Genomic DNA, 144,179 nt, shown 5'->3' with positions numbered 1-144,179 from the left:
ATATATATGCATAAGGTTATTCATTACAATGCTGTTTGTTAGTACAAAATTGAAAGCAACCCCAGTATCCTTCAGTAGCAGAATTGTTAATTAAACTATGGTACCTCCATGCAATGAAACACTATGCAGCCACTTAACGTGGTGAAATAGACTTATATTAGCTGACATACAAAGATGCCCATGAGAAAGAAAAACAAACAAAAAACTAAAAAAAAAAAAAGAAGCCCATGAGAAATATTGAGTGAAACAAACAGATTATAAATCAGTAGAGAGTGTAAATTATGGGGTGTGAGATATTCTGGACTATCCTATATAATAAAGAGGTAATATACAAATTAACTCTCATGCCCTCACAAGATGGCTGCCTACGACCAGGGATGACCAAATGACTGAACAGCAGGCTGCGTAGGGTGACCAGCCCAGTGGGGGGGCTGTGAGGGGCAACCAGGCTGGCAGGGGGGGCAGTTAAGGGTGATTAAGCTGATGGGGGGCAGTTGGGGGTGACCAGGCCAGCGGGGGGGGGGGGGGAGTAAGGATTGACCAGGCCAGCAGGGTGGGGCAGTTGGGGGCAACCTGGCCGGCAGTGCGGGGCAGTTAGGGGTGACCAGGCTGGCACACAGAGGCAGTGAGGAGTGATCAGGCTGACGGGGGGGTCAGTTAGGGGCAACCAGGCAGGCAGGTGAGCGATTAGGAGCCAGTGGCCCAGGATTGTGATCCCACAGGGACCTAAACCAGCAGTCGGACATCCCCCAAGGGGTCCCGGATAGGAGAGGGTGCAGGCTGGGCTGAGGAGACCCCCCTGCCCCTGTGCATGGATTTCATGCATGGGGCTTCTAGTATTAATATAAATATCATTTCTAGAAGAAGTTCATCTTTATATTCAGCAAAATTCTCCAGGGTCAAGCTTCAGCATGTCATGTTAACAGGCACACAGACAAATGACAAATTGGAATCTCTCCAGAGGGAAGTAAGTAGGTTAGGAGAGAATTGGCCCAACTCAGGGAAACAGTTGAAAGAGCTGAAGCTAGAAATGTTAAAAATTACAGGGAAACAGATTTGGGATTAAATAAAAGAAGCTCTTCAAATTCTCTAGCTCTCTTGTGAGTGAGTAGGCTGTCTAGCTAGGTATGGAGAGTGAGCTTCTCACCACTAGCGGTATGTAAGGCGAGGGTTAGGGAGTCAGATTGCCTCCAAATCAGTTCCCTTCTAGTTTTTGAGAGCCTCAGACTTGACAAATGTTGTGGATCTGTACTGCCTGCCTGGGGCCAATGGGAAAGGCAAGAATAGTGTCCCATGGGAATAAAGCCCAGTGAGATATACAGTGAGTTCAAGTAAAGACAATGAAAAAAAAAAAAAAAAAGACCACAATCAGCCTGATGTCCCAACCCCATCCCCTCGGAAAGATTTCCCTTCCCTTGCCTGGCCTCTCCATTCTCCCAGAGCATCTTACCTGTGGAAACTGTAGGACTTCCAGCAAGGAGACTGAAACTCCCATAACTCTTCCCTTCTTTTGGCTCACAGAGTTTAAATTGGCTCTACTATTAGGCTGAATAGGTAGGCTGTTACCTAGGTGGTGTTATTATAAGGGCACTAGACCAACCCATCTCCCTGGGTTTTTTTTTTGTTTTGTGTTTTTTTTTTAAAATATATTTTATTGATTTTTTTTTACAGAGAGAAAGGGAAAGGGATAGAGAGTTAGAAACATCGATCAGCTGCCTCCTGCACACTCCCTACTGGGGATGTGCCGGCAACCAAGGTACATGCCCTCGACCGGAATCGAACCTGGGACTCTTAGAGTCCGCAGGCTGACGCTCTATCCACTGAGCCAAACTGGTTAGGGCCCATCTCCCTGTTTTAAGAGACCTCCCCAATGCCTGATTGTTCACCATTAGTGCTTTGTCCTTTGAATCTTGAATGATTTCCAACATTCCTTTACAAAAATTCCAATAATTCCGGGAAGGGGATCACCTTAAGCTACCAGGAAAAAGGGAGGGGTGTGGAAGGGCTTCTGCATTCTGCAGAGGGCCTCTTAGTGTCTAGAGGAAGTTTTATATCCTGGGAGGCTGAGCAAGGCAGAAGAAGGGAGGAGGCTATGGGAGAGAAATTTTTCTATCCAGGGGCCCAACTTACTCTGTGGTTAAAGCTTAGAACAGCTAGACTCAGTAGTTCCTAGGCCTGGCTGCACATTAGAATTACCCAGAACGCTTTTAAAAATACTGATGCCCAGACTTCACTCAAGCCCGAAGATTCTAATTTAATTAGTCTAGGGTGGGGTCCAGACATAGTTATTTTTTCAAATCTTCCCCAATGATTCTAATGTGCAGTTAAGTCAAGAGAGACTCAGTCAGATGTAATACTGCTTGGGGGAAAATTAGATTCATCTCCTAGTCCCCAGTAGGTCAGTACCATGGGGAAAGGACGGTGCTACCCTACTGCTCCCCAGTTATACCTTCTTACATCAAAGGTATTTAAGGGAAGGAGAGCTAGTTTTTTGTGTAGATAGTCAAACTTTCTGGTGTGCCTGGAACTTTTCTGGTTTTAAAACTGAAAGTCCCACATCCCAGGCAAACTGGAAAAATTTGTCTCTCTACACAGGATTACTGCAAGTACTTAAACCTAAGTCATTTTTAAAAAATATATTTTTATTGATTTCAGAGAGGAAGGGAGAGGGAGAGACAGAAACATCAATGATGAGAGAGAATCATTGATTGGCTGCCTCCTGCATGCCCAGTGCTGGGGATCAAGCCCGCAACCCCAGCACCTGCCCTTGACTGGAATTGAACCTGGGACCCTTCAGTCTGCAGGCTGATGTTCTATCCACTGAGCAAAACCAGCTAGGGCAAACTTTAAGTCATTTGAGCACTGATTGAGACATCCACATTTTTCTCTCTCAGTTTTCTCTTCTTAAAACAGGGATAGCCTTTAAATGCTCAAACAGATATAGAGATGGAGGCCTAGTAAGGTAAAATAACCAACCTAAGATTAGAAGCAGAGCTGTGACTAAAACTCAGCACACCTTGATGGTCAGCCCCTTTATTCCAGAGTTAAATACATTGTCCAACTACCTCCCTGACTCCCATAAGTCCGAATGTCCTTTTGGGAGGCATTGTATTTTTTTAAAGAAATTATTTTTATTTACAGTTGACATACAATATTATCTTAGTTTCAGGTATATAACATAGTCATTAGACATTTATATAACTTATGAAGTTATCACCCCAGTAAGTCTAGTTATTACAATACTATTGACTATATTCCCTATGCTGTTCTTTACATCCCCATGATTATTTTTATAACTGGCAATTTGTACATCTTAATCCCTCCCCCTTTTTTACTCAATGGGGGGCATTGTATTTAATTTCTCTAACACCAAGTATAAAGAAAAAAGGAAGCTCAAGGGACTGTGGGAGCTCAGGGTAGAGGAACCAAATTCAGCTGGGAAAGTGGCAATGGTCAGGGAGGACCTCTCAGGTGAGGTAAGCTGATATTAGGATAGTAGTAGTTTTTCAGGTAAACAGAGGAATCCACCAGGAGAAGGACATTTTAGGCAGTGAAAACAGCATGTCCAATGGCCCAGAGGAGTCAGGAAACTGTACAGTTCAATCTAGTGTTTGGTATGACTAGAGAGCAGGGTGATGAATAGTTGAACAGATGAGGGTGGTCATATATGTTCTGCTAAAGAGTTTGGACTTTAGCCTGTAGGTGTCAGAATACAATGGAAAGGTTTTAAGCTTGAATCAGATAGTTAACTTCTTTAACAAGTTATAACTGCAGGGCAAATAAAGAGGGATTAACAAAAAAAGTGCAAAAATTAGAGTTATCCTCAATCTCAGAACAAAACTAACACTCACTTTTCTGGCCCAAAATGCTGAGTAATAGAGCTGACACCTAGCCCTGACTCAGCACTGGGAAGCCCAGCTCCTGTGTGGAGGTTTAGCCCCACCCTCCCTGGTCTGATCTAAGTAGAGGCTGAGACAGGTTGACTCTGGGCCCAGGCTGGCAGGCCTTCAAGCCATTCCTCCCAAAGTGTGACTCCCAGGTTGCTCTGGGGCCATGGGCCCAGGCAGCCTCTCCCACCCTAGAAGGTACTGTGCCCTGGCATTGCATCCCCCAACCTCTCATTTTTGGCTCTTGTTCCCATCTGTATAAGGGAAGTTTCCCCATATGTCTTCTGGGTTTCATGTAATTACCCTTCCTACACTCAGGTCTCCATAACACAGTGTTCCCTTTATCCTCCATGAAGATTCCCTGTTGCATGCTCATTAGCTGACAGTCTAATAGAGAAGGCAGACAAAAGTAATTATAGGATAGTGGGAGAGTTGAGTGTCAAAAGCATAGTGGGAGAGCAGAGAAAGAAGGGACTGTCTGTGGGGGTGGGAAAGCTTCCCATAGAAAATGGGAAGCCCTAGCCTGTTTGGCTCAGTGGATAGAGCATCGGCCTGTGAACTGAATTCAATCCAGTCAAGGACATATGTCCCGGTTGTGGGCTTGATCCCCAGTGAGGGACTTGCAGGAGGCAGCCGATTCACCATGATTCTCTCTCATCATGGATGTTTCTATCTCTCTCTCCCTCTTCCTTCCTCTCTGAAATCAATAAAAATATATTTTAAAAGAAAAGAAAATGACATTTGACTTGGCTTGTGAGAAATAAATAGGAGTTGGTCAGGTAGAGAAGGATTACAAAACTGATGAAATAATAGGTTCGAAGGAACAGAACTTTGGAGTTACCTGGGGATGATTAGGTGTAGTTACAACATAGAGGAAATACATGGTGGGATGAGGGAGGTCAGGGAATGTGAGCTGGGGTGTTGAGATGAGACTGCTCAACTGCTTCCTGGGCTTTTCACCTTGGATGGTTCATGGGTACCTCAGACTCACCATGTCTAAAAACACCATCATATTCTTCTTGCCCTACAAACTGGACTTCTTCTAGGGCTTGTAATCACTAAGTCCTAGCAATTCTACTTCATTAATCTGTCTCTAATTTATCCTCTTCTTCTTTTTTATTTGATTTGGGAGAGGGAGGGATGGAGAGAGAGAGAGAGAGAGAGAGAGAGAGAGAGAGAGAGAGAGAGAGAGAGAGATTTGTTATTCTACTTATTTATGCATTCATTGGCTATTTCTTGTATGTGCCCTGACCAGGATTGGAATCTGTAACCTTGGCATATTGAGAAAAAGCTCTAACCAACTGAGATATCCAGCCAGGGCTGCCATTATTATTATTATTATTATTGTTGTTGTTGTTATTATTATTATTACCATTCTAGTACAGAACTAAATAATGAATATGCCTTTTCCTTTTTTAATTTAAATTCCTTACTGTTTAAAGTATTATATATGTCTCCTTTCGCCCCTTGACATCTCCCTGCCCGCCCCCACCCACCAGCACATGCCCTCACCTCCCCTCCTGCCCCCCCCATCTGTGTCCATTGGTTATGCTAATATGCATGCATACAAGTCCTTTGGTTGATCTCTTAACCCCTCATCCCCTGCCTTCCCTCATAGGTTGAACAGTTCGTTCAATGCTTCTATGACTCTGGTTCTGTCTTTGTTCATCAGTTTATGTTCTTTAAAGTCTACAAATGAGTGAGATCATGTGATATTTATCTTTCTCCGACTGGCTTATTTCGCTTAGCATAATGCTCTCCAGTTCCATCCATGCTGTTGCAAATGGTAAGAATTCCTTCTTTTTTACAACAGCATAGTATTCCATTGTGTAGGTGTAACACAGTTTTTTAATCCACTCATCTGTTGATGGACACTTAGGCTTATTCCAAATCTTAGCTATTGTAAATTGTGCTTCTATAAACATAGGGGCGCATATATCCTTTCTGGTAGGTGTTTCTGGTTTCTTGGAATATATTCCTAGAAGTGGGATTACTGGGTCAAATGAAAGTTCCATTTTTAATTTTTTGAGGAAACGCCATACTGTTCTCCACAGTGGCTGCACCAGTCTGCATTCCCACCAGCAGTGCACCAGGGTTCTTTTTTCTCTGCATCCTCGCCAGCACTTGCCGTTAGTTGATTTGTTGATGATAGCCATTCTGGCATGTGTGAGGTGATACCTCATTGTTGTTTTGATTTGCATCTCTCAAATGATTAGTGACTTTGACCATGTTTTCATATGTCTCTAGACCTTCTGTATGTCCTCTTTCAAAAAGTGTCTATTTAGGTTCTTTGCCCATTTTAATTGGATTGTTTATCTTCCTTTTGTTAAGTTGTATGAGTTCTCTGTAAATTTTGGAGATTAAACCCTTATCAGAGATAACATTGGCAAATATGTTCTCCCATGCAGTGGGCTTTCTTGTTGTTTTGTTGATGGTTTCTTTTGCTGTGCAGAAGCTTTTTATTTTGGTGTAGTCCCATTTGTTTATTTTCTCCTTCATTTCCATAGCCCTAGGAGTTGTGTCAGTAAAGATATTGCTATGACAAATGCCTGCTATTTTGATGCCTATGGCTTCTTCTAAGATTTTTATGGTTTCCCATCTTATGTTTAAGCCCTTCATCCATTTTGAGTTTATTTTTGTTCATGGTGTAAGTTGGTGGTGTAGTTTCATTTTTTTTTGCATGTATCTGATGACCAGTTTTCCCAACACCATTTATTGAAGAGACTGTCTTGACTCCATTGTATGCTCTTTCCTCTTCTGTCAAATATTAACTGAGCATAATGGCTCGGATCAATTTTTGGGTTCTCTGTTCTGTTCTATTGGTCTGTATGTCTGTTCTTGTGCCAGTACCAGGCAGTTTTGAGAATAGTGGTTTTGTAGTATAGCTTGATATCTGGGATTGTGATCCCTCCAACTTTGTTATTCTTTCTCAAGATTGCTGCATCTATTCAGGGTCGTTTTTTGTTCCTGATGAATTTTTGGAGAGTTTGTTCTAGGTCTTTGAAGTATGCCATTGGTATTTTATTGGGGATTGCATTGAATCTATAGATTGCCTTGGGTAGTATGGATATTTTAATGATGTCGATTCTACCGATCCATGAACACGGTATATTCCTCCATTTGTTTATGTCTTCCTCTATCTCTTTTTTCAGCGTCCTGTAATTTTCTGAGTAAAGGTCCTTTACCTCCTTGGTTAAATTTATTCCTAGGTATCTTAATTTCTGTTGCAATGGAATTTTTTTTTTTTAGTTTCTCTTTCCATGAGTTCATTATTGGTGTATAAAAAAGCCATAGATTTCTGGGTGTTAATTTTCTATCCTGCTATATTGCAAAATTTATTTATTAATTCTAGTAGTTTTTTGATGAAGTCTTTAGGGTTTTCTATGTACAATATCATGCCATCTGCAAATAATGACAATTTCACTTCTTCTTTTCCAATTTGGACGCCTTTTATTTCTTCTTCTTGTCTGATCACTATGGCTAGCACTTCCAGTACTATGTCGAACATGAGTGGTGAAAGTAGGCATCCCTGTCTTGCTCCTTTTCTTAGTGGAAATGATTTTAAGTTTTGCCCATTGAGTATAATGTTGGCTGTAGGTTTGCCATATAAGGCTTTTATTATGTCCAGGTATGATCCCTCTATTCCCATTTTGCTGAGAGTTTTTATCAGGAAAGGGTGTTGGATTTTGTCAAGTGCCTTTTCTGCATCAATTGATAAGATTATGTGATTCTTGTGTCTCAATTTGTTTATGTGGTGTATCACATTTATTGATTGCGGATATTGTATCAGCCTTGCATCCCTGGAATACTAGTAAATCCCACTTGGTAAATGGTGTATGATCTTTCTAATGTAATGCTGGATCCGATTTGCTAGAATTTTATTGAGGATTTTAGCATCTATTTTCATCAGGGATATTGGCCTGTAGTTCTCTTTATTTGCGTTGTCTTTATCTCGTTTTGGAATTAGGGTAATGCTGGCTTCATAGAAAGATCTTGGAAATGTGCCTTCCTCTTGAATTTTTTGGAATAGTCTGAGAAGGATATGTTTTATTTTTTCTTTGAATGTTTGGTAAAACTTCCATGTGAAGCTGTCTGGCCCCAGGCTTTTGTTTTCTGGAAGTTTTTTGATGACTGCTTCAATTTCCTCCTTAATTATTGACCTGTTGAGTTTTTTGATTCTTGTTGGTTGAGTTTTGGAAGGTCATATTTTTCTAGGAATATGTCCATTTCCTCTAGGTTGTTTAGTTTATTGGTATAGAGTTGTTCATAGTATTTTTTTAAATAATCCTTTGTATTTCTGTGGGTTCTATTGCTATTTTACCTCTTTCATTTCTGATTTTGTTTATTTGGATCCTCTCTTTTTGTTTCTTGGTGAGCCTGGCTAGAGGTTCATCAATCTTGTTTATCCTTTCAAAGAACCAGCTCTTGGTTTCATTGATATTTTGTATTGTATTTTTGGTCTCTATGTCATTTATTTCTGCTTGGATCTTTATTATCTCCTTCCTTTTGCTCCCTCTGGGCTTTTTCTGTTGATCTCTTTTTTAATTCTTTAAGTTCTAGAGTTAGATATCACACTTTATTACCATTTTTATTGTTTTTTTTGTGTGTTTTTTTGTTTGTTTGTTTTTGTTTATGAGGTAGGCCTGTAGAGCTACGAACTTCCCTCTTAGGACTGCTTTCACTGTGTCTCATAGGTTTTGGATTGTTGTGTTTTCATTGTCACTCATTTCCAGGATGTTTTTAATTTCTTCTTTGATGTCTTTGGTAATTCAATCATTGTTTAATAGCGTGCTATTGAGCCTCCAAGTGTTTGAATTTTTTTATTTTATTGTAGTTGATTTCTAATATTACGCCACTGTGGTCTGAGAAGATGCTTGATATGATTTCAATATTTTTGAATTTGGAGAGACTTTGCCTGGGCCCCAATATGTGGTCTATCTTTGAAAATGTCCCGCGTGCACTTTAGAAGAATGTATATTCTGTAGCTTTGTGGTGAAATGTTCTGAAGATTTTGATTAAGTCCATCTGATCTAATGAGTCATTTAGGATTACTGTTTCTTTGCTGATTTTTTGTCTAGAGCAGTGGTTGGCAAACTCATTAGTCAACAGAGCGAAATATCAAGAGTACAACGATTGAGCCCTTGCTGGTTTAGCTCAGTGGCTAGAGCGTCGGCCTGCAGACTGAAGGGTCCCAGGTTCGATTCCGGTCAAGGGCACATGCCCGGGTTGCGGGCTCGATCCCCAGTAGGGGGTGTGCAGGAGGCAGCTGATCAATGGTTCTCTCACATCATTGATGTTTCTCTCTCTCTTTCCCTCTCCCTTCCTCTCTGAAATCAATAAAAATATATTAAAACAAACAAACAAAAAAAGAAAACAGTACAACGATTGAAATTTCTTTTGAGAGCCAAATTTTTTAAACTTAAACTATATAGGTAGGTACATTGTTATTAACCTAATTAGGGTACTCCTAAGGCTTAGGAAGAGCCACACTCAAGGGGCCAAAGAGCCACATGTGGCTCGCGAGCCGCAGTTTGCCGACCACGGGTCTAGAGGATTTATCCAGTGATGTCAGTGGGGTATTAAAGTCCCCTACTATGATGTGTTGTTGTCAATCTCTCCCTTGATTTCTTCCAGAAGTTTTTTTTATTTATTTTTTATTTATTTTTTTATGTGCGTGCGCGCGCGCACACACATTTTGGTGCTCCTGCATTGGGTGCATAAATGTTTACCAGAGTTATATCTTCTGGTTGTATTGATCCCTTTAGTATTATGAAGTGGCCTTCCTTATCTCTTGTTATAGCCTTCACTTTGAAGTCTATTTTTTCAGATATAAGTGTTGTACCCCAGCTTTCTTTTCATTTTCATTTACCTAAAAGATATTTTTCCATCCCATCACTTTCATTCTGTGTGAGTCCCTTGTTCTGAGGTAGGTCTCTTGTAGACATCATATATATGGGTCATTTTTTTATCCATCCAGCCACTCGATGTCTTTTGATTGGAGCATTTAGTCCATTTATGTTTAAAGTTATTATTGATAGGTACTTCTTTGTAGCCATTTTTAATTTTTGTGCCTCTGTTCCTTCTTCTCTTTTTATTTCTTCTTTTTACACCAGTCCCTTTAGCATTTCTTGCATTGCTGGCTTGGTATTGATAAACTCCCTTAGCCTTTTTTTGCCTGTGATGCTCCTGATTTCCCCTTCAATTTTGAATAATATCCTTGCTGGATAAAGTATTCTTGGATTCAGTCCCTTGCTTTGCATTACTTTGTATACTTCATTCCATTCCCTTCTGGCTTGAAGTGTTTCTGTTGAGAAATCATTTGATAATCTAATGGGAGATCCTTTGTAGGTAATTCTCTGTCTCTCTCTTGCAGCCCTAAGATTCTCTCTTTGTCATCAATGTTTGCCATTGTAATTATGGCATGTCTTGGGGTGGGTCTTTTGGGGTTCAAATTATTTGGGACTCTCTGTGCTTGTGTCACTTTTTTTCTTCCCCATATCAGGGAAGTTTTCTTTCATTATTTCTTCAAATAGTTTCTCTAATCCTTGCTGCCCTTCTTGTCCTTCTGGCGCCCATATTATATGTATGTTACTTTGTTTCATGTTGTCCCAAAGCTCCCTTAGGCTCTCCTTCTGCTTTCTAATTTTTTTTTCTCCAGTTGCTGTTCAGATTGGGCTTGTTTCGCTACCCTCTCTTCTAGATCACAAATTCGGTCCTCTGCTTCTCTTAGTCTACTGTTGAAACCTTCCATAATGTGTTTTATTGTAGCTATATCACTTTTGATTTCTTCTTGATTCTTACATAGGTTGTTGATTTTCTCATCCATCCAGTATCTAAACTGTATGACCATTATTCTGAATTCTTTTTCTGACATATTGCATGTCTCTTTCATTTAGTCCCCCCCCCCCTTTTTTTTGTGGTTGTGGGTGGGGGGAGTGATTCCTCCTTTTCTTTCCTTTGGGGATTGCTTTTTGTCTCCCCATTTTTGCTGTCATTGAGTTGTGTTGAGGGCCTGAGCTGTGAAGAGGGCTTGGTGGGAGTGTAGCACACCCTGACAGTCAAGGACAGGCTCAGGGTGTTGGGTGGCCTGGCCATAAAGGTCAGTGGAACCCTGCAAGCGAGTGCTGCCAGTCAGGGGCTGGCTCAGGTGCCCAGGAGACACAGCCAATGATAGCCAGGGGCCAGCTGGGGTGTCAGTGAGATGTGGCTGGTGGGAGCCATGGATGCCAACAGTCAGGGCCAACTTGGGTGTCTGGGAGGTACAGCTGGTGAGAGCCATGCATGGGCACGTGAGTAAACAGTCAGTGCTGGCTCAGGTGCCGAGGAAGCGTGGCTGGCAGGAGCCCCATGCACTGACAGTCAGGGCTGGCTCAGGTGCCTGGGAGATCACAGCCACCACAGTCCTATGGGAGTCGCACACTGACAGTTAGGGGCTGGTAGGAGCCACACCCACCAACAGTCAGGGGTATTTTGGGATGCCTGGGATCTATGCCCTGGTGGCAGCTAGGCAGGAGGGGAACACCCTCTGGGACTCACAGGAGCCTGAGACCAGAGTGGCTTGAGTCTCAGTGTTCGTGGGTCTGCAGCTGTGGTAGCATGTCTTTGTCCAAAGTGGTTATAAGGCAGCAGTTCTCAACCTGTGGGTCGCGACCCCTTTGGCAGTTGAACGACCCTTTCACAAGGGTCGCCTAAGACCATTCTGCATATCAGATATTTACATTATGATTCATAACAGTAGCAACATTACAGTTATGAAGTAGCAATGAAAATAATTTTATGGACATATGCCGAAGCAATTTCTTCACCGATACAGCTCCTAGGGCATTGGAAACTAAAGAGAAAATAAACAAATGGGACTACATCAAAATAAAAAGCTTTTGCACAGCAAAAGAAACCATCAACAAAACAACAAGAAAACCCACTGCGTGGGAAAACATATTTGCCAATGTCATATCTGATAAGGGTCTAATCTCCAAAATTTATAGGGAACTCATACAACTTAACAAAAGAAAGATAAACAGGGAGGAAACCAAGATGGCGGCATAAGTTAGCGCCGGAGATTGCTGCCGCGAACAACCAATTCAAGGGTACGCCTAAAGGACAAACAGACATCATCCAGAACCACAGGAAGGCTGGCTGAGTGGAAATTCTACAACTAGGAGGAAAGAGAATATCATACCCAGACTCGGAGGAAGCACAGTGCTGAAGTGAAATACTCAGGTGCGGAGTGCTCGAGGAGCGGGCTGGCGGCGGAGGGCATGGTTGTTGTTTTCAATCAGGAGGGAGTTTCAGACTCTGAGCTCCAGATCCGGGCGAGTCTCTGGGGACCCAGACTCAAACGGGAGAAGCGGGACTGTCTGGCTTCTGTCGGAACTCGAAGGCAGCCTTCTCTCCGAGGTTTGCAGCGGTTGCTGGGACTCTGTGAGGCAGAGCCCCTAGGGACGGAACTGAGAGCAGCCATAACTGCTTTCTCTGCCCGCCCTGTAGATCCCCAGGAACCCGCCCCGCCCAAGCCCTGAGCAGAGCCATTTGCCGGATAGCCTCAGGCAAACGCTAGATTAGCACCACCCTAGAGATCCAGCACAGAAGCTCTCCCACTGCAGACACAGCTGACTCTCAGAGCCAGTTAGCCTGGAGGTCAAATCACCCCCAGTATTGCCAACAACAGTCAAGGCTTAACTACAACAAGACTGCGCACAAAGACCACTAGGGAGTGCACCAAGAAAAGATAAAAAAATGCGAAGACAAAGAAACAGGAAGCAAATGTCAGAAATGGAAGATATAGAGCTCAAAACCACACTTTTAAGGTCTCTCAAGAACTGTCTAGAAGCTGCCGATAAACTTAGTAAGGCCCTCGAAAAGACTGGTGAGACAGCCGATAAATGTAGTGAGATCCTCAAGAAATCTAATGAGACCCTCGATATTGTGATAAAGAACCAACTAGAAATTAAGCATACACTGACTGAAATAAAGAATATTGTACAGACACCCAACAGCAGACCAGAGGAGCGCAAGAATCAAGTCAAAGATTCGAAATGCGAAGAAGCAAAAAACACCCAACCAGAAAAGCAAAATGAAAAAAGAATCCGAAAATACGAAGATAGTGTAAGGAGCCTCTGGGACAGCTTCAAGCATACCAACATCAGAATTATAGGGGTTCCAGAAGATGAGAGAGAGCAAGATATTGAAAACCTATTTGTAGAAATAATGACAGAAAACTTCCCCCACCTGGTGAAAGAAATAGACTTACAGATCCAGGAAGCGCAGAGAACCCCCCCAAAAAAGGAATCCAAAGAGGACCACACCAAGACACATCATAATTAAAATGCCAAGAGCAAAAGACAAAGAGAGAATCTTAAAAGCAGCAAGAGAAAGAAACTCAATTACCTACAAGGGAATACCCATACGACTGTCAGCTGATTTCTCAACAGAAACTTTGCAGGCCAGAAGGGAGTGGCAAGAAATATTCAAAGTGATGAATACCAAGAACCTACAACCAAGATTACTTTATCCAGCAAAGCTATCATTCAGAACTAAAGGTCAGATAAAGAGCTTCACAGATAAGGAAAAGCTAAAGGAGTTCATCACCACCAAACCAGTATTATATGAAATGCTGAAAGGTATCCTTTAAGAAGAGGAAGAAGAAGAAAAAGGTAAAGATACAAATTATGAACAACAAACATGCATCTATCAACAAGTGAATCTAAGAATCAAGTGAACAAATAATCTGGTGATCATAATAGAATCAGGGACATAGAAAGGGAATGGACTGGCTATTCTTGGGGGGGAAAGGGGTGTGGGAGATGCGGGAAGAGACTGGACAAAAATCGTGCACCTATGGATGAGGACAGTGGGTGGGGAGTGAGGGCGAAGGATGGGGCGGGAACTGGGAGGAGGGGAGTTATGGGGGGGAAAAAAGAGGAACAAATGTAATAATCTGAACAATAAAGATTTAATTAAAAAAAAAGAAAGATAAACAATCCAATCAAAAAATGGGCAAAGGACCTAAATAGACACCTTTCAAAAGAGGACATTCAGAAAGCCAAGAGACATATGAAAACATGCTCAAAGTCGCTAATCATCTGAGAGATGCAAATCAAAACAACAATGAGGTACCATCTCACACCTGTCAGACTGGCTATCATCAACAAATCAACAAACGACAAGTGCTGGAGAGGATGTGGAGAAAAAGGAACACTTGTGCACTGCTGGTGGGAATGCAGACTGGTGCAGTCACTATGGAAGACAATATGGAGTTTCCTCAAAAAACTACAAATGGAACTCCCATTTGACCCTGTGATCCCACTTCTAGGAATATATCCCAGGAAACCAGAAACACCAATCAGAAAGGATATATGCACCCCTATGTTCATAGCAGCACAATTCACCATAGCTAAGATCTGGAAACAGCCCAAGTGCCCATCTGTAGATGAATGGATTAGAAAACTGTGGTACATCTACACTATGGAATACTATGCTGCTGTAAAAAAGAAGGAACTCTTACCATTTGCAACAGCATGGATGGAACTGGAGAGCATTATGCCAAGTGAAATAAGCCAGTCAATGAAGGAAAAATACCACATGATCTCACTCATTTATGGATAATAAAGACCATTATAAACTTATGAACAAAAATAGATACAGAGGCAGAGCTGCCTCGAACAGACTGTCAAAATACAGCAGGAAGGCCGGGGACGGTGGGAGGGCAGGAGGGGGGTGGGCAAGAGATCAACCAAAGTACTTGTATGCATGCATATAAGCATAACCAATGGACATAAGACACTGGGGGGTAGGGGAGGCCAGGGGATTGTCAAGGGCAGGGGGAAAAAAAAGGAGACATATATAATACTCTTTATAATACTTTAAGCAATAAAAAAAAATAAATAATTTTATGGTTGGGTCACAACATGAGGAACTGTATTTAAAGGGCCAGAAGGTTGAGAACCATTGCTATAGGGTCTCGGTTTTCATCTGAGGCCAATCTGGGTGGTGGTGAGTCTGGGTTCCTAGTCACAGCAGCTCTGCCCTTCAAGATGGCATGGTTTCTGTGCCAGTGCCACAGGAGAGTGCTTACAGTGGTAACAGGGGGTGCACCATCAATGAGAGCCCAAAGAGCCGGGTCCACCAGCCCCAGAAAGTCTTGCAGGATATAACTGTCCCTCACACACACACACACACACACACCCCACACATCCACACACTCCCCTTTTGCTCCCTCACTCTCTCACACTCTCTTTCTCCCTGTCGTCTTGCTGGCCACCATCTTCCTTTCTCGCCTTTTCTTTTCTATAGTGAAAACTATTGTAACTGGCCTTAGCTGGTCAGACTCAGTGGATGGAGTGTCAGCCTGCAGACTGAAGGGTCCCAGGTTTGATTCTGGTCAAGAGCGCATGCCCTGGTTGAGGGCTCCATCCCCAGTAGGGGGCATGCAGGAGGCAGCCGATCAATGACACTCTCTCATCGTTGATGTTTCTATCTCTCTCTCCCTCTCCCTTCTTCTCTGAAATAAATAAAAATATATATTGAAAAACAACAACAACAAAAACTATGTGACTGATCATGTCTCCCTTTTCACACAAACTCCAAGATGATCAGAGTCAAATTCACAGTTCAACTGTGTGAGGCCTAGTAGCTTCCATATCTGCACTCTATTCCAACTTATCCCCTCTTTCTTTCTCAACAGGGTTCCTCAGTTTTTGACTTCTTGATACTGATGTCTGTCATCCTGGTTTAAAATTTTATTTATTCATTCATTCATTCATTCATTCATTCATTCATTCATTCATATAATTGTACTGCATTTCTGTGCTGAGCTATCTCAGATCATTTGTTTTTGCCTGAACTATTACAACGGCTTCTAAACTGAGTTCTATACCCCACATTTTATCTTATTCTTTCCAATCATTATCATTTCTAAAAGCAAAACCTGATCCAATCACTCCCCTGCTTTAAAACCACCAGCAGATCCTCATTTCCCTGAGGATAACATCAAAGATTCCAAGAGTGAGGTGGGGGACCCTTTGTGAACTTACCACCTCTCACTTATTCATACTTATTGAGTACCAACTATACAATGTGATAAACACCATTCTAAGTACTGGCATTTAATAGTGATAAAAAATAAACCCTGGGTCTAGCTGGTTAGGCTCAGTGGATAGAGCGTCGGCCTGTGGACTGAAGGGTCCCAGGTTCGATTCTGATCATGGGCACATGCTTCAGTTGCAGGCTTGATCCCCAGTACTGGGCATGCAAGAGGCAGCTGATCAATGATTCTCTCTCATGATTGTTTCTATCTCTCTCTCCCTTTCCCTTCCTCTCTGAAATCAATAAAAATATATTTTTAAAAATGGACACTGTTCCTGCCCTTATGGAGCTTATGATCTATGTGGGGAGACAAATATTAATCAACCTAAGACTCAAATATGTAAATGTATATTTGTAAATTGTGGTTATTGCTCTAGAGCATCGGTTCTCAACCTGTGGGTCGCGACCCCTTTGCGGGTCGAACGATCCTTTAACAGGTGTAGCCTAAGACCATCGGAAAACATATATAATTACATATTGTTTTTGTGGTTAATCACTATGCTTTAATTATGTTCAATTTGTAACAATGAAAATACATCCTGCATATCAGATATTTACATTATGATTCATAACAGTAGCAAAATTACAGTTATGAAGTAGCAACAAAAATAATTTTATGGTTGAGGGTCACCACAACATGAGGAACTGTATTAAAAGGTCATGGCATTAGGAAGGTTGAGAACCACTGCTCTAGAGGAAGGTTGGCTAGTTCTTTGAGGACATATGCTAGGGGGCCCAAGTTTTAGAAAATTCTGTAAGAGTTAACATTTGATCTAAAGGAAGGATTGGGTTTGTGTTAACTAGGTAAATTGTAGGCATGGGAAGCATGTAGCCCCTGCAGAATAAATAATATGCAACAATCTTTGTATGGGATAGATTGGACAAGCATGATACATTTCAGAAACAGAAAGTAGGCCAATGTAGCTGGGAGGAAAAGTAACAGGGAGAATTGGTTTGAGAGGCTGGAGAGATAGGCAGGAGCCAGACCATACCCAGCTTTTAAAGGTCTGACAAAGATTCTATTCTGCATGATAAGAGCAAAGGGAAGAAGTCATCAAAGACTTTTAAGCTGGTGAGTGATATGATTAGTTTTCCATATTGAAAAGATTCCTCTGGCTGCTTTGTGGAGAATAGATTAGAGAAGATACAGAAATGATGTGGGAAGATCATATAGAAACTTGGCTCAGTTGTCCATTCTACTAGGCTGGGACCAGGGTAGTGACAATAGGAATGGAGAGAAGTGGGCAGATTTGAGAGCTATTTAGGAAATCTATTGGTAGGATTTGGAAATGGAATAAAATGAAGGGGTGGGGAAGAAGGAGTTGTGAGGACAGGTTTGAGAGAGAAGATCAAAAGGTTTTTAAATATGTTGAATTAGAGGCATCTGTGAGGTAGAAACTCTTTGCCACATGACGTTGTGCTCTAGCCTCATCACAGGTCTCTAAATTTCTGGGATCTCTATTGCTTCCTTGACTTTGTAGATCCTGTTTCTTCTGTCTGATGCATCATTTTTCCTCCCACCTATCCTCACTTTCTAGGAGGAAGGAGTAGCGAGAGAAAGTCTCTAAGGTGTTAATGTGAAGGGTGTGTGTTTATGTGTGTGTGTATGTAAATATAGAGTAACTGAGTGAGTGTAGTGGTTAAAAGTGTGGGTCCTGCATCAGAGCATCTGGGCTCATATCTAGCCATCTTCAGATATCAATGACTTTGAGCAAGTTACTTAATCTCTCTCAACTTCAGCTTCCTCATCTACAATGCGGATATAATACTATCCATGATTTGAAATTATTCTGAGGACTAAGAGAGATATTCATGCACATTAGAAAGTTGACTGACACATAATAAGCACTCAATAAATATTGGCTGTTGACTGTAGTTAATGCTGTTGAGTGTGTGTGTGTGTGTGTGTGTGTGTGTGTGTGTGGTAGGATGGGGGTGGACATGGGCAATGAAGACACCAGCCTGACTAGAGAAATTGAGCTTCATTTAAAGGGAGAATTGGGACTAGCTGTGGACTGGGAGAGAGTACCAAAGGTTACACTGTCCATAGTTGCCCAGTGAGCACTTAAACTTAGACTGGGATGCCAAATACTGTGATCTTTCTACTCAATTTACTGATCCCTTTCACTAGGAGAAAAAAATGGTTGCTAAAAGGCTGAATGTATTACTTTAGCTGAAAAAAGGTGAAATGCTCAGGAAATGGTCTAAGGGAAGACATAGATAGATCCACTGTCACTGTCACTATGTTGTACATCTGAAACTAATGTAATGTATGTCAATTGTAATTGAAAAAAGAGATAGGTCTACTGTATGAAAGATTGTGGAGTTAGGTCAGTGGTTCTCAACCTGTGGGTTGTGACCCCTTTGGCGGTCGAACGACCCTTTCACAGGGGTCGCCTAAGACCATCCTGCATATCAGATATTTACATTACGATTCATAACAGTAGCAACATTACAGTTATGAAGTAGCAACGAAAATAATTTTATGGTTGGGTCACAACATGAGGAACTGTATTTAAAGGGCCAGAAGGTTGAGAACCACTGGTTGAGAGAGAGAGAGAGAGAGAGAGAGAGAGAGAGAGAGAGAGAGAGACATTGATGTGAGAGAGAAACATCAATCAGTTACCTCCCATATACACCCTGTCTGGGGATTGAACCCACAACCTTTTGAGGTATGGGACGATGCTCCAACCAACTGAGCCACCTAGCCAGGTCTATGATTGGGTGTTTCTATGAATTAAACATAGGGCTCTCTTTCTTCTCTCAAACATTTTGACACTCAGAATAATTGGCTAGATATCTTTGGATCTAGTCATCTGGCAGCACATTTCTCCCTCATCTCCTGATGTTTACCTGAGGAAAGTTGAGCCAGCCCTCTTGGCCCTAAACCCAAAGCCTTGGAAAAATTGAGTATGAGGGGTTTGGGAGTAATATGTGGATAAGGGAAAGCGGAGAATGGCTCCTCTTTCTCCCAAATCATTATACTACCCATTAGCAATCCTCTGGAGCCACTGGTGAGGTGCAGGAACATATTATGTGGCTAGTACTGAGGGGCACATAGTACTGGTAGAAGGCCATGAATTTTCCCCATTGAAACAAATCCGCACATGGGTTCTCACCTATAAGTTAACATATGGCTTTGTTGAACATAAGCAAAGTGTCTTTGGGAAGTGGGAAGGAATGGAAGGGCTCTCAAAATATAGTTGGAAATATTTGAGACCTGCATTTCTTAGATAAAAGAATGTTCTAATATTTTCTGGTCAGAGATTAGGGGTTAAGAAATGTGAAAAATTGTTTTAGGTTGATGAATCTATATATCAATATCTTAGAAATAAACATTAGGCCCATGCACACATATATATGCAAATGGACACATAAACAGGCAGGCATGGGAGCATACAGAAAACATATAGTCAAAGAGAGGCTCATCTGGCCCCAGGAAGACACTGTGGGAAAAGAAATAAGAATATAGGAGTAGGAGGCTCTGTTTCATTTGTTGGTTTTATCTCCTAACAGGAGAAATTGAGGCAGTATAAAGGGGGAACTTGGGCCCTTAGAGAATCTGGACAAAATACAAGTAGATAGACCTTCAGACAGGGCATGAGAATGACATATCTTCTGGTCTATCTAAGCAATCTGTCCCGAACTCCAAAAATATGCCTGGAAGTGTGCTGGGCTCCTTCTGAGTGGAACAAAAGTGTGATCCCTCTGTGGGAACAACTACAGCCAGCCTAGAATGGCAAAAAAAAAAAAAAGCAGCAGTTGACAAGACAAATCAGGATGTGGAAGGGATGCCAGATGAGCACTGCGGATCTCTGGCACTACTGGAGCTTGGGGGAGGAAGAAAGCGCAAAGACTGCAGGAGAGATCAAGGGAGGACTTCATGCAGAGACAAAAGTGAGCACATTGTGCTGTGTGCATGTGGGGAGACAAGCCTGGTTCAAAGGGGAAGGGCTGTGCTGAGGAGCTGCGTGAGAACAGGCTGCAAAGGTTAAGTGTGTGTGTTGGGTGGAAAGGGTCACCTGATGACTGAGCACAGGTGAAGGCTGCATTTTTTTTTTTTTAATTATTAGTTAAGGTATTACAAATGTGTCCTCATCCCCCCCATTTTTGAAGATCACTATGGTGCCTGTGTGGAGGATGGCCACATGGAGGATGGCCTGGATGGGACAGCCTGGAGGCAGGAAACCAGGGAGAGTTGGTGAGGGCTGACGGAGGGCACTGGCAGTGGAAGTGGGAGGGAGAGAAGCTGTGAGGACAAATAGACAGAGAGCAGGGCTTGATGATCATCTGGCAGGAGTTAGGGGAGAGTTAAAGATGATGGCATGGTTCACACAAAGGACTGTGTTAACAGCAAAACAACGAGCAGACAGAGCCACTGGGAAGGAGAGCTCTTGGGGGGGAAGAGGGTGAGCACCCCTTGCAGAACCTCACATAGAACCAGGCACCTGGTCACTGATGGAGGCATGGGTGGGTGGAAGATGAATAGTTTCTTCTAGGTGCATCAAGTTTGAACTGTGAGCCATTCATGGAAGGGCCATATAGTCTGAGGGGGCTGTTCTTTCTCTGCACCCCACAGGCAGACATATGAGTGGTCTCTGGTCACTGGTCACAGGGGGCAGGGCTGGAGGCTAGTGACTCTACTGGGAAACTGGGGACCTTCTCTGCAGGGCTAATTTCATGCTGTAAGGGGACACTGTCTCAAATTGAATTGATATTGGCTGGCTGGGGGAAGCTCTTGAAAAGCTTCGAGCCCTATTAGAGGAAAAGTCAGAGAGAAACTCTTTCCTCTCACGGTGGCCCATTAGTATGATTAATAATAAATATTCCCAGGTACTTGACATTGCCGTATCACTGCTGTTTATTATTAGCTACCTGCTATCTCGAGCTGTCTAGTCTGACCATTGAGGTGCAAGGGTGGTATGAATCTTAAAAATGCATCTCCTTTCTCGGGTTGCTGGTCACAGGTCCAAATCCCTGCCCCAACATCAACAAACCATGTGACTTTTGGATAAGTCACTTTACTCCTCAGAGCCTCAATTTCCTCATTTACACCTCAATATTCTTGTTAAAATTTTAAATGCTTCATCAGTGCTCAGCACATTGTAGATGCTGTTGTATCTTTTGCTCTTTCATTCAAATTAGCTTTTATTTCCAAGAAATGGATGGAAGATTGAAGATGATTAAAATCAAGATTTCCCTACTGCTGAGGGTTATACCAAGCAGACCTCTTTGCCTGAGGGAGAAAGTAATATATTCTTCTGCCTGTTCTCTTGTTTGTGAAAAGGCAACAGTTAGCCTAGTGCTTGGGCTACTGACCTGGGGGAAGGAAGAGAGAGAGAAGGCCTCAGAGCTAATGTTTGTTCTCCTCTCTCACCACATTTCTCTTCTGAGAATGAAGAAGAATAACATCAGAAGCTTAGTTAATTCCTCCCCAAGCATCATTTAAGAGCAATTGTACTGAGTGAAGCAGAAGAGGTCTAATTTAGATGTAAAGTAGGGCTTTCCAATAGTGATGGAAATGAATAGAAGCCCTCAGAAAGTTTGAGTGATAAACTATCAACTGTTACCATCCAGGAGGTCTCCCCTGAGGAGCAAAGGGTCCAGCCCCACACCAGGACCCCCAGCCCAGAGTTCCAGTTCTGGAAAGAGAAGTTCCCGTAACTTCTGGCTATAAAAACCAGTGTGAATTGAGACTGAAGGAAATGGAGGCTGCTAGAGTCACAGGTAGTTCCTCTTAAAGGTCCCAGCACAGATATACTCAGCCTCACTCCCTCTGAGTTCCAGCGCTGAGGAAGCAGCTCAAAAGGCACCAGGGACACACCGGGAGAAACTGAAGTGTCTGGCATCAGGACAAGAGCTGAAGGGTCAGCTTTCTCCCAGAAAGAAGTGCTGGCAGAGGCCATTGTTCCCTTCCCCACATAACCATGCCTGAGTCTCCATCAACCTGGCTATTACTGTTTGCCCCACCTTGGTGATTTCCTGAGACCCTAGCCCACCAACTTTTGGGACCACTCAAGATGTTTCCAGAGGTTTTTCCATATGCATGGACTGTGTTGTCTCATGCTTCAGACTTTTCTAAAATCTCTCAAACAAGCAGCATCTGACCTTGGCATGCCCTGTACCTCTCACTAAGTTGTCCCAGGCCTGGAACCAGTGGCAGCTAGCCATGGTTCACAGCTTGGCCTTTCCTGGACACCTCTAAGCCCAGCCCAAGTAGAAGGCATCTGAAGATCACTTTGTAGCTAATGCCAGGTGACCTTGGGCAGAACACAGGTGGTAGCTGACCTTGGTTTGCACCTCCCAGGAGGCTCCAGAGTCATTGCACCTGCTGGACAGCTTTAGACCACATTGTAGCACCACCCAAGGTCCTCCAAAAGTGACATATTCAAGGGATGGACTGAATGGGCACTAGAGTCCTGCTGAATAAGTCATCGCCTGCAGAGCTGATCCATCATGGTGATTAGTGGTCATAGTCAGTCCTCACAGCCAAACAGCCTGGGAATAAATCTCTCCCACTGATGTGTCAACAGCAATCAAGGCTCAACTATAACAGAGGAGATTGTACACATCCCACAGAGAGGGTGGTGCACCTGGAGTGCCCAGCTTGGGTGAAAGGGGAGGCTGTGCCACTGGATCCTACAGGACACCTACTACATTAGGCCACTCTACCAAACCAAGAAACATAGAAACTCTATTTAATACATAGAAAAAAACCCAGGGAGGCTGCCAAAATGAGAAGACAGAGATACATATCCCAAACGAAAGAACTAAACTTTAGAAAAAGAAGTAAATACTGGATATATAGTGAGAACTTCAACAGCATAGAAATGGGCCAGTCATAAATGAAAGATATAGTAACTGAAATGAAGAATAATTAACAGGGAATCAACAGTAGAGCAGATGAAGCCAAGAATCAAATCAGCGATTTGGAACATAAGGAAGCAAGAACACCCAATAAGAACCACAGAAAGAAATAAGAATTCAAAAAATGAAGATAGTGTAAGGAGCCTCTGAGACAACTTCAAGTATACCAACATTCACATCATGGGGGTGCTGGAAGGAGAAGGGAAAGAGCAAGAAATTGAAAACCTATTTTAAGCCCTATCTGGTTTGGCTCAGTGGATAGAGCATCAGCCTGTGGACCAAAGGGTCCTGCATTTGATTCTGGTCAAGGGCATGTACCTTGGTTGCAGACCCCTCCTCAGTCTGGGCCCTGGTCAAGGCTCATGCAGGAGGCAACCAATAGATATGTTTCTCTCACATTGATGTTTCTCCCTGTCTTTCCCTCTTTCTTCCACTGTCCCTAAAAATCAATGGAAAAATATCCTTGGGTGATGATTAATGAAACAAAACAAAAAAAGAAAACCTATTTAAAAAAATAATGTCTGAAAACTTTCCTATCCTGGTGAAGGAAACAGACATACAAGTCCAGGAAGTTCAGAGAGTCTCAAACAAGATGATCCCAAAGAGGCTCACACCAAGACACATAATTAAAATGCAAAAAGTTAAAGAAAGAGAGAATCTTAAAATCAGCAAAAGAAAAGCAGTTAGTTACCTACAAGGGAGCACCCATAAGACTGTCAGCTGATTTTTCAGCAGAAACTTTGTAGGCCAGAAGAGATTGGCAAGAAATATTCAAAGTGATGAAAAGCAGGGACCTACAACCAAGATTCCTATACCCAGAAAAGCTATCATTTAGAATCAAAGGACAGATAAAGAGCTTCCCAGACAAGAAAAATAGAAAGTAGTTCACCCCCACCAAACCAGTATTACCTGGACTGTTAAAGTGTCTTCTTTAAAAAGAAGAAAAGGGAGAACCAAGATGGCGGCATAGGTTAACGCCGGAGTTTGCTGCCTTGAACAACTACTTCAAAAGTGAAACTAAAAAACGGAACGGACATCACCCAGAACCACAGGAACGCTGGCTGAGTGGAAGTCCTACAACTAGGAGGAAAGAGAAACGCATACGGACACTCAGAGGAGGCGCAGTGCTGAAGTCAAATTCTGAGGTGCGGAGTGTGCGGAGTGGGCTGGCGGCGGAGGGCATGGTTGGCGTTTTCAATCCGGAGGGAGTCGCAGACTCTGAGCTCCAGATACGGGCGAGTCTTTAGGGACCCAGACTCAAACGGGAGAAGCGGGACTGTCTGGCTTCGGTCAGAGCGAGTGCAGCTTTCTCTCCGAGCTTTGCAGCGGTTGCTGGGACTCAGAGAGGCAGAGCCCCTGGGGACAGGACTGAGAGCCACCATAACTGCTCTCTCCGGCCCACCCTGTTGATCCTGTGGGACCCGCCCCGCCCAAGCCCTGCACAGAGGCATTTGCTGGATAGCCTCAGGCAAAGGCTAGATTAGCACCTCCCTAGAGGACAGAAGTTCTCTCACTGCAGACACAGCTGATTCTCACAGCCACTTGGCCTGGAGGTCAAACCCTCCCTGGTATTAGCTACAAGGATCAAGGCTTAACTACAAGACTGCGCACAAAGACCACTAGGGGGTGCACCAAGAAAGCATAACAAAATGCAGAGACAAAGAAACAGGACAAAATTGTCAATGGAAGATATAGAGTTCAGAACCACACTTTTAAGGTCTCTCAAGAACTGTTTAGAAGCCGCCGATAAACTTAATGAGATCTACAAGAAAACTAATGAGATCCTCGATGTTATGATGGGGAACCAACCAGAAATTAAGCATACACGGACTGAAATAACGAATATTATACAGACTCCCAACAGCAGACCAGAGGAGCGCAAGAATCAAGGCAATGATTTGAAATGCGAGGAAGCAAAAAACACCCAACCGGAAAAGCAAAATGAAAAAAGAATCCAAAAATGCGAGGATAGTGTAAGGAGCCTCTGGGACAGCTTCAAGCGTACCAACATCAGAATTATAGGGGTGCCAGAAGATGAGAGAGAGCAAGATATTGAAAACCTATTTGAAGAAATAATGACAGAAAACTTCCCCCACCTGGTGAAAGAAATGGACTTACAGGTCCAAGAAGCGCGGAGAACCCCAAACAAAAGGAATCCAAAGAGGACCACACCAAGACACATCATAATTAAAATGCCAAGAGCAAAAGACAAAGAGAGAATCTTAAAAGCAGCAAGAGAAAGAAACTCAGTTACCTACAAGGGAATACCCATACGACTGTCAGCTGATTTCTCAACAGAAACTTTGCAGGCCAGAAGGGAGTGGCAAGAAATATTCAAAGTGATGAATACCAAGAACCTACAACCAAGATTACTTTATCCAGCAAAGCTATCATTCAGAATTGAAGGTCAGATAAAGAGCTTCACAGATAAGGAAAAGCTAAAGGAGTTCATCACCACCAAACCAGGATTATATGAAATGCTGAAAGGTATCTTTTAAGAAGAGGAAGAGGAAGAAAAAGGTAAAGATACAAATTATGAACAACAAATATGCATCTATCAACAAGTGAATCTAAGAATCAAGTGAATAAATAATCTGATGAACAGAATGAACTGGTGATTATAATAGAATCAGGGACATAGAAAGGGAATGGACTGACTATTCTTGGGTGGGGGAAAGGGGTGTGGGAGATGCGGGAAAAGACTGGACAAAAATCGTGCACCTATGGATGAGGACAGTGGGTGGGGAGTGAGGGTGGAGGGTGGGGCGGGAACTGGGAGGAGGGGAGTTGTGGGGGAAAAAAGAGGAACAAATGTAATAATCTGAACAATAAAGATTTAATTAAAAAAAAGAAGAAGAAGAAAAGTCTGGCTGGTGTGGCGCATTGGTTGTCAACCCATGAACCAGGAGGTCACTAGTTCCCAGTCAGGGTACATGCCTGGGTTGTAGATTCCATCCCCAGTTGGGGGCATGCAGGAGGCAGGAGGCAGCCTATGGATGATGTTTCTTTCACTGATGTTTCTATCCCTCTATCTCTCTTCCATCCTCTCTTTCTAAAACTCAATAAAGGGGAAAATTTTTTTAAAAAGAAAAGAGAAAAAGGGTCAAACATATGAACAATGAAATGGTAATAAATACATATCTATCAACAATTAAATCTAAAAAATAATAACAATTTTTAAAGACTCCAAAATAATAACAATTAAATCTAAAAAATAAATGAACAAGTAGAACAGAAACAGACTCATAGATACAGAGAACATTTTGTTGGTTGCCAGATGGGAGGGAGGAGGGGGTTAGATGAACAAGGTGAAGGGATTAAGAAGTACATGGGCCCTGAGAAGTGTAGCTCAGTGGTTAGAGTGTTGGTCTGCACACTGAAGGGTTTATTTTATTTTATTTTATTTTTAAAAATGTATATCTTTATTGATTTCAGAGAGGAAGGGAGAGGGAGAGAGAGATAGAAACATCAATGATGAGAGAGACTCATCAATTGGTTGCGTCCTGCATGCCTCTTACCGGGGATTGTGCTCACAACCCAGGCATGTGCCCTTGACCAGAATCGAACCCGGAACCCTTCTATCCGCAGGCTGATGCTCTATCTACTGAGCCAAACCGGCTAGGGCAGCACACTGAAGGGTTTAAAGTTCAATTCTCCATCCAGGGCACATAACTGTAAGTTTGATTCCTGGCCCTGGTGGGGGCAACCAGTTGATGTGTCTCTCTCCCATCGATTTTTTTTTCTCTCTCCCCCCCGCCTTCCCTTCCTTTCAACTCTCTTAAAAAAATATCAACACTCAGCCGGCATAGCTCATTGGTTGAGCATCCTCCCGTGCACCAAAATGTTTCCAGTTTGATTCCCGTTCAATGGATGTCTCTGGATTGTGTGTTCAGCCCCTAGTCAGGGCATGTATGGAAGGCAACTAACTGATGTTTGTCTCTCACATAGATGTTTGTCTCTCACATAGATGTTTGTCTCTCACATGGATGTTTCTCTCTTGATTGCTTAATAAGTTATATAATGTCTAATTACTGGGGTGTACACCTGAAACTAATATAATATTGTATGTCAACTGTAATTGAAAATTAAAATATGATTAAAAAAATTGTTACCGTCCAATGGTTTGGGGGCAGGTGCTTCTTTATCCAAAGTATCTCTGGGATTCAGAACTGTTTCCTACCCAATATCTCTCAGGTATTGCCTCTTCTTAACTATTGGGTCCTCTGAAGGAGGAATGCCATTTAGAAAGCAGAAGTTTCTTTATTGTAGTGAACTTAAGTTTTGTGTTGGAGGATTACAAGTTCAATCCAATTTCTCTCTTGAGTTTGACATAGGCTTTCACATAAATCAGCCTTATGCATTTCCTGCTTGGTATTCCTTTGACTTTGACACTCAAACTTGCTGCAGCTCCAGGAAAGTCTCAGCCCCCTAGGAATTCTGAGCTTTTTTACCTGGACCCCATGCCTGCCCCTAAAATTTATGTATAATCTTCTGTTTTTGCATTTCCTAATCCCTGATTTAGATGCCCCCAGCTTCCTTGGAATCCAGCTCCAGAATGTCTCTGTACCACTATCTGCTCATACTGGCCCTCATCTAGCTTTACTGCTTGAAAAATATTTGTCTGTTGCTCCTTGACCATTCTAAATTCAGCTCTTCTGAAAACTCAAGTGTCTTCATACCTCTTACTTCCCTCACCTAGGGTAGCAGACATATGTGGGGTATTTAGCCCTTAATCCCATGTTTTGTCTCTACAAACACAGTCATATATCTCATCATATCTAAATCTAATTGTAGGGATTACTGTGGTCCTAGGAAGATTGAGCTAACTCTCACTTCACATGAGATCATGGTAAGCAGTGAGGTGGGTAGAGATCAGAGGTTCTGGCCATATAGGCATGAAGTGTTTTAAAAAAAGAGGTAGGAAACAAAGGTGTGTTCCCCTGGCCATCTTGAAAAACAAGAGAACAAACCCCCAGATGCCTATGTTCTGAGAAGGATCCCTCCTAGCCAGAGTGTTTCAAGTCTAACCTTCAAGCAATATCCAGCTACTTGACCATAATCACCATAACTAGCTTCTGTCTGGTGAAGTGAGAGGGGGAGGCACTACTTCCCTGATTCTAGCCTTCAAAATTTTTTGTTTGTATTATTTCAATAGCTTCACTGAACTCTTTGTATTCTCTATTACCCCCTGAATCCATTCTCCACATTGGTAAATCCTTTCCTGTTTCTGATCTTCAGTTCCCTTGACCTTAATGGAGGCTGGACTAAACAATCTTTGATAGTCTATGATTTTCTTCCAATCCTACCCTTTTCCTCCCCAGAGGGCTAAACCCATCCTTCTCTTTCAGTCCCTCTTTCCATCAACTTCATTACCTTCCCCACCATCTGACCTCCTATCACCCAATTGAGTTCTAGTGCCCCTTCTCCTTTCAGTAGTGTGTTCAGCTGCTTGGCACTCCTTAACCATCTCTCTCTCTCTCTCTCTCTCTCTCTCTCTCTCTCTCTCTCTCTCTCGTTGGGGGGGTTGTCATGGGACATGGGGAATGACACACAGGGGGTTTCCACTTTCCAGAATGGATAATGAAAGTTGGAGTCTTTAATCAACTTCCCTTCACCCTTTAGGCACTTAGCATAGTTCCAGGCCCTTGTGGGCTCTAGGAGAAAATGAGGGAATCAGTGAGTTCTTTGAACTTCTGGGAGAAAAGGGCCATGGTAATGCCAAAAATGTGATTGGCTGCCATTGCTACCCCTGTTATTGAGGCTTTCTGAAGAGTGCTGCTCTTCCTCAAGTCAACTGCTCAGCTCAAGGAAATGGAATGTAGCACATATCAATGAATCTTGACATCCAGGAGAGAAACTGAGGCACATTGACTCATGGACACTGGGGATCAGAGAAGCAGGGAATAGGACTACTGATTGCTGAGTGCAAATGTAAGGCAAGCCTTTAAGCAACCCTGCTAACCTCATCTGTTTTTCCTAAGGACTCTATTCCCTTTCTCATAATTTTATACTGTCAGAGTGGGAAAGGACCTTGGAAACCCAGGAGTCTAGCCCTTTCCTCTCTGGGCTTGAAGGGGAAACTCAAGCCCAGAGAAGTGAAGGGAGTTGACTAAGGCTATACAGTCATTTAATGTCAAAGCTATGACTAGAAGCCAGGTGTCCTGACCACACCTCTCAAATATCCTTTCCATTGCCTCAAGTTGACTCATCATCCTTGAGGTATGTAGTGCTCTACTTCACAAAGGATACTCAGAACAGTTGCCAGTGGATAGCAGAAAAAAGGACCATGGCCAGTCACTTTCAAACTAAACCTCAGACAACCAGTTAACTGCTACAGTCTGAAACTGCTGTCCTGGGATTCTGTGATCTTGACAAGTAGAGAGGGTGCTGGCAGATACATCTCAAGGGAGTGAACTAGGAGTGCCTCTAACCTTGGGGAATTATAGCCTTAACAGAAAGTGAATCATGTAAATAGGTAAATGTGTTGGGGGACCGGCTAAAGGATCAGGATATTGATTTGAAGAAGGTGGAGACTGGGAAAGGAAAGGAAAGGAAGGAAAGGAAAGGAAGGAAGTAGAGGACAGATATTGGGAGAATCGCAATTCTGAATAAAATGAGGATTGAACAAGGATGAGGAGGAAATATGATGGGAAAAAGGGATATAGAGTCCTACAGAAGAGAATGGATGAACTGTTGGAGGAGCTGAGGCAGTTTAGCCAGGAGAAAAAAACTTTCAGAGGGACATGGGTTTTTCAGATCTCTGAAGAGTTGTTAGGGACAAAAGGAAATTTATGTGGCCCCAGGGAGCAGATGTAAGATCTGCAGGCAGAGGACACAGAGAAAAGGAGTTCAGATGCACACAGGAAGAAATTTCGAAGTCAGAGCTGTCTAGAAAGGGAACAAGTAATTTTGATAGGTAGTGAGATCACCACCAGTGGAAAGTTGCAGTCAGGGGCTGCTGAAATCTCTGCCAGGGTGCCGCCCAGTGTTGGGACCTCCTTTGGATGTCTCCAATACGAAAACGTGAGGCTAAGGGTTGAGAAGGGGGTAGGAGAGGAGCAGGGTGAAGCTGGGTGGGGGATGGGCACCCCCCTTGGGAAGCCCAAGCCCAGTCTGGCCTCCCAGTGGTCGGTGTGGCCCGCTAGGGCGTTGGGCTGGGCGGGGCCAGGCCGGCGGCCGGCAGGGAGGCGGGCTAGAGGGCGGGGAGCAGCACGGAAGCCCGGTCACATAAAGGAGCGGGCGGCACGACGGGGGCGGCTCTTTCCTGGGTGGGGTTTGTGAAGTCGTGGCCCGTTAGCAGGAAGCCGAGCAGTTGCCCCGAGGCTAGCGAGGGACCCAATCCGAGTCCCCAGTCCCCGGAGTCCGAGCCCTGTGTACTGCGTGTTCAACGCTGCCCGACAGCTCCCAGCAAACTTTGCCAACTCCGCCGCCTTTGCCGTCACCATGCCCAAGACGGTGAGTGCAGGGGGTGGGCGCTGCTGGCCCCAGAGGCTCTAGCTGACCTTTGTAGCCCCTAGATGATGGCTTGGGGGGTTGGCCAGCCACCCGCCCGCTCGGAATGCCGCGCCCTCAACCAAGGCCTGGGGTGGGGAGGGGTGGGAGTGGAGACCTAGTATGTCGCGCCCTCGTGTGGGGGTGGGGGGTGAGGTGGTCCCGGACTAGAAGCGTGAACTGGGCGGGGCTGGCCTGTTTTTCAGACTCCAGTTCCCTGCGTCTGGGATGCTTCCTGGGGGCTCAAGTTCTCCTTTTGTCCCTGACAGGCCGTGGGAGTGGGGAAGAAGACTGGTGCAGAGAACATGTCCCCCAGTCCAGGAATTGGACCTTCTGGGCAAGGCTGCCACTGTCTAGGAGGGGCCCTGGGAAACGAGAAGCAAGGAGGAGGGAGATGTTAAGGGTGGATCCCCGCACCGGGACTCATCTTTCCCATAGACTCCCAGGCAGCCTCAGCTGTTTCCCACTAGTAGGGGAGGATAGAGTTGTGGAGGAACTCTCGGAGGCTGCTTGCTTTTACGCAGTAGTCATAACACTTCACTAGGCACCAGTCTGAGGGCTGGAGGTCTGCCCTATTCCTAGGGGAGAAGACTGCTTTCTTCCTCCTCGCCAAATCCCTGCCCTTCCCATTATTTAATGGCTCTCTATCTCTTCCTTTCCCCTCTGGACTGTTCTGTGTAGATTCCCTCCTGTGGGGTCACACCTTTCTAGAGTGGTGGTAGCTTCTAGGATCTGGTCTCCACCCCACTGGCTATTATGAGAAGAATTGAAGCCTCTTGGGAGTGGGGCCTAAGGGGGCCGGATGCCCAGGAGGGAGGGGCAGATGAGGAGTGTGCCTGAATAATGAGCCCTGCTTGCTTTTGTGCAAGTCATGACAAATGGCTGCTGGGGCCCTTCCCTTGCCCAGGAAGGCCTGGTGACCACCCTAGTTTGAGTCCCTTAGGCTGAGCAGCTTGTTGGGCTGGCCTAGGCTATGCAGTTCTCCTGGAACCCTCTCCCTAGGACTGCCTGATCTTTGTAGAGCTGAGATAGTGACTAGTAGCCCTGAGAATGGCTGAGGGTCTCTGGATGACAGGGGCTGGGGGGAGCATAGCTCTTTGGTGTGTGCTGAGCTTTGGTTGCCACGTTGCTGTATTCCAGACTTACTGCCAAGTCATTCTTGCCCTTACTAAACCCCGTCCTTCAAAAACACTAAGTTTTCAACAAGTATGTGGTTCTGTTGGTGGCAGCAGGAATGGCACCAGGTGTTAGACCAGTGGGGTCAGAGCAGACCTGGTTTCAGCAACCTCCTCAGTACTTGAGTTCTGGCTAAGAAAGTATTCAGAGTCAAGACTCAAACTATGAGACCATTTATTTATAAAATCACAGAGGTAGAAGAAGTAATTCATAGAAGACATAGGCTTAGGAAACAAGTTATAGAGGCAAAGGAAGGGCCCTTGGAGCTTAGAAGTGAGGAAGGTAAAGGCGATGCACCTGGGGGATGGGGAGGGGGAAGGCAAAGGCAGGGGCAAAGGCAAAGGCAAAGGTGTGGGTGTGCTCCCCAGAGAGAGAGCTACTAGGTCCTCCATCCCACATCCCACACCCCACACAGGGTGGGGGGGGGCGAGGAGGGGGGTTAAGGATAGAGATTTTAGGGGAGGTCCCAGGGGAAGATTTCAATAGAATATTCAGCAGTTTTCCAGGTGTGTCCTTTCAGGATCTAGGTCTCTGCTGATTGATTGGTGGGCACCAGGGCAGGTCCTGAGGTCAGCCTTGGCTGGTTTATTGCTTTTCTGGGCCTGGAGATGAAATACAACTGAGGCCTAGATGTTATCTCTAGGGAGGAAAGGTCAGGGAGTCCAAACCTAATGACCAGTGATATGCTAGGGGAGGAAAGGTCACCCTGGGGATGAGGTCCCACCCTACAGTTGCCTGTTGCTAAGCATCCAGGGCTCTTCACTCTGGTAATTTAATGTACCTAGCCCACCATCCTTGCTCTGATCATGTCTGTCTAATTGCCTACCACAGTTCTGCTATCTCTCTCTCTTAAATTGCTTGTGGTTTTATGACATCGGGCTTTTTCACACTTGCCCTCCCCACCACGCACAAAGTGAAAGAAGGGTTTTGAAAAGAGAGGGGAAAATATACCACTGTCTCTGCCAAGACAGGATTATAAAGAACCTTCCAGGAGCTTCTCAGGTTTATCTCTCTGTGGTTGACTCCTTGACTCCTTTTAAGGTTTGGCTTTGCCTAAATAGGTGGGTGGATCTCTGAGAATAGATTGTCCCATTAACCTTTCTTCTCTAGAGGCATTTCTCATAGATCAGCTGTCTCCTGTACATCCCCTACTGGGGATCGAGCCTGCAACCCCAGCACCTGCCCTTGACTGGAATCGAACCTGGGACCCTTCAGTCCGCAGGCTGATGCTCTATCCACTGAGCCAAAACAGCTAGGGACATTTCTCATTTTTAATTCTGAAATATCTTACATTTAAACACAATTTGATGGGTCTAGAAATTGTCTCAAAATGGCCTTTAACCATTCCATCCTTAGTCAAAAGTGGCAAAGAAAATGGCATGGTTATCCTTTTCCTGGGTGTGGAGAAGGATGAATAGGAGCTGTTTGAGGTCAAGCTTAGAGTACTGAATATACCTGAATACTGAAAGTATTTTTATGCAGATTGACTAAAACTTGAATCAGGTTAGAAGGAGAGGGCTGAATTTTGATGGACTGGATGATTTGGATAATTTTCCATACTGTTTTGCTCAAGGAATGGTCAACTTCTAGGAGAAACAACTATATCATGCCTGTTAAGACCATAGACTCTTAACTTGAAAGGGATCTCAGCAACTATCTATCTGATATCTATCTCTATCTATCTATCTATCTATCTATCTATCTATCTATCTATCTATCTATCATCTCTATCTCTCTCAACTAATGAGGTTATTTAGGTCTACAGGAAAGAACCTACCTTGGGGTCCAGGCTTTGTGATGCTCATCACATTGACCCTCTATTCTGACTCAATGATTAGGTTCTTGAAGTTGAGTCCCCTCTCTTTTCCAAAGAAAATTGCTACCTTTTTTCAGGCCTTCCTGGTTCTCAGATAAAAGGGAGTGAATAATTTGGGCAAAGTAACCAATGTTGGCATTTGTGTGGTCTCCTGGTGAGAGTTGGGGGCATCAGAAGGTGCCTCCTGTTTTCTCATTCCTCATCTCAATGTTGAGGTGTCCAGGGGCACACCCTAGTACTCTGTACCAGCTAGTAGCTTTAATGTTAAACTGACAAGAACACTTGATGTTAGCCAAAAGTCTGAGAAGTGATACTAGTGGCTTTAATGAAGGTAGAAAATTCTCCTTTTCTCAGCTCCTTCTTCATTAGTTGCAGTGGTCTCTTTCTCTTCCTTCTTGCCCCTCACCCAAATACTTTAGGCTATTTCTGGAGTATGACAGATAGGGAAGGATAGTGGAAAAATCAAATCCATTCATTTATATGAACCATGTCTACAGTCTGTCCAGGGTTGGTTTAACTTTTGCAGCCAACTGTCTCCTACAGTCAGCCCAGCCTCCCTTAAATCTGTTAAAACATGCCCCTCTGCACCCTCTCCCTGCCAATTCTTGGATTCTGCTTTTAGTTGCCAGTTTCCTGGGTCTGCGTTAGTAGCCAGGATGGAAAACTTAAAGTGCTCTCAACACTTTCTGGTGAGGATAAGAAAGGTGCAAAAAAAACCACAAAAAACAAAAAAAAAAAACCCCAAACAAAACACAAAACCAAACCAAAAACAAACAACCAACCCTTTTTCTCTCTTCCTACCTTCTTTAACTGTTTTTAGATCACAGTCTTTTTTTAAGAATATGTTTTTATTAATTTCAGAGAGGAAAAGAGAGGGAGAGATAGAAACATCAATGGTGAGAGAGAATCATTGACCAGATGCCTCCTGTACTCCCCCTACTGGGGATCGAGCCCACAACCAACCAGGCATGTGCCCTTGACCGGAATTGAACCCAGGACCCTTCAGTCTACAGGCCAATGCTCAATCCATTGAGCCAAACCAGCCAGGGCTGTTTTTAGATCACAAAGTCTTTGGGATATTCTTGGATTCTCTAAAAAGAGTTTTGAATTTTCAAGGTGTTCTTGAATTTTTGGTTTGCTAGAGTGGAAAAGGTTCTTTACAACTGTCAAGTCCAATTCTTCTCATTTTGTAGATGGGTAAACTGAGACCTTCAGATAGGGAGGGGCTAAGCTAGAATGATGCAGCATGTCAGTAGCAAAGCCAGGATCGACTAATCTATACTCTCTTATGTTAGGCTTGGAGAGGGGAAGATTGCTCTGGGAGTGAGTGGCAGAGGTAGTTTTTACCAGTAGTCTGTTAACTCTCCATTATTCTATAGCTGTCTATAACAATAGCTTGTTTTAAGAGAAAAGTTCTTACTTTTCTCTCTCTTCCTCTTCTTTAGAGGGTCAGTAGGGTCAGTCTTGGTAAAACTTCTTCAGTTTGCTGGTTTTTTAACCCTAGCTAAAAAGGTCAGGGGAAAGGTAATCAAGTGTTCATTGATAGGACAATCCATGTCAGCAGACATAAAGCCCAGCTCCTTGAAGTATTTGAAGGCTTCTGGGTCTGCATTCAGCTAAACTTTAACAGGGGCTATGTGGACTGTTTATTCTCCTGCCATTCCTAGCATTGCTTGAGCCACTCGAGTGGCACTAAAGTGGTACTTGGTGAATAGGAGGAAAAAATATCAGTCTTTTAACCCTTGAACTAGCCTTGCCTGCAGACTTTAGGGCTGGGCAACAGATCAGGAATGGAGGTTATGTGAGAGAAGGGTGACTTTTTGGATCCTGCATCTATCCACTTCTTTGGTTTTCCAGTTTACTAGGCCCTTTGTGAAAACATAGGTGATAGAGACAGAGTGGGGACCATCTTAGAGATTTCCTTTAGGCTTCTTCTTGAATAGCCTTCTGGGCACAGAGGGGATGTTGGGCTAGGAGAGCCTTTAGGGGACCCTTGAAGACACCAAATAGTCTATACTCTTTCATGTTAGGCTTGGAGAGGGGAAGAGCCTGTGAGTGGGTGACTATTAGTATGCTAACTTTCCATTATTCTCTAGCTTCCTAACAATAGCTTGTTTTAATAGCATGTTCTTTTTTAATCCTCACCCAAGGATATGCTTAGGGAGAGGGAGGGAGGGGGAGGGAGGAAAGGAGAGGGAGGGGGAGGGAGGGAGGGGGAGGAGAGGGAGGGAGGGAGGGAGGGAGAGGGAAGGAGAGAGAAATCAGTTGCCTTCTGTACATATCCATGATCAGGATTGAACCCACAACCCCCTCTGGTGCACAGGATAATGTTCAACCAACTGAGCCACTCTGGCTGGGCTTGTGGGTGTCCTTACTATTATCTCTCTTCCTCTTCTCAGGAGACTGAGTTGGAAGGAACATTTCGAGGTCATCTGGTCTATATCCCTGACTCCAAATGCAATTTTCTCTGGATGAGATGAGATAAGATGACCGGCTACATATATTCTGATCTCTGTTCTAATAGTGTTGCTTGGTAACAGTGTGTTCAGATCCCTTGGTATTTTCCTGAGAGTCCCCCTCACTGGAATTTCTAGCCTTAAGGTCTCCAGAGGGGAGATCTGGTATACCAACACTACTAGGGTTGGGCATTTCATGACTAGAGTTACTGAAAATTGGCATCATTACTGGTTTAGAACAGTCTGTTTCTGATATTTCAAAGATAGAACTGAGTTTATCATGTATGTCTTTCGCAACTCACAGTCTTTTCTCCTTGCTACTCCACCCTACTGTTGTGTACCCATAGGGAAAAAAACCCAGAATAAAGGGTGGTCTCTTTTGGGGAAATCTATTTGTCAAGTGAAAGAGGTGCTCTTGTCATGATTGACTGGATTTGCTGTTCATCCCTCCTCCCACTTCATGCTTGATAGAGCTGAAAAACTTTATTTTTTTTAATTTTTTTTTTATTGCTTAAAGTATTACAAAGAGTATTACATATGTCTCCTTTTTTTTCCCCCGCCCTTGAAATCCCCTGGCCTTCCCTACCCCCCAGTGTCTTATGTCCATTGGTTATGCTTATATGCATGCATACAAGTCCTTCAGTTGATCTCTTACCCTCCCCCACCCCCCCACCCTTCCCGGCCTTCCTGCTGTAGTTTGACAGTCTGTTCGAGGCAGCTCTGCCTCTGTATCTATTTTTGTTCATAAGTTTATAATGGTCTTTATTATCCATAAATGAGTGAGATCATGTGGTATTTTTCCTTCATTGACTGGCTTATTTCACTTAGCATAATGCTCTCCAGTTCCATCCATGCTGTTGCAAATGGTAAGAGTTCCTTCTTTTTTACAGCAGCATAGTATTCCATCGTGTAGATGTACCACAGTTTTCTAATCCATTCATCTACAAATGGGCACTTAGGCTATTTCCAGATCTTAGCTATGGTGAATTGTGCTGCTATGAACATAGGGGTGCATATATCCTTTCTGATTGGTGTTTCTGGTTTCTTGGGATATATTCCTAGAAGTGGGATCACAGGGTCAAATGGGAGTTCCATTTGTAGTTTTTTGAGGAAACTCCATACTGTCTTCCATAGTGGCTGCACCAGTCTGCATTCCCACCAGCAGTGCACAAGTGTTCCTTTTTCTCCACATCCTCTCCAGCACTTGTCGTTTGTTGATTTGTTGATGATAGCCATTCTGACAGGTGTGATATGGTACCTCATTGTTGTTTTGATTTGCATCTCTCGATGATTAGCGACTTTGAGCATGTTTTCATATGTCTCTTGGCTTTCTGAATGTCCTCTTTTAAAAGGTGTCTATTTAGGTCCTTTGCCCATTTTTTGATTGGATTGTTTATCTTCCTTTTGTTGAGTTGTATAAGTTCCCTATAAATGTTGGAGGTTAAACCCTTATCAGTGATAGCATTGGCAAATATGTTCTCCCATGTAGTGGGCTTTCTTGTTGTTTTGTTGATGGTTTCTTTTGCTGTGCAGAAACTTTTTATTTTGATGTAGTCCTATTTGTTTATTTTCTCTTTAGTTTCCCATGCCCTAGGATCTGTATTGGTGAAGAAATTGCTTCGGCATATGTCTGAGATTTTGTTGCCTTTGGATTCTTCTAGTATTTTTATGGTTTCCCGTCATATATTTAAGTCCTTTATCCTAGAGCTGAAAAACTTTAATACCAGGTTTTTATTTGTGGTACTTGGAGGATTAGCTCAGGACTCCAATGATTTCGAAGGTGGGTATTAAAAAATGGCAAGTAATACTGACCTGATAATTTTTCTTTTTTTTTCTATGTAAGAAGAACTTCTTCCCTGTCTTCAGTAAATAGATCCAAATAAGTGGTCCTTTAAACAAGTCCCTGCTTTAGGCTCTCAGTCTCGCCAGCTTATCATGAGGGAACTGTACTAGTAATAGATACACTCCAGGGACCCTTTCAGTACTATGTGCTTGAGACATTCTTTCCTCAAAATTTGAGTGTCTTCTATGTACCAGGCAGTGTATGCTGGCAATACATAGTTGAACAGCACTTGCTAAAATATATGTTCTTGTCCCCTTACACTTCCAGAATGCTGTTTCTTCCCGGGTACTGAGTTCAGGATGGAGAGTTTCTAGCTAGAGAGTTGGTTTATTTCATTAGTAGTTCTGACAAGAACACTGAGGAACAAGAAAGAAACCAATGAGCTAATACTACGAAGGCTGTGCATTGACTGAAGAGCCTCAGACAAATACTGAAAACTTAATGTGTTTCCCTCCTTTTCTTCTTACTGCCTGTAGGTAGCATAGATCACTGGTAGTTCTGCTGACAGGTCAGGAAACTACTAAGTTATATTTCAAATTTCCTTTTAACCTCCTGAATGTGGTAGCTATATATATTGTTAGACATTAATAAGCTGGTGGGCATAAACCGACCTCCTGAGGTATCTGCCACCAGTGAGCTGAGGGCTAGCTTTTCTGGGGTACAGCATTTAAGATGCATCTGTACTTAGGATGACCAAGATCTTTCTCACTTTTAAGCTTTCTTTTATTTTTTATTAAACTTGTCAGGGTGACATTGGTTAATAACATTATATAGGTTTCTAATATACATTTCTATAATACATGATACGTATATTGCATTGTGTGCCCACCACCCAAAGTCAAATATTCTGTCACCATATATTTGACCCCTTTACCCTTTACTAGACCCTCCCCCCCTCGCATCACCTTCCCTCTGGTAACCACCATACTGTTTTATGTGTCTATGGGTTTCAGTTTTAAATCCCACATATGAGTGAAATCATATGGTTCTTAGCCTTAAGCTTCCTTTTAGCCATTGTTCTGGATGCTCTAGGTTTCTCACAGGAGTGTTTTGAACCACAGAGCAACTGAACTGGTATTCAAAATTTTAGTTCAACCTTTATGTTTTAGATGGGGACACCAAAGCCCAGAAAAGAGAAGTGATTTGATTAAACTGGTAATAGGGCTGGGACTAAAATCCAACTTGTCTGACATATGGTATAGGAGAGGAACTTTGAATGCATGGCACTCCCTGCAGGGTGCTCAATGTTTCTTCCTCTGTGCTGAGGGTGACTTGACTATAGTGGTATTATGGTCTTGGGAAGAGAAGAACAAGTTCTTCTGAGTGTGTAGAACTGACCTCAGGTTACTTTATATGGAAACTAGAGGCTCAGTGCACAAAATTCATGCACTCACCCTCAGCCCAGATTGCAAGAGGGTGCAGGTCAAGCTGAGGGACCCCACTGGTGCACGATCGGGGCCAGGGAGGGATACTGGAGGTTGGCCAGTCTAGGAGGGACTGCAGGAGGGCTCCAGAGCATGTCCAGCCCATCTTGCTCAGTCCCGATCAGCCGGACCCCACCAGCAAGCTAACCTACCAGTCAGAGTGTCTGCTCCCTGGTGGTCAGTGCACGTCATAGTGAGCGGTTGAGTGGCCTTAGCATATCATTAGCATATTATGATTTGATTGGTTGAATGGATGACCTGACAGCATATTAGGCTTTTATTATATAGGATGGTTCAGGCTCCAACTATGCCACTGGGACTCTTCATAGTACTTGCCAGAAGGTAAGTGTTCTGCTTTGACTATGCAGGGTGGTGGAAGGTGGATATGTGCACTGAAGGGAGGTAAGGAGAAGAGACTAACCACAGTTTCCTGCTTGAGACAGGGTATCACTGTCCTAAGAGTCTTTATAGTGTTCAGTTGTTTATTTTCCATATTCCTATCTAAGGGGGCCACCCAGCTTGCTTGGGATCATATAAAATTGGTAATAGTTTGGGTAGGAGAAGTTGGCTTTCCTGATTCCCAAATCAGTGGTCTCTGACTAGATTTGCCTCTCTTGGAAGAATGATTCTTTTCACCCAGGGGACAAAGACTTCCACAGAATTGGCTTTGTGGTGATTATTTTAACAAGATGATTGCAATGGAGTTCCCCTAAATAGCTTCTGCTGTAGCAGGTTTTAGTCAGTGGGTGACTCAGTTCTTCTGGGGCCTCAGAATGACTTTTTTTCTCTTCCTTCCTGCCCCTCACTCAAATTCCCCGCTTTCTCTCTGCTATTTAAAATTTTGAGCTCTGACCTCTGTATTCTCACTCAGTACTCCAGCTTGAGCTGTTCTTGGGTGAGGAGGATTTTATGGTACTTTCCTTTCCACTTTGGTGACAATATTTGCTGCTGTAGCAACCATTTGAGTACAGACTGCAGTTTCCTGGCTCAACCCTCACTAGTCACCTTTTGGTGTTATAGACTAAGCCTTGGGCAGGTAGCTAGCCAAAAATGGTTTTTTTTTAGGCCTTTATAGAAAGGGAGCATAAAGTAGTGATGAAAAGCACAAACTCTGGAACCAGATTGCTTGGGCTCAAATCTAATCTCTGACTAACTAGGTGTGTAGCCTTGAGCAAGTTACTTAACTTCTGTGCCTCATTTTCCTCAACTGTAAAGTGAAGATAATAGTACCTATCCCAGGCTTGTTGCAAGGATTAAGTGAGGCAATTCATGTAAAGTGCTTAGAACTGTGCCTAGCATCTAATAAGTGCTATGCAAATGTTAGCTATGATAATTATTTATGAAACTTCTATATGCCCAACCCTTTCCTATGTAGGATGGGTAAAAAAGAAGGCAGGCAGCTGCATTCTCACCATTTATTGAGTGGTTACTAGGTACTATTTACTATAAGGAGTATGGATAAATGAATGGAGGATACAGTGCTGCCTTTGGAGATCCCCTATTTAATTGGATATTAGGGCTCACTCACTTAAAAACAGTTTGAAAAATCTATACATATTAAATGTCATTTTCTAGAGATTTTGAGAAGAACGGGGTTTACTGGGACAGGAACAGGACCTTGAACTATGTGTACACTTGTGGGCAGTGGCCATTCTGGGTGGGAGAGTGATGTGATTTTGGTGTGTGGGCATAAACCAGGTGGTCCTAGGCCAGTGCTCTCTTGAAAGTGAGTTTGTCGGAAATAAAGGAAGGCTTGTGGTGCTGATTGTTTCAAGGGAACCACAGAGTACACGTGAGCATAGACCAGATTACTGGTGCTGGGGTCAGGTGGAACGAACAATCCTGTCTCAACTGGCAAATCTTCTGAAGGGTTTTGTTGGGGGAGACTATCTGTACCTTGGGTTTCCCAGAATTGGACGAGTTAAATAAAACAAATTTTGTTATCTTTGTTGCCCCAGTAGGTATGTGAGAGACTTCTTCCTTCATGTTACCATGTGAGCTAAACCAAGGAATAGACGCAGTGGTTCTCAACCTTCCTAATGCCGCGACCCTTTAATACAGTTCCTCATGTTGTGGTGACCCCCAATTTCATTGTTACAAATTGAACATAATTAAAACATAGTGATTAATCACAAAACAATATGTAATTATATATGTGTTTTCCGATGGTCTTAGGCAACCCCTGTGAAAGGGTCGTTCGACCCCCAATGGGGTCGTGACCCACAGGTTGAGAACCGCTGGAATAGAGCTTGGTGATTACTCTCTAGGTCCACAACTTAAAAACAGCTTTCAGTTCTCCTAATGTCTTTGCTGTGAGATAGGTATTTGGGATAGGATGGAAATGAGGGGAGGATTTCTTAGTGTGTGATTGTGATAGGTTAAGAAGTATAGCATTTTCTGGCTAGTGCCTATCTATAGCATCTGGACATTAAACTTGGGTTACTTTCAAGGCACAGTTTGTTGGCTGTGCCTGATGACAGAATTAGATTTGATGCCCTTTTCAATGGGCTTCTTGTGGCATAAGGTAAGTGTTGAGATAGCTTCTAGGCCACTGGTATGGTGACCTACCACTGTGTTTGTTTTTTAGTAATGTTTTGTCAGGTAGCTCCTGTGATTGGTGACTTTGAAGATTGAAGTTTCTTTTCATCCCCGATGACCTTTCTACTTTGGGAATTTGATAGATAAGTTGTATGGCTAGGGTATCTATCAATTAGGGCCTAATGAAAGAAAAGTTGAGATGTGGGCATTTGGTGATACAAAACAAAGTATAATCCTGAGGAATCCTTTCCTGGATATATATTTTGGAGGTCACGGGGTCCAGGGCCTGGGAGGGGGAGCAAGGCATGTCTATTAGGCTTTGTCAGCATTTCATTCTCCTTAGTCCTGACCTCCCTTAAATACCTGGGAAGGATTAAGGCTCATTTTTCTCTGGTGAAGTGTGTTTAGATAAGGTTCCTGACCTTACTATCATGGTCTAATCTCCCCAACCCCCCAATCCTTTTTTTCAGAAATCTCAGCCTGAAGTTTAGATGAAGTACAGCCAGAGGCTTTTACCTGTTGTAATCTTTAACTGGGGTTGACTACTTTGTGGTATGGAGTTGGAGGGTGGGGGTCAAGGTAACAGCCAATTTGGGTGTCAGTAGCTAAGTTGTACAATCTTTGCTATCTTCAAGGGTTTTTAAGTGAGCTACATTCCTCTCCAGACCTCCTTGTAGATACTCCTGGGAGACTGACAAACTCATAGCAGTTTCCTTGCTGAGAACAAAAGTCACTTAACCTCTTTGCCTTTTATTTTTTTCTCTACATGAAAATATAAACAGTATCAGAAATATGTACCCATAGTAGAGTAAAGCCCCCTTCTCTAGGTGCTTTACTTCTCTTGGCACCTGGGCCATACATATGCTTGGTGAGAATTTGCCGTTTTGCTTCAGAGTTACACTGCACCTCTCCGCTGGTACTTGGAGAGCTGTTCCAGCAGGGCATGTAGTTGGCCTGGGAAAAATCTAGCCTAGTTACCTTTCTCTGTGCCATAGCCTGGGCCTTTTCCTAAGGTTGGGAGTTTGTCTCCTGGCCTTAGGCCATTTGCCAGAGGAAACCAATGACTAAAGGCTTCCTCCCAGCTACGTCAACTTCTGGAACCTTTCCTGATGATTTCTTACCAGTTAAGTATGCCTTATTTGGCTATTTTCTCCCCCCTCAAATGCCCTTCGCCATCTCAACTAGTCCTCTGTTCTTCTTTGGTACAGGGAATGCTTTCCTCAAGTTTATATAGTGTCACCTGCAAACTTTTCTCCTTGTTTAGGGCCTGTTTAGAGCAGGAGGTGAGATTCTGATGGGGCTGAGGGATGAGTGGGAGAAGAGAGAGTAAGATGGGCAAGCTTTGGAATGAGTGATTTCTTTACCCTGCTTTATATTTTTAAAACATATTTATATTGATTTCAGAGAGGAAGGGAGGGGAAGAGAGAGATAGAAACATCAATGATGAGAGAGAATCATTGATCTGGCTGCCTCCCGCACTCCTCCTACTGCAACCCTGAGTCTGGGAATCAAACTATGACCTCCCACTTCATAAGTTCACGCTCAACCACTGAGATACACTGGCTGGGCTACCCCAATTTCTTATTTTTCTTTGCCCTCTTAACCCTGCTTGGTCACTCCACTCTGGCTTCTTAACTAGATCTCTGATAGCCTAGGAATAATTTTGCTCGGCCTGAAAAAGTTCAGAGTGTGGGACAGGGCGGGGTGGGGCAGAAGCTCTTAGCAACAGAAGCTATGCCTTTGGAGTACGTAAAGCCTTTTAGTTGGTAAGTTCTTTGTGTGTGCCTTTTGTACACCTAGGCTTCTCACTTGCCTTTTCTGAGTGGGCTTGATCCAAAGTCCCTCTGCCTCCCATCCCTAGTCCTAAACTGTTTAGCCCTAGGTTGGAAGAGCTGAGTTTTAATATCTCTCTCTCTCTCTCTCTCTCTCTCTCTCTCTATATATATATATATATATATATATATATATATATATCTTTATTGATTTCATATCTATCTATATATAAAAGCATAGTATGCAAATTGACCGGACTACAGAATGACTGGTAGCTATGACGTGCACTGACCACCAGGGGGCAGACACTCAACACTGGAGCTGGCCCCAGGCCCCAATTGCCCAATCCTCTTGGTTCCTCCTCCGGCTGGTAGGCTCCAATCGCCCAATGGGGAATGGGGAATCGGGGGTGGGTGGCAGTGGATGCGGCTGGCGCCAGGCCATGTATTCATGGAAGAGGGTGAAGCTGGCAGCCAGCAGCTGGGGAAGATCGGCTCTGATCGCAGGCCAGGCCTAGGGACCCTACCTGTGTGTGAATTTCATGCGCTGGGCCTCTAGTATATATATTGTTTATTGATTTCAGAGAGAGGAAGGGAGAGGGAGAGAGAAACATCAATGATGAGAGTGAATCATTGATTAACTGTCTCCTGAATGCCCCCCACTAGGGATTGAGCCTGCAACCTGGGCATTCACCCTGACCAGGAATTGAACTAGAGATCTCTTGCTTCAGAGGTCAATGCTCAATCACTGAGCCACACTGGCTGGGCTATCTTTATTGATTTCAGAGGAAGGGAGAGAGAGATAGAAACATTAATGATGAGAGAGAATCATTGATTGGCTGCCTCCTGCACACCCTCTACTGTGGATCGAGCCCGCAACCTGGGCATATGCCATGACTGGGAATCGAATCATGACCTACTGGTTCATAGGTAGATGTTCAACTACTGAGCCACCATGGCTGGGCTGAGATTTTGACACAGTTTGGGGCACTTGTCTGGACTTTTAAAATGCTGTCTAGTAGAAATGTTATAATAAAAAGAATAGTGGACCACCAAATCAGGATATCTGGTTTTTAGTCTCTGCCTGTGTGACCTTGGGCAAGTCACTTTTGTGGGCCTTTGCTTTCTTTAAAATGAGAACATTGGCCTTTTCTGACTTCCTGATTATTTGTGCCCAGTCTTTAAGAAGGTCATAAGGCAGGGGTGGGCAAACTTTTTGACTTTTTGACTTTTCTTAAACTGGAACGGAGGGCCGGAACAAAAGCATGGATGGAGTGTTTGTGTGAACTAATATAAATTCAAAGTAAACATCATTACATAAAAGGGTACGGTCTTATTTTTTTTTTTAGTTTTATTCATTTCAAACGGGCCGTAGTTTGCCCACAGCTGGCCATAAGGGGTTCTTGGAAAGGGTGTAACAGAAGAGAGAGAAGTGAACTTTTGGAGAATTTGCCCTCTCCTCTTTAGAATGGCATTGGGTGTGTCATTCCCTCCTCTCCTCCCCAGCTATCAGTGTGTGATTATCCCTCTCTATTTCAGTGAGCTCTGCTTAGAGGTATTGGATCCACCTACTGATGAGCTCACTGTGTGCATCCTGGCTTGGAGAGGCAACTGTTGACTGAGTATTTTGGGTGGAGCCTTAGGGTCGAGCCGGCAAACCACGATTGCTGGCTATTTTGGGTCATTGGTAACTCCAGGAAGAATAGAAGACCCTTGGGTGGGTTGGTCACTGTTTTAGCAAGGAAGGAGGAGACCAAGAAACAAAACAAAACTGAATGCAAATGATATTTGACTTCCTCTACCTCCTTCCCCCACAACATTCATCTCCTTAGCGCTATTAAATTGCTTTTGGCTGAGTCTTAAATTGCTAAGCTTCTCTTCTCCTTCCTCTGTCTGAGTCACTGATGTCTATGTTGCCCTTGGATGGGGAGATGTGGGCTTGGGTGGAGTGAAGGGAGGGATTTCTAGTGAGGGAGATGCCACATGCCTAGTTCAGCCTTCAAATGATCCTGTATTTTGTGAATATGACTTACTTTTTAAAAAATATTTTTATTGATGTCAGAGAGGAAGGGAGAGGGAGAGAGAGAGAGATAGAAACATCAGTGATGAGAGAGTACCATTGATCAGCTGCCTCCTGCGTGCCCCATACTGGGGATCGAGCCCGCAACCCGAGCATGTGTCCCAACTTGGAATCGAACTGTGATCTCCTGGTTCATAGGTTAACGCTCAACCACTGAGCCACCACGCTGGCTGGGCTGAATAGGACTTCTTTTGAAGTTAGACTTAGAGATCTAAGGAGAGAAATTTCTGTGAGGGCCTGCTGGTCTGATGGTGCATAAGCACATTCTTAGACATGGTGTACCCTTGGCTGGATCTGTTTTCACCCTTCTTCTTCCTCCTTAGTGACATTTTGTACAGTGCTTGCTTGTGAATCAAGAATCCCAGGCTGTGTCTCAGCCACCTAATGGTTGGCCAGAAACATGATCTTTATCTCCCCTGAGCTCCCTGGAAGGAGAGCCAAGGTAAAGTCTTCTTGGCACCTGTCTTCCTTTCTTAGGAAAAAGTTTCTAGGCCAGCATTCAGCGAGAGGGCTTATTTGGATAGAGCTGGGTAATGTTTTTGAATGGGAGATTCTTCCCTAGCATTGAGCTGGAACAGCTTTTGGGCCATGCAGGAGCTTGCTGCTTGGAACAACTACCTTGATGGCATTTCATTTCTAGGGACCTTGCATGGGTTAAGGATTCCAGTTGTAGGTGGTAGACTAGAATGATTTTTATCGAGGGAGAGTAGGCAAGTAGGTGGAGGGGAGAGGTGGGGAGATGGGAAGAGGAGTCAAATGGAAGAAGAATTCTTTGGTTTTATATTTCACCCTTTTGTAAAACCCAACATGGCATATGACAAAATTTATCAAATAGAAGAACTCTTTTATAAGCATAGCAATTATTATTTTTTAAAATATGTTTTTATTGATTTCAGAGAAGAAGGGAGAGGGAGAGAGAGAAACATCAATGATGAGAGAAAATCATTGACTAGCTGCCTCCAGCAACCCAGGCTCAATCTAAGGAATTGAACCAGTGACCCCCTGGTTCATAGGTCAATGCTCAACCGTTGTGCCATCACAGTCGACACAATTATTATTTATGTGTATTTCTTATCATATCTCATAAATATACCTTAATTTTCCATAGTGCAATCATGGTGTACATAAAAAAAAAATCCTACCTCTTTATCCCTACTTAATATATCAATGAAAACTTAGGTAAATGCTATTTAGTTTTTTAAAATGAACATTTTAATGGCTTCACAAAATTCCATCCAGTGGCTGTCATAATTTACTTTACCATTCCCTGTTAGTGGGAAATTTATATTACTCCCAGCATGCCGTTATTTATAACCCTGCAGTGAATGTGAGGAAGAGAAAATCTAAAACCCTTAGTATGGTACACAGGAAGAACCCTTTGATACCTGGCTTTAGCCTAGCTCCTTATCCAGACTCAGTTCCTACTTCTCCTCACATGTATGCTATGCTGTAGCTTTATGGGATCAAGTTTCCCCAAGTAAGCCATACCTCTTATATCTTTTGGCTCTAGCATATGCTTTTTCTTTCAGCTTGAAATATCAAGTGTCTCTTCTTTACCTCCCCTACTCTATGTCACCTGCATTGGAAGCTTTCTTTAATACTCCCAGATAGTTTTAGTTATACCATCATCTGTGTGACTTGTATTTTGTTAAATTTTTAAAAAATATATATATTTTTCTTTTTTTTATTGTTTTATTGCTTAAAGTATTACAAAGGGTATTACATATGTGTCCTTTTTTTCCCCCGCCCTTGACAATCCCCTTGCCTCCCCTACCCCCCAGTGTCTTATGTCCATTGGTTATGCTTATATGCATGCATACAAGTCCTTTGGCTGATCTCTTACCCCCCGCCCCCCAATATATTTTTATTGATTTCAGAGGAATAGAAACATGATGAGGGAGAATCATTGATCAGCTGACTCCTGCATGTCCCACACTAGGGATTGAGCCTGCAACCTGGGCATGTGCCCTGACCAGGAATTGAACCTCGACCTCCTGGTTCATAGGTTGACACTCAACTACTGAGCCATGCCAGCCGGGCTGCCTGTGTATTTTTTAAGAATTTCTGTTATCGTACTTAACAAGTGGTATTGCAGCCATCTGGTCTCCCAGGATTTCTCCTTCAGTAAACTTGGGTATTTGAAAGTTCCTACTCCCACCCACCCCGCACCCCAAGAAGGGGTTGTTGTCCAGGTAGAAGTGGTTAGGGATGGGCAGACTTTTGAAGATTATATAATCGGTGACAGATATGGAGAGAGAGAAATAGCAGTAATATATATAAGGGATTCAACCATGTTGGATGAGAACCTGGTAGGACATACTAGGTACTAGTAATAGAGAAAATACATCTTGGAGAGGGGAAGAGTGCCTTAGCATCTAGAGGGAGGAAAGGCCTGAGAGAGTCTTGCTGGCCTTGACCCACCAGAGCAAATTTCTTGAACCATTCCACATATCAAGTTTCCCATCTGTGAAATGGAAAGAGTAATAGCATCCTTCTTCTTATGATTATGGTAAAGATCAAGACGTAATACATCTGAAAGTGCTCTGTTAGGTGTGGGGCACAAGGGAGGAAGGATACTCCAGAATTTTTGTTCCAGTTGGCCTCTTAGAGTTCTGTTTTATGTTTGTTTACTATCAAGTCTCTGAGCCCTGAATGCCAAATGCTATGGTTTCCTTGAGAAAGCATTCCTGTAGGTGCCCCACAGCATGGTGCTTTCAATGGGAGGTATCCAAGGAAGTCCCATCTCCTCACTGATCTGAGCAACATGGCTCCAACTGGTCCCAGCACAATCCTCAAGAATGGCCACAAATACCTGGGGAGGGAGGTGCTCTCAGCTCTTTAGCATCAAATGAATGTTTCTTAACATCCCTTTTGGTTGAGGTGGAAGTATTTCTAGAAATTGCAGTGAAACAGGGCACTTTTCATGCCTTCTGGCCCCAAATCTACCAAGCACTGTTAGAAGGACATGTCTCTGTGTCTAGGCCTGCCCATCCCACCTGTGCTGGGAAAACAGCTTATGGGGAACATCCAAGCCAGATTCAAGGTCTTAGGATGAAGATTCTCCTCCATCACAGGTGTTTTTTCTCCACATACTACCCATGGTTTCTTGCTGCTGTCCTAGCCATTTGAAAATGTGTAGTTCACGCAAAGATTTTATCTTATATAAAGGAAACAAATTACCTGAATCTATGGAAGATCTGTTAGTGAACTATAAGACACAACCAGGGGAAGGGACTGGCTTAAGATCACTTAGTGAGTTAGGGGCAGAAGCAGGTCTTGGCTTCAAGACTCAAGTGTGTATGCTTTTCATTCTATCAGCCTAGCCCACTAAGAATATAAGCTTCATGAGAACAGGGATGATTTCTTACTACCCATTGTACTCTATGTACCTAGTACAGTGCCGAGTGTAGAAGAGGTGTTCAATAAATATTTGTTGAATAGATACATTAATAGCTATTGTTGCCAAGTTGGAATTGTCTTTAACAGATTCCTTTGGCTAGGTCTTCTAGAAAGCCAAACAACAATTCTAGTGGCCCACTTGAAATTACCTAATGTGGACCCAGCTGGGCCCTGGCAGAATGGAGTTGAGTAGTGCCAAGGAATGGGGAGGAGTTGTCTCTCTTATGCACCTTGGAAAGCTTGTTTACCTGTAAGTGTCCAGCTTGTTCACAGCCAGTTTCCAGTCCCTTTTCCCATGTCTTCACACAATACAGTAGTGTTTAAGCCAAGGAGCAATATTGGAGTCAAACATTTCAGTGGATTCTAATAGGCAGCTGTGCAAGCATTTCTGTCTGCCTTTGTGAATCAACCTAGAGTTTGTCCCTAGAATGCATATTTGAAGCATTACCCAGTTTTCAATTTTTTTGGTATATGCCCTCATTGTGGCATGGCCAGGAGGTAGGGCTGCTTTGTGTAATGTAATCTTGAGAGTTCTGTGCTCCCGAGGTTTAGGGATTGAGTTGGCTACTGTGCTCAGGGATGGGCAGGTCCAGGCACAGATCAGGGGAGGACAGCAGGTTAAGTCCTGTAGATCTCAGGCTGGGGCACTCAGCAGCTGTGTTTTCCTGTGGTTGTTGCTATTTCTACTGTCACCCAGATTGCCTTAGGACCCATAGCTGCACATCTTTGAAGATTTGGGCATGTTTTAGTCAAAGTAGGCTAATTTTGGGAGCAATAGGAGGTACTCTTCCTCCCACCCATTTCTGAGAGAGGTGTGGTCAGCATTTGAGAGGTATAGGTTTCAGGCCTACTAGATGGGTTCTGTGCCCTAAAATAGCAAAAGCCTCTGAAGGTCATTTTGTCTGTATTTATTTTAATTTATTTAAAAATGGTTTATTTTTATTTTTGAATTACAGTTGACATTCAGTATTATATTAGTTTCATGTGTACAACATAGTGGTTAGACATTTATATAACTTAAGAAATAAACTCCCTAGCACCCACCTGGCACCATACATACTTATTAGAATATTATTGACTATAGTATACCATAGCTACTTGCCTAGATAATCAGCTGTGTTCTCAGATGTGCCAGCCTCTCAGATAAGTGCTCAGTAAACATTATTTCACACACACAAAAAAAGAATATTATTGACTATATTCCTTGTGATGGTCATCTTGTCTTTAAAGGATATTTTTCCTGTTATTACAGTGCTGAGTTAGACACCATACAAGGAATGTTAGTAGGTAGTCTATGCTGTTTGGTAGGGCAGACTTAAATACAGGCAGACTTTATTTTACAATTTTTGACTTGTAATTTTTTTCATTATGGAACAAATACATATTTGCTGCAATAAATGAAACAGCACTGGAAAATATAAGATCCCTTTTCTTCTGCCTGTGACTCTATTCTCCAGAGAGAATCATCATTATTAACCAGTTATGTAAACTTTCTATTTTTAAATGAAATTGAATTTAATTTTTCCCCCATCATCATTTATCCCCTCTATGGTGAACTTCTTTTTTATTTTATTTTTATTTTTTATTGATTTCAGAGAGGAAGGGAGATGGGGAGAGAGATGGAAACATCAGTGATGAGAGAGAATCATTGATCAGCTGCCTCCTGCACGCCCCCTACTGGAGATTGAGCCCACAACCCAAGCATGTGCCCTGACCAGGAATTGAACCTCGGCCTCCTGGTTCATAGACTGAGCCAGGCTGGCTGGACTGAACTTCTTTTTAAATGCATTTATACACATACCAGAGGCCCTCGTGCACCGGTGTGGTCCCTTGGCCTGGCCTGTGAGGATTGGTGGACCTCTGTGCCGCTGCAGCCCAGCCTTACCTGCCAGCTCGTCGGGCTCCAGCCCACTGTTCACATTGATCCCACACAGCACGAAGTAGTGTGGGAAGCAGCAGGCAGCCAAGGAGGAGCCTGCGCCTGGGCTGGGCGCCATGCTGCTCTTGCTCATCCCAGCCCTGCTGTGCCTGCCGCCCTCGGCTGCCAAGATGCACAGGGGAGTGTCCCTGGGAGAGGCTCAGGCCTCCACAGCTATGCTCGCCAGCTGTGAGCCCAACGTCTGGTGCTGAGCAGTGCTCCTGCTCTGGGAGTGCCACTGACCACCATGGGGCAGCTCCTGTGTTGAGCGTCTGCCCCCTGGTGGTCAGTGCACATCATAGCTACCATCCAGTCATCTGGTTGCGTAGGCTTTTATATATATAGAATATATATAGATAACTTTAAACACACATAACAGACAAATCCATACTGTTCTGAAACTGTTTTTTTTCTACTGTGTGGTGGCCATCTTTTCATGTCAAATCAGATTTTAATGCCTATATGGAACAATAAGCAAATTAGGAAATGAGGGGAACACTTAATGAAAAGGGCCCATATTCTTCATCGAGTGGAAAATAAAGAAGACGTTATAGGTGCTTGCCTCCCTGAAAGAGAAGCCTTTCTGGAGAAGGTGGGAGTCGTGACCCTTCTGTTGGGATAAAGCATGGTAGGATGAAAGCTGCTTCCCTTTCTAAGCTCAGTAGGCCCACATCTAGAGATTACTTTGAATTCACTGTGCCTAAAACAGGGGTGGGCAAACCTTTTGACTCGAGGGCCACAATGGGTTCTGAAACTGGACTGGAGGGCCGGAACAAAAGCATGGATGGAGTGTTTGTGTGAACTAATCTAAATTCAAAGTAAACATCATTACATAAAAGGGTACGGTCTTTTTTTTTTTTAGTTTTATTCATTTCAAACGGGCCGGATCCGGCCTGCGGGCCATAGTTTGCCCACGGCTGGCCTAAAAGATCTTAGTGGAGTGATTGGCAGTAAGGTATACCACTTTTTTGTGCTTAACGTGGCTTCCTCCCTCTTCTGTGGTTTTGCCAGTTTGGGATCCAAACAGTACCTGACTGAGATCTCAAAAGATCTCTGGCTGTCATAGCTCTCTGAGGTTAGAGAAAGAAGCTTTCCAGTCTTCCCCAAAGAAGAGTATTGAAGCTGGATTATATTCCTTCCCCTACCATACTCAGCAGGGATCTAGTACAGGTGGCAGGAAAGTAGAATATTGCAAAACACTCAGCTGAGCCATCCAGTTGAACAGTTGAGGACGATAGAAACTTGTGACATACAAATAACCATACAATATATTATGAAGAAAAAATCTAGCCTAGTGGCTGCTTCTTAGATGCTTGATAGATTGAGGATATTGATTGTGTTGAAAGAGCCAGGCCAAGCAAGGAGAAGCAGAACCAGTAATGCAGGCTCTCTTCTGCTCACTTATGGCATGCCCCACCCTTCTCTTGTCTTTTTAGTTCTCAGATTTTCACAGTGGGTGGAGCAGAGCTTTTGCTTGCCCAGCCTTTAATCCTGGAGCCTCCCATCACCAGAGATTGACCTTGACTCTGCCAGGCCTACTAGCCACTCATGTATTATTGCCTTCCCCTTTAGACAAACAAGAAGCTTCAGACAAACAGATTTTGAGCAATTGGAGCTTTCTGAATCCTTATGGGGCAGGGAGAGAAAGGCTCTGAGATCAGACCCCAAAAAGCAAAGACATTCTTTTTTTTTAGAAAGAGAGGGATGAGAGAGAGAGAGAGAGAGAGAGAGAGCGAGCACATTGATGTGAGAAAAACATTGATGTGAGAGAGAAACATCAATCGGTTGTCTCTAGCATGTATGCTGACTGGGGATTGAACCTACAACCTGGGCATGTGCCCTGACTGGGAATTGAACTCGTGACCCTTTGGCACAGGGGATAATGCTCCAACTAACTGAGCCACACTGGCCAGGTTGACATTCATTTTGGAAAATAATTTCTACTTTCAATTACAGTTGACATACAATGTTATATTAGTTTCAGGATGTACATCTTAGTGAGTAGACATTATGTCATTAAGTGATCATCCCAATAAATCTCATACCCATCTGACACCATACATAGTTATTAGAATATTGTTGACTATATTCCCTATGCTGTGACTTTACATCCCCATGATTATTCTGTAACAACTAATTTGTACTTTAAAAAAATGTGTGTTTTTTTAAATTGATTTCAGAGAGGAAGGGAGAGGGAGTAAGAGATAGAAACAACAATGATGAGAGGGAATCACTGATCCGCTGGGGATCAAGCTGGCAACCGGGCATGTGTCCTGACTAGAAATCGAACCATGACTTCCTGGTTCATGGGTTGAAGCTCAACCACTGAGCCACCAGCTGGGCCAATTTGTACTTCTTAATCCTTTCACCTTTTACATGAAGCCTACCAACTCTCCTTTCATCTGGCTACCAACAGTCTGTTCCCTGTATCTATGAGTCTGTTTCTGTTCTGTTCGTTCATTTATTTGGTTTTTTAGATTTAATTGTTGATAGATATGTGTTTATTGCTATTTTATTATTCATAGTTTTGATCATTTTTGTCTTCTTAAAGAAGACCCTTTAACATTTCATATAATACTGGTTATTGTCTGGGAAGCTCTTTATTTATTTATTTATTTATTTTTAAAATTTCTTTATTGATTAAGTTATTACATATATGTCCTTATCACCACATTACTCCTCATCCCCCCCTCTCATGCCTTCACCCCCCTGTCGCCTGCGTCCATTGGTTAGGCCTATATACTTGCATATAAGTCCTTTGGTTGATCTCTCCCCTACCTTCCCTCTGAGGTTAATATCACATGATCTCACTCATTTATGGAATATAATGAACAACATAAACTGATAAACAAAAACAGATCCAGAAACAGAGAAGCATCAATCAGACTGACAAACCTCAGTGGGAAGCTCTTTATCTGTCCTTTGATTCTAAATGACAGCTTTGCTGGGTAGAGTAATCTTGATTGTAGGTTCATGCTTTATATTGGGCTACTTCAGAAGGCTTGTATCCAAAGTATCTCCAGATTTATTTTAGACTAGGCTTGTAAGAAGTTCTGTGTTTTAATGCTGATGGGCTCTGTGACATTAGGGAAGTCCCTTAATCTTCCTGAGCCTCCTGTTCTTTATTGGTAAAGGGGAGATGATAATGCTGACCTCAGAGTTGGTGGGAAACTTGTATAAGAGAACATTGTAAAGCCCTCAAATGTTAGTTCTGTAGAAAATTAAATATATAGTATTCAGGTGCTCAGAGAAGCTTAAATCATGTTTTAATAGCCTCTGTTGATGAAGCCAGTAGAGTGTGTCAGTGGATGAAAGACTTCCACCTCAACATTAAGGATAGAAATGATTCTTAAAAAGAGTAAGATTTAGTTATCAGGAAAAGTTCACTTCTGTGGAATAGCTCATTTATAGACAATTTGGGATCAATTATGCATTGTCATATTAGCAGCTTTCAACTATCTATAACAAAATTTTCTTTACTCTCAGCTACCAGTGGACAGCCTGTTCTAAGCCATATGAGTCCAGGGAATGCAAATTTCCTTTGTTTTCTCATAGTCCAAATAATAATTAGTTAGATAAATATTTCTAAACTAGTGACCCAGTGCACAAAATTAATGCACATTAAAAGGGAATTAATTAGAGGAAATATTTTAATATTAGTATTTGCCCTTTCTCTATAATAGAAGTTTCAGAGATGAAAGAAATTTAGTAAAATGTATATAAAAATCTTCCTCCTGTCAGAGTCTGGGGCGCACCACAGGAACCAAAGTCAAGTCCCCGCCCACCCATGTGTGCCTCGAAATCGCATGAAACCCAGACCCGGCCGGCCTCACCCCCATTGGGTTAGATCCAGACCCGGCCAGCCCCACCCCCATCAAGCCCCACTGGGTGGGGGGCACGGCCTCAGGTACCCCGGCCTGGGCTGGGGTGGGGGGTGTGCCTTGAGGTCTCCCATCAAGCCCTGCAGGCAGGGGGTGTGGCCTGAAGTCCCCCGTCAAGCTCTGCAGGCGGGGGGCGCAGCCTGAGGTTCCCCAGGCCGGCACCGGGGCAGGGGGCGCGGCCCAGGTCTCCCAGCCTGGGGCAGGGGGCATGCCTTGAGGTCCCCCATCAAGCCCTGCTGGTTGGGGGTGCAGCCTGAGGTCCCCTGTCAAGCCCCGCCAGGCGGGTGGCATGACCTCAGGTCCCACGGCCCAGTGCTGGGGCAGGGGGCACAACATCATGTCCCCTGCCCTGGCCCAGTACCACGTAGCTTCAGGTCCCTGCTGATTGCTTATTAAGGCTCGTTATGGGAACTCAGCCACCTCTGTGGGTGCAGCCATCTTGTGTTACAGGATCCCGGCCTCTGCTGTGGGTGCAACCATCTTGTTACAGCACGACAGTCAATTTGCATATTCCTTCTTTATTAGAGAAGATGTTTGTAAATTAAAGTGGGTATATTGCTACAGCTGAGTTGTCAGTAAGTGATGTGGATAATTGACCTTAACCAGAAGGAAATGGTGAACTTTGGCCTCTGGAACAAAGACAGTGATAGCTTCTTTATACCCCCGCTGATCATCCCTCTATGTGTAAACTCAGGCAGGGGTAACAAATTTATGAGACTGGGAGTGGGAGAGAGTCAACCCTTCAAAGAGTGGAGGCAGAAAAGCCCATGTATGAGATTGCTCTATATGGAGTACTATTCCAGGGAGGGTTTGAACAGTTTACTCTTCCCCTGACTCCATTGGGATTCAGCTTTTGTCAGGAAGAGCCAAGACTGAATAAATATTGAAAGAGCTATTAGATACCTCTCTGGACATGTTCTTCTATTCAACAGCCCAGAAAAGGGGATGCTAAGATTAGGAAGCTAGGAGGGAAGTATAAGTTTAGGGCAGTAGTTTTCAACCATCCTAATGCCGCAACCCTTTAATACAGTTCCTCATGTTGTGGTGACCCCCAATTTCATTGTTACAAATTGAACATAATTAAAGCATAGTGATTAATCACAAAAACAATATGTAATTATATATGTGTTTTCTGATGGTCTTAGGCGACCCCTGTGAAAGGGTCGTTTGACCCCCAAAGGGGTCTCGACCCACAGGTTGAGAACCGCTGGTTTCGGGGATGGCTTCCTGCTTTCCAAGTAGTTCTCTGTTTAAAACAGCCCTGTTCAATGTGAATTGAAGGAATCACTTCGCAGATTGGCTGACATTGCTATGATTTCCCAGTGTTTCTAGCTTTTCTCACCCCATGTGAGGACAAAAAAAAAAATTCCTAACACAGATAATTCTCTACATTTGTGATATTCACTATAGTTGTCAAAGCCCTTTTATCCCTACTGTTGTGTCATTTGATATTAATTAACTCCAGTTGGCAGGTTAGGAATTATTACCCATTTTTTAATATGGGGAAACTGAGACTCAAAGAAGTTAAGTGACTCTGCAAAAATTGCTCAGCCAATAAATAAGGGATATGGGATTTGAGTGGGAAACAGAATACTTTGGTTTTAGACTCTGCATAGGGTGGGGTTTAGAAAGGAGATGTGTTGTTTCACAAAGGCCTGGACTTAAGGTCTAGACCAGGGGTGGGTAAACTTTTTGACTCGAGGGCCACACTGGGTTCTTAAACTGGACCGGAGGGCCGGAACAAAAGCATGGATGGAGTGTTTGTGTGAACTAATATAAATTCAAAGTAAACATCATTACATAAAAGGGTACGGTCTTTTTTTTTTTTTTAGTTTTATTCATTTCAAGCGGGCCGTAGTTTGCCCACGGCTGGTCTAGACATATTAGTCCAGGATTCTGAGGCTAGAAGGGATATTTCAGCTTTAAACATTTGTCCTTTCTACTGTTCTAATAGTTTCCCAACCTCCTTTAAGTTTTCTTCACAAATTCCTTTTAGTTTTCTTCAAAAATATCATGAGTCAAGAATAAAGTTTAGGTAGAATTTTAGTAGTTGAGGCTGTGTGTGGGTGTCATGTTTGTGTTCTGCCTGTTTGGGGCCTGGTCTGACTCTTGTGTTGAAGCTGACCCTTCTTGCTGGGGTCAGACCACTGCCTTCAAGGCCAGATGAGCTTTCCACCTGGTTGAGCCAATAACTTACTTGGCTTTGCCTTGCTCCTGGACACATAAATGTTGCTTGTTAGGAAGTGAGAATTGTTTGGGTATTACTTAGACCTAGCTAATGTAGGGTCTTGTTTGTACCTTGGTGGGAGCATGAGCATTAGTCCAAACTTGTTGAGTGGAGGAGGTATTGGAGAATCATGGAAAGAGCACTCTTCTGATATTTAAGAGCAGGAGTTTAGTCTGGGCTCTGCTGCTAGCTTTCCAGGGCAATATTGGCCAAACCCTTGCCACTTTTGCAACCATGGTCTGTTCTATAAGGAATTGGCTTGGCTAATCTCTGAGGGCCATTACTGCTCTGAGAGTCTGTGATTTATTCAGAAATATTACATTCCCCCAACAATGGAGGCTGGTCTGCCCCACCTTGGGTAGGAGGTAGTGGTATATATCTCACAAATGTTCTCATTCTGTGGGGAACTGAGCCAAATGGCAACTCCACCAGCTCTAAGAGGTTGGGAGTTGTCAGCTATGTCTGGCTTTTGGAGGGGAGACAGAGCCTTGGAATGTTCAGGAGCATAACTGGGTGGAGGGATATGCAAGTGAGGGTGGCAAGAGTCAGTCCAGGCCTGACTTGGGTGATGAGGGAAGAGGTGCTCTGGAAGATAGTTCTTAGGGAACCCACCAGAAATAGGCAATAGGATGACATCATGAGATAGACAGTTTAAGTGTAGTTCCTGGCCAGATAGTCTCTGGTCATAAGTAGTTGCTAAGCCCTCAGGAATGTGACAAAGTCACATGGGAATTTGTCGCTAGAGCAGCCAAAGGCTATGGAAGCAGGAAGGGCAGTTTTTCCTTGTCACCATCCTCTCTGTGTAGGGTGTGAGATCCTTATTGTTGGGCCATAGAGATCAGATATGGCAAAGGGATAGACACAGTTCAGAATGGCCAATAAGCCTGGTCCTTTAGAAGAGGGAAAAGTCATAAAGCTTGCTTGATGTCAAAGCATTTGAAACTGAATTTACTAGTGCTGATATATTTTGTTTCTTGTGCATTTGAAGCAATATTGGGAAAAGGAGGAAATTGGAACTTATGACTCTAGTGACCCTGTAGGCAAGAGTAAATAAAAGTCGAGTTTAACTGTTAGAGCTGCCTTTCTTATAATAGGGGGCTGAGTTTTGCATTGATTCAGCTAAGCTCCTAGGCTTGTCATCTATGGGGGAAGTCCAGCTCGCCTATGCAGTTGGTCTTAGCCAGCTTGTGGAAGCACAGGTAGACTCTAATTAATTGTTCTGGCTTTGGACATCAGTATTTTTTAAAGTATTCCCCTAGGGCAGCGGTTCTCAACCTGTGGGTCGTGACCCCTTTGGGGGTCGAACGACCTTTTCACAGGGATCACCTAAGACCATCGGAAAACACATAAATAATTACATATTGTTTTTGTGATTAATCACTATGCTTTAATTATGTTCAATTTGTAACAATGAAAATACATCCTGCATATAAAATATTTACATTATGATTCATAACAGAAGCAAAATTAAAGTTATGAAGTAGCAACGAAAATAATTTTATGGTTGGGGGTCACCATAACATGAGGAACTGTATTAAAGGGTCATAGCATCAGGGAGGTTGAGAACCACTGCCCTAGGGTATTCTGATGTTGGGCCAGGATTGATAACTACATTCCTAATCGAAGCCTCTCCATACTACATCCGAGAAAACTGAGTCTGAGAAAGAGGAGGCCTATGCCCATGGTTACAGCTGAGCTCAGCTGAGTCTCTACCTAAGGCTCTTTCTACTTCACTGTCATAGCTGGAGGTAATGATGGCCTTGACAACGCAATTGGGCAGCCTTTAAACTTGGTCATTGGGCTTAGATGAGCTATGCGTCCCCCCCACCAAGTGCTGGAGGAAGGGGTAGGGTTCAAAGTAACTAACTGGACTTAAGGAGGTAAGCTCCTCTCTTTAGAGCAGTGGTTTTCAACCTTCTGGCCCTTTACATGCAGTTCCTCATGTTGTGACCCAACCATAAAATTATTTTCGTTGCTACTTCATAACTGTAATGTTGCTACTGTTATGAATCGTAATGTAAATATCTGATATGCAGGATGGTCTTAGGCGACCCCTGTGAAAGGGTCGTTCAACTGCCAAAGGGGTCGCGACCCACAGGTTGAGAACCGCTGCTTTAGAGCATAAATTCACTGTCTGGGCATGTGCAGACCAGAGGTGGTGGTGGGGGGAGAGATAGGACAGGATGGGAAGTGAGTAATGCTGTGGTCAACAAGTCATTCACTTAGTGGAAACATTACAGGGAGTTGGTGAATAAGATCCCAAGGACCTAATAATGGCATTCCTCAGCTCTATATGAAGTGCTTTGCTGGGATGCTGCTCTGTATTCAAGGCAAGATGCTTGGGAAATGAAGACTGTTTGTTCTCTGCTTCCTGCTTCAGTTGGATGGACTTTGCATCTGACTAGGCCCAGCCCCTATTGCTTCTATACTTTTTTCACAGTACACCAAGCTCTCCCACAAGCCCTGGCACATATCACAGTGTGGTTTTTAATTATTTCCCCACTGTTTTACTGCCCCCACCCCACTGTTTTATATATGGCACCCCAATTAGAGAATAAGCTCCTTCTATGGTAGGAAAAAAGACTTTGTTCTAAGTCCTCCCAGAGGCACAAGAACATGCTTAATGCGCAGAACCAGGAGGCACCAGGAGGATATCTTGTTTTATTTTCTTTTTTAAGTGACTCCTTGACTTGAACTTTATTTATTTATTTATTTATTTATTTACCATCTCCCTTTTTTATCTATCTATCTATCTATATATATATATATATTTTAAATTTTTATTGATTAAGGTATTACAAATGTGTCTTTCTCTCCCAATTGTCCCCTCATCCCCAATATATGTTTATTAATTTCAGAGAGGAAGGGAGAGGGAGAAAGAAACATCAATGATGAGAGAGAATCATTGATCAGCTGCCTCCTGCACACACCACACTGGGGATTGATCCTGCAACCCGGGTATGTGCCCTGACCGGGAATTGAACCGTGACCTCTTGGTTCATAGGTTGACGCTCAAACACTGAGCCACGCCAGCCGGGCACATCTTGGTTTCTTTCTCCTACCAGCCTCCAAAAGAAATTTTTATTTGGGGAGAAGGGTGACTTGGAGTTTTAGGGTAGATTTGGCACACACTGCATTCTGTGGGATCCAATAATTACATCTTTTCACTACTAGATGGGGAACCCCTTGAAGTAAGGGCTTGTTAAAAATCTCTGTATTCTCAGTGCCCAATGCCCTGCCCCACAGTTTGTAGGTGCTCAGTAGCTGATGAATTGATTTGAAGGCATTTTTTCTCCTGTACCCTCCCCTTGAGTCAGACTAAATTTCCTAGAGGCTGTCTATCTCCAGGGGGAAGAATCTGGAAGCTAATGAGGAGGAAAGGGCTGCATTTGAGCATTGGCCATCCGTGCCTTGTATCCAGAAGCTCATACCTCTTAGGTAGTAGTTGACTTTTAGGGTACACATACTTTCACATGTACATGTTTTCCTTTTATTTTTTTCTACAAGAGGGGAAAGTATGAGGAGCAGGGGTCTGGTGTGGAAGGTTAGAAGGTGGGCATTCCTGAATGTTTTTTTTTTTCTTATCACTTCCTTATGAGAGAAGTGCTAACTGGACCCTGAGGATCCTAGACCTAGTCCAGCGGAGAGAAAGGCTTATGTGCAGTTTTGGCTATTAATAGAGGCCTTTAACCTTAGAGTTTTATGATTGGCATTAGTTTTATTCTCTGCTCTCCCTACCACTGAGTTTTGCATCTCCAACTTGGTTTCCTTTTATTCTACAAACCCATTTAAGGGCATAGAGAGGGCCACAAGCCATATCTGTCCATCCCTTTATTTCCTAAACCCTTAATTGGCTAGCTGGGATGGTTTTCTTTTGATTTTTTTCTTCTTAGTGTGTGCCTCTTGCTCTTTAAGGCCAGAGGTTGGAGCCAGAGGCCTAGAGGTCACCCCTTGGCCTGGGGCCTACTATTGAGGGGATCAGCTTGGCACAGGGCCTTCTGGTATGTGAAGGAGTCTTTGGAGAAGATGTCTAGTGGTCTAAGCTTTTCACTCACTTTCGCCACCAATGCCTTTACTTAGGTAGGGACAAGGCTACTATGTATGATTGTCTGGGCCAGTTATCTGGCTAACTTTCAGATAAGACCCTTGCTTCTATGGAAAGTAGAATGTCTGTTTGAGGCCTTGCAGAGAGTGAGTAGAGTTACTAGGCTGCCAATATTTGGTCTAGTCTAGCAATTGGAAAACTTGCTTCCTAGACCTGTTTTTGTATGCATTGTAAGAATAAGTTTCATATTTTTTCAAATGGGCTTAATTCACTTTATTTTTATTTTTATTGTATAAGATTATGTAGTGGCCACAGCTGGAACCTGGGTCCTCTGCAGAAACTGGTGTGAGTCTTCATAAGATGGTCAGTGAATTCCTGGTAGGGAGACTAGGTGAGCATGGTCTTTTTCCAGAGGTCGGGATGAGAACTGTAGGTCTTGGAGATGGCACCAAAGGTGTCCTTGGGGAAATTGCCCAGGATGGCAGTGCTGCCTCCAGATGAGGTGTAGCAGTCATCAATACCAGCCATCAGCAGCAGCTTCTTGGGCATGGGGGCTGAGACAGTGTCAGTGCCCCGGGGGCTAGGATGAGGTATACTGGCATAGAACCACAGCAGCCAGTCACCTTGCAAAGGATGGTGTGGGGTTTGTGGATCTTTTTCCCACAATAGTCCTGCTGCACAGAGACAGGGACGATGGAAGGTGTGGCCAGGATGATGGCTCCAAGGATGGCAGTAACTATCTCCTTGGAGTACTTAACACCCAGATGGATGTGTCCATTATAGTCGCCCATGATGACAAATGTCTTAAACTGGGACCTCTGGCCAGTGTGGATTTATGCTGGTATAATTTCAATGCCCCTAGGAAAAAATTTAATGATCTCCGATTCTTTGATAGGCAGGGAGGGAGAAGAGATAAGTTTCCTGCAGAGACTTGATATTCATGTCTTTGATAAGGTGGCCCAGCTTAATGATGGGGATCCACTTCTTATTCTCTGCCTTGCCTCTGTGAGCTCCAAATCCTTGTCCTGGCCCAACCTCGGCCCCAGATGTGGCTGCCAAATCCTCTATGGAAGCCACAGCAGGGCCTATCAGGCTTCCAGGCCCTCTAGCAGCATCAGTGTCATCTACCATTGGTGTTTTCTTGGAACAGTCACATTTTTTTATTTTTTAAATCTTTATTGTTGAAAGTATTAGAACAGTCAAATTTTAAAAAGCATTTCTTAAAGAAAAAAAGAGGAATATGCAACAGAGATCATATGTAGCACACAGAAAGAGTTTAACCTCTGGTAGTCTTTATATTCCCAACTTATTGTATACCAATTTCTTACAAACTCATAACTCCTTAATAGTCACCTCTTTTCTGAGCCAGGCACATGTTAGGCCTTTGAATTCTAATTTATGATTGAGCTGCTTGTATTCATTCCCTTCCATGTTGGTTACCAGCTAACCAAACCACTCTTTCTCCTTATGTACATTTGGAGTCATAGTCACTGGGGGTTAGAATTAGAATTGTATTCTTGGAGTGGAAAGAACCTGATGTATGATGCTTTTCTCTAGCTCACTCTTCCTCTGTAAGATTAGCTTTTCATCTCCGACAGCCCCAAATCTCATAAGTATGCTGCTGCTGTTGATAGTAATTAGGGAGATTTGAAAACAAAAATACAACAGTCCAAAGCTGTACTCACCAGGGGATTCTAGAGCTGAGGCTAGCTCTTCTTGTTCCTCCCCCCACACCTCATCCCTGGCTTTGCTGAACCTCCCAAAATCAAACCTGGCTTTTTGAGAAGGTCCCTCCTTTGTCTTCTTGTGACACCATGCCTGAACAGGAGGAATCCTGGGTACTTTTGGAGCAAGATACTGAGACTGTTTGGAGTGGGGGGGGTGTGATACTATAGCATAGTTCTAGCGATAAACTTACCCAGACAGGAAGGCATTCCCAGCTCAATCTGTAGCCCTTACACTCAGTGTTTGGAAAGGGGGGTATTTTAGATGTGTGTTTGTGTGGATGCATGCCTTTTCAGGCACCTATGCCTATTCATGCCAAGTCTTTGGGAATATTGGAATCAAGAGAGTGTTATGCCAAGGCTGAGTCACTCTCCTGGAAAGATAGGGATTTAAGAGGAATTGTAGGAAATCTGCTCTGGAATGTCTTCTCTTCTTTTTGCAATGCCTACCCTTCCCCAAACATACCTAGGATAGTGGATGACCACCTAACTTCAGGCTACTAGGTCTGGGAGACTCAACCATTGACCTTTCTGACCTGGGGTAACCAAGACACAGGGGATAAACAGAACTCACCAGGACTGTTCCTCCTATTCCCTTCCCTAATGTCCACAAAGCCCTGTACCTCTGCTTCCAACCATGTAGAAGACTTGATGACTTGTTGAATATACTCAAATATTTCTCACCCTTAAGGACTGAAGCATTATTTGTGGATAGTCAGTGTGTAAGATTAGCTTAAATAGTTTTAAGGTGACAGTTAATGGTGAGCATTCCAAATAGAGTTGCCTTAGGTTTTCCTGTGACTTTTTGGGGTGGGAATCTAGTCAGCATTGATCAGGATGACTTGAGAGGAAGGACAGTAGTAGCCATGAGATAAATGAAGTAGGCCAGTTATGTACAACTAGAGGCCCAGTGCATGAATTCGTGCATGGGTGGGGTCCAGCTGGCCTGGCCCCAATCAGGGCATATCGGGGCTGGGCCTGTGGGGAGGAGGAGATGGTGGGAGTTTGGCTGGCTGGCCTGCCTGATCAGGGCCGGGCCTGCTGGGGGAAGGGGCCACGGGCGATTGGCTGGCGGGCCCCAACCCCAATTGGTGTTGGTAGGCAGGTTGGGGGTGGGGCTGGCCATGGGGAGGGGCTGTGGGCAGTGGGCTGGCTGGCCCTGCCCCCGAATGAGGTGGGGGGTACTGATCAGGGGCCAGCGGCCTGGGGGAGGGGCCATGGGTGGTTGGCTGGCTGACCCTGGCCCTGATTGGGGTAGGGGGCTGATCTGGGGTGAGGCTGGGTGGGGGGAGGGGCTGCAGGAGATTGGCCAGCTGGCTCTGCCCCCTATTGGGGTGGGAGTGGGGCGATCAGGGGTGGGCTGGATGGGGGAGGGACTGTGGGCTGATCAGGGGGCATGGTCAACTGGGGGGAGGGGCTGCAGGAGGTTGGCTGGCCAGCCCCACCCCCTATTGGGGTGGGGGGTGGGATCAGGGGTGTGGTGGCCAGGGGGAGGGGCTTCAAGAGGTTGGCCACCCAGCCCTTCCCCCATTAGGCTAGTCAGGGAGAGGGGCTGTGGGCCTGTGGGCCTATGTGGTGGGGTGGGCTGATTGGGGGTGGGGCTGGCTGGGGGGGAGAGGGGGTGTTTGGCCAGCTGGCCTGCTCTTGATGGGGAGGTGGGTGGGAGAGTCCGATCAGGGGCAGGCGGGCAGGGAGGAGGGGCTGCAAGGTTGGCCGGCTGGCCCCACCCCCTGATTGGGCAGTTTGCTGGCCACAGTGGGTGTCATAGTGATGGTCGTTAAGGTCATTAAGGTTGTTATGGCCATTATGGTCACTGGATTTTTATATATATATATAGATTATTTTAAACCATTATTTATAGCTTCATGACCTTGGGTAAGGCATTTAATCTTTTTGAACCTTAGTTTTCCATCTTTAAAATAGGAATAATAATGATACTCACTTTTTGGGGATTTATGAGAGAGAAAAGAGCTCATGATTGTGAAAGTACACCTCAAAGGGTACCTGGCATATTGAATGAGGGTGCTTGATAAATGCCCCAATTTCTCTTAATTTTTTTCATCATATTTTCCCCCTCTAAGTATTTTAAATCAAAGCATTTTAGGACCATAGTTAGGTTTTGCCTGTAATTTGTAAGTGTGTTCCTTATATTGCACTATCTCTGTATGATTTTTTAACAGACGAGGAAACCGATATTCGAAACAGTGATGCCAATGACTGGCTTAGTTTGTAGCGAACCTCACTGTGCCTTCCGCTGCAGTTAATTAGGGAGAAAGAGTCTGAGAATTTCTTCTCTCTCTCTCTCTCTCTCTCTCTCTCTCTCTCTCTCTCTCTCTCTCTCTCTCTCTTTTTGTTGTTTTTTGAAGAGGAACCCCAGCTCTGAGGAGCCTTGAAAGTCCTAAGATGAGGGAATGGGGAAAAGGAAAAGAGGTATATGAGCCCTGGGTTAGACAAAATGGTTATGGTGTGTGAAGAATAGAGGATGTGCAGAGGAGAAAATGATTAGAGGAACTTTTACTCAAGAGGGCAAAATAATTTGTGAAATCATGCCCCTTTGCAGAAGCCAGGCAGCACTGGCTGAGATCCACCCCAAGCCCTTGCTGTGCTGGTAGTTTTCACTTCCTCTGTGTGTGTGTGTGTGTGTGATGGGGTGTGGGTCAGGGGAGCTCTCTTAGTCTGGTCACTCTTCTAGGTCTATCTGTAGGTAGACAGGTTTTCCATATGGACTGAAAGTAGGTTGTGATAGACTTCCCTTAAAGTCTGGAGAATGGTTCTTCCAAGCTTTGTGGGAGCTAGAGTAGGGAGTTTCCATTAAGTTAAGCGGGTGCCTCAGTGGCTCTTTGTAAAACAACCAGCTTCCTACCTATATCTTGTACATTAGACCACCTTGTCAGGCTTGGTCTTCAGGGGTTTCTGTCTCTGTCTGTGACACACCTCTTCCCCATATCTGAGCTAGTGCCTGATACTATGATGACAGAAAGGTCTCAACTTTATTCTCTTCTGATAGACTCTGAGAAAAGGGTTAGGGAGCTGGGAAAGGAGCTTTGATTCTTAATTGTGTGCCTTTGGGAGGGTTTTTGCATACTCTATATTTCCCTATGGCATTTGGGGGGGGGGGCATGCATTGTGTTTCTTGCCTCTGAATCTTTGTACATGCTATTTCTCCTCCCTGAGCACCATGAGCTTCCCTTTCTCTTTAATACCTTTTTTTTGTATAAATCTTATTATCCTTCAGTATAGGTCAGTTCTTACTGTAGAACAGCAGTTCTCAACCTGTGGGTCGCGACCGCTTTGGAGGTCGAATGACCCTTTCACAGGGGTCACCTAAGACCATCGGAAAACACATATATAATTACATATTGTTTTTGTGATTAATCACTATGCTTTAATTATGTTCAATTTGTAACAATGAAATTGGGGGTCTCCGCAACATGAGGAACTGTATTAAAGGGTCGTGGCATTAGGAAGGTTGAGAATCACTGCTCTAGAAACCTTCTGCCTTTCTGTCTTTTTCATTATTGCCTGGGACCCCCTTTATGTTTCCAGTTTCCTCTGAGTACCTCTCTCATGGCTCTTGCTGTATGGAATGGTTAATTCCCCATTCATTTGTCTGCTTGTTGCCCCCTCCAAACAAAAAATATTCTCACTTTTACACATGTGCATGTGTAAGGATTAGAATCATCTCAAGGCCTGCTCTATATTGGGTGTCTGATAGCTTGGTGGTATATGAACCAGCATGTGTGTATATTTATATGTGACTGTGTCAGGGATGCAGATACTTTGTAAAGCACATAAGGTAGGTAAGAGGTGGCCCTATTTGCTTTTCTAGGCCTTACTAGAATTGTAGGTAAAATTGCAGGGCTTGTTTTAGATTATGGAGCAATATCTGTTGCCTGGGCCATTAGGGAGGCTGCTGAGATTTGGTGTACATCTTTCCTGCTGCTATTAGATATGTGTATGTGTGTGGGGGTGTGAGTGGTTTCATGCATGCTCACCTCAGCATTATGGGGTATAAAAATTGTGTTTATGGTGGAAAGGAGAGGAAGAGAGAGATAGAAACATCAATGATGAGAGAGAATCATTGATCTACTGCCTCCTGCATGCCCCACATCAGGGATCGAGCCCGAAACCCTGGGCATGTGCCCTGGCTGGGAATCGAATTGTGACCTTCTGGTTCATAGGTCGATGCTCAGCCACTAAGCCACACTGACCGGGCAATTTTTGCCAGTCTTAGTAAATTGGTAACTTAGCTTGTGGCTGGAAGGGTAAGGTGTGGCTTCATCAACTCAAAATATGCAAATCCATTTTTTTAGAGAAGTTATAGCAATCTACTTAGGGACCAAAACTAATAAGCTGTGTATCATGTCCCTGTTCTCTTACTGCTCTACCCCAGGACTTTTCCAAAACAATCATGGACCCACAGAGCTCACAGGCATTATTTGGGCTCTCTATACCTCTGTTTCTAGGAAAGATGATCATGACAAAATGAAGACTTGAATTAGTAGCTATAAACAGAAATACTTAGGGCAGTTATAAGGCCACGCTTTCAGTCTTCAGCACGTCCACCAGAGGCAGTTGCTAATTGTCGGTATTTTGTTAAGGCCTATGTAATAAAGATTGTCATTGATGGGGCCAAGAGTTAGATTGGACTGCAAGATTAGGTGTGGGGGAGCAACAGGCTGAGTGGGACTGGAGTCATCCTGTTTCAGGGTGGTCGGCCAAGGTCCTCTATACAAGCCTAGTCAAGTATCATGCTGCATTGAAGGTCTGCACTTAGTGAGGCATCTTCCTTCTGATTTCTCACCATGGATGACTTAGGAGGCCCCCCCCCCCGAATATTCATGAACATTCAGGCATATTCAGATGAATGACCAGCTGCTTATAGTTTGGGAAGGTGAGACAAAAGGGAGCCAGAGAGTCAGCTCTTCAAAGAGGAGTGAAGGGAAACTGAACAATGAGTGGGCTCAGGCTGTGGTACCACCTCACCATCCCTTTCTCTGATTTTTCTGTGGGAGCTGTTCATATGGGATTGATGTCATTTTCTTTTTCCAAGTAGCCAAAGTCACTCTAGGCCCATTAAAACTCTGAAAATCATGCTTCTTTAACAGAAATGCTGACACTGGCATTTAAAAACCATGCGTAGTGAGACTTGTGATGGTGGGAACCTTTTTTTTTTTTTTTTTAATCCTCATCCGAGGATATTTTTCCATTGATTTCTAGAGAGATTGGAAGGGAGGGAGCAGGGGGAAAGAGAAACATCAACATCAGAGAGACACATTAATTGGTCGTCTCCTGCATGTGTCCCAACTGGGGCTTGGGAACCTGCAACCGAGGTACACGTACGTGCCCTTGACTCTGGAATCAAACCTACGACTTTTTGGTCTGCAGGCCGATGTTCTAACCACTGAGAAACCGGCCAGGACCTGGGAACCTTCAAAAAATAAGTTTATTGTATTTTTGCATCTTCTGCTTCATTAATCAAGGAAGAGCATTGGCATGTTGTCTTCTAGTTTCCAAATGTAGGACAAGTTGCCAATTTGTGTTTTTCCAGAAAATTCATTTTTCCAGAAATACTTTGGACCATCACCCTCTGTCTCTATGCAGGGATCCTCAGATTGTGAAAGGTGCTCTGAGTGTTAACTGGTTACCCTTCCTGTCCCTGTCTGTGAAAACTGGGAGATTTACTGCAGATTATTCAGCCTAAAGAACTCCAGCCCCCTCCTCAGTCAACCAAAGCCTCCTTCAGGGAGGGGAAGTGTGGTAAATGACAATATCTTTCCCCAGGCAATCATGTGTTCTTTGAGAACAGGATGTGGGGAGGGCTGGGCCCCAGTCACAGGGTATGGGGGCGGGTACGGGAAAATTGGCTGGTGGTGTGGCCATGTGAATTGGTGCCTGCCTCCTTGGCTTTGAGAGACATGAAGAGTCCCTGTATTTTCTAGTGTTCACTCATGTATACACCCAACCCACCCACGGCATGTCTGTGTTCTTACCCTAAGAAAGAACTGTAAGTACCTATAAATGAGACTCAGCTCTTCAGACTAGAGAAACTCAGTGCAAGGAGTGAGTGAGTGGGCCCAGTACCCACTGTACCAGCCTATGACTTATGACTCTTGAAGCCATAGCCATTTTGACTAGGTTTTGTAGAGGGAGCTGGGCCCCGGTATAGAATGGGGCTACTTTGTTGCTCTTTCTCAGGGCCCTAGGCATTCCTCTCCCCCTCAGATGGCTTCTTAGCACACTGAGGTGATTTGCATGTTCAGTTTCCTTTCAGTCCCCATCCTCTTCTTCTCCCTGCCCCCAATACTTCTGCTGGGGACCTTTGGAGATGTTTTGCCTGGGGTGGGGGAAAAGAGGATGTAGCTGGCTTCCTGTGCAAGGGAGGGTGTGGCGCCCGTCTTCCTGCCTGTCTGCCCACCCGCCCAGACACCATTTGCCCAGTAGTTGAGTAACTGCCTGAAGAGTTGAGTTCCGTCACCAGAGGCTGTGGGGCTCTCCCGGGTTTAGGGCTGAGGCTTTGCTTGTGTTGGTCTCTCTTCACAGTTCCCCACCATGGGAATTTCCAGGCTCCTTTTTCCTGGAATCACAATGCTGAAAGGGCCTTTAGAAGCTGATTGGTACAACCATCTCAGATTACAAATGGGGAAACAGAGGCCCTATAAGGAATCAGTGGCAGAATTAGATAAGTAGAATTCTGGAAATTTAGACCTGGAACTTTCCCCTTCCCCCAAGCTGATTTGCAAACTGTATTTGGCAGAACTACCTCAGGAGCTGCAGTCCCTCCTTCAAACAGAACAGTTCTACTTTTATGTACTCCATGTTTTGAAGTGTCTTGCAAGTTTGGTTTTTTTTGTTTGTTTGTTTTTGGAGAGTGAAGAGGCAAGGAGCTGCTGGAAAAGTAACAAAATTTAAGACCACTGAGCAAGTCAATAGTTGGGGACACTCTGAACTAGTTGTCTGGGACCAAACCAGAACAAATTTATAGCCTACTGTTTCTTGGCTGGTTGTTCTCAGCTAACGCTGTGGCTCCCTCCACCACAAGAGAGACTATTCCCACCGTGTGCTGCCTGATCTCCCATCCCAAGGAGAGACCCTCTAATGCTACCCTGAAACAGAGCTAAAAGCCAGAGGCCACTAGAAAATAAATAATAGGTAAGCCTTCAGAAGAACCCTCTTGTAACCTTAATAAAGGAACTTGGAAAGGCAAACAACAGTGTACTGGTAGCTGGGGAGACCTGGATTCTAGTCTTGTCTCCTTTATACTTGAGAAATTTGCTGTTTACCTCATTGAGCTTCTATTTAACCTTTTTATAAAATGGTGCTTATCTCTGCCTTGCCTTCCATACAGAGTTGAATTTAGTGAGAGAACACGTATGAACAAATACCTTTTAAATTATAAAGAACAGTGCACATGAGGCTAGGATTATTTTTGTATAAGGACAAGCCAGAGGCTCTGTAAGCATTTGAGTTGGATAATGAGGTTGCAGGAGAAAAGAACAAAAATTTATCAAACATCTAAAACATGCTAAATGCCAAGCTAGGTCCTTTCCTATAAGTAAAACTAAGGTCGTCCTCACAATTTGGTGAGGTAAGCATTGTTACTCCCATTTACTTCTAGGGAAACTGAGACTTAAAGAGATCTAGGTCATGAAGTGTTCCAGGGCTTCCTTCCAGAACCCACAATCTCTGTCACATATTTGTTTTTTGTTTTGTTTTTAATCCTCACCCAAGATATTTTTCCATTGATTTTTAGAGTGATAGGGAAAAACAGAGAAATGTCAGCGTGAGAGAAACACATTGATTGGTTGCCTCTTCGACAAGCCCCTAAAGAGTTGAGTTCAGTCACCAGAGGCTGTGGGGCTCTCCGGGGTTTAGGGCTGGGGCTTTGCTTGTGTTCGTCTCTCTTCACAGTTCCCCACCATGGGAATTGCGGGCTCCCTTTTCTTGGAATTGCAATGCTGAAAGGGCCTTTAGAAGCTGAGGGGAAGAGCCTGCAACCGAGGCACGTGCCCTTGACTGGAATTGAACCTGAGACCTTCAATCAGCAGGCCGACGCTCTATCCACTGAGTCAAACTGGCTAGGGCTCTGTCACATATTTGTGAAGAGACCTTAAGGATGTGCTATGGTTTCCATTGAGGCTTTCCAAACCATTCCTTGCCCCACTCTAGCCTCTCTCCTCTGGTGGGTATGTTGCCTTCATGTTTAGTTCAGGGCTCTTTACCCCCAGCTTTCCTTGGTAGTACACCAGGCATACCAGGTACCCTTGTTTTGCCTTTAGTTGATGGAGGGTCCCTTTGGGTCAGCTACTTTTTCCTTGACAAGAGGGGCTTCCTAATCCCCTGGAGAACTGATACAGAGAACCAGAGATTTGTTGCTAGTAAGACAGACCTGGCTCTTGGCCAAGGTCGTGCAACTAGAAGATGGCAGTTGCTTCTCTTTATTGAGACTCAGTTTTTTCATTACAATGTTTACCCCACATATGTCTCATATGCTGGTAAATATTTAACAATAAACTCTGGTGAAGCCATGGTTTACTGATTCCGTGGTGTTAATACTCTCATCATGGAGTATTTCAAGCTACCAATACATCTCTGAAGGAGGAGTTGTGAAAGATGCATGTGATCAGCTCCAGTGTAAGCTGGTTCCAGTGCATCATTATTAATCACATCTATCTTGGACTCCCACCATCATCCCCACCCCACCTGCTCACATCAGTATGCAAACGCAGGACCCTCTCACCATGTCTCTTCCCCAAGTTCCCAAAAGCATCCAGGAAAGGGAAAGTGGCATTTAAAATCTGTTCCTTGCCTGAAAGTTCGCCTGTGAAAGAGTGAATGTGAAGTGTTTAATGGGCAGAAAACTCAAGATGGCTTTGGTTGAGGCCCTAAGTAGAACATTTTGATCAATATGTTTGGCTTCTGAGGTATCTATACTGGCTGTTTCCTCCAGCTGTCTGATTCTTAACTACATGGGAGGGTATTGGAAGGCTCTGGACAGCGTCCTGAGGGTTTGACCATTCCTGAAAGCACTTAGCTTTCTGATTGGAATTCCGAAGTCTTCTCCTCCCTCTCCGCTTGCAGAGCCCATTCCTAATCTCAAGGTCCCTGTAATGAGGATTTGCAGGCCAGAAAACATTTTAGAGGACCAGACCTCTGGTCCTACCCCTTATCTCATCTCAGCAACATCTGTGCTAGGTGATATTTCTTTAAAATTCTCAGAAGATAAGAATCACCTGGGGAAAAACTACTAGTTCCCAAGCTTCTCTGGAAAGCCTATTTCAGTAAGTTTGGAGGGGGTTCAGGAATCTGGATTTTTAAATTAGTACTCCAAATGATTCTTATGTTTGGGAAACAGTCCATTAGCACTGTACAACATTCTGCCAGGTTGGCATCATTATGCCCATTTTACAGATGGGAAGGTCGAGAGGTTGTTATTGGTGAAGCTGGACCTCACACCCGTGTTTTCCGAATACAAAGTTATGTTTCTCCTACAACAGAGACATTGTTTTAGTGTACAGTAATATCTGTGGTGGTGGGAGTGATGATACTAGGTAGAGAGGGAGAAAGATAATCCTTGCCCCACTTTACAGATAGGGGGACAAGATTCCAGAGGGGTTTGGGGAAAGTAGCAGAACTGATTGCATTCATGATCTTTTGTCGAGATTGACTATGTTTAACTTTGGAGAGCTGTTTTTCCAGGCCCAACAGCCCAAATATCTCCACAGTTGCTCTCTACTTTTTGTGTTTCTCTTCCAACAAGAATTCCTTCAGCCATATGAATACCAGCCCATAAGAGGCTGGTTGGTTCACAGAGCTATATTCTATGCTAGAGGTTCCCAAATCTGGCTGGATCTTAGAATTATCTGAGGCTCTTAACTTCTGATGCCTGGGCCCTGCTTCTTATATAATAAATCAGAATCTGTGAGTGAGGCCAAGGGATCTGTATTTTTAAAATTTCCTCAGGTGAATCTAATGAACCAGTTTGCATACCAGTTTGTTATTTTTCTGGATACCAGCTGAAGGAGACTGGAGGTCCTGGTGGGTTGTGTTGAGAGGGTGGGGATTTGTGTAGGATTAGAAAAAATGCAAGGTAGAGCCAAGAATAAGGAAAGAAGGTAAGGCAGCTTTGAAAAAAGATAAAGTAGCCTTGGTGCTCCATTGTGTTGTCTCCCCTCAGGGCTCTGCTTCTTAGGGGAAATTCCAATCCCTCTCAATGGAGGGCTGGGACAGGCTGGGAGAGGTCAATGGGGGGAAAAGGGGGCATATGTAATACTTTCAACAATAAAGAATTAAAAACTTTTATAAAAAGATTATCTAATAGAAAAAAATACTGTATGTGTATGTCTATTTGATTTGCAACTAGAATTCCAATTACATCTTAGAGTTTGCCCTCAAAGTGAATGAGTCCTTTATGCGAGAAGGGCTCTCTGGAGGTCTTCTTGGACAGCCCTTAGTCCCCTCTGCAGTAGAACAAGTTTTTGCTTAAAATCATTCCTGAGAAGTAGGATCTTTATAATAATATGGCTGAAAAATGAAGGGTTAGTAATAATCACATTCTACTTATGATATGCCAAGTACCTTCATGTCTATTATTATTTTTAAAATATATTTTTATTGATTTCAGAGAGGAAGGGAGAGGGAGAGAGAGATAGAAACATCAATGATGAGAGACTGGGGATCGAGCCTACAACCCAGGCATGTGCCATTGACCAGAATTGAACCCGGGACCCTTCAGTCCCCAGGCCAACGCTCTATCCACTGAGCCAAACCATATAGGGCCATGTCTATTATTTCTAACTTAAATTTCATAATAACCCTATCATAAGGTTGATATTCTTAGACCCATTTTATAGATTAGGAAACAGTGTTTCAGAAAGAAATTCAAAGAGGCTCCAAAGCTTCTTTCTACTATAACATATTTTGCTCCTCAAAGAGTAGAGATCATTATTTCTGGGATGAGAGCTCCAATTTTGTGGGTTCCTCAGATACTGTGTTTGGCTGTTGGCTGACCAGCAAGGTTTGCAGAAAGCTGGCCTTAGCCTAGTTCTGGGACTGAAAACAGAACTTCTTGACTTGATCTGGAAGCCTCCCCCTACCCCTGCATACTTGACTGACCATGGCTTCAGCAATTTTAACACCCAGGAACACAGGACAGGGTATAAGTTCCATGAACAGTGGGTGGAACCCAAGCCAAGGCATAGATCAACTCCAGTGTGCTTCAGAGCTGTGATGCTGGAGATTGCTGTGGTGTGTTACTGAGCAGAGAGAATAGAGCCCTCTACTGGTGCTCTAGGCAGCACTGGCATCTTCAGGCAGCTATAAATGGTCTCTTTCTAGTCTATAAATACTTCCTGTGAAACTTGCAAGCAGGAAGCTAGGTCAAGCAGGAAACTGAAACTGAAGCCCAGCTGGGTGTGGCCCCTGAGAGGTTTTACTCATTTGGGAGACTTTCTTTAATGATAGGCCCTCTTCCCTTTTATTTCAGCAGCTTCAAATTTTTATGGGAATTGAAGAATTTCTTGTTCTTGGCTACCTGGATATAAATTTGTTCCTCAAATTTCCTGCCTCTTTCCCTGCTGTGCCCCCTTTTCTCACTCCAGCCCCACCTTCCCTAACCTCCAACTTAGGTCTTAGCTATGCCTTGGACCTTTCCAATGAGTTGCTACCCAAGTTTTGGCAAAAGAAGCTGTCCTAGAAACAAAAGATGTTTGAGTTTCCTTCTATGTTTTCATAAAAGGTTTAGTCTCCCTAGAATGGGTGGTGGTGAATGTCTCAGAGCCTGATAGTTAGGACTGCTCTTTGTTGAAGTCTAGATTTCCAAGCAGTGTTAGTTTGGAGTTTTTCATGGAAGCATGCTGATCCAGACACTTCCACATAGTCTTTCCACATCAACAGTAGGTAGCCTGAAATGTCTACTGTTTTCTAATTGCCAGGGTGATTCTATGACTTATTAAATAGGCCAGTCGATCAAGAGCCAAGTTTTTCATCCCTGCTCTCACACTACATCGGAGCTTTGTTACCTTAGGCTAGTCACGCAGCCATGGGCAAACTATGGCCCGCGGGCCAGATCCGGCCCGTTTGAAATGAATAAAACTAAGAAAAAAAGAGACCGTACCCTTTTATGTAATGATATTTACTTTGAATTTATATTAGTTCACACAAACACTCCATCCATGCTTTTGTTCTGGCCCTCCGGTCCAGTTTAAGAACCCATTGTGGCCCTCGAGTCAAAAAGTTTGCCCACCCCTGGGCTAGTGCCTATCTTTCTCTGGACCTCAGTTTCTTTTGTAGTATATTGCAGTTTGAATCAAATGATCTAGGAGAGGTAACTTCAGATCTGACAGTTTGGAATTCTGGACTGTTTATTTTCTTGGAGAATAGGGATGAGATGTTCAGAAGGGTGTTATTCTGGAGGAACCAGATGAGAGTCTAGAATGAGTGGATTAAAATGGTGAGGAAATGTAAAGAGGAGGAATGACTGTACTAAGGAGGTGGTGGGACAGCCCCTGTTCCTAGAAAGGAAAGATGAGCTGGGGTGGGGGGAGGAGGGGTAGGACTGTGGATGCTGTTTGCCCCTGGGTATGGTTTGGCTGAGCTGATTTTGAAAGTAAGTCCTGGAGTTAGGTACAAATGATGAGGAGCTAGTTTCCTCCCTGACCTTCAGGTGTTGAGAGGAAGAGTGGGAACCTGCCTTGGTCTGAGATTTATACCATTCGATTAAGGTTGGTTTAAGGGGGAAGATATGACTTGCTAAGGTAACCTCACTGTTTCTGACCTTTACAGCTTTGGCCTATGCCCTGGGCTTTCCTCCCACAATGACAAGGTAGTGATGATCTCATTTCTAAGAGGGAATAGTTATATTTGGAATTACTCCTTTAAATATATGGTAATTGGAAGAGTAACACTCAGTCTCCAATATGCCTTTGCCTCCAAGTTGAAATGATTTTTGGAGAGCTTTTGGAGGGCAGGACTGGGCTAAAGCAAGTGAAAGGGGACCCTTGTCTCCCATGCCCTTTGCAGCAGTTGGAGTGGTTGAAGATATTGCTGACCCATTAAGGTATGGGTGTACATGGGTTGGGTGTGGTTCTATTTTTTAGAAATAACTGGGAAAAGGCACAGGCCTAGGATGAATTAACCCCAGGCAGATCTTGCTAATTGTAAGGGTCTGGAAATGGTTAGGAAGAGGTCAGAACATATAACTGTTGTACAGGGTACCACTTCCAAGTCAAAAGGAAGAGGCTAAATTGTTGGGAAGTGAATGAGTCAGTGGAGGAGGAGGAGGAGGGGGAGGGGGAGAATGTTTCCTAGGCTAGAGATTCAAAGCATCCCTTGTTTTCCCCCTTATGGAAAACAGCTGCTTGAAGCAGGGCAGTCATCCCAAGAGGCATGACAGACCAGGCCCTGCCCTGATCCAGTTCTGGTAGCAGGAAATGGTGGCTGCTGGAGCATAAATAATTGTGATAGCCAATTTGGATGACACTGCGGTGTCTATTCTCTGTCCAGTGAAGAGACTGAAGTTTTGGGATTGCCCTGGTAGGGCTTGTCCTGCTCCTGCCCCCTCTACCCCACTTACCTTTGCTTTCTCTATACCAGCAGCTCCACTGAAAGCTCAGAGCTGGTGGACACTCAGGGAGAATGAGGAGGTGGCAGATGGGGTGGGTGTGAGGTCATTGAGCTCAGATCCAACTGGGCTGACTCAGAAGCTCTGCTTTAGTGAGGGGCCTTCCAAGCAGTGCTTCCCAGATGTGCCCAGGCTTCCTATATCAAAGTGTTTGGGCCTTGGCCAAAATAGCTGCCAAGGTGGTATCTGAAGGAAGCAGTGAAATCCACATGACCAGAGAGGTGGGTGTAGTCATGGAAGGAGCTGAATGTCCAGAAGACCCATCTTCATCTTTAGTACTTGCTGGCTGAGTAAATGTGACTTCAGTGATATTGAGAAAGTGGGTGATGGGGCTTAGCACATAGTTGGTATACAGTAGTGTTCATTACCATCCTTATGTCACCTGCTTCTATATACTTCAATTTCCTCACCCATGAAGTGACACCAGTAATGCCAATTCTCTCTGGCTTACAGGTTCGTGCTTCAGGCAGGTTACTTGTCATTATTCCGCTCTCCCTCTCCTTTCTCCTCTGTCTTCTTTCCCAAACTCTTTTCCAGGAAAGAGTCATTCTGATGTTCAGTGACATGGAGCAAATGAGGGGAAACATTGCCCTGATCTTTTTACTGTGGCCTAGGTACTGCTCATTTGGGTGTTCTTAACTCTAGGGAAAAAGAGGGTCCATTATTTGAAGCTGTCCAGGCCCATGGACCAAAGTACCCCAGCTACTGCAGCCAAGGCAGCAGTAGCATCTGGCCTGATTATTTTTGTTTCTTAGGCCAGCAAACTGGGGACACAAGAGAGATCCCAGTTTGTTGAGAGCTTTGGATGGTAAATCACTGAGATGGACTTGTTAGTCCAGTGAAAGGCTTGGTGTGGGAAGTGTCTTTGTTCAATTGTTTAATAAGTAACAGTGGATTTATTGTTCTTGGGCTGGGGGTGGGTGTCTAACTGTGTTTGAGAGGGTGACACCCCCCACAACCACACCCAAACTTTTTTTTTGTTTGTTTCTTAAACCCTTAATGTTCTCCAGAGAAAGTCTTTAACCACAGTCTATGGCTAGGTCTCCAGGGACAGGTTTAAGGCAGGGATTAAGCTCTCTGCTGGAGACTATCTTGAAATGCTACCCCACTATGTCCAAACCCTCTACTCTTAACAGGCTGAGGGGCTGCTGAAAACTTCTGCTGACTTCAGAGGCTTTATTTTCAGGTTTTTGCTTCCCAACTCTCTTCTTGAGGTTACAGAGGCCAGACCCAAAAGGTTAGTAGGTACCCACTAGGGTGAGCATCTAGTGGGCCTTGTGTGGCCTGCAGCTTAGTCTAAGGAAGATTAGTCTAACGGAGAACAAGGGATCTTCTTTGATCAAAACTTATGCCCTATCACCTTCAGGCTCCAGTTATGTTATTACCCTCACTCCCCTTACCTCTGACATACAGAACCAGGGAGCACAGACCCATGATCCTGTCCTCATGACTCACATTTTCTTTTGAGTTAACTGGTGGCAATAATAGAAGTCCCTTTGTGTTTGCTTTTCTTTCTGGTTTTTTTTTTTTTTTTTTTTAGTGTAAGATTATTTGTCTTCACAGTGAAATTCAGGAAACCTCTCTGTAGGAGTAGCCACAGTGGAATGGCAAAAACCCTGAGCAGGAATTCTGGGAAAGTAGTTTCTAGTTCTTTGGTTAATCTCTCTCCACCCACTCACCCCTGCCTTCTCTCTGAGATTCATTAGTCTGTTCTAAGCTTCTACATCTCTGGATCTATTTTGTTCATTGGTTTATTTTGTTCAATAGAGTCTACATATGAGTGAGATCATGTGATAGTTGTCTTTCTCTGACTGGCTTATTTCACTTAACATAATACTGTCCAGGTTCCTCCATGCTGTCTCAAAGGATAAGAGGTCCTTCTTTTATATAGCTGCATAGTATTCCATTGTGTAAATGTACCACAGCTTTTTCTCCACTCATCTACTGATGAACACTTGGGCTGTTTCCAAATCTTAGCTATTGTAAATTGTGCTGCTATGAACATAAGGATACATATATTCTTTCTAATTAGTGTTTCAGGCTTCTTAGCATATGTTCCTAGAAGTGGGATCACTGGGTCAAATGGAAGCTCCATGTTTAATTTTTGTTGTTGTTTTTTTTGTGTTTTGGTTTTTTTAATTTAATTTAATTTAATTTAATTTTTAATTAAATCTTTATTGTTCAGATTATTACATTTGTTCCTCTTTTTTTCCACAATAGCTCCCCTCCACCCGGTTCCCACCCCACCCTCTGCCCTTACCCCCTACACTTTCCTCACCCATAGGTGTACGATTTTTGTCCAGTCTCTTCCTGCACCCCCCACACCCCTTCCCCCCCGAGAATTATCAGTCCACTCCCTTTCTATGCCCCTGATTCTATTATATTCACCAGTTTATTCTTTTCATCAGATTTTTTTATTCACTTGATTTTTAGATTCACTTGTTGATAGATATGTACTTGTTGTTCATAATTTGTATCTTTACCTTTTTCTTCTTCTTCCTCTTCTTAAAGGATACCTTTCAGCATTTCATGTAATACTGGTTTGGTGGTGATGAGCTCCTTTAGCTTTTTCTTATCTGTGAAGCTCTTTATCTGACCTTCAATTCTGAATGATAGCTTTGCTGGATAAAGTAATCTTGGTTGTAGGTTCTTGCTATTCATCACTTTGAATATTTCTTGCCACTCCCTTCTGGCCTGAATAGTTTCTGTTGAGAAATCAGCTGACAATTTTATGGGTACTCCCTTGTAGGTAACTAACTGTTTTTCTCTTGCTGCTTTTAAGATTCTCTCTTTGTCTTTTGCCCTTGGCATTTTAATTATGATGTGTCTTGGTGTGGTCCTCTTTGGATTCCTTTTGTTTGGAGTTCTTTGCGCTTCCTGGACTTGTAAGTCTATTTCTTTCACCAGGAAGGGGACGTTTTCTGTCATTATTTCTTCAAATAGGTTTTCAATATCTTGCTCTCTCTCTTCTTCTGGCACCCCTATAATTCAGATGTTGGTATGCTTGAAGTTGTCCCAGAGGCTCCTTACACTATCTTTATATTTTTGGATTCTTTTTCTTTTTACTTTTCTGGTTGGGTGTTTTTTGCTTCTTTGTATTTCAAATCTTTGACTTGATTCTTGCGATCCTCTAGTCTGCTGCTGGATCTCTGTATAATATTCTTTATTTCAGTCAGTGTATGCTTAATTTCTATTTGGTCCTTTTTCATATCCTCGAGGGTCTCACTAGATTTATTGAGGATCTCACTAAATTTATTGGCTGTTTCTAGAAAATTCTTGAAAAACCTTATAAGTGTGGTTTTGAACTCTATATCCAGTAGTTTACTTTCCTCCATTTCTGTCATTTGTCACCTGTTTCTTTGTCTCTGCATTTTGGCTGCTTCTCTGTGTTGATAGGGTGGCTTTGTGTGCTAGGTGTCCTATAGGGCCCAGTAGCTCAGCCTCCCCACTTACCTGAGGTGGACACTCTTGGTGCACCCCTTTGTGGGCTGTGTGCACAGTCTTGTTGTAGTTAAGCCTTGATTGTAGTTGGTATCACTGGGAGGAATTGACCTCCAGGCCAATTGGCTGTGAGAATCAACTGTGTCTATGGTGGGAGAACTTCTGTGCTGGAGACACCCTTATGGGGCAAGACTTGCTTCAGTGGGGCTTTGGTGCTCACTGAGTCTGCCCCCTGAGTGTGTCCCTTATGGATCTGAGGAGTTGTAATCTGGATGGTCCCACTCTGAGCACTGGGTACACTGGCTCTTGGATCTCTAAGGAGGTGCTAATTTAGTCTCTGCCTGAGGCTACCCAGAAGGAGCTACAGAGAGATCTGCAGATTCCTCTTCTTTGTTTGGGATTTGGAGGTGCCCAGATGAGGCCCAGCTGTGAAGCAATGCAAGCTTCTGTGGTCCTTGGTCCTTCTTTTGGATGTTCTGGGTCTCTCTGACCCAGCTGCAGTTTTGTTAAGGTAATTTTAGATTGCAAAGGGCCAGGTCATTCATATGCAAAAGCCTCTGCGCACAGCTTGGGTGGGGCAGGGTCTCAGGGAATCAACAGGGCGGAGAAAACAACTATGGCTGATCCTCAGTCCTGCTCTAAGAGGGCCCGGGTCTCAGTGTCCCGAGGTAATCGCTGCAAGCACCTCTGAGAGAAAGCCGCCCTCGAGTTCCGACCAATGCCAGACAGTCCAGTTTCTCCTTGTAGAGTCTGGGTCCCCAGAGACTTGTCCAGAACTGGAGTTCAGAGCAGTCGGGAGCTTGTGTCTCCCTCCCGATTGAAAAAGACAACCGTGTCCTCAGTTGCCAGCCCTCCATACCTCTGCACTTTACTTCTGCACCTCCTCTGAGTCTCAGTGTGCTTTTCTCTTTCCTTCTAGTTGTAGAATTTCCACTCAGCCAGCCTTCCTGTGGTTCTGGATGATGTCGGTTTTGTCTTTTAGTTGTATTTTTGAAGTGGTTGTCCGAGGCAGCAATTTCACGTGTTTACCTATGGCATCTTGGTTTCTCCTCCATGTTTAATATTTTGAGCAAACTCCATACTGTTTTCCATAGTGGCTGTGCCAATCTGCATTCCCATCAGCAGTGTACTAGGGTTCCCTTTTCTCTACATCCTCGCCAGCACTTGTCATTTGTTGATGGTAGCCATTCTGACATGTGTGAGGTGATACCTCATTGTCATTTTAATTTGCATCTCTCTGATGGTTAGTGACTTTGAGCATTTTTTCATGTCTCTTGGCCATCTGTGTGTCTACTTTGGAGAAGTGTCTATTTAGGTCCTCTGCCCATTTTTCAATTGGATTGTTTGTCTTACTTTGTTAAATTGTATGAGTTCCTTACATATTTTGGATATTAACCCCTTATCAGATGTATCATTGGCAAATATGTTCTCCCATGCAGTGGGCTTTCTTGTTGTTTTGTTGATGGTTTCTTTTGCTTTGTAGAAGCTTTTTATTTTGATGTAGTCCCATTTGTTTATTTTCTCCTTAGTTTCCCTTGCCCTAGGAGAAGTATCAGCAACCATTGCTATGAGGGATGTCTGAGATGGTTTCTTCTAGGATTTTTATGGTTTCACAACTTACATTTAAGTCTTTTATCCATCTTGAGTTTATTCTTGAGTATGGTGTCATTGGTGGTCTAGTTTAATTTTTTTTTCATGTACCTGTCCAAATTTCCCAACACCATTTATTAAAGAGTCTTCATTCCCTATGTTGTACTTTACATCCCGTGGCTATTTTGTAACTGCCAATTTGTACTTCTTAATCTCTTTTCTTTAACAAATATTTTTGTTCAATATTTGGGCCTATGGGCTAAGCCCTGAAGATACTAAATTGACATAACCCCTGACTGACATGATATGCAAGAGACACTGGCTTATTTACTTTGGAAAAACCTTCCCAATAGTGTTTATTAAAGAGAACTCATAGGCTGTGGAATGTGGCCCTGGAGTCCCATCCCTTTCCTCAGTTTCTTCCCTTGGTGCTTTCTTCCAAAAAATCTTGTTCAGGTTTGGCCCCACTCTGCTCAGGACCTCCAGGCTGCCTGGCCATTGCTAACATGATTAAGGCCAAGCTTTCTAGTATAGACTTTAAGGCCTTCCACCTACTTACCTTCCCAGTTTCTTGCCTACTTTTCACTCTGTCAGCCTCAGTCACCCTGGAGTAGGCCTGCATGTCTGCTTCTATGCAGGCCATTGCATCTCTGCCTCCTCTGGGGCATCACACATCTCTACCTAGGACATTTTGGTACTCTTACCCCCATTCCCACAGTCTCCCTTTTTCAGAATCCATCTTATCCTTAGAGATCAGCGCAAATACCACTGAACTGTGGTATTTTATTTCCACAAAAGGTTTTTTCTGTTCTACTACAGCACTTCTCAGGATGTTTTTCTTTTATATAACAGTTTTCTATTATTCAGTAAGTATGTTGGGGTCAGGAATTGGTCCTACACCTCTATTCTAACTCATAGTTCCTTAAACATAGGGTTCCATTAATACTGGGTAAACGAAAATTTATAGGAAGCTCTTTAACCTGGAATCCTTGGGTCTCCATGGGATCCATGGATATAATATGAAGTGTGAAGGATATTAACCTCTTATCAGATCTATCTGATTTGGAAGGAGAAAAATTACATATTGGTTTTCAATAACTTCTCACTGATGAAATGTAGCCCTTCTTTCAATTATGAATGTAGGACAAAAAAAGTAGTAATGGCAATATCTGTGACTTTGTCACCAATGGAAATCAAAGGTACTTTTATATCACAATTTAGTTATTGTAGCTTTCTCAAAATATTATGTATCTCAACACAAAGTTGAAATTATAGCAGTAATAACTAATAAGGTCAAGTCCTAGGTAATTACTTAAAATTATAATAAAGCACATAGTAAGTTTTGATAACTATTTCAATATAATTGGCTTCTTTTTATATACTTTATTTCATGTATTTACAAATATTCTGAGAAGGGTTCCATAGAATTCACCATACTGCCAAGAATGGCCCATGTCACAAAAAAGGTCAAGATGTAAAATGTTCCCACTTCTGAATCTGTATGCTATGCTATATGTGTCTCTTATAGCCCCTTTCTTAGTATTGTTCACTTAGCCAACATCTTGTGTGTTAACATAGCCTTGGGTATTGGAGTGGTAACTCTAAGTAAGACAGAAACCTTGAGGTGAGAATGAAGTCTAGTGTACCAAAAGACTCACTGTCCCATTTCTGCTTTTTCCTATTCCCTCAATCATTGGTGTTTTGAGGTCTCTCCTGACCCAGCTCAATGGTGATTTGAGGCTAGATATTGAGGCCAAATTTCAGCACATTGGGCCTCATTCCCCCTACCTTATGAGGCCCTATTCTAAGGAGGTCACTGGATTGGCAAGAAGCCTAGGGTAACACTGAGTCTAGGTGGCTAACCTTGCCCATTGCCTCCCACTAGGGTACTTGCCTTAACTTGTTCCTGCCTTCAGGGCCTTTCCTGTCCCATTGTCATTCCTGAAATAGATTTCCTCCCTGGCTCCCTGGTGAGATTTATTTACAAAGTTGTTCCCCAGGCCTGGTCCTCATTGAATTGTTTAGCTAGCAAAATGGCTGTCTGGCCTCCACTTCCCCCACTAACTGACCTCTGGGCTCAGGAAAGACCTAGAGGTGTCAAAGACTGATAAGGCTTAATGTGTTACCCATTCCATGGGGATTTGCATATTTGACAATTCTACTTTTAGTCTCCCCCCCCCAGTAGTATAAATAGTAAGTCAGCATCCTAGAAAATGTAGAACACACTCATAAGATCACCACCCTAAAACCAAGCCTAACTAACACTTGGACATGATTCCAATCATCTCTCTATGCATAGTTTTTACAAAATTGAGCTCATGCAATCTTGGTACTTACTCTTCCTCACTTCATATTACTGAGGTATTTTCTCTGAGTATAAAATACTCTTCATAAACATTTTATAAGATTATACTAGAGGCCCTATGCACGAAGATTTGTGCAAGAATAGGCCTTCCTTCCCCTGGCTGTTGGCACTGCCTTAGAGCTGCCTTTCTGCCTTCACTCCGGCCCGGAGCCACCTTCCGCCTTCGCGCACTGCTCAGAGGCCCAGAGCGCCCTGGCCCAGCCACCACCATCTTTGTCGCATCAATTTGCATATTCCTTCTTTATTGGCTGTGGGCGCCACCATCTTTGTCGTGAAGTGATGGTCAATTTGCACATTCTGTCTTTATTAGATAGGATAACAAGCTATCTTGTGGTTGTGCCATATAAAGTACTTAAGTAAAATGTCCAACAATTTTAAAAAGATCTTTGATTTCTTTTAGTGAGAGACATTTTACATTTTTATGTAAGAAGTGTGTAGCATATTGGCTTAAATTTGAGGTTTGGACCTCGATCTAAATTCAAACCATGTCTTCCTCACTAGTAATGTGACTTTAGACAAATATCTACTTCTTCATCCTCAATGTGGAGATGATACTTTCTACTACACAGGGTGATTGTTTTTTTGTTTGTTTTTTAAATATATTTTATTTACTTTTTTACAGAGAGGAAGGGAGAGGGATAGAGAGTTAGAAACATCGATGAGAGAGAAACATCGATCAGCTGCCTCCTGCACACCTCCTACTGGGGATGTGCCCACAACCAAGGTACATGCACTTGACTGGAATCGAACCCGGGACCCTTCAGTCTGTAGGCCGACGCTCTATCCACTGAGCCAAACCAGTCAGGGCAGGGTGATTGTTGATAGTAAATTGGGTGGTGTATATGAAGTGCATAGTGACTAGTAAGTCTTTATACATGAAAGCTGCTACTTATTGTTGCTATTACTATTATTACCACCTGAAAACTACCAAGTTTTCAGCCAAAGGAACAAATCTGTACTGATGAAATTTCAGCTATCATTGACTTGGGCTAAGGGATCTATTCATAAAGGTGGAGGGTACTTTTGCTAACACCTATTGAAACGTGGAAGTTGGGAAGTGGATCTCTCCTTGTAGGTTCTAGCCTCATGAAGTTTGAAGAATAAAATTTGCGGATTAAAAGGACTTGTTAGTAAAAGGGTGGAAATTTATTGGAAGCAAATACAGACTCCCACGCAGGGAAGGGTTCCCAAGGGGGTAACCAACTAAGCCCCTTTTTCTAAGATTTATAATTGCTGTAGTTCTTTGTCTCTTCATGTTCCCTTCTAATTGGACCCTTTCCCCATTTTATGACTTTGTGCTTTTCTAATTGGTCACTCTTTTGCAGAATATCAGCTTCAAAGTCCAAAACCCATGTAGTACTCTCCTCTTTCTCTCCCCCTTATTTTGCAACATTCCTCTATCTCCTGTGAACATGTTTCCCTCTTTCCAGTATTTGTCAACATTTCTCTATTCTCTGTGAAAGTACGTCTTCCTCTCCCTTTATCCTGTGGCACTTTTCTATTCTCTGTGAATGTATGCATTTTGGTGGCTCCAAGCCCTCACCTATGCATTCTTCCCCCATGGACCCTCTTTATTCCTAAGATTCTCTAAACCTGCTTCTTTTGTCCCTAGAATTCTTTTCACTATGAAATCCTGTGAATGGCTGCCTGTTTTTGTTTTTAAAATCTGGGCCTCTCTCTGTTCCTTTTCTGTCTGCTGACTTGGCTTTGGTAACACCTCTTTAATACACCTACCTCTGCTGAGGCTTCTTTCCTGTCTTGCACCTAAGGAGACCAGTGAGACATAAATACAAGAAGTATTAACAATGCAAGTTAGTATCAGTACCAAAATGGTCCTTGGATATCGCCTAGTGTTTGTGACTGATCTTTATCTCCATTTATGCCCTAGAACAGATGAGGGGAACTAAAGTCCAGGAAAGGCATAAGATATATGCAAGGTTATAGATTAAGTCAGTTGTAGTGCTAGGCTTGGAATGCAGTGTTCTTTATCCTGTCCTTAATTTCGTGTTGCAAAGACCAATGCTTCAGAAAATCCAGGCTGTAAATCAGAGGTGTAAAGAGGATGCTGCAGACTAGAGTAGGTGCTGGCTAGAGTAGGTTGGGAAGGCTTCCTGGAAGAAATACAGTCAGCACTTGCTTCCTCTTGATAGTAAGCTGTAAATTTGTTTGCCCCTCGGTAAGCATTGCTCTGTTGCTATGTTGTTTTGTCTTTAGTAGTAAGCTGATTGGAAGCAGGGGCTGTGTTATTGTTTGTTTCCTCCAATATTCTCCCTTCCTTGCCACCAATATCTAAATTGCTCAGGTTCTGCCCGGCTGGTGTAGCCCAGTGGTTGAGTGTTGACCCAGGAACCAAGAGGTCATTGGTTCAATTCTTGGTCAGGGCATATGCTAGGGTTGCGAGATCAATCCCCAGTAGGGTGCATGAAGGAGGCAGCTGATCAATGATGTTCCTCTCTCATCGATGTTTCTATCTTTTCTTTCCAATCTCTTTCTAAAAATCAATAAAAACATATTTCAAGTAAAATACATTGCTCAGGTTCTTAGCACCTAGTTCCCTCTTCTGTGGTTGAGCAGATACACTTGTCCCAGGCTCTGCTGAGCACAGACCCAGACAACTAACTTGCCTCCTTTGATCCATCCTAGATCAATGTACGTGTGACCACCATGGATGCAGAACTGGAGTTTGCCATCCAGCCCAATACCACTGGCAAGCAGTTGTTTGACCAGGTAAGGGATGAACTTGTTGCTCTTAAGCCTCTTTCACTTCTCTTAATTGCTCCCACCACAATGCCTGCTTCTTGAGAATTTCTTTTCCTACTCACTCCTCTAAGATAGGTCAAGACAAAGGCTAACCCTGGCCTTAATAATAAGAAGACAAAGTTTAACTTTGCCAACCTGCACCTTGGATGGCTCCGATTAATTCTATCCTTGATCATGAACATGGCAGAATGGAGAAGCAAGTGGGGTATTATTCTGTGCTAGATGCTCTAAAAATGAGGGAAGATGGTTTGGGGGCAGGTACTGGGTGAAAAAGGTGAAGGGATAAAGTAGAAATTGGGCACTAGCCGGTCTGGCTCAGTGAATAGAGTGTTGGCCTGCGGACTGAAGGGTCCCAGGTTCAATTCTGGCCAAGGGCACATACCTGGGTTGTGGGCTCGATCCTCAGTGGGGAGCGTGCAGGAGGCAGCCAATCGGTGATTCTCTCTCATCATTGATGTTTCTGTCTCTCTCTCCCTCTTCCTTCCTCTCTGAAATCAATGAAGAAATATATTAAAAAAAAAAATTGGTAGTTACAAAATAGTCACAGGGATGTAAAGTACAGCATGGGAAATATAGTCAATATTATTGTATTAACTATATGTGGTGCCAGGTAGGTAGGTGGGAACTTGAAATATCAAGGTAACATTTTGTAAAGTATATAATTATCTAACCACTATGTCATACAACTGAAACTAATACAAAATAATATTGAATGTAAACTACAATTGAAAAATGAAATTAAGAAAATAAATATGTTAGCACACTGTGAAGAATGTAAGTGATCTGTTCTCCATTTTAATGATGAGGCTAAGAAATTAAATAACTTAATTGCATCCAGCTGGTATCTGGCTGGGATTAAACCCCACAGTCTTGTTACTGCACCACATGGCTTCTGTCACATATTCATTGTTGTTTCCTTGTACACAGAAACTAACTTATTATCACTGAGGTTGTATGCTCTATGTACATTTCTTTCAAAGGAATATTGGGATTTATAACACTCTTGAAGATGATGAATGCAATAGGAGGGTGTTTCATCTCCTGTAGTTATGCCATGGAGATGTTATTGATGTGGTTATTCCTGTTTCCAATCCAAGTGGTATCCCTTTGCTGAAAATCATCATTATCAGAAGGGATGTACTATATAATAGCCAGGTGGGGGCCACAGAATCTTTCAACATTCAAAGACTCTCCAAGGACCAAGGGAAATGTCTCATCTGTGACCAGACTTTCAGGACTGAAAATGTGGTTCCCATTTCCAGTGACTTGGATTCTTCTAGATAAGCTATTATTCCTTTTCTTCACCAGCCTCTGGTAAGGTGGTGGTCTGACATTGTCCAGGATGTTAGGATTATATATTACCTTGATGCATTTTCCAAGCACCCTTGTTTCCCTTTTTCCTTTGCCCTCAGAGTCCCTCTATACTCTGAGAACTTCCCTAGAGTTGGGAAGGGAAAGAAGAAAGACAAAATATGTTATATTTAAATGAGATGAGTCTATTCCTATGATATCTATGAGTGGTGAAGGGAAAGACAAGGAGAGGATAGTGATGGTAAGGGGCTGTTTTCTATCAAGCTCTCCTTGTAAAAGGAAGGAAGGGATGACTGGAAATCTGAGGAAACCTTGGTTGGGCATGCCCCTTCAAGTCCCTGATGTCACATGGTAGACTGAAAAAAATTATTGTTTATGATAAATACAGATGAAAGATAATGTTTGTTCAGGGCTTACTTTATGCCAGGTACTGTGATAGACATTTTGTATACTATATCATTTGACTATCACAAAGCCCTTGAGTATAGAAATTAGTACTGGCCCCATTTTACAGATGAGGAAACAGAATCTTCATTTTCCTAGGTAGGCCTTGTGGAAATTATTGAACCTCTTCTGGTTGGTATTTTCATCCCCCCCCCAAAAAAAGTTAGTCTAATATCTAACTAAAAGGCTTTTTGAGGTTATGAAAAGAGTATATTATTTATATCTCACTTGTTAGCCAAAAATTTGTTATAGTAGTTTATAATGATACATAAAATTCAAAAGGATAAATTAGAAATAGCTGAGAAAAACAATAAGGAAATACAAATAGGGAAGAGAGAGTGAGAGAGGAAGGGAGAGACACATTGATTTGTTGTTCTATTTATTTATGTATTCATTGGTTGATTCTTGTATGTGCCCTGACTGGGGATCGAACTGCAGCCTTGGTGTATCGGGATGGTGCTCTAACCAGCTGAACTAACCCAGCAAGGGTTAGCAGAGATGTAATAAATGATAACTCCCAAATGCCATGAAACTTCTTGTCTTGTTAATCACATAGAGTTGGGGCTTGAAGATCCTCAGAGTATATAACTTTGAATTTAGCTGTAATTTTCTTCTTCTTTGGAGTTTTGTTTTGTTTTGAATAGTGAAGGGTCATCATTAATATTTAATTTGTAAAATTACAAACTAGTCAGAGGAACATTTAAACACACATTTACTACAATTAAAGTAATATGCTGACATTCACATAGCTTACAAGTGATTACAGTGCTAGTCTGGAATGACTGAATGCATTTTATGTTAAAGCTTTTCATTCTCCCCTTATATGAAGGCTTTATATTGGAGAACTTTTAAAGGAACAATCTGGTGAAATTGAAAGGGCACTGGATAGAAAGTTAGAAATATTGGGCCCTAGGGCTGGCTCTACTGCTAGTTCTGATACCTTACACAAACCTCTTCCTTCTTTAGGCCTCAGTTTACCCATCTGTACAATGTCTAACTGATCTCTCAAGTCTGGTTATCCTTCAAAAATTTATCTCCAGCATTTGTTTCTGCATTCCATATCTTTCCTATTTCTAACCCACTGTTTGGAGTTCATATGGTCCCTTTCTATAAAAAAAGAGGGGAATGCCTCACTTGAGTATGCTTAGCAGTTGGCATATGTGTAGGGGGAGGGGAAGTTACCTGGAATGTGGAATATTTCTTCCTGGACAGGCTTCTTAATGTCTCTGGAACAAAAGGGAGAAAGTGTCCATACACTAGAAGGCTGTTTGGACCTTTGCTTCAGAAAGCAATATCATTCTTCGCAGCTGCTATAGAGGGGAGAGTATCAGTCAGTGTGGATTTTATGGTGCAGCTGGAAACCAGAGGCTTCTTCAGACTTTACCCAGACTTCTTCCCAGAGCCCTGGTTTTATACCCTACCCTTCTCAAGCCATTGCCTGCCCTCAACACTGGAGGCTTTGTTCATTTGCATTGGAGGGAAGATAGTTGTGGAGGGTGAGAAAGGCATAATTTAGAGCCTAGGGCAGGAAAATCCTTAAGCAAAAAAGTTTATTAATTTCAGAAAGCTACAAGACCAGCAATTCTTTGTTTACAAGTAGTGTTGGTTTGGTTTGTGTACTGTGGGTGTGGTTCTGAGGGAAGCCCAGCTGGTAAGGAGCCCTGGCCAGATTGATATGCTAGTTCTGAAAGATACTACTTCCCAAAGAAAGCCTTTGAGAGACTTGAATCTTTCATACTGGTTGAGGAAAGGAAAGGCAGAAAACCAAGAAGTTTATGACTTCCCATCTGGAAGATCAGTGTTGTTTTGAGAAATGTCATTTACTGAGCACCTACTATGGAGTAGCCCTGGCTAAGTGCTTTAATTCTCACAATGATCTTTCCTAAGATAAGTGAAGAACACGCTCTATGTTATTTAGTCTATAAGTTGTTATATGGAGTTCCAAAAATAAAGATTTGACTGCAATATTTAAACTTTTCCTCACTACACTACTCTGCTTAGGGTAAATGAGGCTGTGTGGCTTGGAGAACAATCAAGAGAAGATGTATTCTCTTGTTGGGGTCTCTGATGATCTCTCTTAGGAAGGAGAGGGGCAGTTGTTCTGTGAGATCAGAAGGAAATCCATAGGTGAAAACTACAAGGAAACCCTGGCTGATGTGGCTCAGTTGGTTGGAGTGTTGCCCCATACACCAAAATGTGGTGGGTTTGATTCCCTTAGGGTACATACCCAGGTTGCAGTTTCGATTCCTGGTCAGGGCATGTGTGGGAAGCAACTGATTGGTGTTTCTCTCTTCTCTCTCTCTCTCTCTCTCTCTCTCTCTCTCTCTCTCTCTATTCCTCTCTCTAAAATCTATTTAAAAAATCTTCCAGGAAAAAGATTTGAACTCAGAGAAGGAATTGAGCATCTGACACTTTTGGGGCCAAGGCAAGTCTAGGCAGGAATCCACAGAAGTATGTGTTCACAGGCTATTAGGGGTATACTCTCTTCCCACTAAATTGATGAGGCATATGGAAATTCATTCTGTCTGGCCTTGAGACCTATCATTCAAGAAGGCCCTCCCTATGGAACTGGGCCTAGGAGGAAGGAGTTGGACCCTTGGGAGGGTTGACAAAAGCTCTAGGGCCATCCTGGAACCAAGTGATTATCTAGCTGATGATCAGAGAGGAAGCCAACTGGAGAGGAAGCACCTTGTTAGTACCAGCAATAAACAACAGGCAATTATGGGAAGCCATACCTTGAGGAGGCCCAAGGACTGCTGAGAAATGGTATTGAGGTTCATAGTTCCTCCACTTTACCTTTGTTTTTTCTCATAGGTAAGAAGGGGAGAGAACATGTTTTACAACAGCATTCTGTCACTTAACTCCCTGTCTAAAGCCTAGAGTTCTTCAGATGGTTCTTGATTACCTAGGTGACACTAGGGGGCAGTGCCACCACCATGAATTCCACTTTGAGAAACCTCTGCTTGGCTCCTTCCCAGCCAGGGGCTCTAGCTCTACCACTAGTCTAACTTTTTTTTTTTTTTTTAAGAATGCAATTGTTTCAGAGAGGAAGGGAAAGGGAGAGAGAGATAGAAACATCAGTGATGAGAGAGAACCATTGATCTCGCTTTCTGCATGTCCCCCTACCAGGGATCAAGCCCGCAACCTGGGCATGTGCCCTCACCGGGAATCAAACCATGACCTCCTGGTTCATAGATCGAAGTTCAACCATGGAGCCACACCAGCTGGGCCTCTAGTCTAACTTTACCTACCCCCTTCCCTCAAGATTGTAAGCTCTTGAAAAGAGGTGAGACCTCAGAGCATCCATTCATTCATCTATTCATTGGCTTACTCAATAATGACTGAAAGTCTACTGTGTGTCAGGAAAGATCTCTGCACCCATCAAACACTATCTCTGCCCTTAAGGGAAATAAATGTAACTCTGCCCCACTTAGAATGAAGGAAACACTTTTGAAGCTCAGGTTGTATATAGAGATGGTGTATAGAGCATGGGATTCGCTGTTGGCCTTGGGTTCAAATTCTGTTCTTATTTCAGTGATTTTCAACCTTTTTCATCTCAGGCACACATTAACTCATTACTAAAATTCTGCAGCACAGCAAAAAAAAATTACCCCCCACACACACATTATATTTTTTGCCAATCTGACAAAAAAAAAATAGGTGTAGTTTCTTGTTGTTTTGTTTTTAAGTATATTTTTATTGATTTCAGGGAAGAAGAGAGAGGGAGAGGGAAATAGAAATACTAATTATGAGAAAGAATCATTGACTGGCTGCCTCCTGCATGCCCTTACTGGGGAATGAGCCTGAAACCCAGGCATGTGCCCTTGACCAGAATCGAACCTGGATCTTTCAGTCTACAGGCCGATGTTCTATCCACTGAGCCAAACCAGCTAGGGCAAAAATAGGTATAGCTTTGATTCATTCACATGAGATGGCTATTGTTGTGTTGGCTGTTGTCATTTTTTAAAATTTGACAATCTAAGGGAAAAGTGGTCAGTGTCCCTGACCAGTCAGGTTTGCATGTTTTAAAAATTCTTGCAGCACACTGGTTGAAAATTGCTGCTCTATTTAGCTGTGTGAACTTGGATGGCTCATTTAACCCCTTAGGACTTTACTTTCCTCAGTAAAATGGTAATCACACTAATCTCAGATATTTTTGTGGTTTATTTAATTCCCAAATAAGCAAAGTACCTGGTGCATAGCAGGCATTCTAATGTTGGTTATTCTTATTCAGGGCTAAATAAGTAGGTGAAAATTGCCCTGGAAGTTCAGATAAGAGAGCCATGAAACCAGGTAGCTTTTCTGACTCAGTAAAGTCATTAAGATTTGTGGACTCTGCATTGAAGGCAACAGCCCTTTCCTTTTTTTCTTGCATTTTATTTTATAAAATAACGGATATCTATTATTACAATTATAATGTCTCCATCTTTTAGATAAGTAACTGAGGCTTAGAGAGGGGGGAAAAAAGGCCTATTTAAGGTCAGATAGCTAGGAAGTAGTATAATGCCTTGAATCAAGCCTCATACCATTTTCAGTTTCCCAGTGCCTTTTGTCAGCTGTGTCCTCTGTGGCCTTCTTTTTCTTTGCCTGTTCCTATTGTGAGGGGAGGAAGTTTGGTCCCTAAACTTAGAACTCTAGCCGAGTATGTTTTGTGGTATAGAGCAGGTAGCCATTTGAGCACAGGCAGTGTGGAGTAGCATAAGTTAATGGCAGTAACCCCTCCTGGAACTTTACAGTTGTGCATTGATTTGCTTTTAGGTGGGTGGCTGATGTAGCTGCTGCTAAGCCTGTAATGGGATCTCAATGGGCTTCAGGTGTTTGGGCATTGACTCAGTTTTACAAATAATTCTTCACACACCTTTCCTCTTGAAGCTTCAGCCTTGCTTTCTGACCCTGCTCTGGGCTTCTGAAGTGGCTGATTCTGTCACTAATTTGTTTAATTAGATAGATGCATTGGGTATATGGGGAGGAGTTGCTCTGGGCTTCAGAACTGACCTGATCTCCCCTTTCCTCCACAGACCTCAGATATAGGCAGCCTTCACATAAGAAAGAGAGGCAAAAGGGGGTTCTTTCTTACATCCAAATACTTCAGGTAATTAGGGAAAATTTTCCTCACAGGTAAAATCTCTTCCCCTCACTGGGTCCCAGTTTTCCAGTTTATGCTGCTTGAACCCTATAGTACAGTGGTCGGCAAACTGCGGCTCTCGAGCCACATGCGGCTCTTTGGCCCCTTGAGTGTGGCCATGAAGTTTCAATCGCACTGTACATGTGCGCCCGCTCGTGGTATTTTGTGGAAGAGCCACACTCAAGGGGCCGCAGTTTGCCGACCACTGCTATAGTACCCCAGAGTCTCTTTGAGGGATTTGTATTGTAGGGCTGAATATGATCCACAACCCTTGTCTTACAAACTGAAACCCTAGTCCCTATAGTATATGTGTCAGAATCTAGGAGGTACACATTGCTGTGGGATGAATGGGATTTAGTATCTGGGAGCAGCAATTGTACTTATAGATGCTATCTATTTCATTTTTAAAACATCATTATTTAAACAGTAGACTGTAAAATTTACAACAAATGATTCTGACTAAACCTGAGGCTTTAAAGAAATTCTGGCTTGCAACCATCTATTTATATCATCCCCTGCTTTGCTCCCTCCTTTTGGTCCCTGGGTACGTGCATCCTTTATTTATTTACTTTTTTTTGTGTGGTTCCATTTAGTCTTTAATATGGCAGGGAAGATAGGTAGGTAGGTAAATAAATGATCAACTTGGACAGATAGTGATATTCATGTAGATGGTTTGAGTATATATTTTATATGTTCTCTCAAATAATTTTCTCTCCCTCTCCCCCATTAAATAATTTTAGAGAATGAGAAAGGAGCTAAGGAAACAGAGGTACACTGAAATTTAGAAACTTGCTCAAATTCATATAGCTAGTAAGCAGTGGAGCCAAGATTCAAGCCAGATGGTCTACTTTCAAATTCTGTGCTCATAATCACTATGCTATGTATGATACCTCTCACAGTATGTATATCTGATCAAACTTTATGACCATTCAAATAAGTAGAAGTTCTCAAATTCATCACTACTGCATTCGTAGTCTACTTCTTGGCTGATATTTCCTTCCATGGTATATACACTATTAATATCACATAGTATTAACACTATTAATAGCTATCACTGTTTTATGCAATGAAAAAAAGATTATACACACACACATAGAGACACAAAGAACAAAGTGTTATCTTTGGAGAAGGTACGAGATGGCACACATAAACAGAATTCAAGTGAGATATCCACAGGCAGCTTAATAATATGTAAGGTAATGTCATGCCTCAGTACATGATCTACAAATCAGTTCCTAGAGGTGTTTGGTGCAATAATAAACACAACACCTTCCTTCTACTATGTTTACTTAAAAAAGAAAACATTAATCCATTATTTATTAACATTATCCAGATTTTTATTAACTTAAATTGACATTGTTAATTTAGTATGACAAGTCCTTAGTATATATGCCTTTATTTGGTGAAACCCTACAGGTTCTTCTCAATACCACAGGATCATGAAGACTTGCAGTTATCGGTGTTTTGTAACAATTAAGATAATGTTCAAATAATTAAGTTACTTCACTGAAATATTTAAAAGAGTATTCTGAGGAGTGTTTGAAAGCTTTGTTTATAAATAGTGATTGATATATTTAGTTAGGAATTTGGTGTTGAAAATAAACACTTCTTATATAAAACATTGTTTTAATACATTGCTCTACTAATAAGGCTAGTTATTAGATATACTATTTCTAACACTAAAGAATAAAGCTTTATCTTCAGATTTATTTTATTCATAGGACTCATATTAATGAAGAATGTTATATCCAACAAAAATAAACTGGCATATTGCAAATGGCATTCTGTAAAAGTGAAAAAGGAGGCTGCAACAAAAGAAACTAGATAACTGCATTACACATTCTTTATACAAACAGTCCATTCTCAATAGAATTAAATGCAGATCAAATGGATTTAAAAGTTTTTATGCCTATATGGCAATTATAATTTTCACCCATTAATGAGAAAAGGAACAACAATAATACAGAACACAGTATTTTTAATGATTATAGAACATTTAAAACCTTCAGCCATCCACTGGATTCTCAGATCAGATTGGCAACTGAAATTTCACATCCACCTGGGCTTGTTTGGCTAAGTTCACTATTTTAGAGAGCTTTACAACCATTTTAGCAGCTTCATCCAAGTCATCACAAGCAAGAATTTTAAGTCCACTGTCAGTTATCAGTGCCCTAGCATCATCCACTTGTGTACCTTGTAACCGTACAACAATAGGTATTTTAATTTCCAAATCTTTTACTGCCATGACAATACCCTGCGCAATAACATCATACCTCATGATTTCTCCAAAAATGTTGACCAGAATAGCTGGTACCTTTTTGTCTGAAGTGATAAGCTTAAATGGTTTTGTTACTTGATGGACTGTGGCACCACCACCAACATCAAGAAAGTTGGCTGGAATCCCTCCATTAAGGTTTATTATATCCATTGTGGCCATAGCCAAACCAGCACCATTTACTAGACAGCCTATATTCCCATCTAAGCCAATGTAGTTGATATCTGCCTTAGCTGCATCTTTGTCCCTTTCATCTTCCCGAGTCCAGTCCTGGAGATCAAAGATTTTCTTCTGGCGATAAGCTGAATTAGAATCAAAATTGATCTTTGCATCCAGACACAGCACAGCTCCAGCTGAATCCTCTACCATAGGATTTATTTCTACCATGGTTACATCATATTTCAGAAAAAGGTTGTAAAGCTGGACCATGTTTTCTGCTGCAGAATCCACAACATTAGGTGCAAATCCCATCTTCTGTGCAAGCTGGTAAGCTGGTTCCTTTTTGATGCCTTCTACAATATCAATAGGTTCTTTAACTATGGCTTCAGGAGTCTCTGAAGGAACATCTTCAATGTTGACACCACCTTGAGAACTTCCTGTTAATACAGGACCTTGAAATGACCTTTCCATTGTTATTGCAAAGTATGTAGTATTCTCTCCTGGGATATCTTTGCTTACAAACCAACACTTGATTGCAAATTCTGCCCTTTTCTCCTGTTTGCTTGGTAAATAACTTTTTCCCAATCATTTGTGAGGAAACAGCTTTTGCTTCTTCTGGAGAGAAAACTATCTTCACACCTCCTTTGAGACCACTTTCAATGTTTCTTTTCCTCTACCACCAGCTAAAACCTGTGCCTTTATCACAACATCTTTTGAAACTAATTTTTTGGCAATTGTATAAGCTTCATCTGGTGACTTAGCCACATGTCCTTTGGGAATAGCAATTCCAGCTTCTTGCAAAAATTCCATTCTATATAATAAAGAGGTGATATGCAAATTGACCCTCACTCCCTCACACTGCCACAAGATGGCTGCGCCCACAGCAGAGGCAGGGTTCCTGTAACACAAGATGGCTGCACCCACAGCAGAGGTGGGGTTCCCGTAACAAGCCATAATGAGCGATCAACAGGGACCTGAGGCGGTGTGGCACTGGGCCAGGCTGGGGGACCTGAGACCATGCCCCCCACCTGGCAGGGCTTGATGGGGACCTGAGGCCGTGCCCCCCGCCCTGGGCCGGGGGACCTGAGGCCATGCCTCCCACCCAGTGGGGCTTGATGGGGGACCTGAGGCTGTGCCCCCCTATCCAGTGGGGCTTCACGGGGGTGGGGCCAGCGGGTTTGGATCTCGGCCAGTGGGGGTGGGGCTAGCTGGTTCTGGGCCTCATGCAATTTTTAAAAAAATATATTTTATTGATTTTTTACAGAGAGGAAGGGAGAGGGATAGTGAGTTAGAAACATCGATGAGAGAGAAACATCGATCAGCTGCCTCTTGCACACTCCCCACTGGATATGTGCCCGCAACCAAGGTACATGCTCTTGACTGGAATCGAACCTGGGACCCTTGAGTCTGCAGGCTGACACTCTATCCACTGAGCCAAACCGGTCAGGGCAAGTCTCACGCAATTTTGAGTTGCACGTGGGTGGGCAGGGACTTGATTCTGGGTCCCGTGGTGTGCCCCAGACTCTGACAGGAGGAAGATTTTCATATACATTTTACTACTTTTCTTTCATCTCTGACACTTCTATTATAGAGAAAGGGCAAATAGCAATATTAAAATATTTCCTCTAATTAATTCCCTTTTAATGTGCATGAATTTCATGCACCGGGCCACTAGTACTCATATATTCATGTAGTGAGAAATTCCTTTGTTGTTGCTGTACTTGGAGTCCATGGTTGTTAAACAATCTAGAACTTCCCAGAACCTGAGCAGCAGCCCACGGCACCATCCAGGGCGGGTGGCTCCCAAGGGTGGTGGCAGCCATCAGCTGGCTGGAGAATATGGAGTCTGCCATTTCTGAGTCCGACCCTGACCCCTCGCTCCTGCACAGACACAGCTAGCATCCTTTATTTTAATGTTGCTTAAAGCTTTATTGCATGGCATCTTTGAGAAATACTAGCTCAGGCCAGATGAGCTGGCAGTCTGGGGTCAAAGGGAGCCAAGAAAGAATTTTTTTCCTCAGGGGTGGAGCCACTTCTCAGAGTAGAAGGGTAGGATCCTAGTTACAGATATTATTCCTGGAACCAGGGTCTAGATATGCTCTCCCACTAGGAAATGAGGTTTCTCTTTCCTCTGAAGTGGGCATCTCACCTGAAAGCAAGCAAAGCTTGGCCTCATTTCCAAGTCTTGAGATTTCCTTATAGCCTGCGGTCCAAGGGTCATCTGTTTTATACTTCTGTTATTTTTTTTTAGCCTTAATTATGATTTAAGACCATATTTCCTGCCCCCCCCCCCCCCCGCCTTACTACCTCACTTTGGAACTTCAGTAGGCTGAGAGACATTGCTCATCTCTTCAAGCACTGGAGCCTAAAGAAGTAGAAAATTTATATACATCTCATTTCTCTGTGTTCATAAGGGAAGACACTGCATACATAGATTAAAAATTCTCTACTGATTCTGAAATCTATTTTGTTTTTGGACTATTCTAGGTGTGCTCTTTTTTTATTTTCTTGTTTAAAGTATTACAAATAGTAGTACACATGTCTCTTTTATAGCACTTTAGTTATTTGTCCAACTTTTCCTCAGAGATACTGCAGATCCTGGAACTATTTGGGGACCCATAATCTGCCTCTCATCACAGTTTTACCCATCTCACTAGTGAACCAGACAACATGGTGCAAAAAGAGGCTAAAGAGTTCACTCCTGGGACTAGTTGTGTAGTCTGTACCTGCCGAACTCCCTTTTAATTCTGGGGTCTCTGAGCCTCTACAATGGGGCTATTGACACAGGCAAAGGCCAGTTGCTGCTCTGTTCCATGTCTTCTCCCTGCTCCCCCCACCTAGTATCCTGGCCCTATTTGTTGATCTTCAGCATTTTTGGTAGGTCTCTTTCTCTCCTGGGGCTGAATTGTTCCTTGGAACTTACTTCTCACTGATTGTATCTGGACACACTATTCTTCTGCAACCATGTGGAAAATAATTGGAATTGTTAATTGATCCCTATTATACCTAGGATGAGATAAGAGGTGCTTTAAACAATCTTTCCTGTCCACACACTATCCCTCTATCCTCTGCAAAAATAAAAAGCTAATGTCACATTTCAACATGAACATTTTGTATTCTCCATCTAAAACCTGATGGCAGTTCTTACTGCTTATTGACTTAGAATTGAATCCTTGCCATTGAATCCTGCAAGTCTTTTGATCTTGCCTTATACCCCCTACCCCCAATTTATCTTTTCTAAACATGTCCCTAGTCACACAAGTCAGCAAGAGGTAAATGGGATTGTATTTCTTAGTCATTTATGAAAACCTGATTAATCTATACTAATAAAGAGCTAATACGCTAATGAATGGTTGATACATCATAAGGGGTAAAGACCAGGTCATTAGCATATTAGCTGAGGCATTGCTCAGGAGACCAGACAGGGTGGAAGCAGGGAGGCGCCAGGAGGAGGCGGGACCATCCCGTGCCAGGGAGGGCAGGGGTGAGAGCCCAACCCCCCACCACAAGTCCTTTGCCACCCACCACTCACACTCTGAGTGCCGCGTGGCCCACCTGCCAGGGGAAGGAGCACAGAGCGCAGCAGGCGGGAGGCTTCCATGCTCTCCTCCGGCCCCATGAAGGGGCGGAGCCGCCACATTGCTGTAGAGACAGGCACCCAGAGAAGGCGGGACCAGCTCGAGGCCACTAGAGGGACTGAGGGCGGGGCTCGAAGCGGCCAGAGGGTTTGGGGGCTGGGCCAAGCGCGCTGGAGCTCTGCAGACAGGTTTGGGTGTCAAGGCCGGGCTGCAGATGGGTGGGCCAGGGCGCTCTGCTGGGCTCCTAGTAGAATGATTAAGCTCAAGAGAAGAAAGAGGCCATTTAAGCCACACAACTTGTAGATGGGGAAGCAGGATTGATTGGGAAGCTGAGGCTAGAGAAGGAAAGAAGGAAATGCGCTGCCTTGAGATCACACAGCAAAGTGGAGACACAAGTGAGATTTTCAGGTTTTCTGACATCTGATTTAAGATACGAAAGGTAAGATCATCAACTTTCACTGCCCCAGTGAACAGTGAAGGTTGATGACATGGGAATGTGGCTTTTCTCCAAAGTGGTTGTTGACTGAGCCTGGTGGGAAAGCCAGAAACCATATCTATACACAGAGGTGGTCAAATTTCATTATCTGGCTGGGATATATGGACTAAAAGAGAGATAAAGCAGTTAGTCACTTGAGAACCCTAGGGCTCCTAAGTTCCTATGAGCCTTTGGCATTAAGAGAAAGCATAGTAGAGCCAGGAGGTGTTGTTCAGTGGTTGAGTGTCGACCTATGAACCAGGAGGTCAAGGTTCCATTCCCTGTCCAAGCACATGCCCAGGTTTCGGGTTGGATCCCCAGTAGGGGGAGTGTAGGAGGCAGCTGATCAATGATTCTTTCTCATCATTGATGTTTCTATATCTCTCTCCCTCTCCCTTCCTCTCTAAAATCAATAAAAACATATATATATATTTAAAAGAGAAAGCATAGTAGAGAAGAATGGTATAGGTTTTAGAGTCATACACATCAGGATTCTAGTCTAGGCTCTACGGTTTTAGAAAGATTGCCTCTAAATCTTAGCTTCCTCATTTATAAAATGGAGGTAATAGCTATTGCAGGGTTTTTCAGTGGCACATAATAGGTACTTAATACATATGAGCTACTTTTTCCTTGGGGCCTCTGAAGCTGTAGATTGTAAGCTCTGAGAGTGACTGGGGGACCTGGATTTGGAGGCATAGTAGAAACTTTGTGGATACAGTGGAGGTGTATGTGTGTGTTTTGAGGGGGAAATAGTGATTTATTCATAGGTAAGGACATCAGCAACACTGTGTCCTTGTTCCCTGTTTGTATCTCCAAGTAAGTTTTTTCATCTCACCCTTCCACCTCTACTGCTTTCAACCCTTCCCCTGCCCTTGCCAAAAATAAAAAAAAAAATAAAAAAAAAATAAAGAAAACTGCCGGATGCCAGCAAGACCTCATTAGGATGTGGCTCAGCTTCATTGCCTTCACCCCCAGTGATAGGCATGCTGGTGTGCAGCTGCCTGCCAGAACCATTAACATGCTAATATCAGGGACTTGAAAACAGATCTCACATGTCTTCTCCTGGCTGACTTCCCTTTCCTTCACACTGCTCAGCCCAGAGGCCCAGAACATCAGGGGGTTCCTCAGCTACTATATTGAGGTACTCACCCTGTTTCCACCCTCAGTCCCACTCTTAAACTGTGTGAGTGGTAATGTAAATCATGGCTGGGCTCTAATCAGGGCTGGAAAGAAGCATCTCAGCCCCCAGACACAGCACAACTTTTGGGTGTATAGATATCACAGTCCCTGCTTTGTCTCCTCAGGTGTTCTTTCTTAGGGCACTGTAAATGGGACTCAGTCTGAAGGGTGTGGGTGTTATTCCTAGTTGCTAATGATAAAAGATCAACTTGGGAACAAGATGCAGGAGTTAAGCCAACAATCTCTACCTTCAGTTTTTAATCCATCTTGGGAGTGGAAAGCTGCATGGCATAATAGAGGGAGGGAAGTAACAGAAAGCACTAGATTTGAATAGGTTTGGAGTCAAACAGATCTGACTCTGCTACTGACTAACTGAACCTTTACTTTTCTGAACTTTACTTTCACTATTTGTAAAATGGGCCTAATTATAATCATATCAGAGAGCTCTTGAGAAAATTAAAAGGGATAATATATATAAAGTTATTGGGGTGTGGTAGTGCTCATAATAGATCCATTCCCTACCTCAGAAGTACTTTGGGCAAAGAGATGCTAACCTCACTTCTTGACTGTTGCTCAAGTGTATTTTCTTTCCAGACCCTGGGCACCTTATGTTCTCTAAGGTTAGGGACCAAATGAGCTCCACTTTTGTGTCCTCTGTGTCTGGTACAGGCTAGGCATTCAATTGGTGGTTGTTTTGTTTTCTCTTCCAGGTGGTGAAAACTATTGGCCTGAGGGAAGTTTGGTTCTTTGGTCTGCAATACCAGGACACTAAGGGTTTCTCCACTTGGCTGAAACTCAATAAGAAGGTAACTGCTTACCCCACTCTTGGGTTTGGAATTCATTCCTTTCCAGATCTTGCTCAGTGGGGGGTAACATGTGCTAGCTGGCAAATCCAGGACACCTAGGTCTGTGTTTTCCACTGGGAAGTCTGTTGACCACAGGATCAGAATAAGGGCAGAAAGAAGATTTAGCTAAGGTAATCTTGTTCTGCTTCCACTATAATTTCTCATAGCAAGAATGGCCAGGGTCCAAGGAGGAAGGTATCTTTTCCTTCCTACTGGAAGCTCTGTCTTGAATTTTGACTTGTTTTTAGACCTTAACCATAGCGGTTCCTCAGGAGGAGATTGGTATCCATTTTTGTTTTCAAAGTCAAGGGGTTTAGGAATTTGTTAAAAAGAGAGTCATATACTCTTGAACTGGAATCTCAAAGGTCTCATAACCTATCTTGTCTCTTTTCCAACCTGTCAACTGATGCCTTAACTCCATATAGATGTTCTTTCTTCATTTTCTATCTCAATTGATCTCCAAATGGGATGATCTGCTCTCTACCTCTAAGTAGCATCTCTGCAGGAACATGGCAATTATTCAACTCAGTATCCTCAAACAGTCTGCCTTTGTCTTTGGAGGTCTACATTCTGTCCTGTGAATTGTTTTTCTGATTGTATCTAGGAGGTAGGTGCCTCAACTTTTGGCTAGCAGTGTTTTGTTTTCCCAAAGAGTGGAGACTTTTGCTGGACAATTGTAGAATCCTTGGGAGCCAATTTCAGGCTTTAAAAGGCAATCTAATTTGTTCTCTTACCTAGCCAATTCCCAGGCCTTAGTCATGTATCCTGGTCTTTCGTTTGCTAATTTATGGAGTTGGGGGAGCCTTAAAAGAGGTGCTTTCTTAGGTATCCTTTTAGAATTTGCATGCAGTTGGATATATTGTCAGATGATGGTGGCTTTGGGGCTTATGACCATCTTTTTTAAAAAATAATTCTTTATTGTTGAAAGTATTACATATGTCCCCCTTTCCCCCCATTGACCCCCTCCAGACCACCTCCATCCCCCCCCTTGACCATCTTTATTTCAGGTACAAATCCTCATCAGAAAGCAATTGTGGACATGGGATTGTGTCCCCAGTGAAAATAATGTGTCTCTTTTCTGAATTACCAGGAGAGTTTCCCTCTGGCTCTTTGGGATTACCCAAATTTATGACCTTTCAGTGTCTTCTCCCCACCCTAAAGCCACTCCAGTCTATTTTTTTTTGAGAACCCGTAACTCCTTGCTGCTCCCAGGTGACTGCCCAGGATGTGCGGAAGGAAAGCCCCCTGCTCTTCAAGTTCCGGGCCAAATTCTACCCTGAGGATGTATCTGAAGAATTGATCCAGGATATCACACAGCGCCTGTTCTTCCTGCAAGTAAAGGAGGGCATTCTCAATGATGATATTTACTGCCCACCTGAGACTGCCGTGCTGCTGGCCTCCTATGCTGTCCAATCCAAGTATGGTGACTTCAATAAGGAAGTTCACAAGTCTGGTTACTTGGCAGGGGACAAGTTGCTTCCACAGAGGTAAGGTTGTGACTGGCTATCTGCCCTGGCCAGAGGGCCTGTGGCCTAAGGCTGACCAATTCCTATTACACAGGGGCTGTCAGATCTGTTCCTCCCACCTAGGGTCTGTCCGAAGACCATGACATTATGGTAGTCAGAGAGAGACATTTGCTTATAGCACCATGCCCTGTTGTTATTTCTTGGGCTCGCAAAATAAAAAGCTCCCCCAATTCCATTTGCCTGATTACAGAACTTCATTACCCTGGAAACTGGTTCTTTTATTGAGAACCAGAAATGGATTGATTTTCTATTGTCCTTGGTTCCATTTTTCTCAATCCTTTTCACTGATTTAGACCTCTTATATCAGGTTCATAGGGGGAGAGAGAGAACTATGCAAGCCAGGGATATGGTAGCTCAAACAGTCCTTTAATATTGATAATCAGTGTCCAGAGCTTTTTGCTTTTGTAAACTTCACAGTTGAATGATCTAAAAATTCATTATGTTTGTTTTAGCATCACAACAATATACAAAATAAGTAAGGTAGACATTATCCTTATTTCCTGGTTAAGGAAACAGGTGCAGAGGTACTTGCTCTGACTTGCTCAATATCTCACAACTCATTTGAGGCAGAGCTGGACCTAGAATCCTAGTCTCTTGAATATTTAACCCTGGATTTTCCCCCCACTGTATTCAATGACCATTTTCATAGGCTTTTTGGGATTGGAAGTAAAAATTCTGCTTCATTCTGGGAGCCTCCACCGCATTGGAACTGTGGCATATGTACAACTTACCTGAAGGTATTAGGGATATTGCTTGTGTCCTGGGACTACACCTGTGTGCCCAGCGACTCCATGAGTCGCTGCCATGATGTCTGAAATGGTGTTTGAAACAAACCTTGTTTATGATCTAGTAGATTTGAGAGGTTGAGCCTGTTAGTTTTTTTCAAAGCCATTTGAGCTTAGTTCTCTGTTCTAAAGCCACAGGCTGTGATCAAATCCCTGAGCAATATTCTCACAAACACACTACTGGTTCCACAAGGATCTAGAAGAGAGTGTGCAGGCCTCTGTGAGGCCCATCCCTACTTTAAGCCCCACAAACCAGCACAGACTCTTGATACATTACTGCTCTGCTTGGGGAACACAGCACATTATTGGATTTTCTGTTAAAGGTATGAAGGAAAGCGTTCGAATTGTTTTTCTTGGTCCCTCATTCTCGTATCTTTTCTACCTCTCAGGCAGTTCCTTATGTCTAATTAATACCTCCTGCTGTAATTTCAGTCTGCTTTCAGTGTGACCTCAGTGGGCTGACTCTACAACCCCTTTACATTAAACCCTTGGAGAGATAAGTGGGTGTTCCTTAACACCTGTAATTTGGGCTTTGTGCTTTAAACTACTCAATACCCATTTTCTTTCCAGGGTCCTGGAGCAACACAAGCTCAACAAGGACCAGTGGGAGGAACGGATCCAGGTGTGGCATGAGGAGCATCGGGGCATGCTCAGGTAAGCCTGACCTAGCAACTGTGAGCTTCCACTGCTCCTGCAGGGAGAATGGCTCTGGGGGCATAAGAGGCAGAAAACTGGGGGAACACTGGAGGATGTTGGGGAGAGAGAGATTGAAAGAGAGAAATGCACTGTACAGGGTAATTTAGAAATATATAGAAGGCTAGTCAGAACCAGTATAAAGCTATAGTATAAAGTTATATTATTTTGTGAATGATAGCAACTGATAGCCCAAATAGTTTTGACCATAAAGAAATGGAGGGGCTCCTGGGGTCCTTAGGGAGCATGTGGGCCACTAGGGGCTCCTCCCCCAAAAAGAAACAGGGAATGAGCTCTTTCATGGCAAACCACTTGGAGGCTCTCTAGTTGAGGAACAAATCTTGTTGTTTTGCCATCAACATTCCATCTGGGCTCTCCTGAGAACATGCCTGTAAAAGAGGATTCTATGGCAGCTAACATGCAAGGTTCAGCCTACCCTTATTTCCCCTTGGGAACTTCAGACCTCAGGCTTCATGTTGTGTTCTGTTTACCATCATCTGCTCACCTTCCATCCCCTTTTGCATCCCTATTGGCAAGATACTTGTCAAAAATGCAGAGCAGATAGGCTTTCTCTCTCCCTAGGCCTGATTCACAGGCTTCCCTCTGTAACCTCCCACTCTGTTGTTTAGGGAGGATGCTGTCCTGGAGTATCTGAAGATTGCTCAGGACCTGGAGATGTATGGTGTGAACTACTTCAGCATCAAAAACAAGAAAGGCTCAGAGCTGTGGCTGGGAGTGGATGCTCTGGGTCTCAACATCTATGAGCAGAATGACAGGTATATCTCAGAAGTCTCTTAGATTATTTGGACCACTCTGGCATTTAGAGCTCACCAGAGAGTAAGACTGTACCTTCTAGGGCCCACCTGGGTAGTTATTTTTCTACCTAGTTTAGACCAGCCCAGATAATTGCATAACCTCCCTCAGGCCTTTAAATCTTGCATTGACTAGACTTGCACTATTCACTGTGACTACATGTGGCTACTGAGCATTTGAAATGTGACTACTCTGAATTGAGATGTGCTGTAAATATAAACTACACACCAAACTTTGAAGACTTAGTATAAAAAGCAGAATGTAAAATGTCTCATTAATATTTTTTGAAATATTGCTTTGCATTTGTAAATGATAGTATTTTGGATATACTGAGTTAAATTAACTGCTATAACAGTTAATTTCACCGGTTTATTTTTACCGATTTTTAAGTGGCTACCAGAACATGTGACTCTTATTATATTTCTGTTGGACAACACTGGCCTAGAACCTACTTTGTCAGGATTTATAATTAATCCAATCCCTATATAATGAGTAAGTGCCTTTTGGCCTATAAACTCTCTCGCTACAACCTTGTCTTATTTGCTTATTTTTTCCCCTGTGGTCTGTTCTTGTTGAGGATGGAGATCAATAGATTATTGTTCCACGTAACTTCTGAATCTTGGATCTCATTATTTACTTTCTTCCCAACTTTTACAACCTGGATGGAAGAGTCCCAGTTAAATAGGAGTGGGGATTCTATTACAAGGTCCATGCCACACAACACATATAACAAAACAAATCTGAGAGATTGGGACAAAGAGTAATGTGTTGGTTGTAGTATTGGGAGGTCCTTTGTGCAGCCTCAGTGCTGACAAACTGACCTGGTGGCATGTCATGACATTGGCTGAGCAGGCAATGAACCTACCTCCTGAAAGGAGAAGTTGGCAAGGCACCAACCCTCTATGTCCTTCTTGTTTTGCCCTTGTCCTGATGTTCTTGGTCTCCATTTCTACAGACTGACTCCCAAGATAGGCTTCCCTTGGAGTGAAATCAGGAACATCTCTTTCAATGACAAGAAATTTGTCATTAAGCCCATTGACAAAAAAGCCCCGGTAAGTGATTCCTCCAACTGGACAAGACACGTAGTTGCCAAGGGATAATGCTAGAAGTAATCATGTAATTATAGTTTCCCTCTCCCTTTCTGGTGTGTGTGTGTGTGTGTGTGTGTGTGTGTGTGTGTGTGTACGTGTGTGTACGTACAGGAGGCACAAAAGGAGGTTGGTGATGGAAAGGGATGTTGATGCCAAGAAATGGTTAGGAGGCATCCTGTGCCTTGTGCCATCCTGCTACCTATGTTTCAGGAGAAACATGGGTGAGGGAGAGCCACAGGCAGTCTAAGTGCTGCCTCTTAGACACTGTCTTCTGCTGCCCCGGGGCTCTGGGTGGAAACAAAGAGTATAGCCTATCTTATCTTTTAAAGCCTCTAGGCCCCAGAAAGTGGAAACTGTTGATATATAGGTGGCAAAAGTAGGTTTACAGTTGTTCCTATGAAAAATAATACAATAATTCATAACAATTCAAGAATAAACTCTTTGTTTTGTGTACTCACAACTGTAAACAGTCCAGCCACCCATACATTACTACACTCATCAGTGTATTTTGAAGGGATTATTGGGCCTCAAAGAGAGGCCCCTGAGACCAAGAAGGATCCCTAAATTAGAAGATAAAATCATTTCCTGACTTACAACTAGATTGAGGGTATTTTAGGATGTATAGTTTGAAAGAAATTGTGCTTAGTTCAAAGAGCACTGATTTCAGAGTCAAGCCTGGGTTGTAGTTCTGGGTCTGCCACTAAACTGCCTTTTGACCCTGGGCAAGTAACTTCACCATTCTGATAATTAGAATCATCATATGTAATGTAACATTTAGTTAATTATCTTTCCAGTGCTTTTGGACTTAGAGAAGTTCACCTTTATCTATCCCTCCAAACTTTTTCTAATTTCTGGTTTCCCACCAGGACTTTGTCTTCTATGCTCCCCGGCTGCGGATTAATAAACGGATCTTGGCCCTGTGCATGGGGAACCATGAGTTATACATGCGCCGTCGCAAGCCAGACACCATTGAGGTGCAGCAGATGAAGGCACAGGCCCGGGAGGAGAAGCACCAGAAGCAGATGGAGCGGTAAGTGATGTGGAGATGGAGTGGGACCAGGACCAGGCCAAAGAAACCTATCTAAATTGTCAAGTCTAGTGTGCTAAAAGCAGGACAGACATGAAGACATCCTGGAACTGGAGGAGGGCCGAGAGAGAGAGAGAGAGAGAGAGAGAGAGAGAGAGAGAGAGAGAGAGAACGAGAGTACATACACTCTATTGTACAATGATGACACCCCCTCCAAGAAGCAGGCATCAGAATTAGGATTTCAGAGGCTCATAGGAAGGAGAGTCATTTCATAGTCCCCCATTATCTATGATCCTCATGCCATTGCTCTTCTAGGCAAACTCTGGGTTGTTTCAGGCTATCTGATCAGTAAAGTGACAATAGCAGAAGGCTCTATACACATTTAAACCTAGACTATATAGGGGTTTTTTGAGCGGAATTTGGTAGAGCCACGATCAGCATCAACTTGGGAACTTGTTAGAAAGGTAGAATCTGAGACTTTATCCCATACCTATTGATTCAGAATCTGCATCTTGAGATCCTAGGTAATCATTTCTCCAATGAAGATATGAAAATGGCCAACAGGCACATGAAAACATCTTTAATCATTAGGGAATTGTAAATCAAAACCACAGTGAGGTACCACTTCATACTCACTAATATGGATATAATAAAAACGGAAGACAATAGCTGCTGGCAAGGAAGTAGAGAAATTGGAACTCATATACATTGCTGGTGGGAATGTAAAATGGTTCAGCTGATATGAAAAAAGAGTTTGGTGATTTCTCAATAAGTTAAACATAGAATGTCTATATAATCCCATAATTCCACTCCTATTCAAAAGAATACAAAACAGGTTTTCAAGCAACAATATGTACACATGTTCATAGTAGTATTATTTACACTAGCCATAAGGTGAAAACAGCCCAAATGTCTATCAGTGGATGAATGAATAAATTATATACCCATACAATGGAATATAATTCAGCCATAAAAAGGCATGAAGTACTGATAGAAACTATAAATATAGATGAACCTCTAAAACATGCTAGGTGGAAGAAACCAGACACAAAAGGTCACATTTTGTATGATTCAATTTATATGAAATATCCAAAATAATTAAATCTATAGACACAGAATGCAGGTAGTGTTCAGGGTCTTGGGGAGAGGAAATGGGGAAAAACTACTTAATAGGTGTGGGTTTTCACTTTGGGGTGATGAAAATATTTTGGAACTAGATAGAGGTAGTAATTATATACCATTATAAAAGTACTAAATGACACAGAATTGTTTGCTTTTAAATGGTTAATTTTATTTTATATTAATATCACCTTATTAAGTTATTTAAAAATTAAGATCATAGGTGAACCATTTTACATTCCCACCAGCAATGTATATGAGTTCCAATTTCTCTACTTCCTATACATTTCCTAAAAAAAGAGCTTGGAACTTCAGGAGGCTTCTAATCCAGTAGGCTGGAAAATGACACCATGTATGAGAAGTTAAACACCAAGGTTCACATTTATTCTTTAAAAAATTGCTGACACCCTAGCCAGGGGTGGGCAAACTTTTTGACTCGAGGGCCATAATGGGTTCTTAAACTGGACCGGAGGGCTGGAACAAAAGCATGGATGGAGTGTTTGTGTGAACTAATATAAATTCAAAGTAAACATCCTTACATAAAAGGGTACGGTCTTTTTTTTTTTTTTAGTTTTATTCATTTCAAACGGGCCGGATCCGGCCCGCGGGCCGTAGTTTGCCCACGGCTGCCCTAGCCAGTTTGTCTCAGTGGATAGAGCCTCAACCTGTGGACTGAAGGGTCACAAGTTTGATTCTGGTCAAGGGCACAGCCCCAGTTTGTAGGCTCAATCCCCAGTTAAATGGGTGGGGACTGAGGGTCCAAGGCCTGGGAACCTTGGGGATCCCAATGCATCCTTGTGACCTTGCTATCCTGTTTAATCCCTTCTTTCTCCTTTCCTAGTGCTCTGCTGGAAAATGAGAAGAAGAAGCGTGAGATGGCAGAAAAGGAGAAGGAAAAGATTGAACGAGAGAAGGAGGAACTGATGGAGAAGCTGAAGCAGATTGAGGAACAGACTAAGAAGGCTCAGCAAGGTAAGACTTGGTGTCACCTTGGAGAGTAGGTTTTTCCAGAGCCTAACTCTATGAGCTGGAGACCCTTCTGCCTGAGCTGCAGATTCAGGCCACATAATCCACATATGGCTACAAAATAGATAAAGTATGGGATAGGAAAAGAGTATCCAGAACTTTCTGCCAGCTGTACCCTGGTATGAAACATTTCTAAGAAAGAAGCTAGGTGTCTCTTATCTCTGCACTCTTCACCTCCTTTCCCCCATTTACTCTTCCAAGAACTGGAAGAACAGACCCGTAGGGCTCTGGAACTTGAACAGGAGCGGAAACGTGCCCAGAGTGAGGCTGAAAAACTGGCCAAAGAGCGTCAAGATGCTGAAGAGGCCAAGCTGGCTCTGCTGCAGGCTTCTCGGGACCAGAAGAAGACCCAGGAGCAACTGGTAAAACTAAAAAATGGGCTGGGATTGAAGGACCTGAGTTTTCTTCCCTCTCTGACTACCTATTCACAGTTACATCTGCCTGTAGGGCTCTTTCCAGCAGGGCCTCAAGCAAATAGTTAATTCAGAAGCAAGCTAAGTCACTGGTGTGGACCAGAAACCTTTGTAAGCAGTCTTCCCTAACTAATCCTTACTTTTATTCTATTTTCTTAGCCCTTAGGGATCTGAGCTGATGAATTGACAAAGGAAAGAGAGGAAGAAGAAGGGATTCCCACTTGACTACCTAATGTGTGTTACAACTTTCCCTTTTTCCTTTTTTTTAAAATATATTTTTATTGATTTCAGAGAGGAAGGGAGAGGAAGAGAGAGATAGAAACATCAATGATGAGAGGGAATCATTGATTGGCTGCCTCCTGCACGTCCCCCACTGGGGACCGAGCCCGCAACCTAGGCATATGCCCTTGACTGGAATCAAACCCAGGACTCTTCACTCCACAGACCGACGCTCTATCCACTAAGCCAAACCGGCTAGGGTTCCCTCTTCTTTTCTTTTTTTTTAAAAAAAATATATTTTATTGATTTTTTACAGAGAGGAAGGGAGAGGGATAGAGAGCCAGAAACATTGATGAGAGAAAAACATCAATCAGCTGCCTCCTGCACACCCCCTACCGGGGATGTGCCCGCAACCAAGGCACATGCCCTTGGCCAGAATTGAACCCGGGACCATTCAGTCCGCAGGCCAATGCTCTATCCACTGAGCCAAACTGGTTAGGGCTTCCTCTTATTTTCTTACTCCTCTTCCAGAAATCCCCATGGCATTAACCCATATTGGAATATATGTCCAGATAAGGAAATTAAGGCTCAGAGAGGTTTAGGAGACTTCCCAAAGGTCATACAGTGTGATTAACAATGAGAACTGTTTTTGGCCTCTCTGAAGGGTCTGCTCCCTAAAATCATATGTGCCTATACATTTTTTTCAGGAGGAGAAGGTGAGCATCAATACTTTACTAATAATTTTCAGGGTTCTGTGACTCAGAAGTTAGCAATCTGTGACCCAAATTCCTTGTATATGTTGTTCACTGTGCCATTTTCAGTGGGAATGCAGGAAACTAAGACCTAATTCTCAGGGGGAAGCTTTCTCTAGATTTGCTCAAGGTGTGAGGGTATGCATAAGCTTTTCCCCTTATTCAGATTACCTTGTGATACTTGAGTGTCTTTCCTATACTTGACCTAGGAAGAGTCTTAGTGGAATCCTAAGCATTCTAGGATAACAGGAAAGGGTCTGCCACTTCAGGCAGTGACACAATGATCTCTAATGCACTGTGGGCAATACTGAGAGGGGGAGTTCTGAGGGATGAGAAGGGAGGGAGAGCTGGAAAGGTGAGGAAGAGACAGATGATATGCTATTTGTTTTCAGGGGGTCTGTACTCTAGGTTGGGAACTCTGATTTATAATGAAATGATTTGAAGTTATTAGCATGCTATAGTAGATTGAGAATAGGAGTGGTCTTCTGGGATTCCTGGAGAATGAGTGGTAAAATGAACCTCCAGGACAGCAAGCAAGTCCAGGGGGAGCAGCAGGGTCCCCATTGATTCCCTAGGAGAACTGGGGTTGAAGGGACCTGGGCCCTGAGGACCAGAAAGTTGAGCTCTCACAAGCTTCCAATTTATCCATAGGCCTTGGAAATGGCAGAGTTGACAGCTCGGATCTCCCAGCTGGAGATGGCCCGACAGAAGAAAGAAAGTGAGGCTGTAGAATGGCAGCAGAAGGTAAGACAGAGTGCCCAGAGCAAAGCATTGTGGGAAGGGGTACTACATGCATAGATTCCAGTTCCATAGATTCCTTAGATTTGGGTTCCTTCCCATTTCAAGCCTTCCTTTACAGCAGGTATTATGGGAGAAGGAGCTCAAGGCTTTCTCAACTTCCCAGAATTTTTCAATGCTCTAGGGAAATTGGTAAAATAGCTCCTGTTATATAGTTTAGGAAACTAAGGATCAAGCAGACGAAATGACTTGGTCTACCTGATGCCTGTCTTCTGCTGGGCCATTCTAGGCATGCATAGGATTCTGTGAGTTAGCTTGTTCTGATTGCTTGTCCATCTCTCCCTCTGTTATTGTACAGGCTCAGATGGTACAAGAAGACTTGGAGAAGACCCGCGCCGAGCTGAAGACTGCCATGAGTACTCCTCATGTGGCAGAGCCTGCCGAAAATGATCAGGATGAGCAGGATGAGAATGGGGCAGAAGCCAGTGCTGACCTGCGAGCTGACGCCATGGCCAAGGACCGCAGTGAGGAGGAACGTACCACTGAAGCAGAGAAGAATGAGCGTGTGCAGAAGCACCTGAAGGTATCTAGGCAGGGCCAAAGAGTCAAGGAGACTATGTGCATTGATTTAGTAGCCCATGGTCTTCCCTAGATCTTCATGGCAGGGAGGGTTGGGGTAGGTGGAGCAGCCTGTCTCAAGGATGTATGGGAGCCTGAGCCTTTCCCAAGTAAGGGCCTCAATGAGAGGTACCTCTTGTTTGTTTGTTTGTTTGTTTGTTTGTTTGTTTGTTTATTTATAATCCTCACCTGAGGAGTGAGGATATTTTTTCCATTGATTTCTAGAGAGAATGGACGGGAAGGGGGGCCTTGGCCAGTTGCTTAGTGGTTAGAGCAGGTTTGATTCCCAGTCATGGGCATGTACCTGTGTTGCTGTTTAATCCCTGTCCCTGGTCAGGTGTAGGAGACAATCAATTGATGTGTCTCTCTCACATTGATGTTTCTCTCTCTTTATCCCTTTCCACTCTCTCTAAAAAAAAAAAAAAATCAATGAAAAAAAAATGTCCTCTGGTGAGGATAAAAAAAAAAAAAAAAAAAAAAAGAAGGAGACAGGAGAGGGAGAGAAACATCAATTGGTTGTCTTCCACATGCAGCCTGACCTGGGTTGGGGATTGAACACCTGCAACCCAGGTACATACACTTGACCAGGAATCAAACCCATGACCTTCCAGTGCACAGGCTGAGCTGCCAGCCAGGGCCACCTCTTTATTTATTAATCAGACCCTGAGTGGCCTCTTGTTTTTCCTAACCCTCCACCTATACTCCGTTTACCTCTTATATTTAAGAAGTACTTAACTGACACAATTTCTACCTGAATCTTTGGTACATTGTTCTACTCTCAGGGAATATTTGTCATCAATTGCAATTGGTCCCCTAAGTTTGTGTTGTTGTTGTTGTTTTTCCTTTTTATTCTTGCACTACTGCAATCCTAACGGCTAGAAGAGGCTCTTAAAAAATGTGTGTGTGTGTGTGTGTGTGTGTGTGTGTGTGTGTGTGTGTGTGTAAAAAGCGAGGAAGAGGAAGGAAGACAGGAGAGAGGGGGAGGAAGATAGAGGGAGGAAGCAATGGGGAGAGAAGAGTGGGAAGAGGGGAAAAACTGGTTAAATAAAGGGAGGTAAAATTAAAGGGAGCCATTAACCTCTCATTCCCATGCATCCTCACAGGCCCTCACTTCAGAGCTGGCCAATGCCCTCGATGAGTCCAAGAAGACAGCCAATGACATGATCCATGCTGAGAACATGCGACTGGGCCGAGACAAATACAAGACCCTGCGCCAGATCCGGCAGGGTAACACCAAGCAGCGCATAGATGAGTTTGAGTCCATGTAATGGGCACCAAGCCTCTAGGGACCCCTCCTCCCTTCTTCTTTGCCCCCAGACTCCTATACTCTCGCCTAACTCACACTGTGCTGGAGCCACTAACTAGAGCAGCCCTGGAGTCATGCTAAGTGTTCACTGTAGCCATGGAATGAAACCTAGCCCCTCAACCCTCACTCATTTCCCTGGACAGAGAAATAGCTCACCTTGGTGCCAGTGGGACACTCTTTTCCCTCTCTGTCCCATTCAGTCTATCTTGTTAAAACAGACCACTTCTACAGCTCAGAGGCACTTCCCACTTGATTTGGGAAACTTCCCTACTTTTACTGTTGTTCTGTAGGTGTCAAGTGTTGAGTAGGTTGAAAACTAGCTCCCACCACTCCCTTCCTCTTCAGGGTCCTGTGATTTGATGAATTGGAGCATCACAGGGTTTTGGGAAAGAGGCAGGGCCCTGGCTATATTCTCTATGATGTCAATTGTCCATTCCTTCTAGAATTATTTAGGCTTTATAATGATTGGAGGCTATAAAGATGTTCAGTTATTCTCTCTACCTCCCAGATTGGGCCTGTTATAAACTCAGTCCCAATAAGCCTTGTCCTTGACTTCAGGGACTCAGTTTTTCCACAGGTTGAGATGAGGAAGACAGTGCCTTCAAGAGACTTTACTAACATCTTAGAAGGCTATTTGCCATTCAGTCCAGGCAAGGCTGGGTAGAAGATCCTTTCCCCAATATCATATGGGAGCCTACGCTTGTTTCAAGTTATCCCTATGGGCCCAAGTATCCCTTATTATTCTGGGTTCCTCCTCCCTTCTTGGGATTTCCTCCTCATTCAAATCCCTTCCTGCTAGAACAGTAGGGGTGGTTACCCAAAAACTCATCCAGCCCTATCTAGGACTTGCCAGAGGGAGGAAATATTCACACCTGGCTTCCATATTTTCCCTGCCATGGATCCCAGGCAACTTCTCTTATTAGGGCTACCTGGGCCACAGCTTCTGCTTCAGGGCCATCCAGACCTTGGTATGGTGAGCCCAGGATGCTGATGCCAATTGGTTCAATTGGTGAGTGGATAGAAGAAGCTGAGTGTGGTAAGAGAAGTCCATGGGCTGAACCCCAGTTTATTTGACTCCATCATGTGCCTAATAGCCCCTTCCTGTCACCTACCTCCAAGCTGGTGACTGGGACCTGCCTATGTTTAACAAACCTCTAACCCAGATCTTGCCACCAGTTGTGCTGACCCTTGGAGCTGTAAATCAGAGAACTATTGGGGCCTCTGGCCTGGTCCCTTTCACAGTCCTACCCCTGACTCTCAACTCAGGAGTAGCCACTTCCTTCTCTCTGTTTCATGAGTGTTCTTTTTTATTCTACCAGTATTATACATTCTAGTGGCATCTAACTCACTATTAATTTCTGCATGTCTTGCTAGTGAATCCTTTGAAGGTCGGAGCAGTCATTTTGGCCAAATTCCCTTACCACTCCCACATCTGGGAAGCATATACTATATTATAAAAGAATATTTTGCCAGAAACATTAATGTAAGGAGCTTTCAGTATTAGGGATATCACCTGTCACTGTAGGTCATACAATCCATTCTTAAAGTATTTGGCATTTGGTTTTATTTCTCCTTTTTTTGCCTTCTCCCCAGAGTTCAGTCCACAAGGGGCATACTGTCCCTGCATGCAGTGTCCTTAGCCCAGAGCCCATGGCTTTGATCCCTCCCTCCTTTTCCCTACTTCCGCCTGACCTTGGGGAGTTTTATGTGCATTGCTGTGAATTATATTGACACTTTCTTGGTAATATGCCGTAGATTGGCTAAATTTAAACCTGTAATTGTGGGGCAATCTAGCTGCCTTAAGATCAGTAACGCACCCCCAGGGAGGCTGGGGAGAAAAGTTAGATTTTGTATTCAGGTTTTTGGGTATGTATTTTTGAGGTTTTTAAAAATTGGTGTGTTTTTTTTTTGGAGGGGTTTATGCTCAATCCATGTTCTATTTCATTGCCAATAAAATTTAGGAAGACTTCACTGTGACTTGATGTTTCTTTCTAGCCTGAGTGGGTGACTATAAGACACTTCACTATAATTTTCACTCTTTAGACCACAATCTCTGGTCTCATTTCATTCTCACGTTAGTCCTATAGGGAATGGATATGACTATCCTCATTTTATAGAGTAACAAATGGCTGTGAAGTAGAATTACTGCCAAAGAGCATAAGACTGTCTACCTCAGGGGTGGGCAAACTTTTTGACTCGAGGGCCACAATGGGTTCTTAAACTGGACCAGAGGGCCGGAACAAAAGCATGGATGGAGTGTTTGTGTGAACTAATATAAATTCCAAGTAAACATCATTACATAAAAGTGTACGGCCTTTTTTTTTTTTTTTTTTTTTTTTTTAGTTTTATTCATTTCAAACGGGCCGGATCCGGCCCGCGGGCTGTAGTTTGCCCACGGCTGGTCTAGCTCAATAGCCTGTCCTTTTCATAGCTCCAGGCCAACTTTTCCGGTGTAGGTGGACCCTGCACATGGTCAATGTAATGTTTCTTGGGCTCGCTTAGTTTTGGGGCTTTGGGGCTGTTTTGAGGGGTGGTTTTTATCTCTGAACTACTATTCCTGTGGTCAAGCCCTGTCTTGCCTCCTTGTCAGCAAGGCCTCTAGGCTTGCTGACCTCCTACTACCTTCATTTATTGAAGTGCCAATGAAGGTCAGATAAATTACGTTGAGCCATGTTGCAAAAGGCGGTGTAGAGTGGGGTATAAAGTGAGGGTGGGTTGTTATGTATGTACAAAAGCTGCTAGGCAGTGTTTATGGTTTATAAAATATGTCAACTTTGTTGCCTATATATGTTTATCCTGATTTTGAAGATGAGGAAATTGAGACTCATATAAGCCTTCCAGGACATTTTGAACCTGGCACACTCTCTCACCAGCCCTTTTGGTAGGCCAGTACTTGCAAGGAAAAGTGAATTACATATTCTTAGAGCCTAAATTCTTATAATCACCTTTTAAGGCAGAGGTTCCAAACTTGACTGCACATTAGAATTTTAAAGATTCCGAAGCCCAGATCATGTCCTCAGATCAAATTATAATCATGCTTCAGTATAGTATTTGATAGTTACAAGGTGCAGAAAAACTCGGGACCCACTGCTCTGAACATAGAGTATTTTATCCCATTTTACAGATGGAGAAACTGAGGCCCAATAAGATGAATTAATTTGTCCAAGGTTACAGAGATTAGAAATAGTAGAGTCAGGAGATGAACACAGGCAGTCTAGTTCATGAACCTGTGCTCTTAACCACTATGCTGTATTTTCTCCCTACCATTCCCAACAGAGGATGGGCATGCACTGGGAATAGGATATACTTCAATTTTAAGGTAGCAAATAGAATTCTAGGGCTCTATAACATAAGTACAATGGGGCCTTGAGTTACGAGTGTCCCGACTAACGAGTTTTTTGAGATACGAGCCGTCTCTTGGCCGATTTTTTGCTTTGAGTTGCGAGCTAAAATTCGGGTTACGAGCCAGCTTCAGATACCCCACCGCTAGTTGGCGCAGCGAAAGCCACAGTGAACGCCACAACATCAGCCCAGCATCACGTGTCTCACTCGTTCACTTTTTTATTTGATATACGAGTAATTTGAGTTACGAGCTCGGTCATGGAATGAATTAAACTCGTAAGTCAACGCCCCACTGTATAGGAGAGGGGCTTAGGAATTTCTGCTAATTATGGTCCCAACTTTTGTTGTATTGTGGAATGAAGAAGCTTTAAGTCCCCTCCAACTTCAACCAGAGGATGTCTTTTGTATGCTTTGTATGTGGGGCTATATATCTGTAATTAATTATTTTTTAAAGAAGACAGAGGGACTTTCTGCTTCCAGGAAGATGGATGTGAGAAGCAGGATAATGGCTCCACAAAGGTATCCATGTTCTAATAATGGAACTTGTGAATACATTACTTTATGTGACAAAAGGGATTTGGGGATGTGATTAAGGATTTTAAGATAGGGAGAGGGAGATGATGCTGGATTATCCAAGTAGGTCTATTGCCGGGGTGGGCAACCCCTAGCACGTGTGCCAAACATGGCACACCAGTAACTTTTGCTGGCACGTGAAACCCTCTCTTATAATCTTCCATTTACAACTTTTTTCTTAATATCGACTTTATTTTTCAGATAAATTCAGTGTAGGTACATCTTAGATAAATAATTTTACATAACAAGTTATCTTAAAGACCATAGACATGGATTGACGAGAGAGGGGAAGAGCAATTTCTATGCCTCTGCCTTAACTCTCCCTACCTTCCTAGATCCGACCAGTGTTTTGGTTTCAGCCTCAGATGCAACGGGTTTTCGTTGACAAGACAACCGCCTCACTTACTTATTCAAAATTTCACTCTGTAAAAATGAAACCTTTTCTCTCGCTTTGCCCACCGGTACTAACAAAAGGGGGATAAATTTCTGTTTCCCTCGGCAGCAAAAGTCCCATTGATAATATCAAATGGAGTCATAAAGTTTTCTGTCGGACTATCAGTGTACATGTATACATTAAAAAATAAATGTAATTTTCATCATATACTGTGTTTTTGTTGCTCGAATGAATATTATTTCTTCAAGGTTCTTCACATACGTACACCTTAAGAGATATCAAGTAGGCGTAACATGTTCTCAAAAAAATTAGGGTTGACACGCAAAAGAATTTTGAGTCAGAGATTTTGCTGGTTTTGGCACACACTCACAAAAAGGTTGCCCACCCCTGGCCTATTGCAATCACAGGGGTCCTTAAATGATGAGAGAGGGTCACAATAAGATTTGAAGATGCTATGCTGCTAGCTTTGAAGATGAAGGACATAAAACAAGAATGCAAGTAGCCTTTACAAACTGGGAAAAGCATTCTCCCCTAGAATCTCCAGAAGGAACACAGTACTGCCAAAATTTTTGTTTAAGCTGAATTTAAGCCTAATTTGGACTTCTATCTGACCTCTAGGTAATAAATAAATATGTGTTCTTTTAAGCCACTATAACATTGTTATCCACTTCTCAGAATTCTCCATTTTTGAAATGACAGTGTTATAAAGATGGAGAATAGGACAGGTTGTGAGTAGTTAAGGAAAGGGGGTGAGGTGTGAAAAGTAGGTGTGGCTATAAGACTAATATGAGGGTTCCTTGTGGTGATATTCTTATCTTGACTGTATCAATGTCAATATCTTGGTTGTGATATTGGAGTATAGTTTGCAAGATGTTACCATTGGGGGAAACTGAGTAAAAGGTACATGAGATCTCTCTTTTTTATTATAAATTCATATGAATCTATAATGATCTAAAAATAAAATATATTTAATTAAAAAGGGGGAGGTGCTCCTAAATATATATCCAAGAGCAATGAGTGCTTCTGTGCACCAAGGGAAATAGCAGTACTATTTGCAGTAGTTCCAATCTGGGAACAACAAAATATCCATCAACTAGAAAATGGACAAAACTACAGTATATTCATACAATGCTATATTGCTCAGCAATAAAAGTAAAAAAATGAACTACTGATGCATACAACAATGATATGAGTGAATCTCAACACATTAGATTATACAAAAAAGGGCAGACACAAAAGAGAATATTGTATAATTACAGTTATATAGAATTCTAGAGCAGACATGGTGTCTGGAGCTGGGGTGGGAGGAATGGACAGGAAATGGATATAAGACAACCTTCTGGGGTCTTGAAAAAAGCCTTGGCAAGAACATACAATGGAGCCAAGATAGTCTCTTCAATAAATGGTGCTGGGAAAATTGGACAGATATATGCAAGAAAATGAAACTAGACCACCAACTTACACCATACACAAAAATAAACTCAAAATGGATAAAGGACTTAAATGTACGACAGGAAACTATAAAAATTCTAGAAGAATCCAAAGGCAACAAAATCTCAGACATATGCCGAAGCAATTTCTTCACTGATACAGCTCCTAGGGCACTTGAAACTAAAGAGAAAATGAACAAATGGGACTACATCAAAATAAAAAGCTTCTGCACAGCAAAAGAAACCATCAACAAAACAACGAGAAAACCCACTGTGTGGGAAAACATATTTGCCAATGTCATATCCGATAAGGGCCTAATCTCCAAAATTTATAGGGAACTCATACAACTTAACAAAAGGAAGATAAACAATCCAATCAAAAAATGGGCAAAGGACCTAAATAGACACCTTTCAAAAGAGGACATTCAGAAAGCCAAGAGACATATGAAAACATGCTCAAAGTCACTAATCATCCGAGAGATGCAAATCAAAACAACAATGAGGTACCATCTCACACCTGTCAGACTGGCTATCATCAACAAATCAACAAACGACAAGTGCTGGAGAGGATGTGGAGAAAAAGGAACACTTGTGCACTGCTGGTGGGAATGCAGACTGGTGCAGCCACTGTGGAAGACAGTATGGAGTTTCCTTAAAAAACTGAAAATGGAACTCCCATTTGACCCTGTGATCCCACTTCTAGGAATATATCCCAAGAAACCAGAAACACCAATCAGAAAGGATATATGCACCCCTATGTTCATAGCAGCACAATTCACCATAGCTAAGATCTGGAAACAGCCTAAATGCCCATCAGTAGATGAATGGATTAGAAAACTGTGGTACATCTACACGATGGAATACTATGCTGCTCTAAAAAGGAAGGAACTCTTACCATTTGCAACGTCATGGATGGAACTGGAGAGCATTATGCTAAGTGAAATAAGCCAGTCAATGAAGGAAAAATACCACATGATCTCACTCATTCATGGATAATAGGGACCATTATAAACTTTTGAACAATAATAGATACAGAGGCAGAGCTGCCTCAAACAGATTGTCAAACTGCAGCAGGAAGGCCGGGGAGGGTTGCGGGGCAGGAGGTAGGGGGGTAAGAGATCAACTAAAGGACTTGTATGCATGCATAGAAGCATAACCAGTGGACATAAGACATTGGGGGATAGGGGAGGCTAGGGGACTGTCTAGGGCGGGGGGATAAAATGGACACATATGTAATACCCTTTGTAATACTTTAAGCAATAAAAAAAAAAAGAAAAGAAAACGACAGTAAATGTCGTAAGAATCTATTAAATTTTATTTCAAGTGCTTAAAAAAAAAAAAAAAAAAAAAGAAAAAAAAAAAAAAAAGAAAAGAAAAAAGCCTTGGTTTGTGTGGGGGTTACAAGATATAAACTTGTAAAAAAACATCCCATTGTATGTAACTTACAACTCAAATAAGGAAAGAAAAAACAGGTGGCTTCCTCACTGCAAAAGTTTGAAAATATCTAGAACATTGCTTCTCAAATTTTAGTGTGTATCAGAATTTCTGATTAAAAATTCTGTTTTTTTAGGCTTTAAAGTAACATTTAGTTTTTCAAAGTTAACATGTGCATATATAGGAAACTGAAAAACACAAGCAAAGACAAAGCCATCCATAATCACAAGCAGTTTGCAGTCTGGCGTGTCCTTCTAAGTCCTGTGTATCTACACAACTAAGCTTCCATTTTTATGTAATTAAGATGGCACAGTTATGTATCATGCTTTCTCACACATCATGAATATTTACCATTTCAAAGTCCCAAAGGTATGAGTATTTTGATAACCAAGAATACCCTACACCAACTCAATCTGGAAGAAAATGTAATCCTGCCTTCCTTGGTGACAAAAATTTCATAAAGGACAAAAATAGCAACAGACCTCTAGATAAAAGATATTCACAAAATTACAATTAAAATACTGCATTCCCACAAATCAACAAAGGACAAGTGCTGGCAAGGATATGGAGAAAAAGGAACCCTCGTGCACTGCTGGTGGGAATGCAGACTGGTGCAGCCACTGTGGAGAACAGTATAGAACAGTGATGGCGAACCTTTTGAGCTCGGCGTGTCAGCATTTTGAAAAACCCTAACTTAACTCTGGTACCGTGTCACATATAGAAATTTTTTGATATTTGCAACCATAGTAAAACAAAGACTTATATTTTTGATAATTATTTTATATATTTAAATGCCATTTAACAAAGAAAAATCAACCAAAAAAATGAGTTCGTATGTCACCTCTGACACGCGTGTCATAGGCTCACCATCACTAGTATAGAGTTTCCTCAAAAAACTAAAAATGGCCGAAACCGGTTTGGCTCAGTGGATAGAGCGTCGGCCTGCGGACTGAAAGGTCCCAGGTTTGATTCCGGTCAAGGGCATGTACCTGGCTTGCGGGCATATCCCCAGTAGGAGGTGTGCAGGAGGCAGCTGATCGATGTTTCTCTCTCATCGATGTTTCTAACTCTCTATCTCTCTCCCTTCCTCTCTGTAAAAAATCAATAAAATATATTTTTTTAAAAAAACAAAAAACTAAAAATGGAACTCCCATTTGACCCAGTGATCCCACTTCTAGGAATATATCCCAAGAAACTAGAAACACCAATCAGAAAGAATATATGCACCCTTATGTTCATAGCAGCACAATTCACCATAGCTAAGATTTGGAAATAGCCTAAGTGCCCATCAGTAGATGAGTGGATTAAAAAACTGTGGTACATCTACACAATGGAATACTACGCTGCTGTAAAAAAGAAGGAGTTCTTACTATTTGCAACAGCATGGATGGAACTGGATAGCATTATGCTAAGTGAAATAAGTCAGTCAGAGAAAGATAAATATCACATGATCTCACTCATTTATGGAATATAATGAACAACATAAACTGATAAACAAAAACAGATCCAGAGACAGAGAAGCATCGATCAGACCGTCAAACCTCAGAGGGAAGGTAGGGGAGAGTGGGGGTAAGGGGGAGAGATCAACCAAAGGACTTATATGCAAGCATATAGGCCTAACCAATGGACACAGACAACAGGGGGGTGAGGACATGAGTGGGGGGGATGGAGTGTAATGTGGGGATAAGGACACATACATAATAACTTAATCAATAAAAAGAAGTCCAAAAAAGAAAGAAATTAAAAAAAACAATAATAAAATACTGGATTCTCTTAATATTTCATTATAAATGAGACCCAAAGCAAGAGTACATAAAGTATAATGCTTCTACAAGAGAATTATGATTTATAATTTAAAATATTAGCAGGGAAGCAAGTTTTGACTGAAGTGCTTAACAACATATTCCTATAGAACAGCCCAAAGAGATGCATACACATCAGTGGTTATCACCACAATGTGAATATGAACACATCCACTCACACCCCTCGCATGAACAAATCCTGATGTCCATTTCTGAGATGGTTCGACAACTCTATGTCCAAGATGCTTCTTTTCTAACAATTATAACAAAAAGATATTTACGAATTGGTTAATTCACTAGCTCTACTTTTTATCAGACATTGTCACCTCAGGACATCTAAAAAGCTCCAAAGTTGCAAAATAAAGAAAGAACCTTGTCTACAATAAACACAGGAATTTTATAAAAATGCATATAGACCTATAGTTATAACCTAAAACGTTCTTCTAGGTATGGAGATATTAGCAAAGAGCCCTTCCCTTCACCCTTCCTCTTCTCCCTCCTTCACCACTTCAGTGACAGAACACCTGGCTCCAAGAGGTGGATTAACAAAGACACTCCCAGAAAACAGTCCTTTCTAAAAACTAACAAGAGGGTTTTTATAAAGGGACCAGAGGCCTGATGAACAAAATTCGTACAAGAGTAGGCCTTCCTGCCCCCGGCTGCCACACCGGCTTCCCTCTGGCACCCTGGACCTGGGCTTCCCTCACAGCCCTGGCTTCGTCTGGAAGGTCGTCTGAAAGGACGTCCAGTCTAATTAGCATATTACCTTTTATTATTATAGATTATTTTACTGCCTCTACTTTTAATATACTTCGGGCATTAAAAGACTTGTTTATCCTTGAATACGTAGCAATATTAACTAGCATGCACATATGTAACAATGATTAGCTAATTTTAATTTCTCTAAAGACTCATGGACACAGAACCCTTTTTTCTGTACTTTCTTCCCTCCCCTTCCCTTGTGAACTGTCAGCATACTCTCCAAGACATCAAATTCAACAATTCCTTTCCTCAAATACCACCATTCCTATGAATTAACAGAAAAAATACTTAAAGGGTGTCACTTTAACTCTTTCAACATACGTTGTGCACTTTCAAACATCTAGAAAGACTAGCCATCTCAAATAAGGATTTAAGTTTGATTGAACTGCACATAGAGGCTATAATCTGAAAATGTCTTCTGAATAGGAAGGAACTTTCTGGCCTAGAACCCTTCCCCTTCTCATCTCTGTCAACGCAGTGGACAGTACAATAACCATCTGTAATGCTTAAAGGGATTTTAACAATTTTACTTCTCATGTTTTCAGAACAGTCCTTCTTAGTAATTTAACACAAACTATACACTATGTATTTGTTCACTTACTACTCTGTCATACACTGGCAATCTCTGTAACATCTAGAAAGACCAGATGTTGTAAATTAGAACAGTTTGTCCTTTACATACAATATATACATCGTTAAGTAAAACACTATGCACAGGCACAAGTGAAGATGGTTAATCGTGCCTAACTATAAACATACTGGTATAAAGCCCTTTGCCCTTTCTTCTCCTTCCTTCCTGAACCAGTACAAATATAATAATGTGTACTGCTCAGAGAGGTGGTTTGATCATCCCATTTCCAAAACATAGTATTTGAAATGAATTTTAACAAGAGGATATCTACAAAATATGTTATTTTACTACCTCTACTTTTAACATACTTTGTGCACTTCTAAACATCTAGAGAGACTAGATGTTTCAAATAAGGACTTAAGTTTTTCCACTATATACACAGTAGTGTTGAATAAGTTGCACACATGTAACAATGGTTATATCTGGAAGTGTCTTCCATATAGGAACAGTCTAGTCTGGAACCCTTCATTTCTCTCAATTCCTCCTGACCACCATCAACTCAATGGGTTGAATAAGCACATGTGCCACTTAGATTTCACAATTTGATTTCCAAAGTCCTTTTCAGAAGACAGTCTTTCGATGAATTTTAACACAAAGTGTACAAAATGTGCCAGTTGACTAACTCTACTTTTGTCATACATTGGCAACCTCTTTAATATCTAGAGACTAGATAATATAAAATTAGGATGTATTTGTCCAAGATAGTCACAATATATACAGTAAAGTTAAATGAAATGCATGTAACATATAGGGTGGCAAAGGATAAGCTAAATTTTTCTATTACACACTAGCAAAACATCTTTTTGCAATGTCTTCCCTCCCACCTCCCTCAACCTAGTAGTGAACAGTGGATAGAGTTCACTGTTCGGAGAGTTGGTTTAACAATTCAATTTCTAAAGACAATATTTTCTATTAGGTTTAAAAAGCTATTTACAAGAAGCATTGTTCTACTACTACTTTTAAGTACATCAAGCACTTATAAATGTCTAGAAAGACTAGATATTTCATATAAGAACTAGTCATACTAAATTGAAAATAATTATACATAGTTTTATATATCTTTTCAGATATTCTAAACATATGTAAATATACACTCCACAATTTAAAAGCATGTTAAAAAAAGAACTTACTTGTCCACTATGTGCACAACACTGTAAAAATTGTACATACTAACAATGGTTATAATCTGAGGAATCTTCTAAATATGACCATGTTGGCCTGAACCATTCCCTCTCACTCCCTTCTCTTCACCACCAATCCAGTGGACAAGTAAAGGTGTGTGTAATATTTAGAGGTGGTTGAACAAATTCATATCCAAGGCATTTATACAAGACAAGCTTTCCTATGAATTTCAACACAAAGTGTACAAAATATGATAATTTTACTAACTACTTTGTCATGTACTGGCAACCTCTTTAACATCTAAAGACTAGATATTGCAATTTTAGGACTTATTTGTCCATTATATACACAGCAAAACAAAATGCACATAACATATAAAAATGGTTTTATCTGAAAATGTGCAAATATAAACACACTAACATATTACCTTTGGAAATTCTTTCTCTCCCACTTCCTCCAAACTATTGAACAAGTATAGACTATAATATATTGCTCACAGAGGTGGTTTAACAATTCCATTCCCAAAAGATAGTATTTCCTATGAATTTTAGTAAAAATATATTTACAAAAATGATATTTTAGTACCTCTAATTTAACATACGTTGGGCACTTCTAAACATTAGATGGACTAGATCTTTCAAAAAAGGACTTAATTTGTTCACTATATATACAACAGTTTTGAATAAACTGCACACATTTAACAGTTATAATCTGAAAGTGTCTTTGAAATATGGATATTGTAGCCTAAGACTATCTTTCCCTTCTTCCCCTCCTCCACCAACTATGTAGGCTATAATGCTCAAATATTCAGAAGACAATCTTTTCCTAGAAATTTTAACACAAATGTACAAAATGCATTAGTTTACTAACTCTATTTCTGTCATACACTGGCAACCTCTTTAACATCTAGAAAGATTAGATGTTGTAAATTAGGACTCATTTGTCCATAAGTAAAACACAATGCATGAGCATAAAGGACAATGGTTAATCTGCCTCATTTTGAAACACACTGGCATCCAGCTCTTTGCACTTTCTTCTCCCTTGAACCAGTGCACAAATGTGTACTGTCAAAGAGGTGGTTTGGCTATTCCCAAAATAACAGTGTTTGATACGAATTTTAACAAGATATTGACTAAAATGTCTTTTTTTACTACCTCTACTTTTATGAGACACTTCAGAAAATATAGAAAGATATTTTTAAAAAGTACTTAGCATTGTCAGCTATTATACAATAGTGAGGAATAAAGTGCACACATAAAACAATGGTTATAATATGAAAATGTCTTCTAAATATGACCAGTCTGGCATCGAACCATCTTTTCTTCCTTCTTAAGGTCTCCTTCATGACCTCTAACCCACAGGGCAAATGTGGATGCGTGTCATTCCTGACATTGCATGATGTTTCTAGAGGTAGTCTGACAATTCCATCTCAAAGTCATTTCCAGAAGACATTTTTTTGCCTTTTTTGTTTTAAATGGGCGTTTGCAAGACGTGTGATTTCCTAACTCTACTTTATCATATGTCAGCAACCTCTTTACATCTGGAAGGCCTGGATGTAGCAAAGTTCTCCTTTGGAAGGTTAGGGGGAAAGTTGAGAGCAACTTTTTCATATTATATACACAGGCGCCTATAAAGGGTCAGTAAATCTTCACAAAGGGTGGTGGGCACTTCCTATTAGCCAAATGTGGCATGTGCTTCTGCCATTTCTCTTCTGAAACCAAGGTTTACAGTAGAACGAAGACCACCTGCCCGTGGATGGAGGTCCACTCACCTTCTGCCCATTAAGTCCTTTGTCCATCGTGGTCAGGACAAGGTCAGGTCCCCTCCAACCAGAATGGAGGAGTCACCCAGGCACCCATCCCCACTGCTTCAAGCCCTGAGGGTGGGAGCTGTGTCCACACAGACCCGCCCGAGGCCCTCAAGGCCTCCCTCTGCACATCCCAGCCGCTACCATTCTTCTCGCCCCACAACGCCCACCCGATGCTCAAGGCAGCGCAGCCTAGGGAGCTGGTCTTGTCCTGGGGCTTGTCATGGTAGCTTGGCAGAGGCTCCACTTAGGCCCTGGAAGGTTAGGCCTGGAGACCCTGCAGTCCACAGGATGCGCCTGGGGGAGGCCACCGTCATCAGGTCACAGAGATGGAGGTGGGGGTGGGGAGAGAGGTTCGCTGCTGCTTCCAAGAATGGGCCTGGCTAGTGGGGAACCGCAGGAAGGGCTCTGGGTCTGCAAGACAGAGCCTGCTGCCCATCCTCGGGCCCCCAATTCACTCGCTGGCCAGGTAGGAAGGCCCTGGAGGGGCCTGGAGGACCGACCCCTAAGGAGCCCAGAGGAGAAGGCTGCACTTTGCTTCTCACTGCGCTCTCTGTCAGTGAACTGTGATTAAAACTTCTTGAAACAAGTCCTTCGGTTACACCAAAGGACTTGTATGCATGCATATAAGGATAACCAATGGATGCAAGACACTGGGAGGGGGGTGAGGGCATGTGCCAGGGGGTAGGGGAGGCTGGGGGAAGGTCAATTGGGAAAAAAGGAGACATATGTACTACTATTTGTACATATTTAAACAATAAAAAAAAGAAGAAAACTTCTTAAAACAGATTACTGGGCTCCACCTCCAAAGCCTCTGATTTAGTTGGCTGAAGTAGAGCCTGAGAATTTGCCTAACAAGTTCCCAGGGGCTACTGATGCTTCTGTTCCATGGACCACACTTGGAAAGCCACTGCTCCAGAGTATAGAGTAGACCAACACTTTCCTGGTACAGATGGAGTCTCAGAGAAAGAAGGGACTTGTCTAAGGTTACACAAGCAGTTGGGCAGATGTGGGTCTAGAACTTGCTTCCTGATTTTTCTATGGGCCTTCTCTGCTATCCAGGAGTAGTGCTCCCTTATCTGCTTTCCTATATTCCTTAATTAAAAGGACTTAACAGGAAGCACTAGAAGAGATTCCTGGTTTTAATCCTTCCTCCTCATTTAATAGAGTGAGACATTGAGGCCCAAGAATCAAAGGCACTTGTCCACAGTCACAATGACAGGACTTGACCATGAACTGTTTCCTACCTCTGCCTCAGACCAATACACAGTCTACCATGGGGCACTCTTAGTGTCTCAGATTCTTTGCTTCCTATCCTCTTCCTAAAGAAAGTTCCATTCCCACCTTTCATGTAGTTGCACAGGTGACGATTTTTGAAGCTTTTAGTCAAGATCCTATGGAAACAGACAACACAAGTTCCAGATTCCCTTCTAGAGTTGAAATGGAGGCCTCCTAATTTGTTGCTCTCTGAGAACACCCATTCCCTTCTTGAACCTAAAAAGCATTTATGACTCTTCATAATTTGACTTGTCTTTTCTTTCACTATTTATCATCTGTGTATCCCATGCACTTTACATTCCAGGTATAGTAGAAACTTTCCAGTTCCTTAACATCTCAGACTTGCTAATATCTACATGCCTTTGCAATAAAAATTATAAGTAACATTTACTAAGTGCTTATCTATGCCAGACACTATTCCGTGGACTTTACGGTTATTACCTCATGTTATCTTCACAACATCTCTGAGTCAAGGGCAATTATTACAGACTAGAGGCCCGGTGCATGACATTCGTGCACTGGGGAGTGGGGGGGCCCTTCAGCCCAGTCTGCGCCCTCTCACATGCAGGACCCCTCAGGGAATGTCTGCCTGCCACGGAGAGGGGAAAGGCTCCTGCCACCGCCACTGCGCTCACTAGCCGTGAACCCGGCTTCTGGCTGAGTGGCACTCCCACTGTGGGAGTGCACTGACCACTAGGGGGCAGCTCCTGCACCGAGCATCTGCCCCCTGGTGGTCGGTGCACATCATAGCGACCGGTCGTTCTGCCATTCAGTCAGTTTGCATATTAGCCTTTTATTATATAGGATGAGAAATTCAAGGCATAGAGAGATTAAGTAACTTGTCCAAGGTTACACAGCTTGGAGTGATGGAGGCAAAATTTGAATATTTCTTGGTGTCTCAAAGTCATAAAGTCTAATAAGCAAATATATCCTCTCTATTTACACTCTACTCTACTCATCCTCCTATGTCCACCTTTCACTCAGCACTCTTTTTCCCAAAATAAGAACCTGTATATTTTCCTTGGCAATTCCCTCTCTTTGCTCTGTCCCTGTTCCCAATCCTTCTGCCTCCTATTCTAGTCCTTAAATAACTTTTTAATGGCACATATACTTACTCCTCTTCTGATGCTGGGACCATTGCCATGTTCTGCTCACTAGGTTGCCGATTTGTCTTTCTACCCTTTGCTTCCAGTCACCTACCAGAAAACCCTACACTCTTTTCTTTCCTCAGATTTTTCTATCATGCCTGTCCTGGTTCTTATATCTGTTCCATTAATATCCTATGCTCATCTGGTAACAGGACCTTTAATTGTCCCACTGTCTGTCTGGAATGGTCTTTCTAGAAGAATTCCAATGACTGGCTCCTCATCATTCAGGTCCCAACTCATAGAAGCCTTCCCTTACCACCCTATCTAAAGTAGTTCCTACCTCCCAACACACACATACACACCTACACATAGGAACCTACACACACATACACACCTACACACACATAGGAACTCATACTATGGCTTTTAGTGTGCCAGATACTGTTGTTAGATCTTTATATATTAAATCATCCTCACTATCTGTATATATAAAAGCCTAAGTGACCATTATGCCCAGTCGACGGAATGACTGGTCGACCAGTCACTATGATGGTCACTGACCACCAGGGGCAGGAGCTCAATGCAGAAGCTGCCCCCTGGTGGTCAGGGCACTCCCACAGCCAACCTCCCGTGGCTGGCCAACCTCCCGCGGTCCCTCCCCCAAGCTAGCCAGCCCTGATCAGCCCTGATTGCGACTGGGCAAGACAGTCCCAATTGGCCCCGATTGCTACAGGCCAGGCCGAGGGACCCCACCCATGCACGAATTTATGCACTGGTCCTCTATTGCTACTATAAAGTAAATATTTTTACCCATATAGATGAAGAAGGAAACTAAGGTACAGAGAAGTTAAGCAATTTTCCTAAAGTTGCACAGCCACAAGTGGCTGAGCCATGATTTGAACCCCTTCTCTATCTCATTTATGCTGTTTTAATTTTTTCATATCTTACTAACTGAAATGATCTAATTTAATTCTTTATTGTTAGTTTACTACCTGTCTTGTCCAACTAGAATATGAGATTCACAAAGGCAGAGGCTCTTGTTCTCATTTGTATCCTTTGATATTACCTGGCACATAGTAGGTACTCAATGTTTGTTGAATAACTGTACGACTCCTCACTGGGAATGTGGCTTTTTCTACTTAGGATGATCTCCCCTTTTCTTTCTGAATTCTAGAGGGGGGAAAAAAGTTTTACCTGACCCTATAAGGGTTCCTGAATGGTTCTAAAAATTAAACTGACAGATTAACAGGAGAAAGGCATACCGATTTATTAATTTTTTAGATTTACATGAGAGTCTTAACAAGAGAATGAAGACCTGAAGAAGTGACCAGAGCAGAAAGCTTTTTTATTTTTTAGACAAAGAAACAGTAAATTTGTGAAGAATTGACAAAGGGGTTCAGCTAGGGGTAGTGAATGGTGAGGAAGTAACTAAGAAGATAAGGGTGAGTTTAACAAGATTTGTTTATACAGATTTCCAGGCCCCAAATTCCCTGTCTCTGGTGATAAGACTGTCTTCCTTCCCTCTGATACAAGGAGGGTACCTTTTACTTGGGAGTTTTATGACTTGCTTCAGGGAAGAAGCAGGAGATCAGAGTGAATTTTCTGCATCTGCCATTTTAAAAAATTCCATTTGCAACAGCATGGATGGAACTGGAGAGCATTATGCTAAGTGAAATAAGCCAGTCAGAGAAAGATAAATATCACATGATCTCACTCATTTATGGAATATAATGAACAACATAAACTGATGAACAAAAACAGATCTAGTGACAGAGAAGCATCAATCAGACTGTCAAACCTCAGAGGAAAGGTAGGGGAAGGTGGGGATAAGGGAGAGAGATCAATCAAAGGACTTGTATGCATTCATATAAGCCTAACAAATGGACACAGACAACAGGGAGGTGAGGGCATGAGGGGAAAGGTGGGGGGATAAGGACACATATGCAATGCCTTAATCAATAAAGAAATTTAAAAAATCCTTTCAGTTTAATATATCTAATATGCCATGGCACCATATTTTGGGATAGCATGTCCTGAACCCCATCAATTCCAACAAGTAATATTCTAGGACCAGCTTCAGTTTCACTTTTCTTCAGGAGTTTTCTGCCTGTCCTCCCCTTCTCCCTCCTGTACTATATTGTCTGCTCCTCTCCTGACTCCAGTTCATGACTGATGTTACATTTAGTGGCCTTTGTTTACTGTCTGGAGTCATTTTCTTTCAGCATGGAGAACTTTCTTTAGTATTTCTTGTGAGACAAACCCATCTAGTATATGTTTTTTAAGTTTTTATTTATAGGAGGATATCTTTATTTCACCTCTTTAAAAATATTTTATTTTTTAGAGCACTTGTAGCTTTATGACAAAACTAGAGGCCCAGTGCATGAAATTCATGCACTGGGAGGAGGTGTCCCTCAGCCCAGCCTGCACCGTCTCCAATCTGGGAACCCTCGGGAGATGTCTGACTGCCGGTTTAGGCCCGATCCCAATCTGGGACTGCTGGCTCCCAACCACTCGTCTGCCTGCCTGATTGCCCCTAACCACTTCTGCCTGCCACCCTGATCAACACCTAACTGCTCCCCTGCCAGCCCGATCACCCCCAACTTCCCTCCCCTGCAGGCCATCTTGTGACCACAGGGGGCAGCCATCTTTGACCACATGGGGGTGGCCATCTTGTGCAAGGGCATGACAGTCAAATTGCATATTACCTCTTTATTATATAGGATTGTCAGGAAGATACAGAGATTTCTAATAAACCCCTGTCCCCACACATGCATAACCTCTCTCATTATCAATATCACTCACCAGAATGTTCTATTATTTACCAAGAATAAACCTACATTTACACATCATTATCACTCAAAGTACTTTGTTTACCCTGGAATACACTCTTAATGTTTTACATTCTATGATTTTAGACCAAAGTATAGCAGCATGTATCCATTCTTATCATACAGAGCATTTTTCACTGCCCTACAAATCTTCTATGGTTTGCCTATTCATTATTACCTTGTCTCGCTCTTGGAAACCATTGATCATTTTATTGTCGCCATAGTTTTGCCTCTTCCAGAATGTCATATAGTTGAAATTATACAGTATGTAGCCTTTTCAGATTGTCTTCTTTCACTTACTAATATGAATTTAAGGTTTATTTGTGTTTTTTCATTGCTTGGTAACTCATTTCTTTCTTTTTTTTAAAAAAATTCTCACCTTAGGATATTTTTTTTCCAATGATTTTTTTTTAAGAGAGAGTGAAGAGGAATGGAGGAGAGGGGGAGAGAGTGAGAAAGACATCAATGTGGGAGAAACACATCGATTGGTTGCCTCCTGCACATGCCCCGACTGGAGCCGGGGATTGAGCCTGCAATGTGCCTTTGACCAGGAACTGAACCCACAACCCTTCGGCCAAACTGGCCAGGGCAATAGCTCATTTCTTTTAAGTGCCAAACATTATTCCATTGTCTGGTTGTACCACAGTTTATTTATTAATTCACTTCACTTACTGCAGTACATCTTGGTTGCTCCCAAGACTTGGTAATTAGTATGAATACAACTGCTATAAACATTTGTGTGCAGGTTTTTGTGTAGAGATAGGTTTTCAATTCCTTCAGTAAATACCAAGGAGTGCTATTGCTAGATATGGTAAGATTATGTTTAATTTTAGGAGACTGCCAAACTGTCTTCCAAAGTGGCTGGGCCACTTTGCATTCCTACCTGCAATGTATGAGAATTCCTGTTGCTTCAATTCCTTGCCAACGTTAATTTTTGATAGTTTTACAAGATAGAAGATTCTTGGTTGACAATTAAAAAAAATTTAGCAGCACTTTGGATATGCCATCCTAGTACCTTCTAGCCTCTATTGTTTCTGATGAGAGGTAAGCTGTTAACTGTATTAAGTTTTCTTTATATGTGACAAGTAGATTTCACATTGCTGCTTTCAAGATTTTATCTTTGTCTTTCAGCATTTTTACAATGGGGTGTGTGTGTGTGTGTGTGTGTGTGTGTGTGTGTGTGTGTCTGTGTGTGTGTGCATTTATCCTTCCTAGAGTTTGTTGACATTGATAGAGGCATAGATTACTCCTTTATCATAAAAATTTGTAAATTTTTGTTGTTATTTCTTTAAAGATTTTTTTGGCTCTTTTCTCTCTCTCTCTTTTCTTTTTGGTACTCTCATTAAATGTAAGTGGTGGCTTAATGGTGTCTCAATTTTTTCTGAGACTGATTATTTTTCTTCTTTACCTAGTTCTCACAGTTCTTTGGATTAAATAATATATATCAGCATATTTTAAAGTTTCTTACTCTTTTATTGCCAGTTTACATTCAGTGTTACGCACTTTAATGAACTTTTATTTCAGTTATTCTTTAAAATTAAATTTATTTGGGTGACATCGATTAATAAAATCATATAGGTTCCAAGTGTACAATTCTATGATATATCATCTGTATATTGCATTTTGTGATCACCACCCAAAGTCTAGTCTTCCTCTTTCACCCGATATTTGTTGCCCTTTTCCCTACTCTTTCTCCACCCTCCCCCTTTTCCCTCTGGTAACCATCCTTCTGTTGTCTGTGTCTCTGTGTTTGTTTGTTCATGTTGATTTCTGTTTTATATCCTACATATGAGTAAATCATACAGTTCTTATCCTTTTCTGTCTAACTTATTATGCTTAGCATGATACTCTCCATGTTGTTGCAAAAGGCTGCGTTTCATCCTTTCTTATAATTGAGGAGTATTCCATTGTAGGTATGTACCACATCTTTTTTATCCAATCATTTATCAAAGGACACAGGTTATTTCCATGTCTTGGCCACTCTTAATAATGAACATAGGGGTGTGTATATCTTTGCAAATAAATGTTTTCAATTTTGGGGGGTAAATACCCAAAAGAAGGATTGCTGGTAATATGGTAGCACTATTCTTAATTTTTGAGGAACCTCCATATTGTTTTTCATAGTGGCTTTACCAATTTACATTCCCACCAACAGTGTATGAGGGTTTCCTTTTCTCCACATTCTCTCCAACACATTATTCCTTGACCTATTCATCATAATAGTCATTCTAACAGGTGTTCAGTGATATCTCATTGTGGTTTTGATTTGCATTTTTCTTATACCTACTTAAGTTGAGCATCTTTTCATAACCTGTTGGCTATTTGTATGTGTTCTTGGGAAAAGTGTCTATTCAAATCGTGTGGCCATTTTTAATAGGGTTGGTTGTGCTTTGTTATAAAGTTGTGTTAGTTCTTTATATATGTAATTTAGATATTAACTCCTTTTCAGGAGTATAATTTGCCAATATATTCTGCCATTTGGTTGGTTGCCTTTTTGTTTTGTTGATGGTTTCTTTTTCTGGTTGATATAGTCCCATTCATTTATTTTTTGCTTTTACTCCCCTGCCTTTGGGGTCAAGTTCATAAAATCACTTGTAGACCAAGGTCCATAAGTTTAGTATCCATATTTTATATGTGTTATATTGTTTCAGATCTTATATATATGTCTTTTATTCATTTTGAGTAAATTTTTGGGTATGGTGTCAAATAGAAGTGCAGTTTTATACTTTTGAATGTGACTTTCCAATTTTCCCAACATCATTTATTGAATAACTAGAGGCCCGGTGCACTGGTGGGGCTCGGCCTGGCCTGCATCCCCTTGCAATCCAGGATCCCTCAGGGGATGTCAAAGAGCTGGTTTTGGCCCTATCCCCACAGGCGAGAACAAGGAGCCCCACTAGTGCATGAATCTGTGCATCAGGCCTCTAGTATGCACATAAGATCTTTGGTTAATTTTGGTTAATCTCTTCCCACCCTCCCCCTTCCCCCTTCCCCCTTCCCTCTGAGATTCATCAGTCTGTTCCATGTTTCCATGCCTGTGGTTTCTGCTCCTGCATTGAGCGTCTGCCCCCTGCCCCCGTGGGTAGTGCGTGTTATAGCTACTGGACAGTTGGCCGGTTGTCCAGTCACTTAGGCATATATATATATATATATATATATATATATATATATATATATATTCTACATTGTATGTTTTTGGCTCCTTTGTTGAAAATTAGTTATCCATATGCCTGTGGGTTTCTTTCTGGGCTCTCAATTCTGTTCCTTGGTGTATGCATCTGTTTTTCTTCCAACACCACACTCTTTTGATTATTGTAGCTTTATAATATAATTTGAACTTAGGGAGTGTGATAGCTCCAGTTTTTTTCTTTTTTCTCAGGATTGCTTTGGCTATTCAAGATCTTTTGTGGTTCCATACAAATTTAATGATTTTTTGTTTTGTTTTATATCTTCAACTAGAGGCCCAGTGCCCAAAAATTTGTGCACTCGGGGGGGCATCCCTCAGCCCGGCCTGTGCCCTCTCGCAGTCTGGGACCCCTTGGGGGATGACCACCTGCTGGCTTAGGCCTGCTTCCCGGGGGATTGGGCCTAAGCTGACAATCAGACATCCCTCTGGCAGCTCTGCAGCCCTCGGGGGATGTCCACTTGCCTACGGGGAGCAGACCTAAGCTGCAGTCGGACATCCTTAGTGCTGCTGAGGAGGCGGGAGAGGCTCCCACCACCACCGCTCTACTGGCAGCAGTCAGCCTGGCTTGTGGCTGAGCAGAGCTCCCCCTGTGGGAGTGCACTGACCACCAGGGGGCAGCTCCTGCATTGAGCGCCTGCCCCTTGGTGGTCAGTGTGTGTCATAGTGACCAGTCATTCCCAGTCGTTCTGCTGTTAGGGTCAGTTTGCATATTACCCTTTTATTATATAGGATAGAGGCCTGGTGTATGGGTGGGGGCCAGCTGGTTTTCCCTGAAGGATGTCCTGGATCAGTGTGGGGGTCCTGCTTGGGTGCCTGGCCAGCCTGGGTGAGGGGCTGATGGTTGTTTGCAGGCTGGCTATACCCCCTTTAGGATGGGGGGAGGGTCCCCACTGGGGTGCCTGGCCAGTCTGGGTGAGAGGCTGAGGGCCGTTTTCAGGCTGGCCTGTGACTGAAGCTCCCAGCCTCTCCTTTTTTTCTTTTTTTTTAATTCTGGGATTTTTTTACCTTCTATAATTGAAACTCTGTTTCCTTCACTGGTGCTCCCAGCTCTGAGGCCGTGGCTGGCTGAAAGCAGGTATCTGGGGTTTGTTTGGCTTCTATAATTGAAACTTTGTTGCTTTTGGAGCTGTTGCTTTTGGAGCTTAGAGCAGGCCGTGGCAGGCGGGGAACCTTGGCTTCTTCCATCACTGGAGCAAGCAAGCCTCCTGCTCGCTTCAGCTGCATGACTTCCGGCCGCCATCTTGGTTGGCAGTTGATTTGCATATCTCGCTGATTAACCAGTGGGAAGCATAGCGGAGGTACAGTTAATTACCCTTTTGGTCTTTTATTAGATAGGATTAGTTAGGAATTATTGTTTCTTCAATTGTTTGGGATTATTGCTTCTTTAACACTAGAAAGACTGAAATTTAGTATATACCTATATTGCCCAAAAGCAGTCAAAATAACTGCATTGTGAAAGAATAATATCAGAGTACTCTTCACTCATGTTCCTTAGCTGTTCCAAGAACTCACTTCTATTCGACATTTCTTTCATGAATTTAGGGCGCAAAAGAAATACAATAAACAACTTATTAGAACAAGTATCACTGCATAAAGATTCGAATAACAAGTACTAGTTTAGCTTATTGAGCAACTGCAACTTATCAAGTATCGACAATTTATCATGTACTTGTATGTTATCATGTGATGGTAATTGAAAAAAAAATGAAAACTGTTATTTCAATACAGAGCCGACCTGGTCATATAAGAAATTTACTCAATTCAATAATAAGAGTCATAATTCCCCCCCCCCCCCAAGCAGTCAAAATGACTGCTTTTGGGCAATATAGGTATAATATATATATATATATATATATATATATATATATATATATATATATACCGGAAATGAAGGAGGGGGAGGTAACTACAATTATTAATAAACGCATTCATATGTTGTAGAAAAAGTCACAAAATTTTAAGACATTGTGTCCTTATATACATAATTGTTTTTCTAATTGAAATTAAAAAACAGTCAAAATGACTTCCTTGGGCAATCTAGTGTTTAAAATGCCATTTGGATTTTGGTGGGTATTTCATTAAATCTGTATATGGCTTGATGTAATGTGGCCATTTTAACTACGGTGATTCTTTTAATCCATGAACATGAAGTATCTTTTCATTTTTCACGCCTTCAATTTCTTTCAACCTCTTACAGTTTTCAGTGCACAGGTCCTTCACATCCCTTGCTAAGTTTATTTCTAGGTATTTTATTCTTTTTCTTAAAATTGCAAATGAGATTGTTTTCTTCATTTTTTTTCCGTGATATTTATTTGTTAGTATATAGGAGCACAAATGATTTTTGTACATTGGTGTTGTATCCTGCAACTTTACTATATTTATTTCTTTTAGTATGCATATATATTTTTATTGAATTTACTAGAGGTCCGATGCACAAAATTTGTGCAGGGAGGGGGTGTCCCTCAGCCTGGCCTGTGCCCTCTCACAATCCGGGACCCCTTTCTCTTAACCGCCCACCTGCTTGCTCCTTACCACTTGGCTTGCTGCTCCTTAGCGCTGCAGTGGAGGTGAGAGAGGAGCCCGACTTCTGGCTGGGCAGCGCTCCAGCTGTGGGAGTGCACTGACCACTAGGGGGCAGCTCCCGTGTTGAGCGTCTGCTCCCTGGTGGTCATTTCATGTAAAAGCGACTGGTCAAGTGGTGATTCTGGTTGTTCTGCTGTTCGGTCACTGGGCTTTTATTATATAGGATTGGGGTGACATTGGTTAATAAAATTATATATGTTTCAGGTTTACATCATCGGTATAATGAATTGTGTGTTCACTGCCCCAAATCATATCTTCTTCCATCACAATTTATCCCCCTATACCCTCTTCTATCTCCCCACCCCCTTTCCCTTTGATAATCATCATATTGTTGTGTGTGTCCACGAGTGTTTTTTCTTCTTTTTAAAAATTTTGTTTTATTGCTTAAAGTATTACAAAGAGTATTATATATGTCTCCTTTTTTTCCCCCTTGACATTCCTACGGTCTCCCCTAACCCCCCCCCCCCCCCACCAGTGTCTTGTCTCCATTGGTTATGCTTATATGCATGCATACAAGTCCTTCAGTTGATCTCTTACCCCCCCTCCCACCTCCCAACCCTCCCCAGCCTTCCTGCTGTACTTTGACAGTCTGTTCAATGCTGCTCTGCCTCTGTATCTATTTTTGTTCATCAGTTTATAATGGTCTTTACTATCCATAAATGAGTGAGATCATGTGGTATTTTTCTTTCATTGACTGGCTTATTTCACTTAGCATAATGCTCTCCAGTTCCATCCATGCCGTTGCAAATGGTAAGAATTCCTTCTTTTTTACAGCAGCATAGTATTCCATCATGTAGATGTACCACAGTTTTCTAATCCATTCATCTGCTGATGGGCACTTAGGCTGTTTCCAGATCTTAGCTATGATAAATTGTGCTGCTATGAACATAGGGGTGCATATATCCTTCCTGATTGGGGTTTCTGGTTTCTTGGGATATATTCCTAGAAGTGGGATCACTGGGTCAAATGGGAGTTCCATTTTTAACTTTTTGAGGACACTCCATACTGTTCTCCACAGTGGCTGCACCAGTCTGCATTACCACCAGCAGTGCACGAGTGTTCCTTTTTCTCCGCATCCTCTCCAGCACTTGTCATTTGTTGATTTGTTGATGATAGCCATTCTGAAAGGTGTGAGATGGTACCTCATTGTTGTTTTGATTTGCATCTCTTGGATGATTAGTGACTTTGAGCATGTTTTCATATGTCTCTTGGCTTTCTGAATGTCCTCTTTTGAAAAGTGTCTATTTAGGTCCTTTGCCCATTTTTTGATTGGATTATTTATCTTCCTTTTGTTAAGTTGTATGAGTTCCCTATAAATGTTGGAGATTAAACCCTTATCGGTGATAACATTGGCAAATATGTTCTCCCATGCAGTGGGCTTTCTTGTTGTTTTGTTGATGGTGTCTTTTGCTGTGCAGAAGCTTTTTATTTTGGTGTAGTCCTATTTGTTTATTTTCTCTTTAGTTTCCAATGCCCTAGGAGCTGTATCGGTGAAGAGATTGCTTCGGCATATGTCTGAGATTTTGTTGCCTTTGGATTCCTCTAGTATTTTTATAGTTTCCCATTGTACATTTAAGTCCTTTATCCATTTTGTGTATAGTGTAAGTTGGTGATCTAGTTTCATTTTTTTGCATGTATCTGTCCAATTTTCCCAACACCATTTATTGAAGAGACTGTATTAACTCCATTGTATGCTCTTGCCTCCTTTGTCAAATATTAATTGAGCATATTGGTTCGGGTAGATTTCTGGGTTCTCTATTCTATTCCATTGATCTATATGTCTGTTCTTGTGCCAGTACCAGGCAGTTTTAAGAACAGTGGCTTTGTAATACAGCTTGATATTTGGTAATCCATGCACCTTTAGTTTTTAATAGTTTTCTTAATGTAGTCTTTGTAGTTTTCTAAATACACAATCATGTCATCTAAAAAAAAAGTGACAATTTTACATCTTTATTCCTAAATAGAAGTCCGGTGCACAAAAATTGTGCACTTGTGGTTCTCTCAGCCTGGCCTACATCCTCTTGCAGTCCGGGAGCCCTTGGGGATGTCTGACTGCAAGCGGGCCTAAGCCAGCAGTCAGACATCCTTAGTGCTGCCTTGGAGGCAGGAGAGGCTCCCGCCACCACCGCTGTGCTCGCCAGCCATGAACCTGGCTTCTGGCTGAGCAGCACTCCCACTGTGGGAGCACATTGACCACCAGGGGGCAGATCCTGCTTTGAGCGTCTGCTTCCTGGTGGTCAGTGTGCATCATAGCGACCAGTTAGTCCTCCATTTGGTTGATTTGCATATTAGCCTTTTATTAATAGGATGTGGAATGTATCATTTCTTCATTCCTAATGTTGAAAAAATGTATCATTTCTTTTTGCCTTTTTGCTCTAGGTAGCACTTCCAGTACCAGTTGAATAACAGTGGTGAGGGTAGGCACCCTTGTCCTGTTCCTCACCTTAGAGAAAAGGCTTTCAGTTCTTCACCATTGAGCATGATATTAGCTAAGGGTTTGTCTTATACAACCTTTATTATGTTGAGTTACTTTCCTTCCATACTCATTTTATTGAGTGTTTTAATTATAAATGAATGTTGTATCTTGTCAAATGCTTTTTCTGTATCTATTGATAGGATCATATAATTTTTATTCTTTTTTTGTTAATGTGGCATATTACATTGATCAATTTGCATATTTATAACCATGCTTGTGACCTAGGAATGAACCCACTTGATCATGATGTATTATCTTTTAATGTATTGTAGAATTCGATTTGCTAGTATTTTATTTAGAATATTTGCCTCTATATTCATCAGAGATTTTGGTTTGTAATTATCTTCTTTATGCTGTCCTTGTCCTTGCCGTTTAGGTATCAGAATAACGTTGGCTTCATGAAATTAGGAATTATTGCTTCTTCACTTGTTTGGAAGAGTTTGAGAGAGTCTTCAATTTGCAGGTCCTGCCAGGCTATCTCAAAGAGTATTAAATCTTTGAATATTTGGTAGAATTCATTAGTGAAGGCAGCTGGTCCAGGACTTCTACTTTTGGGGACATGTTTAATGACTGTATCAATTTTCTTACTGCTTATGGTTATATTTAGATTTTCTAATTCTTCATTATTCAGTCTAAGGAAGACCTTATTTTCCTAAGAGCTCAGTCATTTCTTATAGGTTACTGAATTTATTGGCATATTGCCTTTTGTAGCACTCTTGCATAGTCCTTTGTATTTCTGTGATGTCTCTTATAACTTCTTTTTCATTTCTGATTTTGTTTGAGTTTTTTCTCTTATTTCTGTAGTTAGTGTAGCATGAGGCTTGCCAATTTTAATAAACTTTTCAAACTTTTAATACTATTTGTAGCATAAATGTTTTCTATTGTTTATTTGTTCATTATTTTGTTTAGTTCTTATTTAATTTTATTATTTTGTTCCTTCTACTGACTTTGATCCTTGTTTGTTCTTTTTAAAAATATTTTTTTATTGATTTCAGAGAGGAAGGGAGATGGAGAGAGAGAGAGAAACATCAATGATGGGAGGGAATAATTGATCAGCTGCCTTCTGCATGCCCCCAACTGGGGATCCAGCCCACAACACAGGCATGTGCCCTAACCTGGAATCGAACCATAACCTTCTGGTTCATAGGTCAACACTCAACCACTGAGCAACACTGGCCAGGCATTATTTGTACTTTTTCTAGATTTTTTAAATTTGTTTTGAAAAAATCTTTATTTTGGAAAATATTACAGATGCCCTCCCTTTTTTCTCCATTGACATCTAGCTCACCCTGGGTCCCAGCCCCAAGCCTTTACCACACTATTGCCTCTGTCCATGGGTTATGCATATATGCATACAAGTTCTTTGGTTTATCTCTTCCCATCCACCCACACATTTTCCCTCTAAGATTTGACATTCTGTTCCATGCTTTTATGTCTCTGGATCTATTTTGTTCATTAGATTCCACATATGAGTGAGGTCATGTGATACTTATCTTTCTCTCACTGGCTTATTTCACTCAGCATAATACTCTCCAGGTCCCTCCATGCTATCTCAAAGGGATCCTTCTTTTTTACTGCTGCATAGGTGTAAATGTACCACAGTTATTTTATCCACTCATGTACTGATGGGCACTTGGACTGTTTCCAGATCTTAGCTATTGTAAATTGTGCTGCTGTGAATAGGGGTGTATACGTTCTTTCTTATTGGTGTTTTGGGTTTCCTACAATGTATTCCCAGCAGTGGAATCACTGGGTCAATGGCAGTTCCGTATGTAATTTTTAAAAAGTTCTTTATTGTTTAAAGTATTACATATAGTATTACATATGTCTCCTTTTTCCCCCATTGACCTCTCCCTGGCAACCTCCCCAGCACATGCCCTCACCCCCTAGTGTCTCTGTCCCTTGGTTATGCTTATATGCATGCATACAAGTCCTTTGGTTGATCTTTAACTCCCCCTCCCACACTCTTCCCTACCTTCCCTCTGAAGTTTGATGGTCTTTTCGATGCTTCTCTGTTGTGCAGTATATTCCACAAATGAGTGAGATCATGTGATATTTTTCTTTGTCTGACTGGCTTATTTTGCTTAGCATAATGCTCTCCATGTCTATCCATGCTGTTGTGAATAGTAAGAGTTCTTTCTTTTTTACAGCAGCATAGTATTCCATTTTGTAGATGTACCACAGTTTTTCAATCCACTCATCTGCTGATGGGCACTTAGGCTGTTTCCAAATCTTACCTATTGTAAATTGCACTGCTATGAACATAGGGGTACATATGGCTTTTCTGATTGGTGTTTTGATTTCTTGGGATATATTCCTAGAAGTGGAATTCCTGGGTCAAATGGGAGTTCCATTTTTAATTTTTTGAGGAATTCCATACTGTTTTCCACAATGGCTGCACCAGTCTGCATTGCCACCAGCAATGAACGAGGGTTCCTTTTTCTCCGCATCCTCACTAGCATTTGTTTGTTGATTTGTTGATGATAGCCATTCTGACAGGTGTGAGGTGATACCTCATTGTCATTTTAATTTGCATTTCTCTGATGATGAGTGACTTTGGGCATTTTTTCATATGTCTCTTGGCCATCTTATGTCCACTTTGGAGAAGTGTCTATTTAGATCTTTTTTCCATTTTTTAATTGGATTGTTTATCTTCATTTTGTTAAGTTGTATGTGTTTGTTATATATTTTGAATATTAACAATCAATCAGATGTAACATTGCCAAATATGTTCTCTCATACAGCATGTTCCTTTTTCATTTTGCTGATGGTTTCTTTTGCTGTGCAGAAGCTTTTTATTTTGATGTAATCCCATTTGTTTCTTTTCTCCTAGGAGATGTATCCGAAAACATATTGCTGCGAGATATTTTTGAGATTTTGCTACCTATGGTTTCTTCTAGGACTTTTATGGTTTTGTGACATACATTTAAGTATTTTATCCATTCTGACTTTACTTTTGTGTATGGTGTAAGTTGGTGGTTAAATTTCCTTTTAACCAGTGTTTTGAACTCTGCATCTGGTAGATTGCTTGCCTCCATTTTCTTTTGTTCTTTTTCTGAAGTTTGTCCTGTTCTTTCAATTGGGACATGTTTCTTTGTCTCCTCATTTGGCTGCCTCCCTGTGTTTATTTCTATATATTAGTTCTGCTATATCTCCCACTCTTGGTAAAGCAGTCTTTTTTTTTTTTAATTAAATCTTTATTGTTCAGATTATTACATTAGTTACTCTTTTTCCCCACCATAACTCCCCTCCACCCAGTTCCCACCCCACCCTCTGCCCTCACTCCCCACCCACTGTCCTCATCCATAGGTGCAAGATTATTGTCCAATCTCTTCCCTCACCCCAGACCCCTTTCCCCCCCAAGAATAGTCAGTCCATTCCCTTTCTATGGCCCTGATTCTATTAGAATCGCCAGTTCATACTGTTCATCAGATTATTTATTCCCTTGATTTTTAGATTCACTTGTTGATAGATGTGTATTTGTTGTCCATAGTTTGTATCTTTACCCTTTTCTTCTTCT

The 144,179-nt window shown here is 42.6% G+C and overlaps 1 protein-coding gene and 2 pseudogenes across 1 annotated transcript; 1 reads left to right on the top strand and 2 right to left on the bottom strand.

Annotated features, from left to right (window-relative positions):
* The first annotated feature begins 30,051 nt into the window (after nucleotides 1-30,051).
* Nucleotides 30,052-115,899, top strand: MSN (moesin). The gene is made up of 13 exons (XM_036304279.1): nucleotides 30,052-30,293; nucleotides 86,289-86,372; nucleotides 101,662-101,757; nucleotides 103,009-103,283; nucleotides 104,678-104,761; nucleotides 105,430-105,576; nucleotides 106,569-106,665; nucleotides 107,571-107,734; nucleotides 109,692-109,822; nucleotides 110,078-110,238; nucleotides 111,912-112,004; nucleotides 112,357-112,581; nucleotides 113,720-115,899. The coding sequence occupies exons 1-13, from the start codon at nucleotides 30,282-30,284 to the stop codon at nucleotides 113,882-113,884; spliced, it is 1,734 nt and encodes a 577-aa protein (XP_036160172.1). The 5' UTR covers nucleotides 30,052-30,281; the 3' UTR covers nucleotides 113,885-115,899.
* LOC118653652 lies at nucleotides 61,203-61,957 on the bottom strand (annotated as a pseudogene).
* On the bottom strand, nucleotides 95,249-96,529 carry LOC118653651 (annotated as a pseudogene).
* Nucleotides 115,900-144,179: the final 28,280 nt, after the last annotated feature.

The sequence above is a fragment of the Myotis myotis genome, unplaced genomic scaffold, assembly GCF_014108235.1.
Source record: "Myotis myotis isolate mMyoMyo1 unplaced genomic scaffold, mMyoMyo1.p scaffold_m19_p_4, whole genome shotgun sequence".
In the NCBI taxonomy this organism is placed as follows: Eukaryota; Metazoa; Chordata; class Mammalia; order Chiroptera; family Vespertilionidae; genus Myotis; species Myotis myotis.
This window is presented reverse-complemented; position numbering and strand designations above follow the sequence as displayed.

Coding starts and splice junctions, on each gene's coding strand:
- MSN (XM_036304279.1), top strand. Junction 105,577..106,568: donor ATCTATGAGCAGAATGACAG/GTATATCTCAGA, acceptor CCATTTCTACAG/ACTGACTCCCAAGATAGGCT. Junction 112,582..113,719: donor GTGTGCAGAAGCACCTGAAG/GTATCTAGGCAG, acceptor GCATCCTCACAG/GCCCTCACTTCAGAGCTGGC.